General features: G+C 38.3%; 1 protein-coding gene across 9 annotated transcripts; it reads right to left on the bottom strand.

Moving 5' to 3' along the window:
* Positions 1–11,848: 11,848 nt before the first annotated feature.
* Positions 11,849–99,171, bottom strand: MYBPC1 (myosin binding protein C1). Of its 9 annotated transcripts, none has more exons than XM_058741631.1 (33): positions 99,039–99,171; positions 82,283–82,333; positions 79,639–79,680; positions 71,215–71,253; positions 70,681–70,716; positions 68,939–69,049; positions 67,039–67,187; positions 66,602–66,719; positions 65,073–65,124; positions 62,983–63,039; positions 57,295–57,461; positions 54,909–55,041; positions 52,961–53,085; positions 51,939–52,044; positions 50,618–50,784; positions 49,012–49,174; positions 47,233–47,339; positions 46,788–46,921; positions 40,402–40,561; positions 39,248–39,352; positions 38,312–38,500; positions 37,307–37,441; positions 34,087–34,140; positions 32,943–33,110; positions 28,754–28,842; positions 25,673–25,868; positions 23,534–23,673; positions 20,437–20,596; positions 18,935–19,071; positions 16,900–17,086; positions 15,122–15,180; positions 13,668–13,710; positions 12,450–12,520 (listed from the first exon to the last, which is right to left on the bottom strand). In XM_058741631.1, the coding sequence occupies exons 1-32, from the start codon at positions 99,061–99,063 to the stop codon at positions 13,705–13,707; spliced, it is 3,567 nt and encodes a 1,188-aa protein (XP_058597614.1). In that variant the 5' UTR covers positions 99,064–99,171; the 3' UTR covers positions 12,450–12,520; positions 13,668–13,704. The 9 variants fall into 9 exon arrangements, with proteins under 9 accessions (XP_058597612.1, XP_058597615.1, XP_058597616.1 ...); XM_058741630.1 differs by having other exon boundaries at positions 12,451–12,520; positions 15,113–15,180; XM_058741636.1 differs by lacking the exon at positions 15,122–15,180 and having other exon boundaries at positions 12,408–12,520.
* Between the last annotated feature and the right edge of the window lie 45,008 nt (positions 99,172–144,179).

The raw sequence follows: 144,179 nt of genomic DNA on the forward strand, positions 1-144,179 counted from the left end.
TGCACATGTGTCCTAGGAGATAGGTATAAGAATATTCATCTTTGTACAATAATCAACAACTATAAATACCCTAAATGTCCACTAATACTGAATGGATAAGCTGAGGTATTTTCACACAATTTAATATTATACAGCAAGTTTAATATAGCAGTAGAAAATAAACCATAGCTACACTTATTAACATGAATTGCACAAGTATAATACTGAGAGACGGAAAAAAAAAGCAAGTTACAGAAAAAATGCACATAATATGATTTATTTAATTCACACAGAGTTCAAAAACATGTATGACTTTGCATTTAGGAATATGTACATGTGTGACATAAGCTATGAAGAAAAGGAAAAAAAGTGATATATAAAATTCCAGAAATGGGATTGTAGAAGGGCACACAGATTGATTCCAAAGTATTGGTAATTCTATTAATTAGGATACAAAACCCCATGGTCTAGGTATTTTTCTCTCACCTATTGTCAGGGAATTCTGGGCTGGTATGGCAACTCCAAAGTGTCAGGGACACTGATTCCTTCCATTTTATTAGGACGTGATGGTGATCTGGCTGTGACATCTGTCACCCCATTGATCACCAGGGTTGATTCGGCTTATCTGGCTGGGTAGGCGGGTGTCCCCTTCTTCCCTCGCTGCTCCATGTGCATCCCTCCTGAAGCTGTGCACTCCGTAGAAGAGGACGACCTTCCCCAATACAGGAGGATCATTCTTCGGTCAAGGGTATACGAGTAGTTGCGCTCCCCTGCTAGAACCTCCAAACAAGCTCTAGAGGTCCATTTTATTAGACTGTCACCCTCAGGATGTTGCCCCTTGTCCTTGTAGTAAAAAATGACTAACCACAAGTTCCAACCAATTCAAATGGGAAAAAAAGAGAAGCTGTGCTCTTTTCCTTGCTAGGGCGTGGCCTAAAATCGTACCTGTTTCTTCTGCTCTTATCCTATTGGCCAAAACTTGGTCACATGGCTATGTGTAGCTGCAAGAAAGGCTAGAAATGTAGTTTTTAGCTGGCTAACCATTTTCCCCTGTAAATAATTTCTGTTATTACTGAAAGGTTGGAAAATGGATATTGAAGGGCCCTTTTGCTATCTCAGCCACAATTTAAAAAAAAATTTTTTTTTAACATTTATTTATTTTTGAGACAGAGAGAGTCAGAGCATGAACGGGGGGGGGGGGGGGGGGGGGGGAGGGTCAGAGAGAGGGAGACACAGAATCTGAAACAGGCTCCAGGCTCTGAGCTGTCAGCACAGAGCCTGTCGCAGAGCTTGAACTCACGGACCGCAAGATCATGACCTGAGCGGAAGTCGTTCGCTCAACCGACTGAGCCACCCAGGCACCCCTCTCAGCCACAATTTTTAAACTAGGTAGTGGGAACATGGTATTTATTTTATTTATGCTATATATGTGTAATCATTTTTCTTTGCAAATATGGAATATTATATCATCAAAAAGGAGTAAACGTAATAAAAAATTAAAAGCACATTTTCTCTAACACTCATACTCTTAAGCTGCTTTCTACCCTTGTTTTTTGGGGAAAATTTTTGGAAATGTCAAATGAATTCAAGACCTATTAAGGCCTACCTGTCTAATGTCAAAGAAAAGTAGATTAGAGATTTCCCATTATTTCACCTCTTGAATCATGGCTTCCTTTGATTACCATGGTTTATCACATAGTGATTGATGTTCACAAATTTTCCATTTTTGAACTAACATGGTAGCTTACATTTATGAGCTCCACTGAGGCACTGTTCTAAGCATCAGGAGTTATTTCATTTAATATTTTAAAAATCCTATGAAGTAGGTATGATTCTCATCCCCATTTGCAGATTTTTTTCATTGGATCCCACTGAGGTTCAATAACTTGCAATGACTGCACAACTAGAAAAGTGGTAAAACGAGGATTCAAGACCACATAGTTTGATTCCAGAGCCTATACTGCTAACCATAGCTAAATGCCACCTACTAAATTACATATATAAATATTGGACTTAGATGGATATTTTTGTCAATATTCAACTGTCCAGTTTCTATATATCATGTAGATTTTATGCCATTCTAGATATTATGTAAAAAATGGTTTTATTTAAATACTGAAACTGATGAAGAATCCCTTGCTCAGATGCCTTTGGTAAAGTCCAACCTCCCTAGCTTGGCATTTGAAGGCTGAATCTACTTTTCCAGTCTTACCTCCCAAATATCTCCTCTAACCTCACTTCCCTTTCTAAGTCTCGTGCTCCAACTTTCATTAGCTGTTGCCAAACACACCCAGCATTTTCTCATGTCCTGATTTTCTCCCTGGGCTTGGGGAGTACCTTCCATCCCTCATTACCCCTAAAACATTGCCCGCCAATCAAGACTCAGCTTAAATTCCATCTTCTCTGAGATGACCTTGCACATTCTTCCAGTTTGACCTCTCCTGCTTCCACACAACCAGAGCCTTTGTACTTGTATTCCACTCTGTCTTTGGTCACTTACTTATATACCAATCTACCTCTCACCCAGCTTATAGAGTACTAGGATCACATTCCTGCACTGAGTGTGTTCCTCAATACCTGGCACTCAATAGACATCCATACTTTTAAAAAACTTTTCATTTTGAAATAATTATAGACTCAGAAAGTAGCAAAAATAATACAGAGGGGTCTCTTGTACTCGTCACCTACCCTCCCCCAATGGTAACATCTTAACATATTCACAGTACAATAGGTCCACAAATTTTTACTTGATTGTTTAGCTAAACTGAATTTCTTTCCCAAAAGAGAAAGGATATCTTGGTTTTACTTCTGCTTCTCTTTGTGTATGTAACTTTCACTTACATTTCAAAACTCCTTCCTCAGCATCTCAGCCAACTTCCCACGAAAGGTAACATAGTCTCATATAGTCAGATCAGGTGCATCTGTTGTGATATAACGGCTTCAAAAAGCCACTGATTTCCATTGGTTTGGAAAAAGGCATGGATTGCAATCAAGAAATCACTGGCTAGGGTTGCCTAGCTGGCTCAGTCTGATAAGCCTCAGACACTTGATTTCGGCTCAGGTCATGATCTTGCCATTAGTGGGTTCACGTCCCCTGTCAGGCTTTGCATTGTCAGCGGGGAGCCTGCTTGGGATTCTTTCTCCCTCTCTTTCTGCCCCTCCATGCCTCTCAAAAATAAAAAAATAAACTTGAAAAAAAAGAAATCATTGGCTAGATTTGGGGTGTAGCAGAATGTTATCATTTAGGGAGTCAAGCTGTGTGTTTAGAGGTTTAGACTCATAGGATGGAGTATTTATAAAGATTAGTATGGTTCTGCAGTTCTTTTTTCATTTACTTGCTTTGATCTAATTTATGTTTTTATAGTTTTGTACTTTGAGACTTTAAAGTCCATACTTTATAGAACTATGATACCTTACAAAACCCATGAGCAGACATGCAGTGTTTAATAGTAGGTTGCCAAAAGCCTTTGCTCTCTTCTTTTACAAATGCTTGATTTCCTGAACGAAATCAGAAAACAATATTTCACAATATAGTCCCTGAGATGTTGTAATTGTGCTTTTTATCTGAAATTGTGAAAGCAATTTAGGATTAAGGAAACTGATTTCCCTCAGAGACAGTTCTTAGCACTCTTTTTTTATATCCTTTAACCTTTTTAATTTGTTAACCTTTTCTGAGTTCACATCCTACTGCTTTAAGATTTTTTCCACAATATGATTTGAGGAGCACTAGTGGGAATGTTCTTCCTCAAAAATTCCTTCTTCAGCAGTCTAGGGTGCCTGAAATCCTACGAGTTATTCCTGTCTTCCGGTTAGGGCTTTTAGGAGTGACAGGTTAGGTCACATGTCAGTGTTAAGTTAGGTTGTTATCAGGAATACTTTAGGAGGGACACTTTTATCAGACTGACTTTCTTTTGGGCAGGTGAGAGACAATGGCCCCAAATAAATATCCATATAAGGAGCTAGAGAGAAAGAGGGCTGGAGCCACACCTGTCCTGAAGGAACAGGTACAGGACTCACCTGGAGATCCTGTTACAATAAAGGTTCCGAGTGAGGAGATGTGGAGAGTGCATGGTGCTGAGTTTTCTTTCCTAACATGCTCCCGGATGATGCCCATGCTGCTGGTCACAAGACCACATTTCAAGTGCAACATCCACTCTTAGAAGGCTTGGGTATAGGCATTGCTCTGAAGAAGCCCTTTAAACCCCAGGTGGAAGGGGGCTAGGGCAGAACAAAGAGAGAAAGCACTGGGGGCAGTTAAGGGACAAGAAAAGAAAGACCAGTTTGGCTCACTTAATTCTGTTTAAAGCTGTTTTTTTCCAGGACAAAGAAGAGTTAGATGATAGATAGATAGATATTTAAGATTTTGTATTTTATTTTATATTTCTGATTTTATATTATATATATTACATATATACGTATATATTTATTTAAAACTCATTACATAATGTTCTCACCAGTGGAACTGAGATCCACTTGTTGGTCCCTGGTGAAGGTGTTGGCTGCTGGTTGTTGATGAGGCTTTTCTAAGATTATGCCATGCTTCCAAGAACTGGGACACCTTTAGCTCCCTGACAGTGTGTCTGGAACAACATCCATTGGAAGATCTGGGAATAAAAAATTGTTTTGTATTAAAATAAACTCCTATATCACAGAGAAGAATATAACATGTGCATAAAGTTCAATGGGTAAGCATACAAGGGGCTGTGGTGGTAGTCTCAGGCTATGCTCTCAGGTTCTGTCCAAGGTTTTCTTTTCTTCTGCAAAGAGGAATAGGGAGGGTGGTGGGGGACAGGTTAAGAAACCACTGCTGAGATAATGCCTGTAAAACACAGAAGTAGGTGCTTTTTAAAAATTTTTTTTTTATTGTTGATTTTTCTCTTTGCCATTTCCCCTTTCTTTAGTTCCTTGCCTTGTGAGGTTATTTCTGGCTTCATTTTTATCTCACTGCTCTTGATTTCCCCTCCCTTGGTGAAAATAATAATGTGTTAGTCAGTTCTCCTTTTCTCCCCCTGGTTTGATGTTGATTCTTGGTCTTGCCCTCCACCAAGCCCCTTCTTGCCATCTCCTGCTGATCTGTCCATCACTCTTGCTTAACTTCCTCAGAGAGTGGAGTTACTACTTCGGTGACACTTTGGTTCAGAGTCCATGCTTGCTATTATGAGGACTCAACAATCATGGAGAAACTTGTCTCACCAAGGAACTCCTACTATTGCTACCTAATGTTTGTTGAACCCTAACTAAGAGCTATTGACAAGTGAATAAAGTCACCCTGTGCAGAGATGCTCTGCCTCTTCTTGGCAGTCTTTGCTACCACCCAACCTGGCTCCAGCTCAGCGGTACCTCCCCAGGGCAGGAATGGGAACTGAATGGACAATGACCCCCAGTGGACACTCAGGAGTGTGGCTGGGATGACCAGTCCAATGGCACTTCAGGGGATACATTACTTGGGTCTCTAGTGTCTGGAATTTTCCAAATGACCACATGACTCCAAATCAGTTTTGGTTTATTTTGCAACATGGCTTCTTTCCAATTACCCCTTGTCCTAATCATCCAAGAAGGATGCCTTACAAAGTCCAAATAATGGTTCCTTTCCTTGCCACAGTGTTTCTGGTAACCCTCAGTTCTTTTTTATTTATTTTTTCATTAACAAAACAAAAAAAAAAAGCCGATATACACGCCAATAAAATTGGTATGTAATGTCTTTAAAATGTTTTCTTGGGCTCCAAGACTAGGATGAAGGTGAGAGTTCAGGAAAAAAGGAGGGAGCCTCTTGCCTGTGGATAGCTGTGTAAGTGCTTATCTACGAAGAACAGAAAGATGCTTTCTAAAGCTATTGCTTGGGAGTGAAAGAAATTATGGTGGACTATGCGCTTGAGTGTGATGTTTTTTCCTTTCATGACTAGAGTCAGCCAGTGCCCCAAGCCACCCTGAGTGACTTCTCTGGGAGTGTTTAACTGTTTTGCTGCCTCTCTGGTATTTTGTTCCTAGTAATCTACTCCAGAGAGTAGAAAAATATTCAGCTAGGCCATAGGTTCCTCAGACCAGAGCAGTTGGTTGTTCATCAAATGGTTTGTTTCTCTAGTCCATTCTAAGTTATCAAAGTTTAATAACAAAGGATTTTATAAATATATACATGTAGCAAGCACCTGAATTTTTGGTACAAGGATGGTAATTAATGGCCCAGCTAAAATAAGAACTAAAACACGGGCACCTGGGTGACTCAGTTGGTTAAGCCTCTGACTCTTGATTTCGGCTCAGGTCATGATCCCAGCATCCTAAGATTGAGCCCTGCATCAAGCCTCATTTCAAGCTCTGCACTGAGTGTGGAGTCTGCTTAAGATTCTCTCTCTCTCTCTCTCTCTCTCTCTCTCTCTCTCTCTCTCTCCCTCTCTCCCTCTCTCCCTATCTCTCTGAGGCTCAGTCGGTTAAGTGTCCGACTTTGGCTCAGGTCATGATCTCATGGTTCTTGAGTTTGAGCCCTGCATCAGCCTCTGTGCTGACAACTCACAGCTTGGAGCCTGCTTTGGATTCTGTGTCTCCCTCTCTCTCTCTCTCTCTGCCACTTTCCTGCTTGCGGTCTGTCTCTCTCACTCTTAAAAATAAATAAACATTAAAAAAATATTTTAAAAAGATTCTCTCTCCCTCTGCCCCCTCCCCCCACTTGTGCATGCTCTCTGTCTCTAAAATTAAAAAAATAAAAATAAATAAAATAAATGTGGGGTTCAATCTAGAGTTCAATTAATATCATAGGAGAATTGGTACTGGTATTATTATTTCTGATTCTACTCCTACTTCCAGGAAAAAGAGACCAAACTTGTATTTCTAGAATTCTCTTCTATAAAACTTAAGTGAGGAAGGAGATGGAGGCTCAGACTTGGAGTTTGGTGAGTGGAGAAAGGCTGGAGTGGGAGAGAAATTGGATGGAGATACAGGGAAGGAAACAGAGGTGGTTCAGGGCTGGCTACTCCTTTTATTTTTTTTTAATTAATTTATTTTTTAAAATTTACATCCAAGTTAGTTAACATACATACAGTGCAATAATGATTTCAGGAGTAGAATCCAGTGATTAATCACCTACATATAACACCCAGTGCTCAACCCAGCAAGTGTCCTCCTTAATACCCCTTGCCCAGTTAGCCCATCCCCCCACCCAAAACCCCTCCAGCAACCCTCAGTTTGTTCTCTGTATTTAAGAGTCTCTTGTGGTTTCTCCCCTTCCCTGTTTTCATATTATTTTTGCTTCTCTTCCCTTGTGTTCATCTGTTTGTGTCTTAAATTCCACCCATGAGTGAAGTCATATAATATTTGCCTTTCTCGAATTTCACTTAGCATGATACCCTCTAGTTCCATCCACATTGTTGAAAATGGCAAGATTTCATTCCTTTTGAACACCAAATAACATTCCACTGTGTGTGTGTGTGTGTGTGTGTGTGTGTGTATACATATATATCACATCTTCTTTATCCATTCATTTGTCAATGGACATTGGGCTCTTCCATACTTTGGCTATTGTCGATAGTGCTGCTGTAAATATTGGGGTACAAGTGCCCCTTCGAAACAGCACTCCTGTATCCTTGGGATAAATACCTAGTAGTGCAATTGATGGGTCATAGGGTAGTTCTATTTTTAACTTTTTGAGGAACTTCCACAGTTTTCCTGAGTGACTGCACCAGTTTGCATTCCCACCAGCAGTGCAACAGGTTTGCTCTTTCTCTGCATTGTTGCCAATATCGGTGTTACCTGAGTTGTTAATTTTAGCTATCTGACAGGAGTGAGGTGGTATCTCATTGTGGTTTTGATTTGTATTTCCCTGATGATGAGCGATGTTGAGCATTTTTTCACGTGTCCGTTAGACATCCGGATGTCTTCTTTGGAAAAATGTCTATTCATGTCTTTTGCCCATTTCTTCACTGGATTATTTGTTTTTGGGGTGTTGAGCTTGATAAGCTCTTTATAGATTTGGGATATTAGCCCTTTATCTGATATGTCATTTGCAAATATCTTCTCCCATTCTGTTGGTTGCCTTTTCATTTTGCTGATTGTTCCTTCACCGTGCAGAAGTTTTCATCTTGATGAGGTCCCAACAGTTCATTTTTGCTTTAGTTTCCCTTGCACTGGGAGACATGTCAAGTAAGAAGTTACTGTGACCTACTGTGGCAGGTCAAAGAGGTCTTTGCCTGCTTTTTCCTCTAGGATTTTGATGGCTTCCTCTCTTACATATAGGTCTTTCTTCCACTTTGAGTTTATTTTGTGTATGGTGTAAAAAAATGGTCCAGGTTCATTCTTCTGCATGTCGCTGTCCAGTTTTCCCAACACCATTTGCTGAAGAGACTGTCTTTTTTCCATTGAATATTCTTCCCTGCTTTGTGAAAGATTAGTTGGCCATATGTTTGTGGGTACATTTCTAGGTTCTCTTTTCTATTCCATTGATCTATGTGTCTGTTTTTGTGACAGTACCATACTGTCTTGATGATTACAGCTTTGTAATACAGCTTGAAGTCTGGAAATGTGGTGCCTCCAGCTTTGGTTTTCTTTTTCAGGATTGCTTTTGCTATTCAGGGTCTTTTGTGGTTCCATACAAACTTTAGAATTGTGTGTTCTAGCTCTGTGAAGAATACTGGTGTTATTTTGATAGGGATTACACTGAATATGTAGATTGCTTTGGGTTGTATCGACATTTTAACAGTGTTTATTCTTCCAATCCATGAGCATGGAATTTTTTTCCCCATTTTTTGTGTGTCTTCTTCAATTTCTTTCATAAGCTTTTTACAGTTGTCAGTGTGTAGATTTTCCACCTCTTTGGTAAGGTTTATTCCTAGGTATTTTATGGTTTTTGTTGCAATTGTAAATGGGATCGATTCCTTGATTTATCTTTGGGCATCTATTGAGAGGATCATGTGGTTCTCATTCTTTCTTTTATTAACGTGATGTATCACATTGATTGACTTGCAGATATTGAATCAGCCCTACATCCCAGGAATAAATCCCACTTGATTGTGGTAAATAATTCTTTTAATGTATTGCTGGATCCAGTTGGATCCACGTTCATCAGGGAAATTGGTCTGTAGTTCTTCTTTTTAGTGGAGTCTGTCTGGTTTTGGAATCAAGGTAATGCTGAGGACTGGCTACTCCTAACTTCTATAGCTCATGTACATAAATATTTAGAAGTTATAAATGAAGCTAATGGATGGTTAATAAACTAGTTGTATTCTCCAGTCTTCATGAGCTGAATCCATAATGACTTGGAAGGCCAGGTTTGAATTGTAGAACTGTCAGATTCTTCAGAGATACTTGCCACAATATGGTGACCCACTGCCAGTCTCCCCACTCTTTACATCCTAGCTCCTTCCAGCACCACACCAGGAGGGTTCTTAGACCCACATGAGCAGATGCCCCACCTCATGCACAAGCTCTAGTCACATCCCCACACCCCTGCCTCCTGGCAAACAGGTGTGTCTCTGTCCTAACCTTTGAGCCTCAATGTGCATAAACTGGCCATGTATTTCTTTTTAGGGGGTTTGAACTCAGGGAAAAGGCCCACAAATTCCCTAAAAGTTAGCTTGGGTGCAGTTTATAAGGAGGATGTGGTAAGGATTCTAAGTAGGCACATCCCCTTGGCTTTGTGGCCCTCCTGCCCTGTGGAGGGAATTAATGGGTGGAGGAGGGCCAGAGTGAGGCTCTTGAAAGTGTAGAATTCCCTCTTGCCCAGGTCCAAGGCTAGTACTAAGTGGTAGAACTGTCCAGTGTTCCCACAAAGAACATCTTTAAAAGTAGCAGGTAAATAGTGAAGCTATGGCCTTAGAGGTCCACACTTATATCCACACTTGTCCAGGAAGTTCAGAGTCTTTGAGTGGACCATAGTGGGTTGGACACAGACATTCCACCAGTATGGAATAAAATGGAGAGACTTTCCTTCTCTCCATTTTCTAGGCACAGAAAATATTCCAGCTGACCCAGGGCCTGAGGTAGGACCCCCAAACAGGACAGAGAGAATTTCTCAATTTCACTAGCTAGTGGAGAGCTCATCTAGCTAGTGGAGAGCTCATATTTTAATTTGATTTAGAAAAATAAAGTCATGTGGCATGGCCTATACTTCATTCTAGTGTGATACATACATGGATGATAACAAATACATAAACCACATTATCCAACTTCTGAATCCTTATAGGGATCTCTTACACCTGCTGTCTTCCCTGTTTATGTCTTCCCCTTTGTTTACTAGTGTTCTACATTATAAATTCTTTGAAGGCATGAAGTGGATTATTCATCATTGGGTTCTAGCTGAATCCATCACAGTGCCATGTACACATCAGACATTCAATAATTCATTTGTTGAGCTGAATAGAATTTTTCCGAAAGATTAAAAATGAGTGGCTAAGGATATATTACCTTGTTCCAATGTTTCTTGGAACTAGTGGGTTTTTCTCCTATTTCTGTATTAATTTAGATGAAACATTCATTAAGCTTTCTTCTAAAGTAAGTAAATAAATATGATCCTTTACAACATTTAATAAATGTTTAGTTTCCAAAAAGAATTCTTGGTAAGTTTCTGTGACATATAATTTTTCTTTAATAAAGTCAAATTCAAACAAAATTAGAACAAAGTTATACGAAAGGTAATAGCAATGACAGCTTCTGACATTTTTTGCTCTTTGTCGTTTCAAAATAGACTTTTTCTTCCTTTTTGGAATTTTGTGGTGCATGAGTACCCTTAAAGAGGTCATATGTAGAAAAATAACACTATCTAGTACAAAATATATTTGAGAGCATGAGTCATGACTGGGAACCAATATTTTGTAAGGATACTTTACAGTCACTTTTAGGCAATGTTTATACAAAGCCTAACAAACTTGACCCTGACTTGGCAAAATCAGTCAATGAGTGAATTAGGCAACCAGCTTAGTTGCTGTCCTGGAGTTCAGACCAAGCAGCTGGGCTGCAGGGGCCCACACCAATTAGTTTTGCCAGACAGTTGTTTATTGGGTTTGCACATAAGGATATGATCTTCTTGACATTACAGAGATGCCAGGTTTTTTTACATAAACTATCTTAGTCGATAATGTGTAAATATATTTTCTGATTAAAATGGGTATTTACATAGGGGTTGCGCACATTACTGCTTCACAATGATTAAGGATATGGGGTAGTAGCCAATATTCTTCACAACCGATAAGGCAGGATCACCAACTCATCAGAACAGAAGAGGCAGCCATTATAGTTTGGACAAGAACCCAAGTTTTCTCTTGCTGTTCCCAAAGGTACTGCAGCTACCTGAATACACCACTCCTTCCCTTGATGAGACCCACGTCAGCCCAGGAGTGTGATCTCCCCCATACCTCCCAGCTCTAACCTGGAAAGGAAGCAGGGCAGATATTTTAAAATGTTGTCCCAGGATCCTATGGGCCCACCTACAGGTCACAATGTATTTATCTCCTAGGACAAAAGACCAAAAAGAAGAAATGGGGGGCGGCGAGGGAATAAACAGTAATGGTGAGGTGACTTACTTACCCTTCACTCCCTTAACTGAAACTTTCTCTAGAACAGCAGGAAGAGTCAAAGGAAGCGCTGAAAAGATGATGCGCTCCTGCAAATGTTTCTCAGCTTCTAGGATTTTGATGGTCTTCATTAGTCTGAATGGATGCCATCAGCAATCTCTAAATCTATAACCGCTCTGTCGTCTGCAGTAACTCTCTGTCACTAGGACTAGCTGTTTTGGCAGGAGCTCTGGTACATTTGGCCTGGAGGCTGTGCCAGAGACAAATGAAGGTCAGGCCTGAGTTTGGTGGCACCTGGCTCCCAGCCTTTTGTCCTCAGTTCTGTTTGCGCACACAACCCCAAGCACATAAAAGAATACTGTGTGATCTCATCATAAGTGCTTCAAACTTATTGTACCATTTATTGAATACAATTTCCCTTCTGTTGAGAAAACTGTGTCTGAGAGACTTTATGAAGTCGTCTTATAGGGAATACAAATGGGAAAAAGCATACAGATCCACTGGTGTTAAGCAGGATTGTGTGAAATAAACAACGCTGTTTTGCTTAGAAAAATCTGTTAGATCAAGAAAAGAGTGACTTCAAGAGAAAGATGGGTTTTCAAGATCTGACCGTGGTATATGGTACTATGTCATTTTATTCTGGAAAAAAGAAAGCATTTACAGCTTACTATTTTAAACTGAAACAACAGCTTTTGCTAATTTTCTAGCTTGCTTTTTTTGTAAAGTACAGTGACCAAGCACAGACAATCATGAGCAAAATGTTGACTTCAAATGAAATTTTGTATGCAATTTTTAATTAAGCAATCCCGTGCAAACATTTTTTTTTCTTTAACATCAGGAGGAAAGAAAACAACCACACTTGGGTGCTGGTGGAAAACAGAAAATGCTTTCTCATTGCAATCAGATTTCAAAGCAGTGGAGTGTAGGGAGGCAGGGCCCAGGCCCTTAGTATTCCTCAGGGTTGCTTGATTGCAAGTCTCGCAAATATGAATCAATTATGTTAGGAGGTACGCCTTGCAAGAGAAGCCTGCAGAAGGAAAGACCACCTAGAGAGGACAAAAAGGAAAAGGCCAAGTCAAAACCGTCTACATGAAAAATTACTGAAATACTACTTCCTGACTAGCTGCCTAGAAATGTGACTAATTATGTTCCAGTTAGTCACAAAGATTCATTCAGTCCTACTGGGAAATCGCCTGCATTTAGTACATTTAGAATTTAAAGCAGTTGGCATCTAGAAGGAAAAGCAAGTTCCCGGCAGATCCATAGCAGTTTCTTGTTCCCTGCTATTATTCCATCTTAGTTTAAATTCCTAACTGGTTTTGGAAAGGATCTATTGCTCTTTTGGGTTTTGGGATTCTTCTATAGATGATTTAAGCCTTCTGGTTGAATGGCAGAGTAGATGTGTAGACCATGTTATGAATCAGTGAGAAGAACTGTTTTCCTGTTCGTTAATGTTCCTTTTAATTTAGCACAAAGAACTCCAACTCAAGCACAGTGGAGAAGAAAAAAGGAACCACTCCTTTAATTTTGGCTATTTATACACTATCAAAGTGCAAAACTTGGAAAGATTTTGTTAAAAATAGTAAAACGTGTCCAATGCCTTCTGAACGTGAAAAATCCTACTACTATTTCAAACTTACCTTCCATGTGTCTGAATTATATTTATAAAATAAAAGTACCCCTTCACAAGAGAACCCATGAAACTATAAAAATTCATGGTCCTTTAAGGAAGTGCTTCACTACTTGCTAATAAACTCACGTCCAGGCAAAAACAGCATGCCATTTGAACATTCTTAAAACTTCTTTAATGCAAATTTGGGAAAGTCATTCTCCTTTTTAAAAAAAAAAATTCAAGTCACATATTGGTAGAAATGATGCCGCTTATGTACATGTCCATTCCTTGATGCAAAGCGTTCAGAATGCTTGGGTATCATTTTCATCAACATTAACTGCATTAATTCATGCTTTACTGCATTCAACAACTTGCTTCATGTCAACAGGAGATTGTTGTGATGAATAAGTACTAGCTGTTAATGTCAAGATACTTAAATACAAATTAAAACTACAAAGTTAGAGATTTTAAATAGTCTATTTTCATTGGATTACAGAATGAAAATCATGCCATACTCCACAGGCTTTGTATGGCTTATGACAGTCATAAGCTTCATATGCCAAAACCATATGAAAGCTTACCTTAGATGATAATATACATTCAAAAATCCTTACTGTGCTACAACTAAGGGAAAGAGAGAGAAAGAGAGAGAGAAGTTGTAAGCATTAATAAAGTGCTAAAACCAAAGTTGAGTACTTGTTGGATGAAATTATAGTCATGATTATGATGAGGTGATTTCATTAATCCTTAGTCATGTGAAAGATGTAGGAAAATAGAAGCATATGGAGTGAAGGGCAGGGATCCAGTCACTTCAAAAGGATAATTAATATGTAAAACATTTATTAATATGCACAACAACTTTGCCTGATCAGGTGGCAAAGCCAACTTGATTGTACAGTGAATATTTATGGTAAAAGCTTCCAAACCATTAGCTTAAAAAAAAAAAAAAAACCTACAACATATATATATTGTGTTTTTCAACAAAAGAAAAACAGAGACAAGAGACAAAGCATTAGTGTACATATATATATGTTGAAATGCTAAAAGGCAAAATTATCAAGTAGATAAAAATATTAAACTAGTATATTCTATAATATTGTATTCTGAACTGATTATATATGACTGATCTAAATAAACACAAGGCCTAAACAAACTTAGGGTAGAAAGCTACTCTATGTATAATCTACAAAACCTTAAAGAAAGAGCCCTAATTTGGTCATCTTTTGCAAGCTGACATTATCTCTGGGAATTGTAAACTCAGGCATAGATTTACAACATTAGAGTTTACATCAGGTTGTTTACCCAGTCCCAAAGAACTTCTCAATTCATTATTCCAAATGGGGGTGAATTATACTTGTAGAATAGCACTCATTTATTGTTTAATACATTTAGTAATGGGACCCAAAATTTTCTTTCAAGTTCATAAATATATGAAATAATTTTAGTTCCATGAAAATATCCAAAATGTCCAACAGATGGATAGGTCATAGATATTCTATTGGTAAATATTTCATTGGAAATCTTAAATATGAAAGTTTCCAAATATTGGATCCAAATATTCTAAATATTTGTGTCCTCTCTTCATCAAAAACGTCTAGAATATTTTTCCTACAACTTAGTAAATTAAAAATGCTCAACATGAATCTAAGGAAACTACAGCAGAAATTATCTTAAAGGAAGATCATATTTCTCTTCATTTGGAAAGTGAAAATATTAAAGAAATGTCACTGATTCCCAAGTTTTGATAATCTGATATCTCCAGTGAGGTCATCTTAAAATGTAGCTCTTTGGCTTTATTTATGGGGATGTGTGGTATGGTACTTAGTTTTCTGACAAAACATAGTGCCTACATTAATTAATATCCTTGAATAATTTGGCCTTCCTGTTCATGGCATAAACACTGTATGCCATGAGCTGCTAACAGATACAATGAAAAGCAAATGAGAAAGTCAAGCTTTACATGCAAAGTGCGATTTCATGTAAGAGGAATGGAACAGAAAGTAGAAATATCCAGTGGGATATGAACTTTTAAAACCTGTTGCTGCCCCTCCAGGAAGATTGGTTGTCCAGGGGTATTTAGTCCTTGATATATCACTGTAGAATTAGAATATTTGTACCAGTATTTATTTATTCTCAGTTGACATTCTTACCTTTTTCTTTTTTTTTTTTTTTCACAGCTTAACTTGATTCAAGTCACCTATTATCAGATAACAATCTGATGATAAACAATCTTGGGTTTACTCTTAGGACTAAAAGTTTTCACCAATATACCACAGTTGATGCCTTATTATGAACTCATGTACTAGGATACATTCTTTATATTATTAAATTCAGTTACTACATAATTTACTATATAATTACTATAAATGATATATCATCCATCTGTATAGTATTATTTGCTTCTATGGAGGATCCCAAATGTTGAACCATTTATGAAATAATCATTTTACACCATTAGCAACATTTTTTTATTTTCAAAGCATGCAGAAGTAGTACTAGTTTTTTGTTGGATTTTGTTGGATATTGAGACATAAGTACCAACAATACTTTAAAAAAGCTAGGGGTTGAGAAACCAGATATATTTGCAACTCTTAACTTAGTTTGAATTTAGAACTAATAAACAGATAAAAATAATGCTTAAAATTGTAAACACTTTCTCAATAGTCATGTTTGACACTTTGTAAGAATATTATTGTTTTATATTTGAGAGAAAAAAATTTAAACATTTCTACTTATTCAGTTATCAATCTACTATACTGTATTACTTGAGAATGGACAGAAATCATAGCAGAAAGAATACTGTTTTTTTAAGTTATGAAAAAATTTTTTCCAGAAGTGTCTTTATTTATACTAGATTTAAGACTAAAACCTCTTTTTTAATATTAATACCTTAAGTATTTACCATTTTTTTCTAAAATAGATATTTACAAAGTTATCTTTCTGACTTTTGAATCATAATCTTCATTACAGAGAGGTAGAAAAAATAAAGATTTTGGTTATCACAGAAAAGCAATATAACATAATAAGAAAAAGAGAAAAGACATTAGGATCATGTCACCCATTATCTCATAACAGAGACTCTGACAGCTATAGTTTTCATGGTATCCCAAAGTACCATTTGATTGTCAAGAAAAAAACTCCAGTATAAAAATTACACCCAATTACTATAAAAATTGATTAAGATGACAGGTTATTCTGAGACTTCTCTACCACATAAATCCTTATATGTTTTCTTGGTTTACATTAGTTGCACCATTTCTAAAAACTAGTATAAATGAAATACATACCTATAAATGGAAAATTTTTAATGAGATTTTAAAAGCAACTGATTATAATACAATAATATGGATATGCTATATTCTCTATGTGCAACATTAAATGCTAAATTAGCAAACTTACCCATATATATATTAGACGTTTCACAAAATAGTAAACTAATTAAAAATAGTGTAAATTCCTTAATTGTAGCTTCATTAGATGAGCTTTTGCACTAGACTTTTTAAATAAATGGATTATATCATGAAAGTCATATTCCCTTGACTTTACTCATCCTCACCATGCTGTACACATGCTAGCGTTCCACTGACATTAATATTCATTTAGTTAACAAGAATTGCAAGAGATGAGAATAAGTCTATTTAAACAAATCAGAGTGAATGCAGAATGTAATAATGTCTTCTGTCCCAGAATTCTCTCTCCCCTTCCTCTGCCACCCCCAAACATTTTAGCACGTAATTTGGATTTTGCAGTAAGGATGATAAATAAATGATTTTCTTTCATTTCAGTTTATACATGAGATCTTTGATGTCATACCTTTCACCTCCAGTTTGCATTCGATCTCCACTGTCCCAAGGTCATTGACAGCTTTGCAGCAGTAAGTGCCTCCATCATAGGGGCTAGGCTTGCGAATCTCCAGAGTACAGACCCCTTGGTTGCTGAACATCCTGTATCTTGGGTCATCCACAATAGCAACTTTGTTTTTCATCCAGGTTATTTTGGGCTGAAGTTAAGATTGAAGAAAATAAGTCAAAATATATCGGTATTTAGCATAATAAATAATAGACCATTAAAGCCAGTGACCAAATTTTAAAGCATGGCTTAGAAAGAAAGTATATCTGAGAAGAATCCACATCTACTTGAGCACTGTTCCTTTCAAATTAAATTCTACATGGTGCTTGGCAAGAAAACAAATGGGCAGGTCTGAAGCAAGCCAGACTTGTTCAGAAGACAGCTCTGGGGCTCTCTTCCCAAATGAATTCAGATGCATTCTAATTTGATCTACAGGTTCCTGATGTCAACTTACCCTGGAGAGTGTATGTTGCTGGGCATTTTTCAGAGAATCCTCATAAGGTGTCACAACCATCTGATTTTCCCCACTTCCTTTTCCTGACATTCTTTTCTAATTCTTTAGGGGCTGCTTATGCCTCCTCACCATTTCATCTCTCCTCAAAGAGCTCTATTCATCATCTAGTGGAATGGGCCCACTTCAGATAATGCAAGATCAGTAACGACCAGTCACCCAGGAAGCTGACTCTATTCTCCTTGGCCTCTGAATTACATTCGATCACCCTTGACCCTCCCCCCTCCCTTCCCATATTCTCTTCTCCCTTTGGTAAATGTACACTCTCCATATTCTCTCTTCTGCCTCTTATATGCTTTTGCCTTGCTCAGACTCTAGAGACTTTCTTTTCTGTCTCCTTCATACCATCATCTTCCTCCCTCCATCCTTCTTCGTCCTTTCAAATGGGAGCATTCACTGAGGCTTACCCCTTGGACTTTGGCTTTTTGCTTACTAGTCTCTTTCCTCAATGATATTCCTTTCTATAGTTTCGGCTCCAAGAGATGGAATATAGCACCCCCATGCCTAGGATGAGTCACAGCTCTGGCCTTTCTCTTAAGCTCTGGTGACCTCTCCTCTCCCTCCTGGTCATTCCTGCTTGTACCGACATCACTTCCAAATAAAGATGAATTCAGGATCTTCCTCTCATTCTCAGTGTAACTTCTCCCTTGACTCATCTATTCCTGCTGATGGTATATGCAGGAATCATACCACTTTGCAATGTTTCCAAATTCTAGGGCACTTTTCCCACGGTGCCACCAGGAAAAAAATATCTCTATGGGCAACATTCATTAATTCGTTGCTCTTTTCAAATGCCATCAAGAAACCTTAAAACCTTTCTAAATCTCTTCAATCAGATATGATTTCTTCCTTCCTAGGACAGCACATTTTATATTCTGCCTTGCATTACAGTATCATCATTTGCTTTAATCTATTTTAGAAAATTTGATGAATCAATATTACCACCAGATTTTTCAGGTGAAACAATATTACTTCCATCTCCTTACCTCTCAGTATTTTTTAAAATGGGTGTTTTGGGTTTTCCTAAATAGTCATCTTTTATTTAGTAAAGAAATATAAGCATTTTTTTACTACTGTATTTAAATAGTGGACCTAATTATCCACCAACACCACAATGCTGCACTCTCCTCCCTATCCCAGAAAAAGATACAATAGCACAACTTATATTGTTATTTGCAATTATAATGTGTCTAACATAAAACAAAAAAGGGATTTGGGGGCACCTGGGTGGCTCAGTCAGTGAAGTGTCCGACTTCAGCTCAGGTCATGATCTCACGGTTTGTGGGTTTGAGCCCCACATCAGGCTCTGTGCTGACAGCTCAGAACCTGGAGCCTGCTTTGGATTCTGTGTCTCCCTCTCTCTCTGCCCCTCTCCCGCTCATGCTCGGTCTCTCAAAAATAAATTAAAATGTTAAAAAAAAATTTAAAAACAAAGGGGAATTTGGGACTAATTCTTAAATTTAACTAATGTGATTGAAAAAATGGTACCTTAGGATTTCCTCTCACACTGCAGTTCAGGGTGGCATTGTAACCAGCCACAGCATAGGTGTTAACCAAAGGCTGAGTAAACATGGGTGCCTCCGTGAAATCAAAATCTTCATACACTGGATTTTTGTAGATTTTACCTTAAAAACAAGCATTAGAAAAACACAAATTGGCCTGAGAATATGTCATTCTTGGCATACTTTATTCATGGTTAAAACTCCCCTGAGCTTATAAAAACATGTAAAAATATGGGTGAATTCCACACAACATTCATTCTGAAGTGTACAAACGGACAATCACACCTGGGACACAAAGTCAGTATGGTCATCTGAGACTGAAAGAAATACTGAGAAGAATCTGGTATCTGAATATTTTGATCAACAGTATATTTTAATGTAAAGGCAATGAGCAATGAGGACTTTAAGGACAGTGGTTTATGAGGAAATGAAATTCCTATCTCTGATTTTAGCCATCCAGACCCACAGCCCAGAAGTTGGAAAGAAGTCAGAAAGTTTATATTTTTTAAAAAATGCAATATTAAAAATAAAAATAAGGGGCACCCTGGGTTGTTCAATCAGTTAAGCCTCTGATTCTTGATTTTAGCTTAGGTCATAATCTCAGTTTGTGAGATTGAGCCCCACGTTGGGCACTGTGCTGACAGAGTGGAGACTGCTTGGGATGCCCTCTCTCCCTCTCTCTGCCCACCCCCTCTCAAAATACATAAATAAACAGTTAAAAAATAAATAAAAATAAAAATTTTTACTGGTAAAAATCAACATTTTACTCAAACATTTTTACCACAATTTAAAAATGTGTGTGTATCAGTTTCTGAATTCCCTTTCACCACATCTCTATAGCCAGTCTTCTTGAGAACATCTAGTCATTGAAAACTGGGGTTTCCAGATGTCCAGTTGTAATATTGTGATTTATAATAAGAAATACATTAAAACCTTGGTTTGCAAGCATAATTCATTCCGGAAACATGCTTGTAATCCAAAGCACTGGTATATCAAAGTGAATTTCAGGAAACATTGGCTTAGTTATGATCACGTGATGACCGGCATCACATACTCCTAGCACTGCAAGACAACTCGTTTATCTCATAAAAAGACATTAGAAATGTTCGCGTCCTGCGGAACACTCGCAATCCAAGACTTCACTGTAAATATTTGGTCTTCTGGCCCCGTTTCTGTCACAGAGCTCCTAAAACCCTTGAAATTTCCTAAGGGAGGAAAGTTATAAAAGGGTCTTTTGTTAAATTAATGAGGTGACCTTTGGACTGAAGGATGGGGACTTGTTGCCAGCTGTGATTAGTGGTTTCAAACTTTCAGTCCCATCCCCAGACCTCCAGGGAAGGGAGAGAGGCTGGAGATTGGATTTAATCGTGGTAGGGAAGCCTCTATAAAACAAAACAAAACAAAACAAAAACAAAAGGAAACCCCTCACACCCCCACATACTGGAATTGAGTCCAGAACCTCCTTATATGAGTCCACTGCTAACTCACCATCCTTGGCGATCACAGCACTTTCCTTAGTCATTGTTGCATCCTCGCTGAGGCCACACATGTTCTCAGCAAAGACCCGGAAATAATATTCATTTCCTATGACCAGTTCAGTAATGGTAGCATTGGTTCGGTGATAATGCTCAATGACAGTGAACCATTCCTAAAGGAAAAAAAAAATTTTTTTTTGAGAAAAATCATCTAAAAACACACAACTATTCCAACTGTTGATTAGAATAAACAGTGGGGATGTTTTATTAACTATGAGAAAAATAGCACTGATTTTTATATTAAGAGTACTAACAACGTACATTTAATTTGTTTAACATTTTATAATATACTTATACTTGATTATGTATAATTTAATATTTTTAAAATCTTTATTTATTTTTTTTTTGAGAGAGAGAGAGAGAGCGTGAGTCAGGGAAGGGCAGTGAGAGAGGGAGACAGAGAATCCCAAGCAGGTTCCACACTATCAGCACAGAGCCCGATGAGGGACCTTGAACTCACGAACCATGAGATCATGACCTGAGCTGAAAGCAAGAGTCAGATGTTTAACCGACTGAAGCACCTAGGCACCCCTATAGTTTAATCTTCATTTACACATTAGATTCATATACCCTAGATGTCAACTCCTACCTTTATATTTTCTTCCTAAGTGTACAGTGTCTGTCACCTATCTTTTGTATAACAACATCTGATTTTAGAATTTTAGTGTAAACAGGGGTGCCTGGGTGGTTCAGTCAGTTAAGCGTCCAACTTTGGCTCAGGTCACGATCTTGCGGTTTGTGAGTTCGAGCCCCAAATCAGGCTGTCTGCTGTCAGTGCAGAGCCCACTTTGGATTCTCTGGTCCCCTCTCTCTCTGCCACTCCCCTGCTCTCTCTTTCTCTCAAGAATAAATTTGAAAAAAAACGTTAAAAAAGGACTTTTGTGCAAACATCTATTCTGAAGAAGAGATGATGCTAAATCACTAGAGAAAAATTAATATCACCCAATAAGTTTGCCTAATATTATTAAAGTAGGTTCTTCCGGGTCTTTGCTCAGATATTAAACCTCTTCCCTGACTGTTCACCCTCCCACCATTCTGTGCTGGTTATACTCTCTCACCTTAACCTGGCTAAGTTTCTTTGCAGCACTTGTTACCTTAAATTACATCATATATTTACTGTTTTACTTGTTTCCTGTCTACCTCCTCCACTGAAATGGACACAGCACGATGAGAAGAAAACACAACTTTTCTTCTTACCCCTGTATCTCCAGTGCCTATTATAATACCTGGCACATAGTAGGTACTATGCACAAAATAAATGTTTATTGACTACCCGAATGAATGAATGAATGAATGAGAAGCTAAAACAAGTAATTTTCTTTTCAATTTTTCCTCACCATACCAAGAAATATAGTGGTCTCAAAGTTTATCTTGCAACCAGTAGAGAACCACAGATGTTTAGTACCACTAATTGAGAAAATACATTTTTTAGATGTTTTTAAATTTTATTTTTATTTATATTGAGAGAGAGAAAGAGAAAGAGAGAGAGAGAGAGAGCATGGGGGAAGGGCAGAAAGAAAGAGAGAGAGAGAGAGAGAGAGAGAGAGAGAGAGAGAGAGAGAATCACCAGCAGGTTCCACCCTGTCAGAGCCAGACTTGGGGTTGAACCCATGAATCATGAGATCATGACCTGAGCCGAAATCAAGAGTTGGACGCTTAACCAGCTGAGCCACATGCTTTCAGGTGCCCCAAGAAAATACATTTTCTGATAAAAAGTGCATAAAGGAAAAGGATTTTTCTTAGAATTTTTAGGGGCCATCATTATCTCAGTATTTTAGATATATATTTTTTAAGTAGGCTCCATGCCCAGAGTAAGAGCTCAACACAACGTGGCTTGAACTCACATCCTTGAGATCAAGACCTGAGATGAGATCAGGTATTGGACACTTAACCGACTGAGCCACCCGGGTGGTCCATATTTTGAATATTTTTAGGACACCAGGCAAATGTAGTTATGACTTCCTTTATTCCCAGAGCACTTTATTCCAAAATTTATTCCAGCATTTATTGTATTGCTTTGTCATTTGGTTTTATAATGTTTTTCTTCTTGCCTAGATTGTGAGTGTTCCTTTTTTCCCCCCGATCCAGTAGCTAGAACAGTGCTCAACATATAGTGAATGAAGAATAAATTAATGTGTTGGCACACATAATGAAAAAAATGTCTATGAAGTTATGAATGACAACAGGAATTTAAGTGAAGAGTAGCATCTGTGGCCACAATGAGACAATGGTGTGGTATCTCCTGGGAGTTACACTGGACAGACAGAAATACAGGGGTGCAGAGGTTGGGGATCAGTCTCTGTCACCAGTTAGAACTCAGTCAACAGTGAGAAAGTCCGTCCAGGTTCACCTGGACTTGACTGGCTATCCAAGAAGACAAGTTCTTCCTGACATCTACTAGTGTAAATGCCTGAAGACTTCCTGTCAATATCATTAAGTATGATATTTCACTCTTCCTATGAGAAGGAAGAGGGGCTCGATGCCATTGTGTGCCCAAATATTCATTTATTCATTCATTCACATACAGGTAGGGCAATAGTACGGTGTAGAGGATGGATTCTGATGCAGGAGCACCTAGACCTTAACATTTAAACTGGTGATCTCTAGCAAGTCATTTATCCTTTCTGAGCCTCAGTTTCCTCATCTATTAAATACAGGTAATAATAAATCATACTCCGACTAGGTTGCCTCTTGAACACACTAATAAGCTCCTTCCCTCTTCAGGAGCTTTGCACATGCTGTTCTCTTCAGAATCATTCTTTTCTAACTGGTCTCTTTCTATACATGTTATCCAACATTTATTTTACAAGGAGAAAGAGTTGCATGGATATAAATCTGAGTCAGAATCCAGAGTGACTAAATATTTGTTGAACAAATGAATTTATTGAATTCTATTGAGCACTATGTCAGCTGCTTTATACTGTTTTAGCCTCATGATAACCAAGCAAAGTAAATATTCGTGTCCTTAAGAGGACCTCATGCCCTGCCCCCCTTTACTTTTGATGAAATGCGATTTTGCTGCTGCTGAACCAGAGATGGCCAGACCTTACCATGCTCTTCTTATCAGCTTTCTGGATCGTGTACCCTGTGATGGCTGCATTTCCATCATCCTTTGGTGGTATCCATGATAGAGCAACATTCTCTCCCCAGACATCCTCAATCTTCACCAGTTGAGGTGGACCTGGACGGTCTAGAGGACGAATTCATGACATCATTATGAGGTCATTTTCCCTCCCAACATATGCAGTGGTCCCCCACCTTAATGGCTGTTTTGCTTTCAGAGGTTTCCATTACCCCAGGCAACCAAGATCCGGAAGCAGATGCTCCTCCTTCTGATAAAGTGTCAGAAAGTCAGTGGTAACCTAATGCTACGTCACAACGCCTGCATCATTCACCTTACTTCATGTCATCATGTAGGCATTTTATCATCTCACATCATCAGAAGAAGGGTGAGTACAGTACAGTGAGATATTTTGTGAGAGAGATTAACTTTTATTACGGTACATGGTTGTACTTGTTCTGTTTTATTGTTAGTTACTTTTGTTAATCTCTTACTGTGCCTAATTTATAAATTGAATTTTATCATAGGTATGTATGTATAGGACAAAACAGCATATATAGGGTTTGGTACTACTCACAGTTTCAGACGTCTGGGAACCTGTCTCCATCAATAAACAGGACTACTGTACTTCATTGTAGGAAGATATTTTAAAATGCCCTTCCTTCCCTGCATTTCTACCCACATTTCTTTCACCATTCTTAAACTTTAGGAGAGTGGAATGCACTCCAGCTAAGCTCATCTGGAAACTCTTGACTTTTATCTTCATGGAAAGACAAGGATTTTGAAAGGAAAATTTAAATGAAATTTCAAACCTCATCAACCTTCACTCCAAGAGCAGGCTACTGGCAATGAATCACAAGGCTACACTGCCTAAAGGGAAATGTAAGCTGACCCTGGGCTCCAAATCTTAGAGCCCATCTGGGCCAAGCAGCTCTGGCTTTTGGCGTGAGGCACGGAGGCCACAGCCTGTGAGTGGGTTCCTCTGCTGTACCCAAAAGGTGCCTTTAACGTGCATGAAGAAAACTTATTTTATCTCTCTGCCAATGTTAAATTTGAAACCAATAAAATAACTAGAATAATAATCATTATTTATTGAACGCTTTGAGTGTGCAAGCAATGTCCTGGGCACTTAGAACTACCTGTTAAAGTAACTACATGGCAAAGTGGAAAAGAGAAGTCCTTCTGTGTGTTTCAGAGGGAAGGTGCTCTTCCAGACCTGGAGGCTCCCATTAGAGTGGGGGCTTCCATGGGGGTTCCCATTAGAATGGAGCCCAGCCAGATCCAAGGGCACAGGGTAGCCTCAGCACTCCCCTCAACTTAACAGAAATCAAGAACGGTTAGCCAGTAGGAAGACAGTACTTAGCTTAAAGGGCGTGAAATTTCAGCCAACAGGAAGTTTCTCCTTTAGTGAGAAAACTCCTAGTTTCAGCAAATTTGCTGAAATATAATAATAAAAATGACTGGACTGGAAACAAGGCTTCTGTAGCTATTCTCTTAAATGCATTTCTTCGCATTGCAAAAATTACAGAACAGTTCAAGTGAGAGGGGCCTATCTGTGAGAGATCCTCCCTCTATTACCCTAACTCTGGACAGAAGTAAGACCTACACTCATTTATTCATTTATTTGGACAGGAGAGTGAGTATCTAGCCCTGTAGGAATAACCAATTAGGTGTTTAACTATTTAGGTACATCTTCCTTACATTTAAAAAAACTCTTCCCTCTCCATTAAAACTGTATTAGTTGAAAAATTTAGGTGTGGTATGAAACATGTTAAACTATGTTTAGAATCTGCTTTGTTTTTTATGCCAGAATTCAAAACAGGAAATAGTTTCATCATCAAGGAGTTGAGAAACAGAATAAGAGAGAACTGGATTATGAAGCGGTACAGATGGTTTGCACTAAAAAGTACATATATTAATTTTCTTTAACATACATGCCCTAAGTCTCCATGATTAGTTTTTCTAGTAAGAAAAAAGGTATTTTGAAATACAAATTTTACCAATGTAATTTTAATTCTAAAAAAAGAATTTTATGGAAAGCCACTCTAACACAAATTCTTACTCTTGCCTTAATGACAAGGACAATTAGTACAAATATTGCTTTGATAGAACATTCTTCCAGACCTACCAACGATCTGGATATCGATTGAAGCCGTTTCCACGAATTTTTCCACTTTGACTTGCAGATCATATTTCCCAGAGTGGCTCCTTTCTGCTTTTCTGATAAATATGATTGTATCAGTCTCAGAGTTGCGAATGTTTATTTGATTCTTATCAATTTCTGCACCATCTTTCTTCCAAGTTAATTCTGGTCTTGGTTTTCCCTAAAGAGAAAGACAGGAAAAAGTAGAGGGGGAGGGAAAACAGATGGTTTCAAGATTTTTTTTCCGGTGTTACAAAAAATGACAGTTGCTGATCCCATTTTCGGCAAGGTTGGAGACAGCCTGGTGGTCAGCGACTATGGCAGAAACAGTAATACTGGCATTGCCTGTTGATTGCATTCTGTGTGCAAGGCACTACATTAGGTACATGAGGTTTACTATTTCCTTTCATCTTCCCATCAAGATAATAAATGTCATTATCCTCACTTTTTGGATAAAGGAATTAAGTGACTTGCCTAAGGCCTTGTGACTTAAGTAAGTGCTGGAACCAGGTCTTACCGCCAGGTCTCTCTAGCTCCAAAGCCTGTATAACATAGCATAATGGTTAAGAATATGGGCCCTGGAATCTGTATTTGGATGCTGACTCTACCTCTTAATAGCTGTGTGACCTTGGGCAAGTTATTTAAACTCTCTCTGCCTCAATTTCCCAAACTGTAAAATGAGAACAATGACAGTACCTATCTCACAGAATGGTTATAAAGACTGAAGTTCTTTTATTATTATTTTTTTCCAATTTCTTTTTAAATGTTTATTTGTTTTTGACAGAGAGAGAGCACAAGCAAGGGAGGTGCAGAGAAAGGGAGACACAGAATCTGAAGCAGCCTCCAGGCTCTGAGCTGTCAGCACAGAGCCCAATGCGGGGCTTGAACTCAAGATCTGTGAGATCATGACCTGAGCCCAAGTCGGACGCTTAACTGACTGAGCCACCCAGGTGCCCCAAGACTGAAGTTCCTAAAGCTTCTGCACACTACATACGTGCTTTATTATTATCTAAATGTAAATGATATTATTTCCACAGCATTGTACGACTCATTTCAGACTTGTCTACAATTCTCTCTCTGCTCTTTCTAGCTACCGAAACTATGCTTTAACAGCAAGCTTTGGGGGATTATAATCTAATTCAAAAATACATGTTTTGGTTTATATTACAAAGGAACTTCCTAGGATTTCCAAAGACCCAGGCTCACCCTGCAGACAGAAGCTGAAGATTAATTCAGTCAGGTAAGGCATAGCCTTCCTTTGGGCTCCTAAAATGGCTCGTTGATAGGTTATCAACCTGCCTACAGAGCTTGAAGAATGGTCGGGGTGCTTAGACTTACACGTGGGAAGTGGAGAACAATGCTGTTAAAGATAAGGAAAAACAGTTCCAGGTTTCACTTCTGTAAATGTACAATTTGCTTTCACTACTGGGGAAACAAAAACCAGAGTTTTCCGATAATATATGCAGTGGAAAAAAAAAAAAAGGCACTGGAGGAAGTGTCCACAGACATGGACTCTGCTCTTGAAAGTGCCATTTACTTGTGTGACCTTGGGCAAGTCACCTAACTTCTCTGAACATCAGTTTCTTCTCCTGTCAAGCGGTGGTAAGGAAATCTGCCCTTCTTGCCTCACAAGGTATTTCTTAGGATCAAACGAGATGTTCATGAGAACTCTTGAGGTTCCGCAAATAGATGAACATGACACAATGGTCTCATCGCCCCCTTCCTGGCAGCTGAGCAGCCTCTGGGATGCCATACCTGTGAGGTCCCTGTTCTCATGGTCTTTCCTCCCCCCAGACCCAGTCAGAAGTTAGACACACAGACTCCCAAGATGTGGGAATTGGGATTAGCATTAGTAGACATGGTACAAAAACCGGACATTTTGCAGCCCAGATTCAGCAGCCCCACTCCAGCCCACGTGCCTACCTAGTGCCAACTCCTGGTTTTATTTGAGGCTGTGTGGGGAGAGAAGTGGGAGGAACCTTGTCAAGCCACCTCCTTCTTCCCCTGCCCTGTTTATACTCATGTCCTCCTTGGCTTTCGTTTTGATTTCGCACACTTTATGTAGAAGGTAATCACTTCTTCAAGCTGCAGGCCCCGGGTGCTGATGCTGGAATTGGCTGTCTTTTAGCTTGCTTGTCATGGGAGCCTGGGTCTGAATGAGCTGTGTGTGTGTTCAAATGTGTGCAGAGACCTAAATTCTAATTCTAAAGTCTTGCTGTCTGATGTAACAACTACAAGGCTGTTTAAACTAAAGCAAATTAAAATTACGGAAAACTAAAAATTAATCTTCCCAGTTGCACTGGTTCCAAGTTTCACATTTCAAGTGTTCAATGGCCACATTTGGCTCCTGGCTACCATATTGGACATTGAACCTGTGAAATATTTCCACCATCACAGAAAGTTCCATTGAATAGTGCTGTCTAGGGGCCTAAAAGGAGTCAGACAAGTAATGGGGTGGTGGTACAGTGTGTGTGTGTGTGTGTGTGTGTATATGTGTATGTGTGTGTTTATGAGACCAAAACTGATTATTATAGGTGAGGCTTGGTCAATCTTGTAAACAATAGAATCTTTTGCTGGAGCCATGATTTAACAGTGTTTGCATTTTTCAGTTAGTGGCATCAAGATTTCAACATTCAGTTATCCCTCTTCCTTTGGTTTGGGGTAATCATGGGAAGTAAGCACATAATGTTTTCCTGAATATTACGCTGAGAGCTTCACTTAAAACGAAGACTAATTTTACGGATATATAGGACCAGAAAGAATCTTCAAGCATTTCTTGTTTTGCTATCTCCTTGGTGTTTCCTCTCTGCCCCACTGCAGTCCCTGTCTTCAGACCAGTCCAAGCTAAGTGTCATTTATCTCATGCAGAATGAAAATCTATCAGTTTGATAGATTTCTCAACAAGCACGAGATTGTTTAATCACTCCCCAGATCTCTTGCATTATTTATCTACTTTCCCTCTGAGGAAGTCCTGGGTCATGATGAATTTAAGTGCTAGAGTACCTGTCTCTACTTCTTAAACACCCCAGCACTGGAAAGAGAAAATAAGTGCCCCTGAATTATTACCTGGAAAGGTATAACCAGATTGACAGCTTCTCCAACTCTGCGGATATAGGTTTGCTTCAGGTGCCTTGGGATGCGAATCTTCGGAGGCTCTGAGTGAGGGCAGAACAGCATAATTTTGCGATCAGTAGAGTACACTGGAAATAGGCTTACATAAGCATGCTGGCATGAGAGTCACTGGGATATTCTTGGGCTGATGTCTCTACAGTAAAATCTTAGATGTGCCATTAAAAGATTATGTATGGTAATTTTAGTTCTAAATGCTTTCTTCAAGCAGAGATATTTTCACAGTCTGACTCAACAGAACTTATCCTTGACGTCCTTGATTTTATAGCAACTTCCTATTTTTACAGTCATTATAAGTCTAAAACAACTTTATAGAAAAACACCAAGTTTTCTTGTAGGACTTTATATATATTTTTCAGTTTCTGACAGCAAATGCATTCTGCAATGAACATTCCACAAAAGATCCATAGGCAGCACATTAGCTGATAGGAGTGCCCACTTTTTCTCACCAGAAAAAAACAAAACAAAGTTTTAGTACCTAGCACTTGTTATTTAGGTAATTCTGTTGGAATTGGATAGTAACTTTCTCCCCATGTGGCTACGAGGTACATAATAGGTGGCCCTAGCCCACTATGTACTAATGTTCATTAATTAAACACCATAAAGATACTAGAGCATGTTGTTGCAAACCCATCAGAAGCAGGGAGTCAAAGGCTCATAGGTTCACAGGGATGAGACAGGTGTCAGCACTTGAGGGCTTAGTATGTGGCAGACACTGGACTAAACACTTTTGATGAAGGGACTAATTTAAACCTCAAGGCCACCTTGTAGGATAGGTACTGTTTTACTTTATGATAAAGAAACAGGAGGATAGGAGGTTGAGTAATGTGCCCTTGGTGACACAGCCAGGATTAGAACCTGGAGTTAGCCTTGGGACACCTGGGTGGGTGGCTCAGTCGATTAAGCATCTGACTCTTCATTTTGGCTCAGGTCATGATCTCACAGTTCGAGAGTTTGAGTCCTGCATTGGGTGAGCTTGAGCCTTACTTCAGGTGAACTCAAGCCCCACTTCAGGTGAACATGAACCCCGCTTTGGGTGAGCCATGCTTCTCTCTCTCTCTTTCTCTCTGCCCCTCATGGGATTCATTCTCTTTCTCTCTCTCTCTCTCTCTCTGCCTCTTGCTCACTTGTGTCCTCTCTCTCAAAAAAAAAAAAAAAAAAGAATCTGGAGTCAGGCTTGAGTCCTATGCTCTACTTAGAAGCATGAACTTCTGAGTTAGAGATCTGGGTTTGAGTACTGGATCTGATACATGGTAGCTCTGGTTTCAGACACCTGTTCCATAAAATCAGGATGATGAAAGCACCTAATTTGTACAATTGTTGTGAGGATTAATGGTTGAGAATAGTAGGTGTTCAATAAACTTGAGGAGATGATGATGATGATGATTACTGATTGTTGGGATTGGAAGTGAATTTGGAGATCGTGTAACTCCCTAACTTTACATATAAGGAAAAGGAGACTCAGCCAGATTCTGTAGTAAACTAAACCATCATCATAATAAAAGCTAACACATATTGAGAGCTTATTATGTGGCAAACACTCTGTAAAGCAGCAACATGGATCAATATATTTAATTCTGATAGCCTCTTGATGTGTCAAGTACTATTATTAAAAAATTTTTTTCAAGGTTTATTTATTTTTGAGACAGAGACAGAGTGTGAGCAGGGGAGGAGCAGAGAGAGAGGACGACACAGAATCCAAAGCAGGCTCCAGAGCCTGACATGGGGCTCAAATTCATGAACTGTGAGATCGTTATCTGAGCTGAACTCAGACACTTAACTGACCAAGCCACCCAGGCACTCTTGTCAAATACTATTATTATCTCCATTTTGCAGATGAACAAATTAAGGCTCAGGAAGATCAAGTCTCTTATCTGAGGTCACTAGCTAATAAATGATGGAAACAGGATTCAACTTAAAAAGATTGGCTTCTGAATCTACTAAGAAAATGTATACTCTTCATGCTTTTTTTTAGAAAAATTTTTTAATGTTTATTTATTTTTAAGAGATGGACAGAGAGACAGAGTATGAGTGAGAGAAGGAGACATGGAATCCAAAGCAGACTCCAGGCTCTGAGCTGTCAGCACAGAGCCTGATACGGGGCTTGAACTCATGAACCATGAAATTGTGACCTGAGCCAAAGTCGGACGCTTAACCGACTAAGCCATCCAGGCGCCCCACTCTTCATGCTTTCTTGCATCCATCCATCCATCCATCCATCCACTCACTCCCAATTGTCTGTGGCAGACATGGTCTAGAACTTAGATATCCAGGCCCCCAGTCCAGTGTTCTTTCCCCTGGAACAGGAACTCTCAAATGTTTTGGTCTCAGTTTTCTAACATACTCTTAAAAATTATCAAGGACCCGGGGCGCCTGGGTGGCTCAGTCGGTTGAGCGTCTGACTTCGGCTCAGGTCATGATCTCGTGGTTCCGTGAGTTCAAGCCCCACGTCGGGCTCTGTGCTGACAGCTCGGAGCCTGGAGCTTGTTTCGGATTCTGTGTTTCCCTCTCTCTCTCTCTGACCCTCCCCTGTTCATGCTCTCTCTGTCTCAAAAATAAATAAACATCAAAAAAAAAAAATTTAGAAAAAGAAAAAAAATTATCAAGGACCCTTCCCAAAAAAGCAATTTCTCAGCTTCTGCTTATGTGGGTTTATCAATATTTACCATATTAGAAATTAAAACTGAACTTTTCAAATATCTAGTTATTAATTTAAAGATAACAACATAAATGACATTTTAATGGAATTATTTTATATTTTAGCAAATCTATTTAATGTCTGACTTAATAGAGGATATCTGGAGTCTCCTATTTCTGTGTTCAGTCTGTTGTAATGTGTTGTATTGGCTGAAGTCATTTAAATGAAGAAAATCTGGCTTTGCACAGACAGGAGAAATATTTTAATAAACTTTTCAGACAATTATGGATATTCCTTTTTGATCCTACACTAAAACATGATAAATTGTGATTTCTTAAAGGTGAGCTGCAGCGTGGAATCTGAAGCCACTTCAATTAACTTTTCATACTCTGTTACATTAAAATCCACTAATCTATCTTACATTTTTAATGTAAATCTTACCCATGCATATTTTTAATGGAAAACATCACTTCACCACATTACGTAGATCTTCTAAATGTTGACATATTCCCTTATTCAATATAAAAACTACATTTATTAATATCACCGCCTATTTCATGAGAAAAAAATTTTTTTCATGAGAAAAGTTTTTAAGTGTTGAGGGCTGTCAAGTCCATGGCAATGGATAGGAGTTTCCCAAAATTCCAATTTTTGCTTCAAAGTTCACTTTTCATTGAAAGGCTGACAACAAAAACTCTAAGTTGCTTTCTTCACAGTGACAGGCTCATTCCATTTGTTTTCTTAAAAATGCCTGCCAAGTGGCCATGTTTTCAAGTAAAATGGAATTGTGTGAGAAAAGTCACTAGTTCAGCCTCCGGCAGACAACCACTGCGCTATAGCACGCAGCGTGAGGTCTTTATATATACTTTGCATTTCACTGTCACATAGAGGTAGGAAAAATGTGTACTCGAGGACCAAGGTTTAATAAAATGAATAATTTTTATGCTTCAGCAAGAACATGCCAAGGCAAAGCCGGTCCTCTGATTTTAACTCCGAGTGCAAGGTGGTGAGGAAGACGGAAGGAACTAGTCTGGTTCCGTGGCGCTGACTTGACCTGTGCTGAGGCACCTGTGGTTTTACTCGCCATTGCTTTTGCACCGTCAGGGCGGAGGTCAGACGCTGAAAAGGGCAAATAATGCGTTCATCTCACCATGAAGACGGTTCTGGCCTCGCAGACCCACTGGAGCCACGTTGCTGAAGTTGGCACCGCTGCATTCACGCTCCCTCCGTGGGAACGGGCAGCCCCGCCAGAGCCGGCTCAGAGCCTGGGGAGGTTAGCTAGCTGGTCCTCATTCCAAGTTACAGACTCTGAGCTGACCTCCACACTGGTAAATAAGAGCTGTTTTGTTCATTTCTAACTCCCAGGAGGCATTTACAATACATCAAAGGAGGGACAGCAAAATAGGAGGTTTTGAGAAAGAAAGGGGTTAAAAAGCAAAATCAAATAACATGAAATGGAGACAAAGTTTTGAAAGCCTTGCCACTTACCTATGATTTCCTTCACCAGGATGGGCTGGGAGTAGTATTTGGGCTCGCTGGCGCCTGCGGCGTTCACCGCCTTCACGCGAACAAAGATCTTTGCATCTGTAGGCAGACCTGTGATGGTGAACTTGGTCTTATCGATCAGATCTGTGTTTGCAACTATCCAATCCTCGGCTAAAATTCATAAAAGAAAAGGACAAGAAGGAGAAATGGTGTTTAGTGAAAAAAAATCATCCTAACTGGTACGGTCGACTCCAAACTAGTATTTTACTTATAATTAAATCAGTTGGAGGAAATATGATTTTGGTATGGACTCACATTACATGGGTAGGCATTTTTCATATTTAAATGAAAATGGCCTAGAATGGCTAATGTAAGTAACAGGAAGAAGGATAATCAGATTCTGCTATTTCTGAAAAACCTCTTATTCAGGATACTATGATACTAGAGTATCCTGAATTCTTGGGGACAGTCACTATGATTCAGGATACTGACATGATACTAGAGTATCCTGAATCACAGTAACTGTCCCCAAGAATTTTGTAGCAGTTTTACTCCAATTCAGTTTCATAAGGATTGACATACTCATGACATTTAGCCATCTACATATGTTAAAGTTCAGAAGAACAAGAAAATACTATTCTTATGAATGAGAGACACAAACCTTTATAGTTATATAACCTCCCTGTTTTATCTTGGTTGTTTTTTTATTATGAGGCACTCATATGTGCATAGGGAGTCTGATAATGCTTCCATTTATGAATACAAGAAGCTAATATCCATGGCAGACAGGAAACACAGCCCTGGAGACAAGGCTTATAAGGTGTTGGCATAATTCTTTCACTTCAATCAAAAATGATGATATTTTTTAAAAGGTTTTGGTAGCTTTATCTATATCAAGAGAATTTGAACCCAGCATTCAAGGGTTGCAAATATTTCAACTTCTGAAAGTTTGTATGCATTATGCCCACAGGGTTGGTTGGGGGAGGCTTGGATCCCACATTATTAGCTCAATGCCTGCCCACCCCCTTGATCTCTAAGGACTTTTTCATGTGTGGGTGGTAGGTGTACTTCATGCTTGGTCATGGAACATTCCCAGAAACTGTATCATATAGTAAGAAAGTTTGAAAGCTTTCATAGAATACTTTACCTGGTAGGTCATATGCAGCCTCCCCATTTTCATCAGACTGTTTTGCTGATGTACCTTTGAGAATCCGTCATTAAAATTAATTAAAGACACCCACTTTCACACCAGAAGAATATCGTATCAGTAGTCAGCATTCTCTGTTAGTAAAGTATGCAAAGTATGCAAAGATATTTGTCTTCAGAGCAGTGACGGAAGAGACCAAACACATTGGGGTTGGGGGGGTGGGTAGTTCCTCAGGAGAGCCACAGCCTACTCTGTTCAGACTGTGGTTTTTGTCCTGAGGCATCTGCCACAGAGAAGAAGAGGAGACAAGAGGCTGGGCACCTCCAGCTGTGGGAACAAGAGGTAGAGAGGAACAAAGCAAGACCCTGAAGAGAAAGGAGGAGCGGGTCCCGGACTCCATAGGGGAGCAGCACACAGTGGAACAGTCTATCTTTTCACCTGTCCCTGCGACCCCAGCCAGGGAGGGTCCTCCCAGGCACCCAGGTAACAAAGAACTCCTGCTATGGGGTTCAATCATCACAGTCTGGGAGTGAAGGCACTCAGGATAAAGCCAGCCCTGTCTTCCCAGCAGCTCAGGAGGCAGCCTCTGGTTGCCATAACAACAAGTTCTGCAGTCAAGAAAACAAATTGAGCATGCCTGGGTCCCTGCGTTCCACGTGACTGGAGGGAATGTTGCTGGCTCATGGGTTGTGGGCATACCCCCACTGGTTTGGGATGATGCCTTTTCACCTGTTATCAGGAGAGGAGCAGGGGAGTGGAACCCCTTGGAACCTTCTCCTCTCTCTTATCCCATCCCTTCTAGGAGTACCTGGGAAAAGGAGCAGGGAGCCAAAATATCCTGGTGGCTGCAAGGGCATGTGGATGATAAAAATTACTTAAGAACACTGAAAAAGAAATACCTCTTTAAGCCAATGGTCAGGTTGGGAGTCACTGTGCTGATATTTTCATAGTGAAGAGACAGTTGATGAGAAAGTGAAAATAGGAGACAGAAAACGTGCTTGAAATAGTGAAGAACTAGTAAAGGAGAAATTTCAAGAGAAGACAGGACGAAACAAGATCAGAGGGGAACAAAAATAGCCCATCCCTTCACGTTTGAACCACTTTAATTGAGGAAAACAGAGAAAGAAAACAGTGTCCAGGGGATGGGGAAGGAATATGAAAGTTATTTGATACATGAGGAGAATTTTTAAGAACGAAAAGAAAGAGCTAGAGTGAAGGAAGAAAACAAAGAAGAGTAATGTGCTGCAGGCATTAAAAAAAACAAAAACAAGAGAAAGGCAGAGTCAAAACCAACACACGATCTTATAAAAGAAAGAATTCTCTTACAGAATAAAACCTGACATATCTAAAAGCATTAAACACTACAGAAAATTAGTCTGGAGGACAACAGCCATTAAAAAGAATGAAGAATAGGGCAGCCACATAAAGAAAGAAAAGACTGCGAGAAGAAAGATATACACGTTATGAAAGAACTTCCATAGAAAGCTAATTCCAAAACGTTATGTGGCAAAATATATACATAATAATGACTGTGTACATATACATATGTATATACCCGTATACATATGTATCTACACAGATCACACACAAAATTATGTAAAATACACTTCGTTGTATTTTATCTAAGGTGGGTAACATCAAAATGACAGGCATCTATCATTTTGCTGTATCTTCTTACTTTTTAAACCTATCAGAAAGAAAAGAGTAAAGAATTTGCTCTGTTTCATACAAACACAAATGTTCGTGCTCAGCAGCCACATCACATGTCAGATGGGGAGATTTTTCTGGTGGGGTGATATAAATAACAGAGTGGAGTACTCATGAGTTTTTGAAATGGGAGAGGAATAGAATGGGAATAAACCATATTCTGAAGTGCTCAAGAATTTACCTTTTTGCATTAGTGACACTACCCCCCTCCTATGCTGGGATGCCTGGGAACTTTCTCATAATGCCCCTACTAGTTTTAGTTAGTGGCTTTCTAAGCCCTGGAGAAATGAAGCAGCGTGCTCTGTGAGCAGAGCACATGTCACTGGAACTGTTACCAGGATGCCTTGTCCCCCTGTCTCTTGTTCCCTCCCAACCAGCACCAACGGTGGTTTCCAGGGGTGCCCCAATCCAGGGGCCTGGGATTTCCTTTGCCGCAGTTTTCTCTCATAGGAAGTTTCTTCTCCAGAGGTTTTCCTCCTGGGAGGGTGCCTTTGTAGTCACATTCCTGATTTCCCAAATGTGCTCTGTAGTCTCCCTTTCCTTCAGATAAGATCCACATTAAAGTTTGGAGTCCAAAGAGCTTTCTCAGAAGCTAAATCTTGGCCTATCATTTGTGGTGATATGTACAAGCTTCCCCAGTGGGTTGTTTACCTACCTCATCTAGAGTGGAGCCTGAGTTCAAACTGGGACAGTTTTAGTCATCCATTTTCAAATCATGGCAAGCAGGATACCAAAAACACAACAGGCTTTCAGTGAATTTCACATCATTTTTGGTTTTAGGTACACTCTGGCCCATATTTTCTTGTGTCATTTTCTCTTTGTCTATTATTTCTATCAACAAGTCTTTTTTTAAACTGTTTCTCTTCTCCTTCTAAATTTCAGTGATTACATTTTTATATACTGAGACAAATTCCTGTCACATGTCAAACCTATTGCTTACACCCTCTGAGATTTAATGCTGCCACTGAAAGTTGTTCTTAATTCTCTTCCTCCTCCTCCTCCTCCTCCTCCTCCTCCTCCTCCTCCTTCTTCTCTTCTTCTCTTCTTTTCTTCTTCTTCTTGAAGGCATGATCAGCAGCTAGCCAAATATATAGTCTCCCTTTATTACCCAGAAGTAGGCAGCTTTTTTGATAGCAGACCTCTACTCTGTATAGGGTTTAGAATGTCCAACTTGCTTCATCCTAACTAGACTTTTATTTTTCTTGGTGCAATTTAACTCCACCAATTCAAGAAGTGGAAATCCCTGAAGTTTTGTCAGAATCCCTTCTTTCTATGTCTTAGACTTATCGTGGTGTCTAATCTGGCCGCCTATCTAGTATATTTTTGAGATCTCCATTTGTTAGCATCAAGTACCAAAAAAGGGCAAATTTTTTATCCATCTTAGAAGGAAGACTTTTGCTTGTTGTCATTTTTGGTAGGAAGGAGAAGAGTTCCCCAGAATGATAACAAAAGAAAGGGGGGAGTATCTCACCTATTGATGATGGTATTCATTTTAACTACGAGTTGTACTTACTTCCTTCAAAGCAATACTCTAGCACATAGCCATCTAAACCTGCTGCACCAATCTGGTCCGGGGGCCTCCACTTCATTGTGACAGTGGTGTCAGTTACGGAGTCAACGGCCAGAAGTGTAGGAGGGCTGGTTACAGCTTCAAAGATAAAAAACAAAAAAGAAAGAAAGAAAAGAAAAGAAAGAAACAGAAGAAATGATTAACTATGGTGTTACAGCACAAGCTGTGATAAAAATTAACTAGGATATAAATAAAAATATACAGAGAGGCCTATGTCTTAATAAAACTCAGTGAAGACTCCTTGAGGATATGCTGCGTGGAAGGTAAAGATCTGCTAGGCGTGGACAATTTCAGAAACGCTGCCACACTTTCCCTCCAGTTTGGGAGGTTGGCATGAGAGGCTGGGAGGCCTAAGGAAGTTGAAAAAAGTCAGAGTTTGAGATCTAATGATCCAGAGTAAATTTCCCATAACCCTCTAATTTTAAAGTATAAATCCTGTACTGAATCTTCTTTCTATTGAAAAAAAGTAGTACTTCACTACCATAAAAGAGGAAAACATCTTATCTTCTATTTCTTTGCCTTTACTGAACTGACTTTGTTAGTTCATTAGATAGCATTTAAGGTGTGATGGTAAAGCAAAGAGACTAGTTTTCAAGAGTGCTTTGTAGAAGTGGTCTCTGTTTAGTTATAGTGTTTACACATAGGTCCTGAGTTATACCTTCAGAAGGACAAATGGGGAGTGGTCATGTGTCAATGGCTCAGCTTTGTGTTTTCAGTGGGAAGCAGCAACCAGATCCACATACAGCTTTCACCGGAATTCTGGTAATAAATTCCAGGGTCTACACTATGAAGACGTTCAGTTCTACCAAAGTTGTTTTTCAATTTCTTAGGTGCCCCTAACCACCTCCAACCTCCTGCTCACGCACGACTCTAAGAAACCTTGTTAGAAGTTGGAGGGAAGAAGTCAGGGCAATGATTTCCATGACAGAGACACATCTCCTGACTTACCCAAAGGAACAAAAGGCTTGGAGGGCATACTGGGCTTGGAGATACCAACGGCATTGACTGCAAAGATGCGGACCTCATAAGCTACACCTTCAATCATCTTCTTGGGCTCAAAAGTTGTTTCTTTGCAGAGATCAAAATTTAGCCTCATCCATCTGGAGCTTTGTTTCTTTTTCCTCTCAATAAAGTATCCTGCAGGTGACATGAAATGGAAACTAAGGTTTTTCCATGGCTTCCAAAATTAAACTTTGTCAGATATTAGAATTCATAAAATCTCTAAGTAAAATAGTCAGGTATGCATATATTTTTAAGCCACCTTATTTTACCAGTTGTTTGAGAGAAATTATAGGGAATACAAACATTAACATCATAGGATATAGATAAAAGTAATAGGACTAGAAAAAAATTAAAATTGCACAGGAAGATAAGAGAGAAAAATAAATCACAGCTATATAGACTATAGAAATACCATTGTTACAGTTGAGTAATAGATTTGGCTAGGAGTCCAAACAATGTAGGTTAGAAGAGGGAAAACTCACTTTTGTGAGTTTCAAATAGAAAAAATTCTTGTTCCACAGGGAAGCAAATTCTTTTAAATATTTATCTCTAAAAATTTTTTTTTCATACACATAATTCTATGGAGCTAGATATTTACTGATTAGAACAACTTAAAGTTAAACCTATAGATGTTGCAAAACTAGATATTAAATGTAGATGTCAAACAAAAAAGAGAACAGTCAGATGATATTCATCAGTTATTTCAATCTCAAGTACTTATAAAGAATCCCAAAATATATTTCAATTTGAATGGATATTTAAAGTCATAGTAGAATAGGTTTTCTTCTACATGCAATATTTTAAAATATGCTCTATACTAATAAGCATAAAGAGGACTTCAACTTCAATGGTGGTTTCACAGATTGACCGACATGCAGTTACCTAAGATTGGGGACCCTCCATCATAGACAGGAGGCTCCCAGTTCATGATGCACCAATCATCTCCCACATCTGTCACATTTGGTGCCACTGGAGGATCAGGGATGTCTGTAGCAAACAAAAAATGGAATAGAATAGAATAGGATAGAAAAAGTAAAATAAAGTAAGAGTAAGTGAGAGCACAAGAAAAATGTTAATTGGAAAATCAGTTTTTGGTAATAATCATAGAAGCAGTGTTTTTTCTGAATGCTTTTCCATGTTTATTGAAATGCATGTAGTAACTAATTTGGACAAAAAGTCATGCTCCATATGGGATAAGGGAAGGTGAGCCCAATAAAGATAAATATAATATGTATTCAAGTCCTTTAAACCAGTGTCACAACATTAGAGAGCAAGCCCCATATGGAACTCAAGATACTTGTCCTTTACCTTGAAAACGGTAAACAAGAAATTATTGCATAATATCAGATGTGATTTCGTGTTGTGTTTTGTTTTGAACTACAAAGTGAACTGTAAATCAGTTGGAAGAATCAAGATGTTGATTGGTAAAAATCCAAGTCAAAAATGGCAAGTTACCATATCTTATTAACATAATTCAGTGTCTGATAAAGTGACCTTAGTTTCTGGTCCATTTGAAATATGATTCTTAAGGGAGAAATAAAGTGAGATGAAGAGATCATGAGAGCTTGGACCACCAATAATCTGCTGGACTCATTTCACTTGGTTTCAAGCTTAGGAAAAATACACCTAAGTTGTCATCTAAGGACTAAGGCAAATCTTACTCTTCTACAATGATTGTGATGTTGGAAATTGTTTAGCGATTGTTTCAGTGACTTTAAAGGAAACTGAAAGGAATACAACTGTGGAGAGCTAATGACCAGCAACCCCAAACAGTTAACTTTAGTTACACATTCCTGCAATTGGACCTCTGGGCAAGAAAAAAGAAGACACGAAGAGAAGAGAAGGGAAGGGAAGGACAGGAAAGAAAAGGAATGGGAAAGGTAGAAAAAGAACAATGGTGATTTATAAAACATAGCTATCTGTGTTTCATTTGTTGACTACCCAGAAGAGTTGAGAGAACCAAGAGCTGGCAAAGTCTACTCTGGATATGGACATGTAAACTTGATTCTAGAAGTTTGTTGAACCAGAGGACTTACCCACAACTTTAATCTTGATGCTTGCATGTGCTTCCCCAGCTTCATTTTTCAGATTTATGTGGTAAACACCAGAGTCATCTCTTTCAGCGACGTCAATAACCAGAGTGCTGCTGTCAGGGTAAGATTCTGCTCTTATCCGGCCACTGCCCTCCATAATAGCCTAAGGAGGAGAGAAACAAAATACGGCATGACCTATATGACAAGGACTATTCCAAAGTACCTTAGAACTTAAGCTGGATGTGGTGCTAAGGCCTAAAATACATGTTCTTAATGTAATCCTCCACCAACCCTAAAGACAAAGGTGTTAACATCCCATATTACAGGAGAAAGCTGTGGCTCAGGGCCACATGGCTAACAATGAGAAGAACTGGGATTTGTCTCCAAAGCCCACTAAGCACGAACCCACCAAAGAGAAAGCTGAAGGACTAAAAATAGGAGTGCAGAAGTGTTATTTTAGTAGAGGAGTCTCTTTGTACATGAAATTAAATATTTAAGAACTAATCATGACTTGCTTATTTATGTGTCTTGAAAATTTAGAAATACTGAAGAGGGTTGAAGAAGACCACAATGCCAGTTTTCCTTACAAGTTATTGAGTATTGAATTTTCCCTTCCAATAGGACAGAATGAATGAATGAATATCTAATTCCCAAAGTAAAGACAGAGTGAGGTTGGGCCTTCCATTATATTTTCTTTCTTTATTTTCTCTTTCTCCTCCTCTTCCTCCTTTTTCTCCTTTTCTTCTACCTCACTTCTTTCCTTCTTTCTTTCTTAAACCAGAAATTTGAAGTAGCATTCCATTTTTCTGATTCCTAGGTCATATTTCCTATATGACAATGAATAGCCAGCATACAAAGAGAAAAAACAGAGAAGGTCAAGGTAATTTAGAAACTGGGTAATTTTCTAATAACTATTAAATTAACTCTTTACTTTTTTGTGTCTGGATTAGGACTCATAAGTCTTCAATAACATAAGATTGTGAGAGCAATAAGAATACCTGAGATAGTTTTCATAATTCTTCTGTTTTATAATAGAACAAAATTTTCTCATATTAGCCAAATTCATTTTTTTTAATATATGAAATTTATTGTCAAATTGGTTTCCATACAACACCCAGTGCTCATCCCAAAAGGTGCCCTCCTCAATACCCATCACCCACCCTTCCCTCCCTCCCACCCCCCATCAACCCTCAGTTTGTTCTCAGTTTTTTGACAGTCTCTTATGCTTTGGCTCTCTCCCACTCTAACCTCTTTTTTTTTTTTTTTCCTTCCCCTCCCCCATGGGTTTCTGTTAAGTTTCTCAGGATCCACATAAGAGTGAAACCATATGGTATCTGTCTTTCTCTGTATGGCTTATTTCACTTAGCATCACACTCTCCAGTTCCATCCACGTTGCTACAAAAGGCCATATTTCATTCTTTCTCATTGCCACGTAGTATTCCATTGTGTATATAAACCACAATTTCTTTATCCATTCATCAGTTGATGGCCATTTAGGCTCTTTCCATAATTTGGCTATTGTTGAGAGTGCTGCTATAAACATTGGGGTACAAGTGCCCCTATGCATCAGTACTCCTGTATCCCTTGGGTAAATTCCTAGCAGTGCTATTGCTGGGTCATAGGGTAGGTCTATTTTTAATTTTCTGAGGAACCTCCACACTGCTTTCCAGAGCGGCTGCACCAATTTGCATTCCCACCAACAGTGCAAGAGGGTTCCCGTTTCTCCACATCCTCTCCAGCATCTATAGTCTCCTGATTTGTTCATTTTGGCCACTCTGACTGGCGTGAGGTGATATCTCAGTGTGGTTTTGATTTGTATTTCCCTGATGAGGAGCGACGTTGAACATCTTTTCATGTGCCTGTTGGCCATCCGGATGTCTTCTTTAGAGAAGTGTCTATTCATGTTTTCTGCCCATTTATTCACTGGGTTATTTGTTTTTCGGGTGTGGAGTTTGGTGAGCTCTTTATAGATTTTGGATACTAGCCCTTTGTCCGATATGTCATTTGCAAATATCTTTTCCCATTCCGTTGGTTGCCTTTTAGTTTTGTTGGTTGTTTCCTTTGCTGTGCAGAAGCTTTTTATCTTCATAAGGTCCCAGTAATTCATTTTTGCTTTTAATTCCCTTGCCTTTGGGGATGTGTCGAGTAAGAGATTGCTACGGCTGAGGTCAGAGAGGTCTTTTCCTGCTTTCTCCTCTAAGGTTTTGATGGTTTCCTGTCTCACATTCAGGTCCCTTATCCATTTTGAGTTTATTTTTGTGAATGGTGTGAGAAAGTGGTCTAGTTTCAACCTTCTGCATGTTGCTGTCCAGTTCTGCCAGCACCATTTGTTAAAGATACTGTCTTTTTTCCATTGGATGTTCTTTCCTGCTTTGTCAAAGATGAGTTGTCTCATTAGCCAAATTCAAATCTTAAGATTGTAAAAGATTTTCTGCTTTATTTTTAATGTGAAAAGAAAATACTTAGGGTGGTGTTGCATTATCTTCTTTAGTTTTCTATATTTTGTTTGCTTGTCTGTTGTGCTATATAATTTACATAGAGTAAAATTCACACTTTTTATACATAGAGTTCTATGAATTCTGACAAATTTGTGTGATTGTGTAACTACCACCACCACAATCAAGATACATACCATTTCCATGATCCCCAACAGTGTCCCCATGTTCCTTCACTGTCAACTCATTCACCCCTACACTCTGGTCCCTGGCAACCACCAATCTGTTATTTATCTCTCTAGTTTTCCTTTTTCCAGAATGTTCATATAACAGACTCAAACAGTATGTAGCCTTTTGGATCGGTCTTCTTTCACTCAGCATGATGCTGTTTAGATTCAACCATGTTGCTACATGTATTACTAGCACCTTCTGTTTTACTGCTGAGTAGTATTCTATTGTATATTCCATGTGCAGTTGGATTATGCATGTACAAACTGTATGTTTGTACAATTGGACTTTTGGGTTGTTTCCAAGTTTTGACAATTATAAATAAAGCTGTTGTAAACATTTATGTACAAGTTTTTGTGTGGACATATGTCTTCATTTCTCTAGGGTAGATAGCTAGGAGTTTCACTATAGGATTGTATGGTAAAGTGCATGTTTAACTTTATAAAAAAAAAACTACCAAACTGCTTTCCAAAGTGGGTGGACCATTTTGCATTCCTACCAGTGATGTATGAAAGTCTGATTGTTCCATATCCTTGTATTTGGTATTAGCAGTTTTTAAAAATAATTGTTGTTGTTGTTGTTGAGCTTCTTTCATTCAGCATAATTATTCATCCAAGTTGTTGCATACATCAGTAATTCATTCCTCTTTACTGTTAGTAGTATTCCTTTAATCCTTTTACATTTGTTGAGACTTACTTATGGTCTATCTTGGACATTTTCCATACCAATTTTTTTTTAATGTTTACTATTTTGAGACAGACAGAGAGGGAGGGAGAGGGAACAAGCTGGGGAGGGGGAGAGTGAGAGGGAGACACAGAATCAGAAGCAGGCTCCAGACTCTGAGCTGTCAGCACAAAGCCCCGTGAACTCACAAACTTTGAGATCATGACCTGAGGCGAAGTCGGACGCTTGACCAACTGAAACATACAGTCGCTCCTCCATATGCAATTTTAAAATAATGCCCATTCTGGGGGCACCTGGGTGGCTGAGTCGGTCAAGCGTCCGGCTTCAGCTCAGGTCATGATCTCATAGTCTGTGAGTTCAAGCCCCGCATCGGGCTCTGTGCTGCCTGCTTTAGATTCTGTGTCTTCCTCTCCCTCTGCCCCTCCCCTGCTCATGCTCTCTCTCTGTCTCAAAAATAAATAAAAGCGTTAAAAAAAACTATAAAATAATGCCCATTCTGTATGTGTCATTGGAGTATTCTGTAAATGTCAATTAGATCAAGATGGTTGCCAGTATTGTTCACATCTTAAATATCCTTACTGATGGTCTGTCTTCTTGTTTTAGCAACTACTAAGAGAAGAGTATTGAAATCTCTAATTTATCTGTTTTTCTATTGCAATTTTTCTATTGCAATTCTATTATCTTGCTATTTGTTTTCTACTTGCCCTGTTCTTTGTGCCTCTTTTTCTGCCTTCTTTTAGATTAATTAAATATTTTTTGTGATTTCATACTATATCCTTTGTTGGCTTATTAGCTATAACTTTTTGTTCATTATTTTAGTGGTTCCTTTAGGGTTTATGGTATACATCTTTAACTTTTCACAGTCTACTTTCATGCGATATTACAACAATACCTCCCTTTTCACCCTCCTAATTCTTACTTTCCATTCTTTTTTTTTTCTTGACCTTATGTTTTTATTGTCATAAATTTTACTTACAGTACAAACAACAGTATATTATTATTTTTTTTGTTTAAACAGTCAATTATCTTTTAAAGAGATTGAAATAATACAAAAAAACTCTTATGTTTATCCACACGGTTATCATTTCTGATGCTCTTTGTTCCTTTGTGAAAATGATTCAACCTGACATTATTTTCCTTATGACTTAAGGACTTCTTTTAGCATTTCTTGTGGTGCAGGTCTGCCAGTGATTATTTCTTTCAGCTTTTATATATCTGAAAATAATTTTATTTTGCCTTTGTTTCTGAAATTTTTACTCAGTATAGAATTCTAGGTTGATATATATTTTTTAGAATTTATAGAATTTTTTAGAATTCATAGTATTCTAGGTTGACAGTTTTTTCTTTTTTTTTTTTTTTTTTTTTCTTTTTTTTTTTTTGACAGTTTTTTCTTTAAAGATGTTGCCTCACTGTCCTCTCACTTGCCTTGCTTCCAGAGAGATCTGCTGTCACTCTTTTCTTTATTTCTATATATTTAATGTGACTTTTTTCCCTGTCTACTTAAAAACATTTTTTTTTTTTTGTTAATCATAGGGTTTGATCAATTTGATTTTAATGGGTCTTGGTGTGGTTTTTTCTTTTTTTCTTTATATTTTTTATTTTTGTTATTTATTTATTTAATATAATTTATTATCAAGTTGGTGTGGTTTTATTAATGCTCTTTGTGCTTAGATTTTATTGAGCTTCTTATATCTGCAATTTTAGTTTTTATCAAATTTGGAAAATTTTAGCTCTAATTTCTTTACATATTCTTCTGTCCTTCTCTTGGGGGACTTTAATACATATACATTTCACTGTTTCAAGTTGTTCCAAAGCTTAATGATGCTCTTTTGTTTTTTCCTCCAGAAAACAGAAAAGGAAAAAACACTCTTCAACTCTTTTTTTTTTTAATTAATAAATTATTTTTGGGGTCAGATTTAGACTCACTGCAAAATTGTGGAAAGTACAGAGAGTTTTCATATAACCCCTCCCCCACACAAACCAACCTCCTCCACAACTGACATCCCACATCAGAGCAGTATATTTCTTATAATCAATGAGCCTACACTGACACATCATTATCATTCAAAGTCTATAGTTTACATTAGGGTCCACTCTTATGTTGTACATCTGTGAGTTTTGCCAAGTCTATAATGACATATGTCCATAATTATAATATCATACGGAATAGTTTTACTGCCCATAACACATTTTATTTTAGGAGCCACAGAATGACACTTGAGCTAGTACTAGTCTACCACCCAATCTTATTTATCATTTTCCTCCTTATTCACTCTGACCCAGTCACACTGGCTTTTCTTCTGTTCCTTCAACACATCAAGCTCATTTTTTCCTCTCTTCTTGTCCTTTGCCCTTGCATTGACTTTACCTGGAAATCTTTTTCCTTTGATCTTTGTATAATGGTTTCTTTGTCATTCATAGAAACTATTGTCATTTACCTTGCAATCACTTGCTAATCATATTACACTGTTTTAAAAAAATCTTCATAGCACTTATTACTATCCACAGTGATTTTGTTCAATTGTTTATTTACTAATTCATTATCTATTTCTCTTCCACTTCATTCCCTCACACCTATTAGAATGAAAAATGGGATCTTTACAGCACATGAAAACATGCCTGGTCACATAGTAGGTAATCAGAAATATGAAAAGTAGATGAATGATGATTATATTTGCCTGAAAACCAGTGATTTTTCTTTTTTAAAAAATTTTTAATCCTTATTTATTTTTGAGAGAGAGAGAGCTGTGAGCTGTCAGAGAGAGCTGTCACAGCTGTCAGAGCTATGAGAGAGAGCTCTGAACTGTCAGCACAGAGCCCGACACAGGGCTCTAACTCACGATCAGTGAGTTCATAACCTGACCCGAAGTCGGATGCTCAACCGACTGAGTTACCCAGGTGCCCCAAACCAGTGATCTTTCTTAATCCAAGGAATTACATCTATACTGTACCCTTGTACATTTATTTGCTTTCTTCTTTCATTTGACTATTGGAAGGCAGGAGGTGTGGTGGTGTGTGTGTGTGTGTGTACTTAAAACAAACCTTATCTGCTCGGCTCCAAAGGGCTTTGGGAGGTGGTTCTCCGGTGACAGGAATTTCAAGACGAAGCTTGCTTCCTGCTATTACTGTCACTGTATTGTCAGCATCAAGACCATCCAGGATGATCTTAGGAGGATCTAGAATATTAAATATGGTCTTTGTTATCAGACAATCATTTCCATGTGAATATCTGGGCCAGTACTTTGCTAGTGGTAACTATTGATAGAACCAACATTTTATCTGGCCAAAAAGAATATAAGAGGAATCAAAGTAGTTGGTGCCTGGCACCTTGCAAAGCTACTCCATTGTAAGACTTCTTAAGAATCAACTATTATGCTTAGTGACTTATACCAATTCATGTATATCACAGTTTTGAATGTGTTATATTTCCACGGTAAGCAAAATCAAAAAAACAAGAACACAACTCTGCAATGATTTATCTACTCACCGACAACATGAACTTTGGCAGGCAAAGTAACAGAGTAGGCATCTGGTGCAAATACATAATCACCTTCATCCTCAGTAAGAGCATTGGCTATCACTAACTTGTGGATTCTAAGGAAATTAGAAAAACATTTCTAAGAATTTGCAAAGATTTAGATTGTATATGGCCCAACTGAAGAGACACTTGGACTTTATCTGATTAAGAGATAAGCCTATCTCCAGGCTGGAGAGAAAGACAGACCAAGAAACAGAGAGAGAGAATATAAATGCGAAGGCTTAATTATCCTATTTATGGATCTTCATCAAATATTCATTTTTGAGTATATGAAATTATTTGTACAAATACAGCCTGATTATTATGCACACAAGAGTCTAATATTCCTTTTTCATCACATAGCTTTAAAAAAAGGCTAAAATACAACATCTCACTAGTGCCATAATTTAAGATTTAAAAAATTACCAAGGACATTCTTGGTTTTGGCGTTATATGCCAAATCTAAAAGCAGTAGTTCTTAACTTTTTGGGGATCAGCAAATATCTGATGGATACCATTGATCCTTTTTCTGGAGAACAGTATGTATTTTTGTACACACAGACTTGGCTTACAACTTCAGAGGATTTGTGGGACCTCCCTGGAGTACATTCATGATCTTAACCAGATTCACAACCAGGATCCCTAGATCCAAGTTTAAGAACTCTTGCCTTAGATCTTTGCTAGATTCTAGGATATTATGTCTGCCCCCCAAAATTGTGGGAAGGTCATGTGGCACTTATCGGTTAGGGACAGTTAATCCATTTGATTGAATCCATAGGATTCAGTATCATTCCTTTAACCTTCTGTTTATATGGAAAGAATCAGTTGATGGCTTGTTTTTCTTTTGCCCTTTTTTTTTTGTTGTTCATTCGTTTGTCATTTTTCTTTCTTTCTTTCTTTAATTTAATTTTTTAAAATTTACATCCAAATTAGTTAGCATATAGTGCAACAATGATTTCAGGAGTAGATTCCTTAATGCCCCTTACCCATTTAGCCCATCCCCCCTCCCACACCCCCTCCAGTAACCCCCTGTTTGTTCTCCATATTTATGAGTCTCTTATGTCTTGTCCCCCTCCCTGTTTTTATATTATTTTTGTTTCCCCTCCCTTATGTTCATATGTTTTGTCTCTTAAAGTCCTCATATGAGTGAAGTCATGATATTTGTCTTTCTCTAATTTTACTTAGCATAATATTCTCCAGTTCCATCCATGTAGTTGCAAATGGCAAGATTTCATTCTTTTTGATTGACAAGTAATTCTCCACTGTATATATATACCACATCTTCTTTATCCATTCATCCATCGATGGACATTTGGGTTCTTTCCATACTTTGGCTATTGTTGATAGTGCTGCTATAAACATTAGGGTGCATGTGCCCATTTGAAACAGCATACCTGTATCCTTTGGATAAATACCTAGTAGTGCAATTGCTGGGTCATAGGGTAGTTCTATTTTTAGTTTTTTGAGGAACCTCCACACTGTTTTCCAGAGTGGCTGCACCAGCTTGCATTCCCAAGTTGATGGCTTTTGAATAGACAAAGTACCATACCATGAGGTGCAGATAAAGGATCACTGGTAGGACATGATATAGAACAGAGAAGTCAGACATTCTTGCTATTTGGAAGCCAAGAACCAGAAGAAGATCCTCTCTTTATGACTACTCTCCAAACTTCCTCACCAAATATGTAATTTAGGAAGTAGAGGAAGAGTGCATATTGAGACAAGTTACAGATCGCCTAACTTGCTTACCTTCCTTTGTGAATGACCTTCAGACGGTCACTTTCTTGAACAGGTAGGCCATTTTTAGTCCATTTTCCTGATATGTTTTCAGAGATTTCACACTTCAAGCAGATTTCTTTTCCAAGGTTTACAGTTTGATCAGTCAGAGGTGTCAAAATCTTCAGAGGTTTCACTACAGAAACAATACTTATAAGTGCCAAACCCAAACTCCAGACAGGCCAAGATGGTATCTTGTTTTGAAAATGAGAATTTGTTCCAGTGCAATTGATATATTGGGGGACAACCAGAACATAACACAAATTTTGTGTTTGATTATGCATGATTTCATTCATGAAAAAGAGGAAATGGCACCCAGGTGAACTGAGCCAGGTAGAACTGTACAAAATGCACACACACGTGTGCACACACACATAAACGTCAAACATCAACCAGCTGCTTGAATTCACCCATGCAATACAAACCATACTCATGCACATCTGAGATTACCAGTGTCCATCCAATTTCAAATAACCTCTTCTCACCATGTCACAGTATCTCAGTAACCACAATACTCCCCACACTGCTTCCACAAGGAAATTTTAGGTCTCATTTAACATAAAGTGCCATATTTATTAACCATTTGGCCTGTGTAAAACTGTGATACTGTTTTTTATTAGGTTCTTATTGTTTTGTTTTAATGTGTGGCTGACAAAACTTTTGAGTGTCATGCCCATAACTTCATTTTGCCCATTAGTTTTGTGGTTTTATTGCATAACTTTGTGTAGCATATTGATTTTAGAAATGCATGTGTTGTATTATAGCAGAACTGACTGTATTTGCTTTAAATGGATACAAATATCTGTCCATGGCTGAAAAAACTGTTTTGGTATTAAAGGAAAATGACCACAACTCCGCGATACATAAGGAGTGAGTGTAACTGAGATAACTTCTGAATAATTCAGTGATCCTATGAATCATAATTGGACTAAGAAAGAAGTAAGGAAGCAGGATTTCTTCTCTGCATGTGTTACTACCAAACTTCCTGTGAGATTTGCTATCTTAATTTCATGGCCAGCTGGAAGAGACAGACTCTGCCATTGAGGAGTGACTACTATTTGGAGGTATTTGGGGAAGTACATAAATTCTCTCATGCTTCTGGATCTTAGTAGTAAATGGGTTCTTACAATGTTCTCATTTGATCCCCCTTGGTTTGAGTAACTTCCTTCTCACTCCAAATGTAATTGCAGAATGTTGAATGTTTATTTAATGAATTGATAGCAAATTCACTCATGGGTTGCACAAACATTTTCAGGATTTTATATTGTATCTAAGTATTTATCATCTACTTATGTGGTCTTGGGATTACAGTGCTTCTTAACCATTTGGACCATTTCTGTGGCAGGTGATTTTTATACTTCCTTCCCAATCCTGTGTTTTACTATTAAACTGAGTAGTCGATTTCTTTTTCAGAGACCCTGACTGATATGACATAGACACTCAGAATGAATCCAATTTTACATATTTATAATTGCCACCAGTAGAAATAAAATAGATAGAAATGTTCCTAAAATTGAATTAACAAATGCAACACCAGTAGATACGCAACTTGGAAGATACCCAAGGAGATCTTACTTACAGTCAACACTAAGTTTAGCAGATGATTGTCCTCCCGTTGTCATTACAGAATATTCTGCACTGTCAGCCTTCGTTGCTCCCTCTATGATCAAAATATGTTTTTTGCCCTCAACTTTAATTCGATATCTTGATTTTGGACCAGGAATAATCTCCTCACCATTCTTAAACCTGAGTTTAAATAGATTATAAAAAGTTTTATAAAAGACCCTTCAGGAAATGGACCTTATTGGTCTTGGTTTTGTTTTTTTTTTGTTTTTGTTTTTGCTATATCCTGGTATCTAAGAACTATTTGTTGAATTAAAGAATGTACGATCACTACATCAAATGGATTAATAATGTAACAAGGATTGTCTAAAAAATTACATTAAAAGAACATAAGCTCTTTCTTCTCATACAAGATCCGTTGAATATGCTATGAGAGAATATTACCTCTTCCACTCACTAATAAGAATTGCATCACTTAATATGTTTTAAATTTTTTTAATGTTTATTTTTCAGAGAGAGAGAGAGAGAGACACAGAGAGAGAGACAGAGAGACAGAGAGGCAGAGAGAGGGAGACATAGAATCTGCAGCAGGCTCCAGGCTCTGAGATGTTAGCACAGAGCCCGAGACAGGACCAACCATGAGATCATGACCTGAGCCAAAGTTGGATGGTTAACTGGCTAGGCCATCCAGGCACCCCTCACTTAACATGTTTTAAAGATAGCTATGATTCTAGATTAGAATGAACAATCTACTCTGTACCAATTACCACAGATTCATGCTGTGTAATTTACTATACTTTTCAACAAAGCATTTAATTTTATTATGAATCTCTTAGTTTTAATTTTGATGTTACTCACATAGAACTTGAGAAAACACTCTTTAACTGGACAAAAAAATGCTTTTATTTTTTAAAATAATTGGTGATTCTTAGCCTAAAACATTTTTCTGAGGTACTATAAAAATAAGGTAACTAGGGAAAATATATAATATTTTTCCATGTAAGTTGCCAGTGTGGCATGGTGAGAGTAAGCAACTTTTGGAACTTAGGAGCATCCATGGGATTTGGAGTCAAACAGATCTGGACAACCATGAGCTATCCATTTCTTACTAAGTGCCTACTTCCCTACATTTACCAGTCTAATTTTCTGGATCATTTTCTAGTTTCATAGGTGAAAAAACTCCCAGCATCTTTGTAGTTTTAGTTACCATTTCTACTAACACAAATGAGGTTGTGATTTTTTTCATATGTGTAAAAGCCATTTCCTGTTCTTCAATCTATAAAAGCATATTTTAAAAAATCTATTAAAAATGGACAGACCTCAGGAAAGTTACTTACCATTTCACATTAGCATCATCTTCCGACACCTCACATTCTAATTCCACTCTTTCCCCGCAGTAGGCATTCATATCTTCCAGCTGTTTGGTTACCATAATTGGAGGCTCTGTTTAAAAAAAAAAAAAAAAAAAAAAAAAAAGGAGAATCAGAATCATTAAATGCTTGAAATCTTCTCATGACCACAGATTTGTTCACAGATAAAAGACCAACAGTAAGAAAGTATCATCTACCATAGGGTTATGGTTAGATGGTGGTAGATAGTTGGCAGGTGGTTTTTTGTTTTGTTTTGTTTTATATCTTTGTTGTCAAAATAAATAGTTAGCAGCCCTGGGTAAGTTTTCCCAATTTTCTCAGACTCTTCAAATCAAATCAATTACTGTTCTGGAGAGCAGACAAAACATGTATCAAATATCCTTCCTTTGGCAAATAAGAAACCACGTGGTAGACGTTTGTGATGGAGAATCTCTGACAGTATGATTCTTTGGTTCTGGTTGGAGCTCTGATTGCAGAGCTCTCTGTATTCAGAGGGCTTCATCTACACCCTCCAGCTCCTTTCACAATGTTTTAGTAAAAGATTGTCTTCAGCACCCTCGGTGTCAACCATTGATTCCCTTTCACTAATAAAACCGATTTTGAGAGAAGTGTATTTGCAATCAGCTGAATGTGTGAAATGAGGATTATTCAGTAAAGCTTGTTGGGTTTCAGAAGCTATAACTAGAATAATTATACTGTTTGCTTGAGTCAAAAACATGAGGTATTTAGACTCACCAGTCTTCCCCCCCACCCCCTCAGCTTTTCTAGTCTTCAACAAACTTAAAGATTAATTAGGATACGTAATAACGGCCAGTGTAGAGGAGCTTCCATGCAGAGCCAGTCTGTCCCCAAGCAAACCCATTTCTAGGCGTGCTGTTACCTGTGCCCTAGAGCTCAAGAGCTTACCTGTCACACTCATTTTGATAACTACGCTTGGGAGAAGGAGTGCCAAAGGTTGTTGAAGACTACAGTAAGAGATTGCACTTTACCTCGCACAAACAGCTCGGTGGAACATTTCTCATCACCAGCTGTCACATAATACTCTGAATCATCCGTTAGCGCACAGTTATTGATAAACATGATTCTTTCACATCCTTTATGTTCAAAGATGTATCTGTTTGAAATGGGAGGGAGATAACAGTCTGTGAACTTGATTTTATTTTTTTATTACCAGCAAATTTGGCTTGTAATTCAGCAATGTTTGAAAGTCAAGGATATAATTATGATCTGCCATTTATGTAGCATATCTTACATAGTTAACAGAAAATGTGAAAACTGTTGTTAGCTTCATAATGCACACTGTAATGCATATTCATATTTACACATAATATTTAACATCTGTATTTTTATAGACGTTTTATTTCATATATAAATTAGTACTCACATATTTGCTTTTTAATTTTTTTAACCCATTGTTGGAAAATAGGATTGGCTAAGGTTGTCAGAGAGATTTTGAACTCTGTAAATTTTTTTAAATGACCAATTCATCTAGTTTATTTTTTTAAAGTTTATTTCTTTATTTTTGAGAGAGAGAATGTGGGGTGGGGGGAGAGAGAGAGAGAGAGAGAGAGAGAACATGGTGGAGGGACAGAGAGATCAGGGGAGGGATAGAGAGATAGGGAGAGAATCCTAAGCAGGCTCCACACTGTCGGTGTAGACCCTGAGGCAGGGCTTGATCCCATGAACTGCTGCAAGATCATGACTTGAGCGGAGATCAAAAGTCGGATGTTTAACCCACTGAGCCACTCAGGCACCACCCCCACCCCTGCCGATTCATCTAGTTTACAGGTGGACAGGGACTCAATCTTACTCATTGATTCCTTGATTCCATTCATGGCTTAGTGCAGTGACACAATAGATTTTGTTAGGTGAATAAGTGATTATACAATTTAAGCAATAATGTGAACTTAATCACTGTTACAGGCAGTAATTTTTTAGAACGTGATGTTCTTTTAAATGAGCTTAAGAACTAGTATTATCATATCACAGTAACAATCTACTAAAAAAGAACTTGAGCATTTGGAGACAAAAAACTAAAAGCCAGGAATATCACAAAATTTAATTGTCTGTGATCTGGATTATGGATGAGTATATTAGGGCATTATAACAAACTAAAGAAAAAGTTCTTATTTGGAAAATCTTCTAATTGAAGACTTCAAGAATAAAGCATTACACAACATCTTATAGATAAAAATAACTGATTAAAATTATGTTTTTGGTAAATTCAAGCCGCTTTCAAGAGATTTTTATCAGACACAAACATTATTATCACAAAGTCACTCTGTAAGCATGACCACATTAAGAAATTGGAAACCACCTAATTGCACTCCAGAAGTGACAGATTTTCAGGATTAAAGTCTTTTTATAAATGTGCGTGTGGCTCCTGTTAACTTAAAAAAATATATTGGAGTTGAAAATCTCTCAGGCTGAGAAGGATCTGTGTAAAGTAGTTTCATAATAGACTAGCAATACCATCAGACATCAGGGATTAGTCTGTTTCCTTCATTTGAGAGAGGGCCAAGAAATAAAATACAGGCTTTAGATGCTCTTTTGGAAAAACAAAAGTTCTCTAATTATAAGGTGTGATTCCCAGCTGGTATGTCAAATATATATTTCAAAATTTTCAAAATTTTATTTTAAAAATTGGGAGAAGTTCTGACAGTGCTCTGAAATAATCACATATAACCTATATTGACACAAAACTGGAACTGAAATAACTCAAAATAGTTTGTATAGAATTAAAACATAAAACAAAGTTTTATTTAGATAGCACTGTAATCTTAATGGCTCCAAAACACATGAAAAGTTTTTACTCCCCCTTCATGTGATTTTGCATTAAAAAGGTATAACAAAAGCGTGTTTTTATTCATAGAAAATTAAGTCAAACTACTGTTTGATTTATGTAGCTATCACTGATTATTTGCAAAGCCCACTTACTTTGTACTGGGTCGAATCTCTTGACCATTTTTATACCATTTCACCTCCAACTTTGGGTCTGCCAGTTCCACAACAAACCTTACTCTGCCTCCTTTATCAACCTGATATGCAGGGTCAAGAATTTTTGCAAAAGCTGGTAGAGAGAAAAAGCAAAACTATGTCAATATGTACATACATATGCTGTGAATTTAAATAGTCGATGTATGAATAAGAACCTAAAACTAAATGAAAAATGGAGACTCAAAGTAGAAATAAATTAGGAACCTTCCAAATTATCCTCTATATTTTAGAATTCTGTGTTGATTTATATATCATAATATGGCTTAGCAATTTGAAGAGAACCCACATGTTTTTGAAAGAAACATAAGAGTATTGAAGAGCCTTTAAAAATGACTGTCCTGGTATTGAGGAGGGCACCTGTTGGGATGAGCCCCGGCTGTTGTATGGAAACCAATTGGCCAATAAATTTAATATAAAAAAAAATGACTTCAGGAAATTATAAAGGATCCAGATGAAAGTGAACTCGAAGAATATGCCTATTCTAGCATGATTCCTATCAGGATTATTGGCATTATCTCTGTACTTCTTGTATGTCACAGTTTTTTAACACAGAGTTTATGAGATAAATTCAATGACTCATAAGATGAAATTGAATGCCTTTGACTAATTCAAATAGTAGACTTATCAAAGTTTTGTACTGTGGAAACTTGTCCAAATAGTGACACATATGAAATACTTCATACATATATGGTTAGGAACTCAGGACTTCAAAACATTTTAAATAACATAGAACATAGTAGTTTTAAAAAAAGATTATCTTTGAAAGGTCCTAAGCAGAAATTAACTTCTTTTTAAATTTAATAGTTTTTGGGGCGTCTGGGTGGCTCAGTCAGTTAAGCGCCCGACTTCACTCAGGTCATGATCTCACAGTTTCTGAGTTCGAGTCCCGTGTCTGGTTCTGTGCTGACAGCCGGAGCCTGGAGCCTGCTTTGGATTCTGTGTCTCCCTCTCTCTGCCCCTCCCCTGCTTGTGCTCTGTCTCTCTCTGTCTCTCAAAAATAAATACACATTAAAAAATTAAAAAAAAATAAATAGTTTTTCCCTGATTTTAAAGATAATACTCATTTAGACAGTTTGGAAAATATGTACACCTGTGGAATGCCTCATGGAATTTTTCTGCTTCTATTTCCATCATTGAGACTTTGCCATAGTATTGCTTAAACTCACTTCCTCATATTTTAACATGATATAATAAATACTAGCTTTAAAAAAGTTATTTATCATATACCTCATGACATCAATTCAGAGCTAATGGCAAGAATTAGGCCAGTGTGGGGGAAAAGAGATATCAGCTGGCTCTATACTTTGGCATTTAACATGTTTGTGATGACTATATCATCTCAGATACCTCTCAAGAATTAAACTTCTGAAGGTTTTGAAGTTTTGAAATAGTGAGAATGGCTGACTTATGTAAACAAAGCAAAAAACAAAACACTTCTATATTTCTCTGGGTCCATTTCTCACCCAGTTTACAGGGAGGTTTAGAAATAAAGGGCAGATTTTTTAAAAGAAATGGTAAGAGACTTTAAATTCTGCTTGGACATCCAGGTTGGGTGCCTACATAAATAAATAAATAAATAAATAAATAAATAAATAAATAAATAAATAAATTCGATTTGGACATTAACAAACAGTAAACAATAATAGGATTGATATGGTACCTTGATGTGTCACAAAACGGATAACTGACCATGACCAAATATAGGAAACTTTGAAGAGCTTATGATCAGTTTAAAATGTGTCGCTCTTGTTTTTCTTTCTGTAAATTTTAAATTTCAACATCTCAAAGTATTTTTTTTAAGAGATATTTAAAACCACAACAAAATCCATTCACTTCAGATCTCAAGGGAGCAGCATAGCTGTTTTACAACCGCACTGGGTGTGAGAAGTGAATTTCCCAGTCCCCATTTAATGGGTGGAAGAATATGATGGCAAAACAGAGACATCGAATCTACTGTAAGTAAGAATCAAGAATTTCAGAGTGAGGGAGATATGGAGTCTGGAGAAAGGGCCACTGAGAAATTCCCAGTGAGAGTGAAGATATTTATTGTTCTGTTACACGCTGTATGAGGTACTTGTAAAGTCAATCTCCGTTACCTTAAGTGTTTACTAGCTACCTGCTATCCTCATAGCTACTGATGTGCAGAGCAGTGAACTCCTCCGCCCAAAGCCAAAGGTAAGAAGTGTAACCCCTGCAAATTCCGCCCCATCCATCCCCGCCTCAAACCCAGAGAGAGACAGGAAGCATCCCTGCAAGGAGTTCGCCGTCATTTGTTTGGTCCGCTTTGGATGCTGGCCCCGCTGCCACCTCCCCAAGGAGAGCTCACCTGCGCTCTTCTTCTCCACTCTGCGCATGCGCTTGAGCCGCCTGAGCATGCCGCGCAGGTCGGTGATGCCGTACTGGAAGGCGATCTTCTCATACTCGTTGGGGTTCGCATTCTTCAGCAGCTCCCACACGTCTACCTCGGGTTCTTCCTCCTGAGGCTTCACCTCCCTAACCGGGGAGAACATTGCCTAATTTAGTAGCCGTCCACCGGCCCCGAAGCACAAGAAAGGCTGGAGTATAGTACCGATTTGTCGGTTCAGTGTTAAAAGTCCCCCTCTTTAAAGGCTGAGTACTTAAAGGCCGCGGTCTCAAGGAAACTTCCATATAGTTAAAGATCAGGTGTGTGAGCTTATATTGACGCTCTCGCTTTCCTAGTTAACAATACAATATTAGGGAGAGAGAAAGGTATCAGGAAGTGTTCTGAAGATGTTTTTACTTATTTTCAACTTGAAAGTTTAAAGAGAAGGTGAGATTTTGAGGAACTTAAGATCAGTTGACATCTAGGCTATAGGCAACTGAAATAATTCGGAAAAGTGGACTAAGAATGAGAAGATTTAAATATTGGTCTATAAAAGAAAAATGATCTCTTTCTACCTTCATTGTATACATTCTAGCTTATATATGAAGACAGTACATACAAATAAGTATTTCAAATCTTAGGATTTTGCAAATTGCATTTTCCTACCATATTAGTGAATGTGTTCACTAACCATTTTTCGCTGTTTTATATACAAAAAAAAAAAAATTGACACTGCCAGAATGGTTTTTGTTTTTTTCTTAAATATGATTTTTGTGGATACATTCACTTTTTTAAATATTTTTTTTTTCTAAATTGGCAGGAGAAAAGGAAAATGAGGCCAAAAATTCTCTCATATCTCGTCTTAAAGCACTGTCTTGAAATTTTTTGAAAGCAGGTTGGGTATGAATTATAAAAATATAAGTGTTAAACTTTTGTTTGTTTTTTTTTAAAATCTTTTTAATGTTTATTTATTTTCGAGAGATAGAGCGCGAGTTGGGGAGAGGCAGAGAGAGAGGGAGACCACAGAATCTGAAGCAGGCTCCAGGCTCTGAGCTGTCAGTACAGAGCTAACACGGGACTCAAACCCACGAACTCAAGATCATGACCTGAGCCGAGGTCAGACACTTAACTTACTGAACCACTCAGGCACCCCTAAATGTTAAACTTTTAAAGCAAATGGCTAAGGTCCCATGAACAAAGGGAAAATAACTTCTTAGTGTAATTATCAAAATTATGATCCCAAATTTTGATCACTGACTAAAGAACATACGGAAAATATAAAGGACACACATGATATGAGATTTAAAGTACACTTGTCTGTCCTTATTTTAAAACCAATAAATGAAAGAAAAAATCAAGAATAAACACTAGTTTAAAAGCAAAATGTAACTTAAATTGATTTCCTTTGTTGGCTAAATAATCCTGATTTTTAAAGAAAGACTTAGTTGACTGTTTTTATCAGGTTAATTTGGAAATGTTACCGTAACTACTTACTGTGAATAATGCTGGTTTGGGCATGATTTTTCAGGAAAACTGGTCAACACATCTTAAACACCAGTGAGAAAACAGATTCTTGCTATCATGTTAGCAAATGATGGGTTACATGTGTTTGTATTGTCACATTAATTACACCTGTTTCTGCACTTTTTGAGAAAATACTGGATTGTAATCATAGGGAAGGAGAGGAGAATATAAATATTAACATAGAATTTAGGGTGGCGTTAGGCAAGGATGACTTCTAATTTACATTGTCGTGTCAGTCTTTTTGCCCAGTGGAGGAGGATGCTGAGGCAAATCTCCTGGAAAGTGGAAGGAAGTGGGAGGTCATTGGCCTGTCAGTAACCTTTATGGGAAGGACCAGATAACACCATTAGGGAAATGTGCCTCTTAAAAGCTCAATACGCAAGTATTATTTTCATATGTCACTGAGATAATAACTACACACTCTATTAACACAGATAAATTGAAAAGCTTAAGAAAATTGTCCTGAAGTTGGAATATTGGTAATAATTTGCCAGATCTACTAGGTTTACTGTCTGAAAGCAGTCTAAATTTCAAATACATCCTTTAAATATTTTGTAGAAAGTCTTGGAAAACTACAATTAAAATGTGTGTACCTATGTATAGTCTTTGTATGTGTTTCTTCAACCACTTTATTAGTGCTCTATTTTTTTTTTGTATTCCAGCCTAAATAGTCCCCTCACTGTAAAAAATATGCCATATTACATTGTGTTAAATTTGTATTTCAACCAAGAAGAATTACATCCACATTTCGAGTATCCTCCCAACACTGGTAAAAGGATTTAAAGATACCAAACTAGATTAAAATGGCAAGAAGAACAAGTCAAATACTAAGACATACCTGGATCCATGATGTGAATATTTATGTAAGGGAAGCCAGTATAAAGATCATTGTTGTCAGTGTGATTTCTTAAGTCAGTTTTGTTGGTAGATTCATAAAACCAATCATCCTCACCATTTTTTTTTCATTAAAACACCAAAATACACCTTGCTCTACTATCTTCTTAATCTTAGCAAACTTGGTATACACACACCAGTAACCTCTTTCCTTGTCCATCTTTTTCTATTACTTAATTCAATTCCAAATTGCAAGGAGAAGTATTCATTATTTTTTACTTGAATGTGAGGTCAAGGCTTCTACCTGTAGCATTACCTTAACTCATCCAGAATATATCTTTACTTACCATGGTGGCTGTGCATGGCCCTATCTGCATGGTTATATTAAATTACAGTAGGAGAGAAATTCGTCTTCTATAGGCACTACTGATTCCTTTTCAAGCATTGGGATAGACCTATATAACATTCACAGTACTTTCATCTACATCAAAATTTCTATAACTTGATGGTCCTAGTAAAGTACAAAGCAATCATAGAAATTTTTTATTCTATATAAAATTTCTATGATTGCTTTGTACTTTACTAGGACCATCAAGTATATATATACTTGAAAGTTTTATTCTATATAAAATTTCTATATATGTATATAGAAATATATATTTATATGTAAATATATATTATATTCTATATAAAATTTCTATATATATACTTGAAAGTTTTCTTCTATATAAAATTTCTATAATTGCTATATATATATATATATATATATATATATAATATCCCATAACAAGATTTTGCCTAATAGATTTATTCCAATTTAGCTAATGTCTATTTGAAATACTCCAGTTTTGTTCAGGTCAAGGAGATCTTTTGTTGTAGAGAGATGTTGTAGAGAGATATAAAGATATTTATTTTGATAGGGATTTTGCCACACACTCTTGGAGTAGAAATGGTGTCATTGCCACAATGAAAACACATGCAATTCACAAATTAGTAGGAAAACACAATGATTTCTAAAGTTAAAATGATTAGTATAGTATATTAAATGAATATAGTCTTATGCTAACAATTTAATTATGAGTCAAAATCATAATTAGGGGATGTAAAGAAAGTGAGAACTGGAGACATGTTTGCTGCCCATTTTGTCTTCAGTAATTTTGATCATTAATTAGATTTCTTTGACTCTACAAACTACTAGTAGTCATTCTTTTTTCTTTCTTTTTTCCTTTTTAATCAGAGCATGGTGTTTAATAATCTATTGTATTACATCTTGATTGATTGATTCGTGTGTGTGTATGTGTGTGTGTGTATGTGTATTATGTCTTTTTATGAATAAAGGCTCTTCAAAGGAAAATGTCACATTTTTGGTGGGAGTGAATATTTGACATCTACTATGAGCCAGCTTTTTACATTTGATTCAAGTAGTTTTTGTTCTCCACGTTTACAGATGTGGAAAACAAATCTCAGAGAGGAATGTAATTTGACCAGTCATGCAGTTTGTAACTGGGAGAGTTGAGACCCACATCCATATTTTTACCACCACCTTTTCCTTCCCACAAATGTGTATTACAGCCCTTTCTGCATTCCAGGCACTGGAAGGCACTGGCACACAGAAGGCACAAAGGAAGCACTTAGTGTTTTCCTGGTTGAGTAAATGATTGCAGGAGGAAAAAAAATCTCTTGTCTTCCTACAGTGTCAATTTGTATTATAAACTGAAGCACCAACTTCCAAAGTAGATTCAGTGTGGTATTTCTGATATGGAATGAGCTGCCTCAGAGGAAAACGTGGATTTAGGTCCCTGCCCTGTCTCTAGCTGTATGACTTGGGGTAAGTTACTTGATAGGTCTGGTCTTTGATTTCTCACCTGTAAAGTGAGGAAGGGTAAGTTTCACTTAGGGTCACTTCATATACTATTGCTTTAAATAAATTTGGGGAATTAATAGGTATTATTGAGACTAATGATTATTTGAAGTAGCCAAAGAGGGAAAGGTATATTTGATACTGCCAACGTCTCTTGATTGGCTAATATCCACTGGTAATTAATAAATTACCAATATTTATTAAATTATTAAATATTAACAATACTGTTAATATTTCTGTTCTCAACCTCAACTTTTAGACCTGGGGGAATTTTTCATTCATAAGGACTTGAATAAAGCCATCCAACTAAACTGAGAACAGACACAAGTCCATTTTATTCTACTTGTAATTTGTTGTGAAGTGTATTTATACACATTTCTTTAGTAACCATAGAAAGCACTAAAAGTAATAAAAAATGAACCTGAAAAGTTAATGAAAACTGATATCAATATTATATATTATTAATTTAGAATCATAGTTTTATGATTTATTTGCACATTTGGTAGGTAAATAAAATCTCAGCAAATATCAATTTCTTTTAGTTGTGCTATAATAAATATCTGAATATGTATAGCTTTATACAAAACACATAATACATTATATGATTATGTATATGCATATATGGGGAGAAATCCTATAAAATTGTTATGTACTGAATATCCATAATGAAATCTATAAATTTTATTGTAAGAGAACAATGTTAGGGAGTGTGACTGATAATACTAAACATTTATTTCTATTTTACTAATTTATCTCTAAAATGCATATTTTTTGACTTCTAAACATTTTTAAAATAAGGATGTATCCTATAATCAATAGTGTGTCATAATAAACACTTTGGAGCAATGTTTTCATTGCTTGCTGATTTATAAAACACATATATTAAAATGAATGGTGTCTTAGATTTGATGAAATACAATCACAAATACTATTTTAAAATAGGTCTTCCTTTAAAAACATTATATATATATATACATATATATATATATACATATATATATACACACACACACATACACCTGCAGACTTTTACCAAAATTGTGAAACTGAACTGATTTTTTGGTAAAATATCAAAGGCAGGAGAATAGAGGCTCTAGTTATTTGATCATGCTTGAAATGATAGAAATTATTAGAGAAATCAGAGGCTTCTAGATATTTAAGTCTTCTGCCTCAGTTTTCAGATCTCCTCATCCCCAACTAAGAAAACATGTGAAACTCATGAAAGATTTAAAAAGAAGGTTAAAAAGCATCAGCTAAAATCTTTAGCAGATTAGTATGCTTTGGTTTCTCTGTCTCTTTCTTAGTTGACTCTGTGTTATATTCTATAAGCGAAACACGTTTTAAGAAATGAGAAATTCTTCGAAAAACATCCACTTTAAACTTGACTTCTCTCAGTGAGTGTTTAAAAGATTTCCAGGCCACAGCGCCTCACTCCATCGCTCGGTTCTCACCTACGTTTCAGGAGACCACTAAAGTCAAGCTCCCCTGCATCCTCTTGACCTTCTCCACTGTCATTAACAAAAAAAAAAAGCAAATCTGGGTTTAATGCTGAGACATATACACAACAGTTTCCCCCAAACACTCTACATATAACGTATATGCAATTTTGTACTGGCACACAAGTCATGGGACTAAATCAACACAAACTATTTCTTTTCACACAAGTGACATTTTAAGTTTTGGGGTATGTACTTGTGGAAAAGTAAACATGAAGAGCTTGTGTTACTCTATGATTTCAGAAGACACATTTTTGTAGATTGCATATATAAAACTGCTTGGATTTGTGTTAAAACAGAGTAACACAAATGCACTTAAGCCAAGCAACACAAAGTACTTTGTTTTTCCAAGTTTGGGGGCTGTAGAAACATACCTGTGTAAAAAGCAAAGGACTTTTGCTGATCTCTGTTATTGATGTCAGAGATTGGCTTGGAGAACGAAGTATACCAGTGTCAAATATATAAGTACAGAGCTTATATTCAAAGGTAACTTCTTTGTGCCCATCAATAGTTGAATCAGATAATGTGATACCAACATAACAAAAATGGAACTAGTGCAGAGCTTTTTAAAAGATGCATTCCTTTCTGTTTTAAAGGGAAATCATTATAAACTTTTCATTTTCTTATTGATATTTATACCTTTTCAAATGTATTTTTCAAAAATTTGACTTTGAATTATTGATGATCCCTTTACTAGGAATACTTTCCTATAGAGAAATGCATCTTAAATTAGGCATGCAGCCACCTTCATGATTTCGTAGAAACTCTAAATAGAAGCTATGGAGCTGACATTTAAATGGCACTACATATTTACTTACATGTTTAATTTTTTAATGAAGATTTTGTTTCCTGCTCTTTACAAATGTTAGTTATGGTTTCTAAGAAAAGAGTCTGCGGGTTTAAAAACAGTGTGTATAACACGTAAGTTATAAGAATTAAACTCAAATAATGTGTTCCCAAAATTTCTTTAATAGCAGGTATTTAGAGAAGACCTTTTGAAGAAAACACATTTCTATTCTTTTAAAGCACAAAAATTAGTAGATTATGTCTCCCTTTCTTAGAACTATGCTCATAGGATGAGCATAGTTTTAGACCTACGCATTTGCTGATCATGGAGAAAGGGAAGGTGGAAGAAAGTAATAGGATTCGAACTTATGACTTAAAAAAATAACAACTTATTGAGCAGGTAATATTAAATATATTTTAAGTAATTAAAATTTTCATTTATTCATAATTTAGGAGAGAAATATGCCTTTTATTAACAGACTAAATCATTGCTTTATGATAGGTTGGGATGATTTTCCTTATCAACAAAACTAAGTGGATTCAGTCTTGAGAAGAACAAAATATTTGCTCTCATTAATGAACTTACATTATGGAAAAATTAAGTACAGAGAGTAAGATAATGTCTGGAAGGGGCTAGTTACATTTCCTGTAGACTGGAACTTTTTTTGTTTTTCATTTTTCTTCCATGTCCCCCAACCCCCAATTTTTCAAGCTTGGCAGTTGCAAAATAAATCAAATGGGTATCTATATTTTGCCTTTCTACAGTATTCTTTATTCTAGTGGACTCAGTGGTCTTTCATTTAATAATCCAATATTTAAATAGCGCTAACTTCGATAAGTCACTACTTAATTGTGGAGAATGGCTCCATAAGTAATTTCTAGATGAAAAGCAATATAAATAAAAGTTTTCTGACATCACTCAACTGATGCTATATCATTATACATCTTTGTTGGACATTTGGTAGAAAATAATGTAATTAAGGACAAAGTCACACGTGAAGAGGCTAAAAGTGTGTTTTCAAAAAAATAGGAGCTTCACTATGACCAGAATAATCTAAAAAATGATCAGTATACATCTGATTTGAAATTAAACCTACAGCTTTTCTAGAACACTAACCTTTGGATACATAGTATGTTTGACAAGAGTGAAGAGGTGCTCTCATCTGGAAGACAAGAGTGTGGAGGAAGGGAATATGTGTTTGAAAACCCTGCACTTGCACGTTATACCAAAGCTACCTACGTTCCCCTTTTGAAGTTACCTTCTCTTGAAAGCAGATCTGATGTCAATGTTTGGAGTAGTCCCAGTAGATTCTTTGAAAGGAAAGAAAACAATAAAATAAATACCCATTAAGAAGGCAATTTTGTGCTCAGTTCCTTTCCAGGCTGTGGGAATTCCTCAGATGGACGGAACGCCAGGTGGAGTGGGGGATGTCTCTCCTCCTGGATGGCTGAGCGGCTGAGGCATCATACCTCATCCTCCCTCACACAGAATTGATGTGGGGACTATAGGAGGTACCATATCTAGCTGTCATTATACCTGCCTTTCCACTAGAATTACCCGAAGAATTAAAAAAAAAAAAAATCAGCTTCTTGATCTCCTTGCTGGAGATTTTGATTCACCAGATAAGGGACAGGCACCCAGAAATTAATACTCTTCAAAATCCCTTCAGGTGATTCTCAGAGATTCCTGGCCAGGTTGAAGAGGCCCTGCTCAGGACCAGATTCCCACTTGATACAGAAATCTCTACAGCACGTCCATGATCACCCAGGCTTTACTTGGCGTCTCTTGAAATGGGGTTTCATACTCTTTCCAGGCTGTGTACATAGCTTTAATGAAAGAACTCATGCTGAAGTTAAGTAAAAAAAAATTTTTTTTTTCACCTCCTCATAACTCCTACCTTTAGATTCTGATTTGTCTGAAACACTTTCGTGTGACAGCACTTCCCCTATTTATCTGTTATGGATGCCTGGCCTCGTTCACACCATATTCAGCTGATTAGGGTGTGGTTTCTGGGTTCTTCATCCTGCTGGGTACCTTACTCCAGAAGAGAACCAGGTTGATGTATGGTGCCCATGGCCAAAGACATTACTCTAAATGTGGAACAAGTAGCATGTTGTGAGAGTAGTGTTATTTTCTAAGCCTAGATCCTATTCCACTTGTTATAGCCCAGTATTAAATTACACCAGCTTTGTTTCTTGTGGCTTTATCACACTTTGGATTCATCTTAAGTTTATGATCTTTGCCGCCAAGTCCACTTTCTGTTTGTATACTTATAGAAGTGGTTTTTTCCTAATCTACATGCACACATTTACATTTACCCTATTAAATTCACTCTGGGCAGCACACAGAACATATGGATGGAGAAATTCCCCATCTGACATTAGTCCTTAGAAGAGAAATCCTCCCTTCCACCTGGGTATCCTGACATCCTTGGTACCATATGAAATTATCCCCCAAACTTGAGTGGGAATAAGTTGACCCAATGAAACAGGCACATTCAGTAGAAGAACAAATGGCATCAGCCCTTATCCAGAAGATTGAAGGAATACAGATAGCATGGACAAGAGGTACCTAGCAGTAAAATCCCCTGAAACTCCATTTTTAAATTGCTTCATAACAATTTAACTCAGCAGGCTTGCTGAGACTACCACAATCAGAAACACACACAGTTTGAAAGAAAACTTTATTTTCAAAATCTCATAGTATTAAATGACCCTCTTCTCCTCTATCCCGTCACATCCCATGGGGGAAAAAACCACATCTATCCAGACAAGAAGACTTTCTTACCATGTACTTCAAGATCGAATGTGCAGCTGTCAAACTTATCCTTATAGGTGACCTCGCACCTGTAGTTTCCTGCATAGTTCTCTTTGGCCTTAATGATCTGCATCTCAAATGTGTACATCTGCAACAAAATGCATCCGGCATATTTCAGCCCCACCTTGCCAATGGACAGAAGCTATCACATCTCAGATATTTTTGAAATTCCTCAGCATTGGCTTAATGTTTTTCATCTGGGAGCTCCAGCACAGTGCTGTCAACATAGGAGGGGGTCAATGTGCTCCCCAGCCTCTGGCACAGCAGGGCAACCAGGCTCAAGTATAGGCACTAGGAGTGGTAACTCTAGAGAATTTTCTGGGGCTGAAATCTCTCAAAGCTGAACCTCAAAATGACACAGAAGGAATGACTGAACTGAACCCTGTGCCAGGAGATAAGGGCCATACCCGGGTTTGCCTTTCGAAGGTTTCCTTCAGCTGAAGGTGCTTCCCAGCTTTGCTGGCCAGATCCATCCATTTCCCTTTGAACCATTTGATGGTGGGTTTTCTAAGAAGGTCTTCAGCCTTGACTTTGGCTATAAAGGTGATATTTTCACCTAGAAAAAGCACAAGCAATTCAGACTGTGGCGTAAAAAGTGCCATTAGTTTTGCTCTCAACTGGAAGGAGTTACACAGGATTGCCCTGCAGAGGCTGTGATGTGACTGGTGCCCTGATTTTTTATGCATGCCCTAGGAGTTCTTAGGGTACTCCAACTTGTTCTGTTTTTGAAGTTATGAGGCAGAAAAGGAGCAATGGGTTAATAAGGAAATACTTTTTGTTTGGCTTTATCATGTATAAATGAAATAAAAATGGAAAGCCTCACAAATGTATGGATTTTTTCCATCCTCTTTATTAGGCAAGATGATGGGAAGTCTGGATTTACATGACTAAATGTGACTAAATAAAATTGATCTTTTTGAAATAAAACTACTTATCCATTTGTATTGATTTTTGGGCCCTAAGGACATAAAAATTCTAGCCTAGCATCCAGCCAAGCACTTTGGTGTCTTCTAGAAATACAAGGGGAACAAATATTTCCATCCACATGCAATGTACTCCTATATTCTAGACCTAAAAGAGGTCATTTTAGAATATAACCAGTCAGCTAGGTGGCTCATTTGTTCTGATCACAATATATTCCTTATAAAAACTTATTTTGTGAAAATTCCTGGACCACTAGGTCCTCTCTAACTTACCACCCTGTTTATTTCCTTCATGGCACTTGGCTTTTGTGATTATCTGTTTGTTTAATTTCTCATTGTCTGTTCCTCCCATTAAGACTGTAAGTTCTGGGGCACCTAGGTGGCTCAGTTGGTTAGGAATCTGACTCTCAATTTTGGTTTAGGTCATGGTCTCACGGTTTGTTATGTGGAGCCCTGCCTTGGAATCTGTGTTGATGGTGCTGAGACTGCTTGGGATTCTCTCTCTCTCTCTTTCTCTCTCTGCCCCTGCCCCACTTTCTCTTTCTCTCAAAATAAATAAATTTTTAAAAAGATTGTAAGTTCTGAATTCTCACATGTTGTACTAGTATTCAGGACAGTGTCTAAAACAGGAGGTGTGTAATCAATATTTTTGGAATGAATGTCTCCAAAGTGAACCCTCTATCCCACTAGTTTCTGCTGAGATACTACTTGTTATCATATGGTGTGTGTGCAGATTTGTAATCATCTTATGGAATGAGTATGCCTCAATGACAGCAAAACTGGCTCAGAGCTTTAAGATACACCAGACATTGTTCAAAGCACCTCACAGGTAGTATCCCCATTTTACAGATGAGGAAAGTGATGTGAACCCAATCTGACTCCTGAGTCTAGGAACTCAACAACTATGTGCTAAAGGTTCCTAAAATGATAGCTTTCACTCTCCGTTTCAGGTTAGAAAAATGAGAATCTAGTATATAAATATGATAGAATAGTATTCAGCCATAAAAAGGAATGAAGTACTGACTCATGCTACAGCTTGGATGGACCTTGGAAACATTATGCTATTGGAAAGAAGCCAGCCACAAAAGGTCACATATTGTGTGATTCCATTTACACCAAATATCCAGAGCAGGGAAATCCATAGAGACAAAGCAGATTAGCCAGGGGTTGGGGAGGGGTAGGGGACAGAGAATGGGCAGTAACTGCTTAGTGGGGTACATGGTTTCTGTTTGGGGTGATGAAAATGTTGAGATAGAGGTGGTGGTTGCACAGCACTGAGTGTACTAACAGCCACTGGTTGTTCACTTTAAAATGGTAAATTTCATGCCATGTGAATTTCACCTCCATTTCAAAAGGAAAGCAAGATTTAATGCTTGGCACTCACCAACTTTCACTGATCCTGTTTGAGGCTTCTCCACAAAGAGGGTGGACAGCTGGGAATTGGCGTTCTGCTTGTCTTGTTCCTCCGCAGCAGGCGATTCGCCAAGAGACCATTCTATTGAGAAGAAAGAAAGGAAAGGATCATTTCAGGGCCAGATCCTTCTTAGGCAGACTTACCTGGGTTTGTCGTTCTTGTCAATGCTGAAGCTTTTCTTTGTCTAATAAACCTGGATAAATATAACATCATTCTTTCCATCCATCTCCCCTGGAGCCATCAGTAGAGTGACAGATTCCCATTCTTACAAGGGGTGCCTCTTCCATATAGAACATTTTCTAATTCCTAGAAATAGTAAAACTTTTCAGGTAGGTTGTTACTATGTGTTTGTTGGCAGCCAGAGTTTCCCCGTCCTGTCTGTCCCCTAACAGATAAATAATGATGGGAAGTATATTAAAGCAGAACTGTGTCATAATAGGTGAATGACTATAATGTGCCACGTCCATACAACAACAGAACTGGAAAAGACTAAAGGAAAAAATCAGTTTGCTGGTCAACTGAGAAGGGCTAGGGCCAGACCTAGCCTGATATTTCTAGATTCCTTGCTTTTATATGATTAGATGATTCCACTGGATTTGCATAAATGAGGCGGTAGTTTGACAATTAAGTATCTGATCATGACCAGCAGGCACAAGTTCCAAGAATACTAGGTGCATCCTGCAAAGGGGGAAAAACAGAAAAAGAAAAATCAACTCTGAGGCTTTCCCATGAAGAGAGAGAAGCTGAAAGTGAAGTTTATTTTTATTTTTTAGGTTGCACTCCAAGTGCTAGGCTGGTATTAATCAGTGGTCAACTCCAGCAAGGAGGGCAGGAGAGAGAACTGTAGACATTCCTTCCCTCTGTCTCCAAGAGCTAAACGCAGAGAAGTTCAGTTTCAGCCACTTAGTAACTGGGAAAAAAAAATGCATGGGTTGCCAACTCTCTGTTAATGTTTCTTGAAAAGAAGGAAATGTACATTTAGTTATTTTAGTTTTCAGGTAACAGTCATGCTATCCTTAGAAATCATCATTTTCACAATGAAGTTATACAATGTAGTTACATGATTACGTGTGTGTGTGTGTGTGTGTGTGTGTGAGAATGTCCATGATATTCATGGTAAGAATGAATTATGGCCATTCATATTTGGAATAAGAGAGCAGGAATTTGTATTGTTTTGTTCCTTTGTATACCCACAAGTGCCTACAAAAGTGCCTGTCCCTTTAGAGGCCCACAGTGGGATTGTAGTGAGCCCTTAACATGAATTTGTCGAGTGAATGTACGACCTCACAAAATTGTAGTGACTGCTGACAAGATACATTTGGAGGTTTTTACAAACTGTAATACAGTTCTAGAGAAGTGTGAATTATTCTCTAACTTTAGCATATCCCCAATATGGAGATTTTCAGTTTCTTGATCTCTTTGTATTTGCTAAATGTTAAAAAATGATATCTACAATAAAACAAACAAATCTGTGATATATGTGGCTAAATTCCTGTATTTGTGTGTGTGTGTGTGTGTGTGTCATGCAAAATTAATCATTTCTCAATACATTAGTTTTCTTGTAAGAAGATTTGTAATAAAATATTGCTTTTTTTAAAAAAGCTACAAACAGAATAAAACAAAGATTAGAATTAAAACAGCTTCAAGAAATGAGGTCATTAGTGACTATATTAGGATGGGGTCGGGACGCCTTACTGCAGGCGAGCGCTCACCTGAATCTTTTCTTTCCAGGGCCCGACTACCCACACCTGAAAGGAAAGTGTGATTCGGATGATACAAGGGCAAGGGGTGAAAATGGACAGCTGACTCCAACCTTCTTGGATTCCCCTAAACCCTGTCTCTCCTCATGATGGGGAAAAAAAAACTAGAAATCGTCTTGGGGGAAAAAAAATAGAAGTCAGCTTGTTTGGAAAATTAGTAGAAGAACAATAATAAAATAAAAGAATTCAAATATCTAAAGAACAGGGGACAAGGGCATATAGCTGGAAAGGAAAGAAAAACATTTTTGTCCTTAAAATTCATACCCAAGATTTACTAATCTTATTTATTTCACAAAGAAAGTTTCCTTTCATTAAAAAAAAAATCACCATTAAAGCCCAAGTTTTCCCTGCTGGTGTTGGCAGAGGCAAAAGCTGGTGACCCTGCTTTGCACACTGTCTCATCAAGGTTCTCTGCCTTTCCTTTTTCTTTATTGTCAATTAACAATAAATTACAAAGTGGGGGTAAGGAGTTGGAATCATCCTAACCTGGAGGCAGGGCACTAGGCGTGGAGGCTTCCTCTTCATCTGAAACAAGAAATAGGAAGAAAAAGTCAAGAAGAAAAGGACTTTGTCCTGCAAAAGAGAAGTCTCCTGCAAAAAGAGAAGGCTGAAAAAAGAGAACACACAAAACACCCTGAATGATGAGTCAGCCTTAGAAGACTCGGTACCTGAAAGATTAAACTCAGTATTACAGACCAAAGAGAAAAATAAATAAATAAAAGCGTGAGAGAATAGAGCAATCCAGTGAAAGTGCAGATTAAGAAATGGAGCTCTGGGGGCGCCTGGGTGGCGCAGTCGGTTAAGCGTCCGACTTCAGCCAGGTCACGATCTCGCGGTCCGTGAGTTCGAGCCCCGCGTCAGGCTCTGGGCCGATGGCTCGGAGCCTGGAGCCTGTTTCCGATTCTGTGTCTCCCTCTCTCTCTGCCCCTCCCCCGTTCATGCTCTGTCTCTCTCTGTCCCAAGAAATAAATAAAAAACGTTGGAAAAAAATAAAAAATAAAAAAATAAAAAATATTTATGAAAACACATTTGTAAAATTCAAAACATGCTTTAGAGTGTTCATGTGCAGAGGCACTGAATATTCTCCTTTTCTAAACTGTCTGAATTTCAAAGGGTCTTTATAATTTTAGATGCTTAGGCATTCGGTGTTATCTGAACCTCTGCCCCTCCTTTCTCGAAGCGTAAAAACTAATGTCGGTGTAAATAATAATCTTTGTACTTAAAACACTAGAATAATTGTGAATTTCAAAACAAACTTATGACTATATAAAATAGGATACAGAAAATACATGTACATGGCTGTTAATTTTAAAGTGCTTAAAAATTCCTGACAAAAGGTAAAATAGCACATTTTAATATAATATATCATAATTATAATTATAATATATAATATTATATATAATTATACATAATATAGTCCATTAGAATATTTACTACAAAGATTATTTACTAGCCTGAGATTTCTTTTCTAAAACTGCCAAACAGGAATATGTTTTATTACTTTTTAACAAAATAACTAACGTAATATGTCAAGAAACTTGATGTCATGTCTTCAAAATACAAGAGGGGATTCGCTGAACACTGGGATTTGGGATTCTTCAGAGGAAACTTTCTGGGGTCAAAAAAGCTTGGAAAATGCTAAGCTAAATAAAGTCAAATGTATTTTATTATATTGTATGGATGTGCTCTTACTGAGGGGTATCGCAGACTTCTGTATGCTAATGGACACTGGCACTGAGGGGTGGAGACAAAAATGATACAGCAGTTAGCCCTTCCCAAATTTTGTTCACTTTTCAATCCTTTTCTCCTGGAACATCCATTAACATTCCACAAAACCGTGCATTTGGGGAGGTATAGGTATTTCTGAGCTATTCCAGAAGATTGTTAGATAATCAAAATTTTACATAACCAAAAATAAAATACCTTGAGATTTTTCTGTATCATTTGTCATGCATTTAATTCATTATTTAGTATTCTATTCTTGTAACCTATTCGAAGGCTTTTATTTACTGAAGTATGTAAAGAATCTTGATTTAAAGTCCTGTCAAAATTCTTTAAAAAAAAATTTTTTTTTAATGTTTATTTTTGACAGGGAGAGAGAGACAGAGCATGAGCAGGGGAGGGGCAGAGAGAGAGGGAGACACAGAATCCAAAGTAGGCTCCAGGCTCTCTGAGCTGTCAGCACAGAGCCCGACGCGGGCCCTGAACTCACAGACTGTGAGATCATGACCAGAGCTGAAGTCGGACGCTTAACTGACTGAGCCACCCAGGTGCCCCAGTCCTGTCAAAATTCTTGAAAATGAAGTTTTAAAACTGAACCAAATCCTGGGAAGGAGCTTTTTTAACTAGAAACTAGAAGCTGGAACCATTTTGAGTCAAATGAACATTTTATTCAGGTTTTTGTGGTCGCTAGTTTGCTTTGTGCACTGTGCATAGTGAATTAATTGTTTAGAATGCAAAATAATTGAGAAAAGAATATTTACATACTTGCATAAAATGAAAGTGAAAAGAGAAGCCATTTGTTGAGCAGAAATTTGATGGGCAGTAGTTTCAGAGTCTACTAAATGTTAAAACTAATCGGAGGGACATTCACAATTATTTTAGACTATTAAGGCACCACATATTAAAGCAGTGCTTCAAAGTATCATGAAATGATACTCTGGATGATCCCACATTACTTCCAAACAGCAATTACTTCCCAATTGGCACTTCATTGTACATAAATGTTCAACTTTACTGAAGTTCTAGAAAATATAATTGACAAGGGGCAAATTTTATGATTCCCTCCTTTCAAAAGTAGCTTTGGTCCTGGCATCCCATAGATTGGAGAATGTAGTTAAGATGCTGGATCCTCATCTTAAATTCTAAAAAAGTTGCCTGCTTGAATTTGGTTGAACTGGATGAAAATGAAAGATCTAATTTTCTTATATACTATGGAAAAACAGGTTCTACTGCTAGAAGGGAAACAGAATATCCAACTGTTCTGGGTTGTGCCTAGTTCCACAACACATATATTAAAGCCAAGGCATCGTACAAATAATATTTTCAAACAAAACAGAACAAAAAATACAATACATAAGTTATATTTTCTTTTTTTCTATTTAAAAGTCACTACAGTGACGATGAAAAACATCTGTTTTGGGGTCTTCAGAATACGGCATATCTGAAGACCACAGACCAGAACACCAGACACTCTCCCCTAGCTCACGGAAGGGAGATTTACCAACACAGAATTTTACTTGTCCTTAGGTCATGGGAAAATAGCACTTTTTGTAAAACCATAAAAACGGTTCTTTAAATAACTGAAGTTCCCAGAGAAGAGGGCCTGGAAAGTAGAGGAAAAACTCTGTCTCATATTACAAGCTTGGGATTTTAGGGGGACACATGTAAAATCTGGAATGCAGGGAGAGAACTCTAGAGATTATAGAATATATAGATTCTTATGATTCTACACATTCTCTTCGGCATAAAATAATTTCTACCTATGGTTGATATAAATTGCCTTTTTAAATTAATTTTTAAGTCATACAAAACTTGGGACAATTGATGAGATTTTTAAAAAGACCAAAAAGCACATGAAATTAAAGTATATGTGACTCTCAACAAACCTCACTTAACCACTTAACCTTGTTTGATTGAGACCAAGTTCTGAATTCCTCAAGCATAGTAATCAGTTGTGGAAAACATTGGCTCATGTGACCAAATTAACCACACAGCAACAACAATCATGTATGTAAGGAAATAATATCAACAGCTGACATGAATTCATCATGTTTGGAGGCATTTGATTAATTGATCACATTTTCTTTTTTTTAATTAAAAAAATTTTTTATTACATTTCTTTAGTTTTGAGTGGCAGAGAAAGAGCGTGAGTGAGAGAGGGGCGGGCAGAGTGAGAGGGAGACACAGAATCCAAAGTAGGCTCCAGGCTCTGAGCTGTCAGCACAGAGCCCAATGCAGGGCTCGAACCCACAAACTGTGAGATCATGACCTGAACTGAAGCCGGACGCTCAACTGAGCCATCTTGGAACCCCTTTTTAAAATTTTTTTAACCTTTATTTATTTTTGAGAGAGAAAAAGAAACAGAGCATGGGCGGGGGAGGGGCAGAGAGAGAGGAAGACACAGAATAAGAAGCAGACTCCGGGCTCTGAGCTGTCAGCGTGGAGCCCAACATGGTTCACGAAGCCACAAGCCTTGAGATCATGACCTGAGCTGAAGTCGGGTGCTTAACTGACTGAACCACCCAGGCGCCTAAGATCATATTTTCTTAATGAAAAGGCACATGCCTTCATACCTTGATACTTATTTTTTCAAAATTTATTTATTTATTTTTGAGAGAGAGAGAAAGCGTGAGCAGGGGAGGAGCAGAGAGAGAGGGAGAGAGAAAGAATCCCAAGCCGGCTCCACACTCAGGGCAGAGCCTGAATTGGGCCTCAAGATCAGGATCTGAGCAGAATCAAGAGTTGGACCCTAGACCAACTGAGCCACCCAGGCGTCCCTTGCACCTTGATACTTCTAAAGTCAGGATTCATCCTACAGTAAATACATACATTTATTGAGTCTTTTTCTTTTCCAAATCCATTAAATCAATGTTGTATCTTATAATGGCTGTGTCATAAAATTGAAATGTGTGGTGATAGTAGTACTTTTTCTTCTCATTTTTTTTAAAGTTTATTTTTTGAGAGAGAGAGAGAGAGTGGGGGAGGGACAGAGAGGGAGGGAGAGAGAGAATCCCAAGCAGACTCTGTGCTATCAGCCCCAAAACAGGGCTCAAACTCATGAACCAGGAGATCATGACCTGAGCTGAAGTCAAGAGTCCAATGCTTAACCAATTGAGCCACCCAGGCACCCCAATGATATTAGTTTTTAACAAAGATCATTACAAAGAAGTAATATAATTAGAAAGCATAAAGTACATTGGATGGTTGGTTGTCTGATACCTAAAGGTAAAATGACACAAAAAAATGTTAGCATGTGAATTAAAAACACCAGAACAATGCTATTGCAGAAAAGGGATCTAAATGAAGACAAAAAATTGGAATCACTCTTTGCATTTAAAAAAAGGATCACATCATTTAGGAGAAAACTTGCTAGAGCTTGTGCTGGTTCACTTCCTCATTTGCCAGCCACACTCATGCCAAATGAAAGGCTCTTCATCTCAAGTTATGTGAGATCTTTAATATGCACAAGGTTCATTCATGATAGTTTATGGGGTAATATTGAAGTTAATGCCTGGAAAAAAGAAATTAAGTCTTTATTCACTTGCAGTGATTACCAAAAGCGAATATTTTTCTGAAAGAAAAATAAAAAGAGGCAGTAAATATCCCATTTGGGCTTACCAAAATATATCAAGACGCAAAAATTAAAAAAAAAAATTGTTTTTAAGTGCCCGAACTTAGGTATTGAAGTGAATAATGATTTTCAAAGTAGTCTCTGATGCTAATGCTCTGGCACACCTGGAATCACTCCCAAGACCAGCTTTGAACTTCCCCTGGGATCAGGTGTTAAGGTGGAGATGAGACCCAATCTCATTACCCTGTGTTCACGTGTACAAGGTTGACTGGCCAAAAAAAAGTATGTTCCCACTTGATCACCAACATTATTCTCTACACATGGCCCTCCATGACAATTGTCTGTTTCCAAAACTGAAAGCCACTGTCCTCTGCTGATGGGTGCTCTCCCCTCCAAAGCTCCCTAAAGTTGGCTCCAGGAGAACAGGACCCAGCAGCCAGACCCATGCCTGGCACAGAGCTGACACTTAGTGAAAAATTGCTGAATAAGTGGACATTGGAATAAAAGACAGATCTTTTGGCCCCACTGAGCATGTAGAAAAGAACCTGTACCTAGCACCCCATTGATTTGCCATCTGTGTTATTCTGAAAGAATTCTAAGCCATAGCAGCATTGTTTTTATAAAGACATTGCTTCCCAGTATGATCACTCTAAAAGGGATTTGTGCATCTAATTTCTGGTATTGCTGCTTGGTTACACACATTTCTATATTGTCATCTCTATTGTTTCAATTCCAGGACAAAGTTATCAGTATTAGGGAACAGGGTAGCTGGATGGACAACTCCAGAGGCAAGCAAGCAAATAAACAAATATTAAAACCCCTTCCTGGGAAATCAGCTATTTCCCAGACAGAGACTCTTAGTAAATGTGAAAGAGTTGGCAAATCTAACCTCAAACACTACTTGTAAGATTGATATAGGAATGAAGCAACATTCTGCGGCTATCAAAAAATTTTCAGAACGTCTCCAGATTGTTCCAGAAAGATCCAGGCAACCTGAGAAAAATATTAAGCCTACACTGCTGTGCAAAATTTTCTTAGTAGTGACAGTCTCAGAGCTACTAACTGACTATACTTCAACTAATTAGATAGAAGAATAAGTTCTGAGAATGCACTAATATCCAGGAGTGGCATTCTTAATGGTTTTAAGTGAGTTGGTCTTACAGTAAAAATCATCCATCTCTTCTGGGGATGCACAGCACCAGTGTCTCATCCTGAATCTCACTGACTCGAGAGTTTGGGGGATGTTCATACTCCTGCCCAGCAAACATGGTAAGTGGAAATAAAAATCTATCCAGAGTACTACTGTCTATATGACCGAATAGCTAAGCCTGCCTGGAAATTCAATTGTTCATTCATTCTACAAGTATTTATTAGGAGATTGCCATGTGCAGCTCTCTCTGCCAAACACTGGAAGAAATGAGCTAAGGGGACCAAAGAAGTGTTAGGACATGGTGCCTGACAAAAAACTTGAAACCTGTTAGGGGAAGGACTGAACCACTAATACGTGATTAAGTTGAGAAAAGAGTGATTTGATGCCAGAGGCCATAGGTCCAAGAGAAATCAGGAGGAGGAAGGGCAGATGAAAGACAGCTAAGACAGTCCAGGAAAGCTGCACAGAGGAGTGAAAGCTGAATTGATGGCTTAAAAAACAATGAGACGGACTGAGGGCTGAGGGAGGGTGAAGGGCAGGTAGGGACATTCTAGTCAAGGCTGGAGAAAAGGTCTGCTACACCTGTCAATTCTGTTTATGCTTATGCAAGCCTTCTTTCTCAACTAGGGAAATACATAAAGCGGTGATTACTGTGTCTACATTTTACATAGCATTGTCTTTGAAATTTCCCTCTCCTTGATGAAAGTAAGTAATAGTTCAAGAGGACTGTGTATTAGAAAATAACTTCCATCCATCTACCTTCTTGATTTGGGGATGTCACTTTCTATCCTAAACTGATTTGCTTCCTAGTCATGGAGAGCAAATAGAACCATGGCCGTTTATGTGGCTGGGAGCATGACTGCATGTGGCCATGGGCTTGCTTAATTCTGCAAATGTCAGAAAAAGTGCTGCTAATTTCAAAATTCCCTAGTCATCTGGTCTAGCTCTTTCATCATACTGGGTTCTGTATTTAGAGAAGAGTTTTTGTTGATTAGTTGACTGGATGATTGGTTGATTTTAACTTATAGGAAGGCATTTTCTCATTTAAGCATACAAATATAATGATGACTTTTCACATTAAGGGTCAGGCACAGGCTTTGTTTAAACATCGACAGCTTGCCCTCTGGTATTATATCATCTACTTTGTTGGTTGAGCCTTACAGCCTGGTCCAACCACCTTTCTAAATTTGGAAACAGAGGGGTATGCCACTGGCCTTGTAGAGAATAATGTTTCAATAGTTTCAGCCAGGATGTCTAAACATCCTTGAACCCTTCTCATGGAAGGAGTTCTAGAAGTTTGCACTGTCTGCATTCCATAAGCAAATAACCTTCAGAGTGTAGCCCATGTGGCCAGGATTACTATTTATGTTACTATCCATGGGTGCCACTGAAGGTCAAGGACAAAAGCACCAACATTGTGTGTTCATTTATGATATTGTAAATTCAAGTTAACTGAAGAAAAGAGGTCCAATGTACTGAAAGAAAAAAGCATTTTACTAATGTATAGGAGACAATAATACCATAGGAATTAGGTAATGAAATATGACATAGTAAGAACAAAGAAATACTTAGCATGCTTTTGAGTAGTGTCCAAAAAAAAAAAGAAATATTGCAATCAAGAAATAATTGGTTATTCCAAAATTTAACTGTGTTATTCAATCCACAAATAAAAGAGGAACTTTTAAAAATGATGATACAAACATATAGGCAGAATTCTCTAATCTATATCTGTGAAAACTTTCTTTTGTAGAAGGGTAATGCTCCTTAGCTTAGGACAGTTGGTCCTTCCTCCACGGAGAGACAAAGGAATGAATATTTCATGGATCCACAGTAGTAAGTAGTACATGATCAAGATTATTCACTTTCTAAGACTGGACTATCTTCATATAAAGTAAAAATAGAATAATATTACAATCATAAATGAGTTTCCAATTCAATAAGGATCAACATAATGTTTGCTTAAGGTTGTACTGTCAATATATTTAAACCATCATATAAATCTATGCAAATATACAATGTTACAAAATGAGATGCTAGCCTTAAAAAATTGCTAGTGAAACTTGGAACAGTTCATCAGTAACATGAAAATATTCCATTTAAAAAAAAATGTGTAATCCAGATAACTTTCCAAACTGGCACAATCCCAAGAATACCAGATAACTCTTTTCCTTCACATGCACATGGTAACTTGGAAACTACCAATTGATTTGCTGGCATCTCAACAAATGCTTGTGATATTTTTATCATTGTTGTTTTTCTTTTAGAAAGGTGAATCATGAAAACTGATCAAAGCACCCTTCGTTATGCTGACTGATCATGCAGGTAAGATGCAGAAGAACTCTAAACCACACCGATGAAAGGTAATGTGGAGAAGTTCTATAGGACCACCATGGCAGTCAATACTGACCTCTTTCTACTGACCTCCTTTTGTTGAATTCAGCCTCACTTCCCCTCCCCCGCAACTCACCTTTTGTTGGTGTAGTTCCGGCCTCTTTCTCTTTATTTGGTTCTGTATGGAAAGTACAAGCACATTTTTAAAAGTGTCTCAAAGAAAGCATTTAATTGTGTGATGAGCAATGGGGTGGAGGGTGGGAAAGAAGAAATTAATGGCAACAGTACAGGTCATAAATGACACCACATATTCACTTATTACACTATACATGAGTTATGGATTTTGGAATTTATAATGTAGAATCCCATTAAGCTTAATAAAAGCAATGAATAACTCTGATCACTTTTGAAAAAAGTATACATAGGGACATGCAATACAGATTTTGTTAAAATATACTTAGCTATGCTGAGACTATGTTAAATGTGCTTATGTAGAAGTGAGTATAAAATGTGGGTCACTTCATTTTAGACCCCAAAAGGGACTGACTTTTTAAGGAAGTTTGACCCACGTAGTGATTCTAATTGTTTGGACTTCGAGATGATATTGTAGTAATAAGCCGGGTATACAATCTATAATTGTACAATAGTTTCAAAGAAAATATTTTGGTGCATATACTAATTTTCTAGGTTGAATGGAGAGGCAATAATCAATGCAACATGAGAACAGTAACATCCAATTTCATCAGCTGAGGCAGACCATCTAGCTTGCTTCTCTCTGTCCAGAATTAAATTAGTTTAGATATTTGCAAATATGTCTGACTTGTGATATATGTGAGAAAAGAATTATTTTAAGCATGGATTCTTTTATTTTTTTTTCTAGATGGGTGAAGTAGAGGTCTGAATCTTAGTTAACTAATAACTACTTTAACAGTTTGGGAGGAGACTTGCTTTAGCAACAGGAAGTCAGTATTGTGTGATGAATATGAAATATGCCTATGCCATAATAAGGGGAACTTTAGAGCAGCCCAGTGACCTCAACAGATCTGAAGAACAGAAGGGAGAAGTTATGTCTTCCATGGCCTGTAGGTTTTCAGTGTACTCAATATTGGCAAAAATAAATTTGTAAGTGCAAGGAGAAAACACACCAAAGAAGAAGATCCTAAGAAGAATGTCACACATCTATACTGGCTAAAAGAAAACTAAATTGAGATCGTCCCTATTTGAACTCACATGGCACTGAGCCTCATTCATTCATTTTGACACATGGCAATATTCTTCTACACTGGTTAAGGGTTTTGAGTGTGTGAATCTTGTATTCTTAGCCGGGCAAAGGGGCTCCTGTGGACAGTCAAATTTCTCAAAGTGGCTTCCTGAAAATGATCTCCAGATGGAAGAGCTTCATAATCACCTTTCAAATTTCCATGCAAAAAAATCACCAGCAACTGAGGCCTTTTCAGTTTCTGCTTTCACCTAGACTGGGTTGGTTTACAGTGACTTCTCACCCCTTGACGTCACACCACATTGTCAATTCAAGAAACCTGCATTAAATCACTTTCTGCCTTGTGAGATTCTCACAGTATTTCCTCGTGTTTCAATTTAGTGGTTGTATTATATTTGGTGGTTCTCCAGGCTGTATTTTATTTTCTATGTGGTTGTAAGCAAACTGAATTCAAGATAATGTTTTCTTCTTAGAGTTCCAATATTGTTCTTTTCCTTAGGTCTATGTGAACATAAAAGGCTCCACCTGTTGTGTGAAATAGTAATGCCCACTGTCGCTGGGCATCACATCTACCTGCCAAGGGGTTCACTGGAACTCTTTTTTTTTTTTTTTATGTTTATTTACTCTTGAGAGAGAGAGTGTGTGAGCAGGGGAGGGGCGGAGAGAGAGAGGAAGACATGGAATCTGAAGCAGGCTCCAGGCTCTGAGCTGTCAGCACAGAGCCCAACGCTGGGCTTGAACTCATGAACCACCAGATCATGACCTGAGCTGAAGCTGGATGTTTAACCAACTGAGCCACCCAGATGCCCCTTGTTGGAACTCTTTATTCCTGTTTTTTTTTTTGTTGTCACCAGGGGGACAACAGGGTACTATGAAGTGTAGGAGTTTGGCCTCAGAGGCCACCGAACTGTCCTGGAAACTGTTTCCTGAGGAGTTGATGGTGACGTAGTTCACAAGAAAGATGTGGGCTTTGTTTGGCTTTAGCTATATGTGAAAAAGCTCTGCAAATCCTTCATCCCCTCAGAGGCCCAGGCTCCACAATGCTAAAACGTGTGCATGACAACAACTTTGGCATAACTAGAAGGGTCTCTGTAAGTGTATGATGTGCCATCCAAATCAGATTAATGTGAGAGGACTATACAAATACAATGTATTATTTTTTTTTTTTTTCAACATTTTTTATTTATTTTTTTGGGACAGAGAGAGACAGAGCATGAACGGGGGAGGGGCAGAGAGAGAGGGAGACACAGAATCGGAAACAGGCTCCAGGCTCCGAGCCATCAGCCCAGAGCCTGACGCGGGGCTCGAACTCACGGACCGCGAGATCGTGACCTGGCTGAAGTCGGACGCTTAACCGACTGCGCCACCCAGGCGCCCCACAATGTATTATTTTTTATATCATTATTATTATCGTTATTATTATAAACCTGTTACAACTGTGGTCATCCAATTTCTCTGGAGGAGTTAGATTAAAACTCACAGTTTCAGTGGAGGCCAGATCATGCTGGGATGGAGGTTCTGTATTTGCAGCCCAGACGTGTGAAGTAGTGTTTTTACTCACCTGGGGGTGGGGCTGGGGCTGGAGCTGGGGCTGGGGCAGGCACTTCATTTTCTAGAAATGAAAAGAATAATGGAAGTATTAGTCTCACTTCTCCGAGAGAAAAGCTACTTTCCACAGCCCCAGGCTGTGCTCAACTCCAGGCAGTTAATCACCTGCACTGACAAGAGGGACAGAGCAGGAAAAGCATCAACCTGTGACCAAGACACACTGCCCTTTGGTATATGGTGTGAGGTAAGGATCTAAATGGTATTCTATAGATTTCCAGGAGGACTAAATGGAATTCTATAGATTTCCAGGAGGACTAAATGGAATTCTATAGATTTCCAGGAGGTGAGTTCGAGCCCCACCTTAAGTAAGTAGAGATTACTTAAAATTAAAGTCTTTTTTTAAAAAAAGCAACAACAAAACAAAATTTAAAAAAAAAACCCAGTTTGGTCTAACAGTCATCACTATGTGCAGTCTAGACAGGCTGGAATGAGTGTATCAAGAATGAACTACACCTCAAAAAAATCAGAAAGGAGCAACACAGACTGTTAGGATGCATTGATCTCTTTTTTCATCACTAATTTTTTTGTGTTGGGTATAAACTTAAATTAAAAAAAATAACTATTTTCATTCAAATGACCATAAGTAAATATATTATCATTTACTAAAGAGAGAGAAAAATATAAAACAAAAAGAGATAAGCATATAGGCTTATAGCAGAAGCTAACATGGCAGGATACAATGTAGTTTGAAGATATAACAAGTGTCCTTTAGATGGCATCAAGGGACATGCTTTACTTTCTTCACCACATCATGGAAAGGATCTGTGGTGCCAGTGTTAGCCAGAAGACAAAACCCTTGGTAAAAGCCTTTTATTTTCAGAGATCTGAGTGCAGATGGAAATCTAATGTTGACCTCTTGGCTTTGCGTGAGTTGTTGCAGCACACGGATATCAGAATACTCAGAGCAAGAGCCCAACTTCTTTGGCACACTATCTTTTGGACAGGGTCATTGTCACCCAATGCCCAAGAACATCTTCCTGGCTCTCCCTGCAGACAAATTTCTCTGTCCTCTGGTCTCTTTTTCCCATAGCTGCAGGGTTTACTTAATGACACAACTGTATTTCATCCTGTTATTCTCTCTAGAGGGTCTTGGTTATCTCTTTAGTGAGGTCTACACTCTTCAAGTTCATATTCAAAGCCATTGCCAGTGGACACTTCCTCCCTCTCTCTTTTTAAGTGCACCCCGGTGACCCCTCTGTTCTAGAGCTGGTTCCTCGTTTCAACTTCTGACCTGTCTGCCACCAAGAAGACGATGATGGTCTTCTCCCCAACAGACCTTTGATTATTTTCTGCATGTGATTTTATCAGATAGACCTTGGTTCAAATCCTGACTCTACGCCTTATTAGTTGTGTAATCTGGGACAATTCCTTAATCTCTGTCAATTTTGGTGTCCTCATCTGTGAAATAACAATAATAAGGTGGTAATCTATGCAAACTGCAAGCACAGTTCCTGCCTGTAGGTAGAGCTCTATAATTTACAACTATAACTACCATCATTATTTTGTCAATCTTTTTCTATCTTGACATTTCTCTTAAGATTCCCAGAGCTAATTATTCCCTTCTTCTCCCCTCCCTTATTCTCTTTGCATTCTGGACCACATGATAATACACTCTTTATTCACTAATTATTTTTTAACTATTTTCCATTTATCTCAGTATATATGTGTTTCTTTTCCCTCCCAACTGAACAAGAACAGAGACTTTTTTCATTCCTTTCCCACCTCCCTGGGACCTCATTTTATTGTTGGAAATACGTTAAATGCATAGTGAATTGACAAAAAAGAATTCGAAGGGCTTCATTGGTTATCACATTGTCCATGCTAAACAAAGGCCAATTTTTGTAAGGGAAGCTGTGATTACTCAAAATCCTGATTTGGAAGTAAGGCCAAGGGTGAATTCTAAACAAATAAATAAAGGAGAATTATCTTGGACACTGAAACCGTAAATGTATTCTGAATGTGAATTGTCCATTTCCATTGTGTCTGTGGCCCCAGTGCTCTATGTAAAAGCCCCAAGATCGAAACAAAATGAGAATTTAAAAGGCTTAGTTCAACTTCCAACAAATCCACAGAATTTCAGTCATTAACAACCGACTATATCATACTAGAGAACTATAGAAATATTATAGGATATTAATACTGATATTTTTAGGATGTTTTCAGGAAATGGAAGTAGGAAAATGCATGCCTGTCTGGCATGGAGGTGGAGCCAGAACTTTTCCTTCTTAAAAATCATAGAAACCCTGTTACTATATAGCCATTGGAAGAATAAATAAATAACAACCACTTACAGGCACCAACTGCATGAAGGACATAGTGCATATTAATTCTTTTAATCTTTACAACTCTATCAAATCAGTACTTTTTTAAAAAAATATTTTTTATGTTTATTTATTTATTTATATATAGAGAGAAAGAGCATGAGCAGGGGAAGGGCAGGGAGAGAGGGAGAAAGAGAATCCCAAGGAGGCTCTGCTGCCAGTGCAGAGCCTGACATGGGGTTCAAACTCACGAACCATGAGATCATGAATGAAATCAAGAGCTGGATGCTTAACCAACTAAGTTACCCAGGTGACCCTTAAATCAGTACTTTAATTATCCCCATTTTGCAGATGGCAACTGAGGCAAGGTCCTATAGCCCATGAAGGATGGAGGCAAGCTCTGCCCCACCAGGTGCAGTCAGGTCTGCCTGACTCAGAACCTGGGCTGCCCAAGATGGGGCTGCACTTCCCTTCTCAGCTGCTCAGACTTGTGGAGGCAGAAGTGGATTGATGGACTTTTCAGAAATATTACTGCATTTTTCCTAGTGAATTGACTGGCCTTATTGTTATGGCCACATAACCTCATATGGATGCTGTCCTTTCTGTAGGAGTGGAATATGCCTCAATTTCCTCATCTATGCAATAGAAATAATAGCATAACCTATCTTAAGAGTTATTGACAGAAACAGATGAATTCCTACAGGGGTAAATACCATATATGCAATCTCTCTTTTTGTGGCTATCATCATTTTTGTCATAATTTTACTCTGACACAACTGTGAGAATGACACTCATGCCTTTCCACACATGCCACTTGCTAGGGATTTGCCTTATTTCTAGGTCTGTGTCTGCATCATGTCAGAACATGTTTGGAATTGGGGTGGGGGCTGAGGAAGCATCTGGGAACTGAGCAGAGGTTGTAGGGACCATGCTCTTCTACTGTGCAATGGTAATAATAATTGATTTTGATGAAAATTGCATACATTGTAGAGTTTGTTTAATGTAGATACATTGACCAATCAGTCAATCAATCTTGGTAGGACAGAAAGGATGAAAAGATGAACCCTCCATAGCTTTCCAAGCCTTTGAAACAAAGAATTCCCGCTGTCCTAAACCTAGAGAAATGGAGAACTGGGTGTAGTGAAGGTCAAGCAGCAAAGGAATTGGACTGGAAATGCATAGTTGCAGGTGAGTCTCAGGACCTGAGGCATCTCCTTTGCCTTAAAAGAGCTGCTGATGCATCTCTCTTACTCCAAGTCATATTTTGTCACTGACAGGTTCTGTGGTGCCCAGCTTTGCCCACCCCCCTAAAAGCCATTTGCATGTTCCCCAGATTCATTAGCTGCCTTTATAACAATCACTCATTCACAACAATTTCCATGGTACTCACTGAATGGGGACCATAGGAAGAAGGGCCCACCCAACCAGAACTCATTAAGCATAAACCCAACATAAATCTCACAAGAGTAGGCATTTATAAGAGAGGCAAAGATGAGGTGCCAGTGTTTAAGAAGCTCACAGGTAAAGGAACTACCCTTTTCTATCAAGTTAGTGACCAAACCAAGTGGCTTTGCTCTCTCAGAACATTCGAGACTCAACACCTCTACAGTCTGTCTGGTGCTTCTGAAATTGCTGTGTGGATATGAATCACCTGGGGATTTGGTCAAGTGCAGATTCTGATTCTGGGGGTCAGCGGCAGGCTTCAAGTTTCTGCATTTCTAACAGGCTCCCAGCTGATACTGATGCTGTCGGTCCACTACCCACACTTTGAGTAAGAAGTCTCAGACTGTGTCCTAAATATCACCTAATTCTGTCCCATTTCAAATGTGATTGTGAATGTAAGGGGTTACCATACATGGGCACTTTTCCTCTCTCTTTGATCACAAGCTTCTTGAGGACAAGGCCTGTCTCCTCCTCCTTTTCAAATTCTGCACAGCAGGTGCTCTATAAATATAGTTGATTGGCAGCCTGTTCAGTAGGGCACAAAAGCCCCTTCTCCTCGCTGCCAAGAAATCAAGAACCGTCCGCTGGCACTCCAAGGGCAGCTTTCTTCATCTGCACTACCCACAGGGAACACTATGTCTCCCATTGGCGACCCTTCTGCTGGCTGAATGCTGTGAGGCATTCACCCAACCCCATCATTTCTTAACAAGGGCAGGAGAGCAATTAGGCTAGAGTTTTGGCCCTCAGTGCTGGTACAACCTTGGCCTTTCTAAGGAATTCCCCCTCTCAAAATCTGGGTTGCATTTCTTAGCACATAACCCTCAATCAGCCATGCTAACTCCACAGTCAACTGGCTTAGCCCTGTCCTAACTGTCAGGAGGCACTTGGCCTTGGGAAACTCTCCAAATCTTTAGATTTGGAGCAAAGGTTATTTATTGAAGTGAGGCCCTGCTCTACTTCTGCTAATTCAAAAACCAAAAGGCAAATTTTTCAGAACTTTTCTGCCAGGTGAATAAAGTAGGATTTTTGTCCATCTCTTTCATCCTCCCCGGTTGTCTTGATTAGGAAACATACAGACAGGATGGAGTAAAGGATATACAAGGGATGTAACTTTTTTTTAATAAAAGGAAGAAACTTGGAAACCCAGAAAGTAATAAGTCCAAGGAAATATAATATATATATTTTTATAAATATATACACATATATTTATAAAAATATATATATATTTAATGTTTATTCACCTTTGAAGGAGCAAGAGACAGAGCATGAGCAGGGGAGGGGCAGAGGGAGACATAGGATGCAAAGCAGGCTCCAGGCTCTGAGCTGTCAGCACAGAGCTCTACGTGGGGCTCAAACCCATGAGCTGTGAGATCGTGACTTGAACCGAAGTCGGACACTTAACCGACTGAGCCACCCAGGCACCCCAAAATGTTTTTGTGGACAACATAAAAATTAATTAGATTCTGAACCAGCAACTAAAGTTACCTCGTGCTTCCTTAGGCAAGGACGGCTGTTCTTTGATCCTTTCTAGTTCACAGATATAGACTTACCCTCCCTCTGCAACACTGAAGCGTTTTCAAAGGGCTTGATCTATTTATGGTGGATTTTTCCTATGACCACCTACTGTAAGAAGCACAGGTATGCCACCAATGGCATGTCTGCACAGCGAGTGCCAGGGCATTCTAACTGACGGGCACTGGTGGCAGCTGCTAAACACACAGCCCGTATGTGGCCTCTGGGGTCTGCTGAAAGACCAGGAACCCAGAAGCTCCATAAATGGTCTGCTTTCTCCGATGCAATCCATTCCTGTTTTCTACAATCAAGGGTTCCATGGTCAGCAAATTAAAGGGGGGAAAAAAACCAACTCAGGTCTTAGGAGGCATTAACTGACCTGCCTCTCTCTATGTATGTGTCTCTACACCAAAATGATATAAACATCCCAGCTCTCTCCTTCCCATGGGCTCACTGACTCAGATAATACATTGTTTGGATTCTTTAAAAATGTTTTATGGGCTTTCAGGTGCAGTTTAATTTAGCCTTTTGATAGCATGGAGAACACAATTACATCCTATGAATATGTTGCAGAGGCATAGAAAAGACAGGAAGAACATGTAGTAACACTTGTTATGTTATCATTGAGTGGTAGAATTACAGGTCTTTTTTTGTGGCTTTCCTTTTGTCACTTTGTTGGATAAAATAATTGTGGTAAAACCATCCTTTGGTAATTTTCTGTGCGGGAGAAAATTGTTATGTTGTCCCTCATTATGTATTCTCAAAGTCACATTCTTGGTTTGAAATAAAATATGTGAATGCTTTATATATTGTAAGCATCGTGGTGAATGAGGCTTTATCTGGCCAACTTCTGTTTTGTCATGTTTGGTAGTATAGCAAATTATCTTTCTTCCCAGGTTAAATATATAAATATTGTCAGGTATATCCCCTGGTGATAGTGGGATCTGGCACTGTGTGCATGTTGCAGCCTATGCCCAGCACAATGGAAACTGCTTTAGTATGAAATATTATTCGTATGGAGGTGTTCATAATACTTAGAGAAGTTTTAATTATATGAATTATAACTGTCACCAAAACTATCAGCAAACACAATGACGATGCCTTTTGTACTGGCCATATTCCTTAGGCATCAGAATCTAGGTTTGAGAAATAAATTAATGTTTAATCTAACGTTTTTACAGTTAGATGCTTAATTTGTCCCCTATTATATTCATTATAGGCTGTGGGTGTGGATATCTTATACCTTGGGATTTAGGGATTTGGGATTAGGCATTTTTTAGAGGTAATTCTTTATTGGTTTATAATAGTGATTCTTAGAGTATGATCTGGGTATCCTTGAGAGCTCCTGAGACCTTTCTGGGGAGTCCACAAGGTCACAACTATTTTCATAATAATGCTAAGACGTTATTTGCCTTTTTCATTCATATTCTCTCACAAATACGCAAAGGATATATAATGTGTGATGACATCAACTCTCTGACAACTAATAGAACATGTGCTGTGTATTTTTATCTCTTAAAAATTTATCAGTTTTAATTTCTAATACAGTATATATTGATAAATATAATGTGTGTAGGCTTTTTAGTTTCTCAATAGTTATTAAGTGCCAATGTATCTGAGACCACAAAGTTTGAGAAACATTTAGAATTTATGATAAATCTTCTTAAAAAATTATTTTGTGCGTGGACACTTAAAAAAATAAACTTATGTCATATGCCTCATTCAGGAAAAATCTGTAGCCTTGATGAATTAAATGAATGAGGCAGTCAAAATAAAAACTATAAATTGGTTTGGTGGGCTTAAATATAACTTATTTTCCTATGTGTACAATAATAGAGACAATAATAGAGACAAAATACTGTCTTGTAATACTTCCCCTATTCAGAATTCAGCTATCTAGCAACCTCACTTATCCAGAGAACAGCTGCTGACCAGTCAATTTAAAAGGGTGTCCAAAGAGCAAAATGGATTTGTTTCAAGCTTCTCAAGCCCTGGGCACTAAAAGCCTAAGTGCTTGATTCACAAGAGAGCCCACCCAGGTCCTTAACAAGCCTGGGAATTGGGACTCTGGTGAGGCAGGCCAGGGGTGGGATTTAAGGAGGCACTCACTCACAAGTGCCAACTCGACCCTTGCATGACTCTGAGAGTGCATGCCTCCTTAAATGTGATGCCCTAGGCACCTTGTGGACACTCCACAGTGTAGCCCCACTCAGGGGGATTCCAGAATCCCCCTGAGGTCCACAGAAAAGAGAGGGGGACAGCTTAAAATACTGCCTGACAAGAGTAATAAAAGAAGATAGTGGACTTCTAGCAAGGGATGAAACAGGAGAGCTATGGAAAATTGCATTCAAAATGCAAATAATATGAGTCCAATTAATACAAAAGCAAATAATTTGGGCTCTCAAGGCGTCACGTGGCACAATAACTGACATCTATAATTTAAGACAAAGTTATTTCCACTGTACTTTGGTTTTTTTAATTAATTAATTAATTTATTTATTTATTTATTTTTGAGAGAGACAGAGAGAATGAGAGCAGGGGAGGGGCAGAGAGAAAGGGAGAATTTCAAGGAGGCCCTGGCTGTCAGCACAGAGCCTGATGTGGAGCTCGAACTCATGAACCATGAGATCATGACCTAGACTAAATCAAGAGTCGGACAATCACCTGAGCCACCCAGGCACCCTTGTACTCTGTTTTTAAAAGTAAGAAGTAGGGGCACCTGAGTGGCTCAGTTGGTTAAGCATCTGACTCTTGATTTCGGCTCAGGTCATGATCTCACATTTCTGTGAGCTAGCAGCACAGAGCCTGCTTGGGATTCTCTCTCTTCTCTGCCCCTACCCTGTGCATGCATGCATGCACACTCTCTCTTTCAAAATAAATAAAAATTAAAAAAAAAAAAGCAAGGAGTAAAATGTTACATTGAAGGCATGTTTCTATCCAAATTGGTTGAAATAATACGGTTTGAGAACAAAATAAACTCTGAGATTCCAAGGAGACCAGCTATTCAGAATGCTTCAGTCAATTAAATCCATATTCATTTACTGTGGCTAAATATTGCCAAAAATTGTATTCTAAGGTTCTGAATACATGAAGTCTACTTGTGCATCAGGTATGCAAATTTTCAATGACTCATTATTCAGCTTGATGGAATTTCCCTGAACCCACAGGATTTTTTCCCCTTTCCTTGTAGAATTGTTATTTTTTATAAGATTTTATTTTTAAGTAATCTCTACACACAATGTGGGGCTTGAACCCACAACCCTGAAGTCAACAGTTGGCAGCTCTTCCAACTGAGACGGCCAGGTGCCCCCCCACCCCCACCCCAACCTCCAGTCAGGTTGGTCGTATGTCTTTCTAATTATGCATGTTTCAACTTCGGAATGTCATTCCACACAGGAAAAGAATTGAAATAGGGTTAGAATTGCACGGCAACAAATAGCTTCTCACTGTTAACATGGGGCTGGATTAAAATGAAGCCTTTTGCTAAGATCTGATGACTTGTTTCTTTAGCGTGATTCTTACCATATTTGAAGTAAGAGTCAAACGGGGGTTGAGTGGCATAGATGGGGTGGAGGTGGTGTGGGAAAATCTTTACTCAAATTGAAAAAGTTTAAAAATTTAGCACAGGTCACAAGGAAATTATTGCAAAAGTGATTCAAATTGTTAACAATTTCCCCTTTTAGTCCCTTATTCTGCCTCTCCCGGGGGTCTGTTCCTGGGCAGACCATCACCACAATCACAGCACTCTTATGTGGTTATATGGTTATCAGATAAATCCCTTAAAGGCCTTGCCCCAACGCATTGCTGGGCCTCCGATTGGGTGACTTTTTAAAAATAGAGGAAGGACAGGCCTGATGCCAGGTGGGGTCATAAAAATAAAATTCCACAGCAGTAAACACAGTGGCACTCAATCAATCACAACCATATGTGGTCATGGAGAGTTCTTTATGTGACTATCTCAGAAATACTCAGACCTGGAAGACCCCACCTGCTAAACGCACCCCTGTGGGGAGAGAAATCTTAATGTTCCACAAACCCAAGCCTTTCAGCCGTTGGTGGCAGATACAGTTACATGTTCAACTGCACAGGGTGACTCTTTCAACTAAGTGGGAAAGGCCATGCTTCCACAACGGAACAGTGGAGAAACAACTGGTTATCTTCGTCTGTTTAACAACTGGAGACCCCTAAGTGGACATGATATATTTCAGTGGGAACACAACATAGGCTCTGGAGTAGAGACCTCTTATTTTATCTGGGCTTCTGTGGGTGAAAACTAAGATGATTCACCCCAAGTTAAAAAAGGAAATTCTCATGGCAGTGGCAGTGATGGCTATGATAATAACAGCAACTTCTTTGGAAGATATTATAAATATTAACAATAGTTATTAAATAAATATTAAGGAGAGGAGCAGTGGTTATTATCTACCTTACAGTGGTTGTTCCATGTTGGTGGAAATGCCCTCAAAGTTTATGTTAAGGGTAAGGCATTTAACACCTTATGCCAAATTCTGAGTTTGCTGTTTTAGAAGGAAAATACTTAAGTTCTTACATGGTAGGTCCTATTCTGAGCTTTTTACTTTTTTATCTTATTTCCTTCATGCAAAGACCTAATGGGTCGGGTACTATTATTATTCACATTTCACAAGAGGAGGAAACTGAAGCATATGATGTGTAACTAACTCAATACATGGTACAGCTGGAACTTGAACAGCCTAGAATGTTCTATGAATAGTATACCTTGTTTATGTTACTGTGTTTAATAATGACTATGACTTAATATGCATAAGGGAAAAGCCAAAATACTATGCAGAATAATTCTAAATCCATCTAACTTTAAAAAATGAGAAATGAAAAGAATTATACAAATATATTATTTTTAAGTTACAAGTAGAGCATTCTGTTGCAAGATATATAAGATTTTATAAAATGCAGAAGGTAATATCTGATACAAGCAAAGAATTCTGAGGAGTTTGAAAAGAGATTTGATACTATTTACAGGAAGAATTGGATGATTTTGGAGAAAAAGAAAAACATTTTCTAGCCTAGGTTCTTGCAAATATCTATAGTACAAGTCAAAGAAAATGAATAACAAAAGTAAAGATCTAACATCTGACATATTAAACATAACTTTAGGTCTTATATTGATGTGCCAAACTGGCCCATAAAAAAGATTCCTGAGGGACCGTAAAAGGGCAAAAGACTTATCAAAGTGGATTTCAGACTTGAAAGGCATAATAGAAGTCAGATTACAGTTAGCTTTTTATGAATTCATTTTTAGAGAGAGAAATAAGCATGTAACGAAATGATCCTGGTTTGCCAAATCGGCCACTTCACTCCCCAATCTGAAGGAATCTAAGACTTTACTCTGGAAATGCATAAATAATACACTGCCGATAATATAGAAATGGAAAACCCATAAATAATCTGCCCCACGAATGGGAACATCCTGAAATTTGGCTTACTGTCTATCTGCGTAGCTGTCCAAAACAAATGTACTTCTTATAAATTAAAACTGGGCCTAGCCACGCAGAGTAGAGCACATGATATTGTGCCTTTGATGGTTTGGGGCTGTTTTTATAAAAAGCTGTGGGGACAGAAGCCCTGTTCTCTCTGGTTATGAGACGCTTTGCATACTTACAGGAAATTAATTGATAAAGTCTTCTTTTTCACAGTTTCATATTCCTTAATCACTATGCTTTCAAATTTTCGGAAACTGCTCTTGAATAAACAATGACTACTTCATAATTACCCCAACTAGGAACACTGTAATTCAGTAACTGCCTTTCCACATATTTATTGGGTTTTCCTCGGGTTTAACAGGCTGGACCAACAAGGACTCCAGAAAAGACAGCTGTTCCTATCAAGAGCTGATATGGGATAAAAACCAAGAAAGGAGACATGGCCGTGTCCCCTCAGGTACACACATAAAATGAGTTTTGATTTTTGATTTTTGATTTTTGATTTCTAAGGCTTTAATTCTGTTCTTTATTATCTAACACACCCAAGTGTGTCTAGAGATGAGATCTAGAATTACCAGAAATCACAGGCTGCCAAGAGTATATTGTGTCTCTTAATATAGGTTTCAAAGACAAATTAAGGAGAAGTGCAGATAAAAATAGTAATTATTAACAATAATAAAAATTCTTCTCCGTGTGTGCCTAAAGAGCCTACAAATACATGTTAGAGAAAATAATTATAAGAAATTTCTGCAAAAATAACAAAAATGCTTTTGCTTTTTAGGGCTGTAAAAACCACAGAACTTATTTTCTTTCACAACAACTCTCTAAAATTTTAAAAAGGGATATATTTACTTACAAAAATATGGCAAAAACATTGTTTTCATATTTGCTCAAGTTTTTTAGAAAGACCACTTGTTTATTTATTATTATGCCCGTGCATTTCTTAAAAGTCACTTCAGCCAGGGTGGTTTCTTCACCATTCATGTAGGATTCGGGGATACTTTGAAATGGCTATAAATAAGGAAAGTGTGAATTGTGTGCCCATAAGGGGCCTAAAATAAAATGTTTCAAGGCCATGTCTCGGGTCTAAAATAAAGGGAGTCATTGAGGGAACAGAGGCTTGCAAATGCTTTCCTTTTCTCTTTCACTTGGGACCCTCAGACCCACTGAAAAGCCCAGTCTTTTTCTTTGCTCATTTTCAGGAACTCCCTTACAGCTGACTTTGTTGTACTTTGAAAGACCTGGAGAAGACTTCTTCAGATTTACTGGATGAGAAACAAGGATACAACTTGTTTTTTCCAAAGTTTTTTTAAAGCGATATATTTAGGGCACTTGAGAGGAAAGAATTGGCCAGTCCTTTATTTATCTTCCTAACAGGTGCAGCCCGGACAGTCATAAAAGCAGGCTACTGAAAAAGAATGATTTTGCCAAGTATTAAGCTTCTCTGGTGTGCATGCATTTGTCCCAGAGTATTCCTTCCAACAGCAGAGAGCTCAGATCTACACCACTCCTCTCCTGTACAGAATGGCAAAGTTTTGTCAGGGGGAAAAATATCATGACATCCATTTATACGACTTCTTCATTCCTCATCCAAATCTTCAACTTGACCTAAGTGAACCATTTCAGATTTGGAGGAAAATAGTCACCCTTGATAAAATAGCTCCTCCCTCTGCTCCCATTCTTTCCCTTACTTCTTACAAATTAACTTTTCCCCAATTTGAATGAAAGTTAATATTCTATATGTAAGGTGACTTCTCCCAAAACAAATTTATTTTGGTGTTTGAAATAGGCCTTCCAGTCTCATGCAGGTGGAAACTGAAGGTCAAGGAGTAAATATGAGAGGAGGTTGGCCATCACCAGGGCACCTTTTCTGATGATGACTAAGCTTTGGGCGATGCTGAGAAATAAGCAAGAGGTGATGAATCCTGCTCTACATTCAGATAGATTTGGGGCAGAACTTTAAGATGTGATGAAATCTCTAGGGACCAAGAAAAAAAGATAAAGCAAAGGAAAAACTTCTATGGACTGAAAGAAAGTTATTCTCCTTTACCACGTTCCCATCCATTCCTACTGAGAAAGGTCAAGATAGTTTTGACAGATAGATCCTGTATGTTGATATAACAAAAGAATCTGTAGCAACAATGCCATACCTTTGATTCCTGGAGTTATCAGAATGGTCCCTTAAAGTTATGGCCATAAATGAACCTATGTTTTGTCATGTTTGAGTTTTCAAGAAGAGATTTGACATGGAAGGTGAGAAAGCTATAGTGTCTTTCCCAAAGCTTTTTGAATCATACCCAGGCAACAAGGAGAACTTTTGCCTTTTTCCTATGAGTTAAGTACATGAAATACAATAGGGCCTGGTATATCACATAACAAAAAGTGAAATTGGTGTTAAGGCCTCAGATAATTTTTCTAGGTCCTGTAGATTCTGATAGTTAACAATTGTCTAAGTATATTAAAGAACCAGATTTTAATGATCACATACTATAGAGATAAAATTCTGATGAAATCATTTTATGGGTTTAAAAGCCATTCATGGCATTTTTAAAATATTGGAGGTTCTACCACAGAAGTATTTTCTAATTTCTAATTAGAAATTTTCAAGTTTCATGTTGATAAAGTCACTCCTTGAAGGAAAAGAGAAATTTCCAGTGAAAAGTGATTCTTTTACACATTAAATGCTCAGAGGCAATTAATCATGAGGGCTTTTAGAATAGATACCGTGTTGTATATGTCTCTGAAATCCCAGAGACTAGCTTACAGTAAGTGCTCAGTTAATAGTTGATGCATAAATACATGTATCAGAAACTCTGGGAGATTCCCACAAATCTGAAACTTCCATCCACATCCTGTTACTATTTGATTGGAATAACTAGGCCTCAGGTTCTGCATGAATCCCAAGCAAAAGATAGGCCTTTTATCTGGAACTGACAGTAAAAATACTATAGTTGTCTAATGAATAAATATACAATTGATGAAGGTGGAGAGGAAGGCAATAGGAAATGGTTACTCCTTAAAAGTAACGTTTTCCTGGGGCAACTGGATGGCTCAGTCAGTTAAGCGTCTAACTCTTGATCTCAGCTCGGGTCATGATCTCGTGGTTCACGAGTTCAAGCCCCATGTAGGGCTCTGGGCTGACAGTGCAGAGCCTGCTTGGGATTTTACCTCTCTTTGTCCCTCTGCCATTCCCCAACTCACACATTCTATCTCTCTCTCAAAATAAATAACTAAAGTTAAAAAAAAATGCTTTCTTTCTCCAGAAGGGGTTACTGAGCCATCCAGAATGTTTTCAAGAGTCTAAATCAGAACTGTTGGCTAATTACTTCCATTAGACTTCCTCCTTGAGGTCCAAAGTTACACCTGTCCTTCCTCCACCTCCTTAGAAGATTTTAGTTCTCCCAAGACCCAACATGAAGCTCCCAGAATTTGGTCACTGTAGGTTGGGAGGCAGTTAAGGGAGATGTCTTTTACACATTCAGATGCTGAAAACTCAGCCTCTTTTGAGGAGTTACTGCATCCTCCTGGATCCTAGGCTCATGTGTCCTATCAAGAGTCACAGCAAGTGGTCATGTCCTTCTTGGGCATGGTTCTCCCAGGTGGAGAGAAGATGTAAGATTTATAGGAGCTGGAGGAACCTGTCCCTTGGAAGTGTTTCTGCAGATAGTTTAAAGTGACTCTGAAGACTTGGTTTGGTGGCAGGTTTTATTCTTGAGGCTATCTTTCAGAGGGATCCAAGCGGATGGAACAAAACCAACCCCAGGGAAAATGAAGTAAGTTAGGAGGAGGTACAAGGACCAGAATAGTTCCTGAATTGCCATACATCTTACTCTTTAATGTAAATAATATGAAAGTGCAATGATTTCACCAGGAAAATTATGTAAGGTGCAGTTCCTTTAAGAACCCATTCTGCTGGTAAGGAAACGGAAAAAATCCCTGTACTTCCTTAAAGGATTTTAAATACATCAGTAACCCTCTTTTTATCCCCACTCCCCACTATCCAAATTTAAACTAACCGCAGAATCTATGAGTATAAAATTACTGTCCTGGGGGAGGGGGGGGACTCTTACACAGAATATCAACCGTGCATTTATAGCAAAAGAAGATCATGGGGACCTTGGCATCTGTATTGATTTATTCAAAAAGAAAAAAATAAATATTTGGGGGGAGGGGGGAATGCTGAAGTTAAAGATAGATCTTCCTTTTTGTAGCTCTAAAATTTCATGGTCTCTAAAAGCGGAGTGGGTCAGATTGAGTTGTAAAACCAGACCAAAAGTAAAACTTTATCACATCTAGCAACCAATGTAATTTGATTGGCTTTATAAGCTCTACAGTCTGTCATCTTATTTATTAGTTTTTCAGCTTGTCATTTTCAATTGAGCATTAAAATAACACATGCAAATTTATCCACTAAATGCAAGATAATTAAAACAATATTCTGTCCTTAGCCAGGAAACATAGAATGCATTTCATCCAAATAAGCCTTGAAGAGGCTAGTCAAGTGACAGATCAAATAAAAAGGACACTTAATACACATGTAAATCATTTGCATTACAAATAAGACACTTTAGCAGGGGTTGGACTCACTGCCTGGTAGTTGGGATTAAGTTCCCATATTAATGCATGCATTTGGTGTGGTTATTTCGGGTGGAAGACTTCATCCATCAATGCCTCCACCACTAAGTAAAGCCAACCTGTAAACTGATCACCACAGCCTGTCAACACTGGTTACTTAATTACATAAAGAAAATATATTTCAAAGACTTTTGATAATTTGGGTAGTATTTCAATTTTAGGCCCCATGTCTAGCATCTTTTTCAAGGTTCTCCAAAACAATGACTAAAAGCAGTTTTAAGAATTAAAAGTGAAAATACTGAATACTATTTTTATGCTTCTGCTCATCTTTTTTTTTTTTTGCTTTTATTTGCAGAAGTCAAAAATAAACTCCTGAAACCAATACTGCACTGTATGTTAACTAACTCAAATTTTAAATTAAAAAAGAAAAAAATGCAAAAACTAGAAAAACAAAATAAAATAAAATAAAATGAGCAGTGTTTTTAAAAAAAAGATGTCAAAAATAAAGATTTGGTAAGCAGTAATGAAGACTAATATGAATGAAATAATATTTTAAAAAGACATTTCCATTAAAAATTAAGCTTCCTGTACTTGTGCTGTTAATTTGTGTTTTTCATTAGTCATTTTAGTAATTTCTAATTCTAATTTATTTATGTTACTAATTAGTAGTTCTTAAATATTGATTTTTTTTATAAAAGGGAGAAACTTTATTAGAGGAAGCATTTCTTCTAATGAAGAATCTTATCCTATTTTCAGTGTAATTATTCTTAAAAGGCTACATATTAAGAATATGTCTATAAGAAAAACCATTGAAGAACATAACGTAGCAGCGATATTCAAAGACATTCTCTTTTATCCAGTTGTCTCATTTTCTTTGCATGCAAGAATTTAATAATATAATAAGTAAGAAACTCCAAAAGCACTGATAAAAAAAATAGCTGCATCAGTATATCTGTATATTTTAAATGTCTTCCCATGAAAAAAGATATAGCAAATCTGGAGATATTTGTTGCAAATTATTTTTTAAAATCTGATCAAATTTATTAACTAAGAAAGCATTACAAGCTTCTCCCACCACCCACAAATTGCAAATACATGGTGAAAAATTTGTGATTGAGCCTGAGAAAATATGCTTGAGAATGCAATATATTCACCATGAGCAATTAACCTCCTTAAATTACATTTTGAGGATAACTTTCAGCTGAATGATAAAATTATAATTTGATCATTTTAGTCACTATCCCTTCATAAGCCATCTTTCTCAGATATTTTTCAATTCGTTATATTCTTCCTATATTTTTCCTCTGGTCTGTGTACTGTAAAGGATCTTTTCCTTAAATCACAGTGATTCTATATCTTATAGTCTGTTTAAGAAACTGAGTATTTGTTTGAAAATAAATACCCAAATGAGCATACTGTATTCAAAAGTACAACAAAGAGATTTATGGATGAGTCTTACCCTCTTTCTTAGTGGGTTCTGGCATGACCACAATAAAACGTTATTCTCCAAAAGTTTGTTCCCCTCCGATACTAGTTGACAGAAACCCCACAGACAGTGAGAGATGGTGCAGGTCAGCGTGACAAGCAGTTGGGGAGAAGTCCAGTGCTTTTATACTGTGTCTGCACAGCAATCACGTTGGCACCGCCCTTTCTTCAACACAAGGATGCTGGAACTTGACAGCTATGAGGACCTTTCTCACATCTGTTGTCTGCACTCTGCTCTCTCGCCTACTGGAAGGAATCTCCTGTCCATCTCGTGTGGCTCTGAGAACACCTCTAACTTTCTAAATTCAGCTGCAGCTCCGTGTTCCTTCTTACTCTTGTCTTTCTGTCTGATGAGGCATGTGTCGAGTCAGGAGTACAGAATATTTGCTGGATGATAAAAAATTAAATTAAAAATCATAATATGCTAATTCAACATATACCTTAATTTTCACTATGATTATAAGGAAAAAAATCTCTGTGTTCAGATGACAATGTTTATGCTCCCATTGGCTTTTTGTATTCATCAGTTCTTAATTATTGGTTTTACTTTTCTTTCTCATTTTTTCAGTAATATGTTAATATTAATTTGTCAAGCCAAATTTCTATACTGAAAATCCTGCCTCATTTTTTGTTTTTGCAAGAATAGCAAGTGTTTCTGTTGGGATATACTTAGCATTTTCCTTTTTTCAAGAAGTGTCCTGGGGGCGCCTGGGTGGCGCAGTCGGTTAAGCGTCCGACTTCAGCCAGGTCACGATCTCGCGGTCCGTGAGTTCGAGCCCCGCGTCAGGCTCTGGGCCGATGGCTCGGAGCCTGGAGCCTGTTTCCGATTCTGTGTCTCCCTCTCTCTCTGCCCCTCCCCCGTTCATGCTCTGTCTCTCTCTGTCCCAAAAATAAATAAAAAACGTTGAAAAAAAATTAAAAAAAAAAAAAAGAAATGTCCTGAAAAAAATACCGGGCATATAAAAGAATGAAATAATGATACATGCTACAACATGGGAAGCTTGAGAACATTATACTAAGTGAGAGAAGCTAGGTGCATAAGACCACAGTATACAATTCCACTGATATAAAATGCCCATGTTAGGCAAATCCAGAGTCAGAAAGTCAATTAGTGGTTGACTTTTTTCCAGGGGCTGAAGGGAGCTGGAATTGGGAGTCATTGATCATGGATGTGGAATTTCTTTGGGGGGGGTGATGAAAATGTGTTCTAGAGTTAGATAGTAGTGATGGTTGTATAACTTTGTGAATGTGTTAAAAACCACAGAATTGTTCACTTAAAAATATATGGGCCATGAGAAAATACAGTTAGATAGACCTATAGCCATTGTTTTGTTTCAAGGTGGCCAACAGACACACAAATGTAACCTCAGATATTGGCAAACTATATCAGATTTGGCCACTTTCTCCCAAAACTCTCATGGAACTGACAAAGAAATATGAACTACCACATGGTCAAACTAAAAAAGACACCTTGCTTTCTTTGTCCACATGTGTGACACCTCAGAGACCAAGACTAAAATTAGTTCATGTGGAAAGACGACTGTTCACGTATCTTTATTGGTATGTGTTTTTGAGATTATTTTCGAGGGACTTTGATTGATTTGTACTGAACCAGCCACACTGTCTCGTTTAATTTCCCTTGTGGCTGAGAGCGCAGCTGGTCAGACTTAGCTCTACCAAACTCTGTGCCAAGCTAACTTTTCATATAAGGATGGAAACTCAACTTAGAACTCAATAGCATCATGCTTTAGCTATGTGGTGGGGAGGGGGAGGGAAGCCAGTTAAGAAGGTCAATGAACATCTTCTATAAAGAAAGCCTTTTTTCAACCACATAGTGAGACTGAGCACATTGTTTTGCTTTTCTAAAATATTCCCTTGCTCTTAGATGCTAAACAGCTGAATGTCAGCCAGAAAACAGCCAATTTGGTCATATAAAGCTAGATATTCCTTGAAAGAAAAAGTAACTTTTTTTTTGTCCTGGGTCTTCATGAGAGTATCAATTAACAGATGAAACAAATGAAAGAGGCTAGAATCTGAAGTCAGATCCTTGGGTTCTATTTTTCGACCTATCATCAACCAGCTGAGTTACTCTAAGAAAGTCAAGTGGCCTTTCTAGGCCTCAGTTTCCTTTTGTGTAAAATGAGGGACTAGAAAAAATGACCTCTGAAGCCCCTTCTAGGTTTAACGTCTTGATTCTATATGAGTAGTCCCTAAAAAAGAATCTTTTATTTTTCAGTATTCCCAGCACACTGGACACCACATGTAAAATGGACATAAGGACAAAGTGTCATATTGCAGAAGAATGTCTATAGTGATGGGCAGATTTCACGCGTGCCACAAGAGAGGTGCCATGCCATCATTGGCTTTGGCAGAAACTCCATTGGGTTTTTAATGCACTGATCATTTTACTGAAGCGAACAAATGCCAGGAAATATTGCAACCCATGGAGAAAATATTTTAGGACCTGAAAAACTTTTTGGTAATATAGGACTTGATTGTAAAAAGACACAAAATTATTGGAGGAATTGGAAGACAAATTCTAGGATAAATGCCATCTATAAGATGGTTGAAGTAAGATTTAAGTTAGAATAACAAGTAGATATGTGTAATTTTTCCAGGACTATATTGTTTTAGGAACACATAACCCTTGTTTTGGATCTTGTATATCCATTTAGTAGGTTACAGACTTCATTTCCAACATCACTCTCAGGAAGTGGGGAAAATAGTCAACAAGGCTCTTTTTTTCATTTGTTAAATGCTTTATTGGGTTTTTCCTTTTTTATTATTTAGTGTTATATTTGGGTGAATGTAGCCCTAAAATAACAACAGTTAAATCAAGATAGAACTTTCTTGCTCACACAAAGTAAGTCTAAAAGTAACTAATTTAGAGTCATTATAGGAGCTCCGCAGTGTCATCAGGATTCCAGGCTCCTTCTTCCTGCTCCACCATCCTCCAGGTAACTTCATGGCTTACTGTGGCTGCAAGTACTCTAGCTATTACATTCACATTCCAGGCAGCATTAAAAAAAAAAAGAAAAAAAGGACTCAATTTTCCATTTTAATAAGACTTCTTTGAAGTTCCATACAAAACATCTAATACCTATCATTGGCCACAACTTGATTATATGGCCATATTTGGCTACAAAAGAAGCTGGGAAATGTAGTCCTTTATTCTCAGTTACAATGGACTTCTGTTACTGAAGAGAATGAAGCGAAGGGGTGTTGAATAGGCAAATATCAATCTCTGCCAGGTCTTCCAAAACAAAAGCAGTAATATTCCCTGCCTTAACTAAAGAATACAGAGAAGTATAAATGTAAGCTTCATCCTCTCTCCAACCTTGATCTCACTCCATGGTGTGAATGAAAGTCTACATTTCCTTGTGTATATAAGGACATAGCAGGGAGTTATTCATATATGTTTCACATCTTATTTTTCATATATTTTTCATAAGCAGGAGTTATTCATATATTTCTTTAAGCTAATTTTGAGAGAGAAAAAAGAGAGAGCGCATGAGCAGGGGAGGGGCAAAGAGAGAGAGGGAGAGAGAGAATCCAAACAGGCTCTACACAGTGCAGGTTGGGGTGGGGATGGAACTCACAAACTGTGAGATCATGACCTGAGCCAAAATCAAGACTTGGACGCTTAACTGATTGAGCCACTCAGGCACCCTTATTCATCTATTTTTTATTTACTCTTTACTTTTTACATTACTCTTCAAGTTACTTTTTCCATTTAACTTGTCATAGACATCCCTTCGTGCTAATGTGTGTGTGTGTGTGTGTGTGTACGTGTGTGTATACCTAACTCAATCTTTTTAATAGCTGAATAATCATTCATGGTATGGAAGTGCCATAGTGAGGCATATTTTTTCAACTAGCTTCCCTTTTGATAGACATTTAGGTTATTTTCAGTGTTTCCCTACCACACTTAATACTGCAATAAGCATCATAGACAATAACCTTATATATCAATACTTTCAAATTAGGAAGATAGATTCTTAATAGTGAGCTTGCTGGTGCAAATGTATAGTTTGAATCTTAACAGATTTTTACTAGATTACCCTCCCAAAAGGTTGCCTATGCTTTAGGTCAATCAGCAACATATGAGATTGCCTATTTTCTTATACCTTGGATTTTATCATTAAAAACCTCCCATAACTTGTCAAATTAATGATTGAGAAATTATTATTTATTATTTGAGTTTCCATTTTTCCAAAAGGTTAAGCAGGATTTCATGTCTGCTGGTGATCTCTGTTTCTTTTTCTGTGAAACTGCTTTTTTCAAATACTTTACTTTTTATGAATCTTAACTCTGTAATATATGTTTCAAATAATTTTATCATTTTTGGTTTTTGATTTTATGATGTCTTTTGCTATCACAAAATTTTAAAATTTGTATTTATTCAAGTCTGTCATCTTTTCCTCTATAGCTTCTGGATTTCCTGTCTTATTTAAAAAAAAAAAAAAAGTCCCTCCACCCAGGATTACCCTTATAAATTTTCTTCAAATATTTTAAAATATTAAAATATTTTCTTATGTGAATTAGGGGGCCCAAACTTGTTTGTGTTCCCTTCTCACACATGCCTGCCTGCACCATTTCACTGTTATTTTACCACTGACTTGAAATGTTATCTAGAGTTTATGTTAAGTTCCCAAATAAACGACTCCATTCATAGAGGCAGTGTACCTTTTTCACTTGTCAGTGTGCTTTCTCTTTAAACCCATTACACAATTACTCCCTATTTACCCCCTCCTCAGCCCTCCACAACCAACATGTTTCTGTCTCTGTGGATTTACCTATTCTGTGAATATTGTATATAAATGGACTCTTTTGGTATGTGAACTTTTGTGGCTGGAATATTCTGTCTGATATTGATACTGAGGTCTGTTCCTTTCTGACAATAAATAATACCCAAACATGAATAAATAAACTAATGGAGCAAAAGTATCTTCCATCTAAAGAATACATTTCCAATAAAATACTATTTTGTGCTTAATAATTATTTATCATGTAATATCTTTTATGTTGCTTTAATCAATTGTGCATAAACAATACTTCTAACAATAACTTAATTCCAAATACATTGCTAACACTATAAAGCCTTGTGGTCACAGAAAAAAAATGTTTAAAAAAATTTCTATTTATATAACTTTTGAGGCAAAGAAATATAAGATAAAACATTTTTTTCAACGTAAGGCAATAAATTATATTAAATGGGAATAGAATCCTATGAAGTTATGGGGCACCTGGGTGGCTCAGTCGGTTGAGCGTCCAACTTGAGCTCAGGTCATGATCTCATGGTTCATGGGTTCGATGCCCGCATCAGTCTCTGTGCTGACAGCTCAGAGCCTGGAGCCTGCTTCGGATTCTGTCTCCCTCTTTCTCTCTGCCCCTCCCCTGCTCACACTCTGTCTCTCTCTCTGTCTCAAAAATAAATAAACATTAAAAAAAAAAAAAAGAATCCTATGAGGTTAAGTAGAATGAAAATATTTACCCAGGGAGAAAGGGAATAATGTTAAATTTCCTGTGTTTACTAGAGGAGAAAGCAGGAAAAGACCTCTCTGACCTCAGCCGTAGCAATCTCTTACTCAACACATCCCCAAAGACAAGGGAATTAAAAGCAAAAATGAACTATTGGGACCTCATGAAGATAAAAAGCTTCTGCACAGCAAAGGAAACAATCAACAAAACTAAAAGGCAACCAACGGAATGGGAAAAGATATTTGCAAATGACATATTGGACAAAGAGCTAGTATCCAAAATCTATAAAGATCTCACCAAACTCCACACCCGAAAAACAAATAATCCAGTGAGGAAATGGGCAGAAAACATGAATAGAAACTTCTCTAAAGAAGACATCCAGATGGCCAACAGGCACATGAAAAGATGCTCAGTGTCACTCCTCATCAGGGAAATACAAATCAAAACCACACTCAGATATCACCTCATGCCAGTCAGAGTGGCCAAATGAACAAATCAGGAGACTACAGATGCTGGAGAGGATATGGAGAAATGGGAACCCTCTTGCACTGTTGGTGGGAATGCAAATTGGTGCAGCCACTCTGGAAAACAGTGTGGAGTTTCCTCAAAAAATTAAAAATAGACCTACCCTATGACCCAGCAGTAGCACTGCTAGGAATTTATCCAAGGGATACAGGAGTACTGATGCATGGGGGCACTTGTACCCCAATGTTTATAGCAGCACTCTCAACAATAGCCAAATTGTGGAAAAAGCCTAAATGTCCATCAACTGATGAATGGATAAAGAAATTGTGGTTTATATACACAATGGAGTACTACGTGGCAATGAGAAAGAACGAACTATGGCCCTTTGTAGCAACGTGGATGGAACTGGAGAGTGTGATGCTAAGTGAAATAAGCCATACAGAGAAAGACAGATACCATATGTTTTCACTCTTATGTGGATCCTGAGAAACTTAACAGAAACCTATGGGGGAGGGGAAGGGAAAAAAAAAAGAAAAAAAAGGAGGTTAGAGTGGAAGAGAGAGCCAAAGCATAAGAGACTCTTAAAAACTGAGAACAAACTGAGGGTTGATAGGGGGTGGGAGGGAGGGGAGGGTAGGTGATGGGCATTGAAGAGGGCATCTTTTGGGATGAGCACTGGGTGTTGTATGGAAACTAATTTGACAATAAATTTCATATAATAAAAAAAATAAAATAAAAAAATATATTGGGGCACCTGGGTGGCTCAGTCGGTTAAGCGGCCGACTTCGGCTCAGGTCATGATCTCACAGCCCGTGAGTTCAAGCCCCGCGTCGGGCTCTGTGCTGACAGCTCAGAGCCTGGAGCCTGCTTCACATTCTGTGTCTCCCTCTCTCTGACCCTCCCCCGTTCATGCTCTGTCTCTCTCTGTCTCAAAAATAAATAAACGTTAAAATATATATATATATATATATATATATATATATATATAAACAAACAAAAAATAAATAAATAAATTTCCTGTGTTTAAAGAGCTTTTTTATATGTTTTGAATATGTTAGGGTGGGTATTGTACCACTCTGACATTTTTATTCCATGGAGATATTTAAAACAGTAAGGTTAGGGGCACCTGGGTTGCTCAGTCGGTTAAGCATCGACTTCAGCTCAGGTCATGATCTCACGGTTTGTGGGTTCGAGCCCCTCATCAGGCTCTGTGCTGACAGCTCAGAGCCTGGATCCTGCTTCAGATTCTGTGTCTCCCTCTCTCTCTGCCCCTCCCTGCTCACACTCTCTCTCTCTCTCTCAAAAATAAATAAACATTTAAAAAATAAATAAATAAAATAGTAAGGTTATGGTTTTATTTTTATTTTTGATGCCAACATTTATAGAAGGCTGGAAATGATATTCTTTGCAACTACTTAAGCTTATGACAGAAACTTTTAAATAGCAATTTGAAAATCTGTAAAGATCATCCAAAATTTGCTTTGAAGGTGCATTAGCTTGGGCTACCCTAACAAAATACCACAGATGGGGTATCTTAAACAACAGAACTTGATTTCTCGCAAGTCGGGAGTCCAGAAGTCTAAGATCAGAGTATCAACACGGTCAGGTCCTGGTGAGGGCCCTCTTCCCAGCTATAGACAGCCACTTTCTCACTGTGTCCTCACAGGGCAGCGAGAGACAGAAAGTAAGGTCTCTGGTGCTCTTCTATAAGGGCACTAATCCCATCGTGAGGATCCCACCCTCATGACCTCATCTAAACCTAATTACCACCTAAATGCCCAATCTCCAAATACCATCAATTTAGGGTTAGGACTTAGCATATGAATTTTGGAGGCACACAGTTCAGTTCATAGCAAAAGGTATGTGAACAAAGTAGCTTCAGGGCTTTGTTTAAATGACCCGTTTTAGGGGCGCCTGGGTGGCTCAGTCGGTTGGGCGTCCGACTTTGGCTCAGGTCACGATCTCGCAGTCCGTGAGTTCAAGCCCCGCGTCGGGCTGTGGGCTGATGGCTCAGAGCCTGAAGCCTGCTTCCGATTCTGTGTCTCCCTCTCTCTCTGCCCCTCCCCCGTTCATGCTCTGTCTCTCTCTGTCTCAAAAATAAATAAAACGTTAAAAAAAAATTTAAATGACCCATTTTAATAAGAGACTCTTAAAAAATGAGAACAAACTTAGGGCTGATGGGGGGTGGGTGATGAGCATTGAAGAAGGCATCTTTTGGGATGAGCACTGGGTGTTGTATGGAAACCAATGTGGCAATAAATTTCATATATTTAAGAATATATATAAAAAAATAAATAAATAAAATAAATGACCCGTTTTAGAAGAAGAGAGTGGTCAGAAAGAAGTGGCTCACAGATTTAAGTGGCAATAAAAAGAGCCTGCCCCTCCCTCTGCTTCTGCTTTTCATCTCTTCCTTTGCTTGGGTCCTTGGGGTTTGGGGTGGGGAGCTTTCCCCAAGATTCTGCTCCTGGCCCTCTGCTCTTTATGTATATTCTCCCCCTTGGTGAGCTAACCCTCCTCACCTTGTCACCTACGACTGTGTGAATGACTCCGAGAACCTATCTCTGACCTTGACCCTGAGCTCCACTTCTGAACATACAATGTGTGTCGAGTATTAAAAATTTAATCCATTAGAGATGTAACAATTGCTAAAATTGTAATATTTCCTTCCCTTTGTTTCCTAAGCATATTTTGTGGAGAGTTTTTGAGTTTTAACTAAGTCGTGAAAAGCAGAGTTCCAGGATCCAAAATGAAATTAGTCCAAATACAACAGAAAACAGGTTATCAAGTGATTTAAAATTTAAAGTGTGACCCCACAGAATTATTACTGACATTCTAAGGTCTATCCATTCTCCCAGTCATAAACTGCCTCGTTGTATTTGAAACTAGAAGGAACAAGTGTGGCAAAGGTGGTGACAGCTTGGTGAATTTGTAAAATTTTAGCAGAGTTTTGCAAAGCAATGACTACAGAGAATATTGTTTCCTTTTCTTTCTATGTGGGTTGTGGGGGAGATTGAGGTGTGTGTATAGGTATGGGGGATGGTGTGTGTGTGAGTGTGGGGTGTGCGGTGTGCGGTGTGTGTGTGTGTGAAATTTGTTCTATGTGCCCTTGCAGCTACCAGGACAGTGATGTTTCTACCCACGACATTACAAATTGATATGATGAATAACTTATCTTTAAATTTAGCCCACTAATGAACAGATGGTGATAAAATTGAAGATGTTGCCCCCCAAAACTCTATAGGAACCTATTCCATTTTTAAAAACTTTCTTGCACAAAATGTTCCTGGACTCATCATTCTTGAAATGAAAAAGAAAGAAACCTGCCTTCTTGACATTCCTTAGTGTGACTTTGAATTTTATCTCACACCAAGTACAAGTTCATGCTGGAAGCCTTGCAGGCTATCAATAGAACTCTGCTCACCCGCCTTATTTTAAAGCAGAAGCATGTTAAGCTCTCTAAGCCTCCTCTCATAAGACATACCCTTCATCTCCCAAATTAGTCCTGGTGCCTTTGCTGGACCCCTTCCAATTTTCAGATGTTCTTTTAAGCTTCATGTCCTACCACACACCATGCAGTAGACTGCCAGCAGTGAGAGTTCCTTTGCCTCAAAATCTCCTTTAATTTATGGACCCTAACAATTTCCAGCGTCCATATCTCTTACTCTGTGCTTGTAGTGCTTACTGAAAAAACACAAAACTGTCCCTAATTTTGATGACTATAGGTTACATGTACCATACATTTATTTTCAGTAAGAAGTGAAAACCGAAGCAAAAGAAAAAAACAAAGTACAGTGTCATGTACATCAGAGCTGTCTGACCTTGACCCATCATTTCCCTCTGCTGATCTTCATTCCTACTATTTCCTGCTGCTGAAGCAATGTTCCTTCCCATCAAAATGGTGCCAAAGGGGACCCATTTTGGAAGGATAAACTTGAAGGTGATTTCCTCCATAGTCTTCTCTAATGCTCCAGTTGGAAATTATCTCTGGCTTCTCTCAATACTTTATATACAATCCTTGTATGGTGATTGCAGCCTTGTTTACCTCATATTGTCCTTGTTTGTGTGTCTTCGTTGCTTAAGCCAGAGGCCTCAACCAGGTAGCCTACTAGCTAATTCCAGTTTGCAAATGAATTTTGTGTGGCCCACACACTTGTTTCATACAAAAAATATAAATATCATATAAAAGATGAATTTATGACTTCTCTTGGAAATATTTGGTCCAGAAAGAAGCAATAAGCTGGAGCTCAACAGGGGCCACCCTGTTGGCTTCTTGGGTCACTTCAGTCATTTATGTTACATGCCTAGTCCAGGCGGGCATTTGAACTTGCAGTACTTAGTCTAGACTATAGTATTCTTGAGGCAAGATCTTATCTTAATCGTATTTATAGGCTACAGCAGACACTTAGTAATTTGCAGCTGAAAAACTAAGTGTATCTGGTTTGAGAGGCAAGTCTTTCTTTTTTTTTGAAAGTGACTTTGAGGTTTGTCACTGGGATCTGACCAGTTCATCCCATTCTCCTATCCCATCAAAGTGACTTTGAGGTTTGTCACTGGGATCTGACCAGTTCATCCCATTCTCCTGTCCCATCATAACACTGTTCAAAATTATCAATAAGTATCTATTCACTTTCTACTATGCGTTAAAAACTTGGAGACACAAAGCAAAAAATTTGGCACCCTGCTTCATCCCAAAGGGGACTATTTGAGGTAACAAGAAATATACACATGGAATAATTTGTGAGCAAGATATCATTGCAATTTCAAAGCCGCACAGAGAAGTGTTTAACAGAAGAGATGCTGGAACCAGACAGAATTGGGTTTAGATCTTGGCTCTGTACTTAGGATCTTCTAATATTGGACAAATTATTTACCCTCTGAGCCTTAGTTTCCTCATCTTTTGCTGGCCCCTTTCGAGTTCTAGCCTGAGACAATAATAATATCTGTCCTATAGAGATGTGAGAGGATTAAATGAGCTAACACATGTGAAGTCTTTGGTACCGTGTGTGGACGTGCTAAGTGTTCTACAGGTGGAAGGAGTTACACTGGCAGTGAAATGATTCAGAATCGTCTATGGCAGATACAAGAACATCTAATCACTTTACAACATTTGCCAAGCGCTCTTTCCCATATAGTCTGTATTATCAGCCAGGCTGCTATATTCTACTAAAAATGGCTGCTCAATATCCAGAGTTTATTCCTATGTGGGATTGCTGACGCTGTGTGGGTGTGATGGAAAAGATCGGTTCGTCATTATGAGTCCTTTCACGCTGTGGACATGTAAAGGCCAGCCCTTGGTCTGCAGCTGCAGCTGCTATTTGCAGTGCTGGGCCTCTGAGATGGGATTCTGGGGCTCAGATTTATTTTCTGCTCCATGCCTTTGTTTGAAAAGACTGTAGTCCCGCTCAGCTGCCTTGACTGTTGCTGCTGTCCCGCAGTGCCCTCATTTTGCCTCCCTGGGTGAAGGTGTGCTTCCTCCCTCGGCTGTCTCCCAGAAAATTCAGGGAACCACTGTCATTATTCATTAGTAAACATTTATAATGTCCTGGGCATCTTGCTAAGCATTTTACATGTATTATCTCATTTAAGTCTCACTGTTATTCTCATTTTAAGATGAGGAAACTTAGGGGTTCCTGGGTGGCTGCCAGTTAAATGTCCCAACTTTGGCTCAGGTCATGATCTCTAGGCTCTTGGGGTAGAGCCCCGTGTCTGACTCTGTGCTGACAGGTCAGAGCCTGGAGCCTGCTTCAGATTCTGTGTCTCCCTCTCTCTCTGCCCTTCCACTACTCACGCTCTGTCTCCCTCTCTCCCTCAAAAATGAATAAGTATTAAAGAAAATATTTAAGATGAGGAAACTGAGGTACAAGGAGATTAAAATTTTTTTCAAAGCTCACAGTAAGAAGTGGAACAAGTATTTGAAAGCAGAATCCACTGTCTTAACCATTAAACTATACCTTCTCAAATAAATTTAGGTTAATATCTTTCCTTCGAAAACACATTTCTTTCAGTCCTTAATTGTTTAATCCTCCCTTAGCAGGATAACAAGGGTATCCTCTCTAGGCTCACTTCATAGGCCTCCATAGAGTCACCTGAAACAGTACTGAAGGACTCTGAATAGCACTTGGACTAAGTGAGGAAAATGCAGTGATTTTTTTTAATGTTTATTTATTTTTGAAAGAGAGAGAGACAGAGCATGAGTGGGGGAGGGGCAGAGAGAGAGGGAGACACAGGATCCGAAGCAGGCTCCAGGCTCCAGGCTCCGAGCCGTCAGCACAGAGCCGGATGTGGGGCTCAAACTCACAAACCGAACTGTGAGAGCATGACCTGAGCTGAAGTTGGACACTCAACCGCAGAGCCACCCAGGTGCCCCAAGGGTCTTTATATTTTAACTTTGAGGGAATGTACTAATAGATTGATTTCATTAGTTAGGGCCGCAAGTCAAAGTCACAGCATCATTTTAATGTTTCTGAAGAATATATTGTTCTTAGTTTCCATCAAGCAGAAAAGAGAAACATTTTCATATCTTAGGGCTTTGTCAAGTTCAAAGTCTTTCAAGTTAAAAAACATTATATGTATTCAAATTATGTCAAGTCCAAAAGTCTTTAGATATTAATGAGAAGCCTATGCACATATTTAAGAGCTGAAGAAACACAAAATGATCTGATCAGCACGGTTCAGAGTTGGTTGGGAGTTGGGCTCTTAACAAGGGAGAACTATGTACTGCGAGATAGAGGACAGAGAGCCTCCCATCGATTTTCAAAGCCCAAACCACAGTGACTAAGAGAAGGAGCTCAGGTTGACAGTAGAGGGTGGAGAAGAATCACTAAACGTCTCTGGAGCTCTAGGTGTCATGTCTGGATAAAATCACTGGTCCCAAATGATCACTATTACCTGGTATAGTATCTATCTGTATTGTGAAAAGGGCAATCTCAGTTAACTAGCCTAGTAATTGTCTTCATTAAATGAGGAGGTATTTTTGTTGTTGTTGAGAGACTGGGGGAGGGGCGTGAGTGAGCGAGGGGCAGAGAGAGACAGAGAATCTCAGAGAGGCAGAGGGAGACAGAGAGGCAAAGACAGAGAGAGAGAGAGAGAGAGAGAGAGAGAGAGAGAACTGGGGCTCATCTGAAGCAGGGCTCATGCTCACCAGAAGTGCGGCTCAAGCAGGGCTCCTGCTTACCCCACGCTGGGCTGGAGCTCACCTGATGGGGGACTTGAACTCAGGAACATGTGAGGCATGACCTGAGCTGAAGTCAGCTGCTTAACAACTGAGCCACCAGGTGCCCCCATGCATTTTTTTTTTTTAACTCTGGAAATATTTAGAATTAAGTCTAGGAAAAGTTTCAGAGAATCAAAACCATGGTATGAATATTGTTGTATTGATGTATTGGCATTTGTCCTGTACTATTTAGAAGACAGCCTCATAACTCCAACTGAAAACGTGTAATTGAGTAATTGGTTTAGAATTGTGGTTTTAAGTTGAAATCTCATTGAGTTTTTGGGCGATATCAGCATATCTAAGGGAATTTTATTTTATACACACACATGAGTTATTTAAGTATTTAAGACTATTTAAGAAAAGTAAAATCTTTTAAACAAAACCCAAATATATTAAATTTATAAACTATAGCCTATTATATGTGCTACTTTGGAAAAATGATTTAGCTAACTAGATTTATTTTTATTTATTTCTTTACGTTTATTTATTTATTTTGAGAGAAAGAAAGAACACATGCAAGTGGGGGAGGGGCAGAGAGCAAGAATGCCAAACAGGCTCAGCACTGTCCCTGGGGAGCTGGATGTGGGGCTTAAACTCATGAACTGCAAGATCATGACCTGAGCTCAAGTTGGACACTTAACCAACTGAGCCACCCAGGTGCCCCTAGCTAACAAGATATATAAGTGGAACAATCATATGCTATCTCCTTAAAAGTGATCGCTAAATTTTACCACAGGTAAAAATATAATTATTGTATTTGTAAGCTCAGTTTAAGAGCTTAAAAAACCTAGATTTATAACGTGCAATTATGATAAACAATACCAATTGTTTATTCCAAAGCAAATCTCCAAATAATCTTTGCTATGTACAAATGCCTCCAGCACACCCTAAACTTTCCATGTGCAGGAAGCATCTCTTGCCTGTCATTTGATTCAATTACAGTCTCCTGAGATATACAAGACTCCTATGACCAATCATTATAGGGGACCTCAATCCAATTCAGTTCAATGCCTATTTGTTGAGCATCTCCTTTGGGTCTACCACAGTGTTAGCACGGGGTATTCAACAATGAAAAGACTCAGTGCCTGCCCTCACAGAGCCTATAGTTTGCTGTGGAGACAGACATGAACAACTCACCTCATGACAGTTCACCACATTATCACACTCATGGTGGAGGGTTGGGTTGAGCACCTCTTCAATACCACCTAGTGGACTAGAGTTTCCTGTTACTGATGCTACTATTGGTGTAGTATGGTTTGTTGGTGACACCATGGAACTATTCAAGAAGCCAGATATGATTTCTTTCATTGGTTGAAGGAGAGTCTGCCCCCCCCCGCTCAAAGGACTTCTCGTAGTCAAAGTTGCATTATCCACACAGTATGACTGCTGTTTTTCCCATATTCCTTATCAGGGTTAATAGCTCTACTCTCAATTCAGTTGTCCAAGCCAGAAAATCTGATTTCACATTGTCCCCCTATCCTCCAAGCTCTAATAAGTCTATTTGCACCATAGCATCTTGGTCATTTACCCTCTTATAGACAAATGGAGATTATCACAATTGCACATATAGGTCAGGTCTCCTGTTACATCCATGTGTCTCTATTTGCATATGACTTGCATCCTGGGACATATTTCCAAGTAGAAGATCTACAGAGTCATATCCCATACTTACATTACATAAATGACCTAAACCTCCAATAACATTTTTTAAATCCTACAGTTTGTATGTTGTGATTCTGGGTCCTCCATACAGAACCTTAGTTGGCTATCTCCCATGAAGTTAGTCTTTTCTATAATCCCAATTAGGGAATTAAACATTTTCTCAAAAAAAAGTTACTAAAGAGGGATGAGGTTCAGATATGGTACCTAAAATCCTCTTAGACCCTCCCTCATAGGGATTAAGAGCTTTCCCACACAGGCCTTTCTTCTCCTCAGGACTATGTGGATGGGTTCTGAGCTTTCCAGGCTAACACCACAAAACAAATATTTAAACTCTGAAATTAGAACAACCAACTTGAAAATTCTTGGCAATATTTATAAAAGCTGAATGGGACCCTGCAATTCCACTCCACACTTAATGATGTATTCACTTTTCCATATGCATATTATACTTCAGTGCAAACTGATCCAGCTGCTCTGGAAAACAGTGTGGAGTTTCCTCAAAAAATTAAAAATAGGGGGCGCCTGGGTGGCTCAGTCGGTTAAGCGCCCAACTTCAGCTCAGGTCATGATCGTGCGGTTCCTGGGTTTGGGCCCCGCGTCGGGCTCTGGGCTGATGGCTCAGAGCCTGGAGCCTGCTTCCGATTCTGTGTCTCCCTCTCTCTCTGACCCTCCCCCGTTCATGCTCTGTCTCTCTCTGTCTCAAAAATAAATAAACGTTAAAAAAAAAAATTAAAAAAAAAATAGAACTACCCTATGACCCAACAAAAGCACTACTAGGAATTTATCCAAAGGATACAGGAGTTCTTGTTCATAGGGGCACTTGTACCCCAATGTTTACAGAAGCACTTTCAACAATAGCCAAATCATGGAAAGAACCCAAATGTCCATTGACGGATGAATGGATAAAGAAGATGTGGTTTATATATATAATGGACTACTACTTGGCAATGAAAAAGAATGAAATCCTGCCATTTGCAACAATGTGGATAGAACTGGAGGGAATTATGCTAGGTGAAATAAGTTAGTCATAGAAAGACAGATATCATATGTTTTCACTCATATGTGGAACTTAAGAAACTTAACAGAATACCATGGGGGAAGGGAAGGAGAAAAAATAGTTTCAAACAGAGAGGAAGGCAAACACATAAGAGACTCTTAAGTACAGAGAACAAACCGAGGGTTTATTTGGGGGGCTGGGGGGAGGTGGTGGGAGACAGGAAAATGGGTGATGGGCATTGAGGAGGGCACTTGTTGGGATGAGCACTGGGTGTTGTATGTAAGTGATGAATCATGGGAATCTACCCCCGAAACCAAGAGCACACTATATTCAATGTATGTTACCTAACTTGACAATAAATTATATTAAAAAATAACATTTTCTTTATTTCTTTATAAAATAAAATCTTTTAGCTATGAAAAAAATCAACTTTGGGATATAGCTCCAAAATAATATAGGCAGCAAGGGACTTGGTAGAATAAAAATCAAAAAGATTGGCTATGAGTTGATAGTTGTTGAAGCTGGGTGATTGATCATTATACCTATAGAATGATCATACTCTTGTGTTTGAAGGTTTTGATAGTAAAAATACAAAAACCAGAGGAAAAAAGCTAATTACCTATCTTAGGCTAATTATAATGGAAAGGCTGACTGGAGGAAATGAAATCACCTCTCCCCACTTTCTCCTAGTGTGAAATCTTTGGAAAATAATAATTTAGTAAAACTGCTTTATTCAACATGATAAGAGGGTGGGCTAATAAAAAAATATGTGACAATTTTTTAATGATATCTATCAATATTTGTATATAGACTTTACAAGTGCACATTCAGTCATCAATCTTTTGATATAAAACTAAGTCTTTTTCTTTTTTATTTTTATTATTTTTTTATTATTATTTTTTTTTAACGTTTATTTATTTTTGAGACAGAGAGAGACAGAGCATGAACAGGAGAGGAGCAGAGAGAGAGGGAGACACAGAATCTGAAACAGGCTCCAGGCTCTGAGCTGTCAGCACAGAGCCTGATGCGGGGCTCGAACTCACGGACCGTGAGATCATGACCTGAGCCGAAGTCGGACGCTTAACCGACGAGCCACCCAGGTGCCCCAATCTTTTTCTTTTTTAAATATGCTGACTAGAGATCTTTGTTAATTTATCACATAAATGGCATTCATAGGATTTCCAACATTTGTTTCACAAAAGCAGAGCCAAAATTTAGCCCTAGAATTCTTCTAGATTATTATCATTTTCTAAGTCTTACAGTTCATAGTTTCACCACTTGGGCATTTATTTTTGCAATTTGAATTAATTATGTATTCCACCTAGTTATCAAATAACCCTCCACATTCACATTTAATCTGTTTACTTAACATTTAATTAAATTCTAATTACAAGTAAATGGCATAAACAAGTTTGGGAACAAAAAATACTCTTGATAAGGCTGTAACTCCATTGGTAAGAGAGGTAAGCTTGTGTGGGGTGCCTGGCTGGCTCAGTCAGTAGAGCATGCAACTCTAGATCTTAGGGTCATGAGTTCAAGCCACATTGGCATGGAGCCTACTTAAAATAAAAAATAAATGGAAAAGAAAAGAGTATTCCAGAGTGGTAGGGGCATCAGTCAGCACGTTTCTAGAGAAAGAGAGGTGGTTAATTTTTCCAGTTAAGTAGAGTTGGATAAAAATAGTTGATAGTAATGTCTATTAATTCTTGTCTACTTAGTCTGACTCAAGCATTATGCTGAGCATTTTGCATATTTTATTCCATTAAAAAAATTCTTTTTAATGTTTGTTTATTTACTTTGAGAGAAGGGGGCAGGGGCAAGAGAGAAGAGAGAAAAATCCCAAGCAGGCTCCACATTGCCAGTGCAGAGCCTGATGTGGGGCTCAATCCCACAAACTACGAGAACATAACCTGAGCCAAAATCAAGAGTCAGATGCTTAACCATCTGAGCCATCCAGGTGCCGCTACATTTAATCCTTTATTAAGGATTCTGTATTCATTATTTCATTTAATTCTTTCAATATCCCTGAAATTATCATCACCATTTCACAGATGAAAAAGAAAAAAAAAACAAAAAAAAAACAAGTTTCAGATAAATTGAGTCATTTGTCCAAATATATAGATATTTAGAAAATAGAAGAGTCAGAATTTCAACTTGTGTGGTCTGTCCAACACTCACCCTTAGCTGCTGTGGTCTCTGCTTCTCATTTTCAGTAAGTCATGGAAAGCTGGGGAAAAAATGGTTAAAGCATGTCCCCATTACCTAAAGTAGGAGAACTTCATTTGACCAAAAATGCCCTCCACTTCAAAGTGTCTCAGGCTCACATTTTGAGGGCTTACTAAATAGGGAATAGAGCAAGATACCAGAGGAAGCCAACTGTCTGGCTTCATCCTTTCTTAGGAAGCTAGCTCTGAAAGGAGAGAAAGACCTTGGTAAGCATGACGTCATAAAGTAGCCATGAGGCACCCTCAGTAAGACAAGTTCACCTTCTTTAAATAATTTCTGTGGGTATCTTCACCACAAGTCAGATTCTCTTCTCTTCCCAACTGTCTTGGTTATATCATTAGCACAGTCCAGTTGCCCCCTTCTGAGAAAGGGAGGGAAAAAAATTCAAGTTCCATCCAGATGCTTGCAAGTTGCTCAGGGAATTTGAAATAGAAAATTTCTTTCAGATTTAGGTGGTTTGCAACCCAGTTACCCATCAGAATCTCCTGGGAAACCTTGAAAAAAAATACCCATACCGAGGCTTTCACTGCCTTGTTCAAGTCCACAGTCAGATTTAATTGGGGTGGATGGGATGGAGCTCCAGCACCATGATTTTTTTTTTTTTATTAATGTTCTCCCAGGTGATTAAAATCTGCAGCCAAGTCTATAACCACAGGTGTCAACAGTCAGACTTTTAAAGACCGAGTGGTGTAGTTGATTGGTCCAAAGGAAGAATTTCTACAGGTGTAGCTCACTTTATACAAGGGGGATATTTCTGAAAGGTCATTGGAATTATAAATGCCACCTTGCTCACTAACTTTAATTTCAAAAGGCCTATTTTTTTTCTTTTGTGGCTGCTCATTGACACTCCAGTTTCTTTGTCAAGTAGCAATGATCTAATAATCATTACTAAATTCATCAGGAAAGCTCATATAGAAGGAATTCTGTAGTGAATAGTTTTGTGATTATTTTTTAAAAGCCTAATACTGAGCTGTGTATAAAAGGTCATATTCTGTTCATAAGTCACAGAAAAAAACAGTTTTCTCCCCCATTTCCTTTAAAAGTTATCATGTATCTTTCCTTTAAAATCTCAAGTTAGATGAAAATGGAATTTTGGTGCTGTATCTGAATTGAATTAGTAAGGACAAGAAGGTTAAAAAACATAATGTGGTTAAAAAGGAATAAAATATGGTAGAAAATAATTCTATATTATGTAACTTTTCAAAAAATTTTTAAAAAAATGTTTATTTACTTTTGAGAGGGAGGGTGTGAGCAGAGGAGGGGCAGAGAGAGAGGGAGAAAAAAAATATCCCAAGTGGGCTCTGTGCTGACAGCAGTCAGCTCAGTGTGGGGCTTGAACTCATGAACCATGGGATCATGACCTGAGCCGAAGTCAATGCTTAACCCACTGAGCCACTCAAAGGCCCCTATGTAACCTTTTAAAATGTAAGAAAATTCATGGGATGCCTGGGTGGCTCAGTCAGTTAAGCATCCAACTTCAGCCCAGGTCATGACCCCATGCTTTGTGGGTTTAAGCCCAGCATTGGGCTCTGTGCTGACAGCTTGGAGCCTGCTTCAGATTCTGTATCTATCTCTGTCTGCCTCTCCCCTGCTTGTACTCTGTCTCTCTGTCCCCAAAAATAAGTAAATATTAAAAAAAAAATTTGTTTTAATGTAAGAAAACTCACCACTTATTTTTCCCCCAATATCAATATCATGATATTCCAGGGGAGGGGGGTCAACAATATGTTCAGCTAACTTAGAACAAAACAAAGATATTTTTGTATTTTACTGGTCCACATCACCCAATTATTTACAAAATAATCTGTTAGAAAAGACTCTAACTTTACATTTTCTACTGATTTGAAAGGGAAATGGGAGAAGGAGAGAAAGAAGATCTGGATATTTTTTAAGGACTGCATTTTTGCAGGTTATGCTGATGATAAGCAAACCCTATATGTCAGAGTATAAAATCATCCCCAGAGGGACCAAAGTGGAATTTTCACAATGCTACATGGCGCAATTGGCCAAATGTGTCATAAAGTGTTATTTTCCCCTTCCTACCAAACCCTAAAGCCCATCTTTCTTATCTATTCTGAGAAAATCCCATGTGCTTGAACTATTCTTTATGAGAGACAAGAACTCTGTCGGCACATTTCCATTTTTATAGAAAAGGGAAATCATACATTTCCAGTTCTCTCTTATATTTCTCCTCAAGGTTTACTCAAGGTCATATTATGTTTTTTTGTAGGAAAAAAATTTACATTCACTTGAATCAAAATGACTTTTTTTAAAGAAAGTAAAATATTAAACTCTTACACTGACCTTTTCTATATTTATTTTAAAAGAAACTGATGCTTAGACAAAATGATGTGTCATCACATTTAAAAAAATATAGCTTGCTGTTCCTTCCTTCCTCCTTGGCCATTTTAAACATGTATATTTATAGGTTTGATGAAATGCATACTTTGTATATATTTATCCCATGAACCCTACATACTTAAGGAGATTTATAGAGTCATTTTCCTAAGCACAATTGACTGAAATCTCTCTTCATGACCTCTCAATGTCCCTGCAACTTTGTGTTCCCCTCAATAAACTGAGCAACCAACACATGAGTCTAAACTTTCTGAGAGAAAGGGACAATTCTGCAGATTTAGAAAAAGTTTTCCCCCCCTCCCCAGAATTTCCCAGTTTCTAAAGACAGAGAACTAGAGACACTGGTTGAGAGGCCCTCCTATGGGGGAAGATTCTTCATCCCAAAATAAACTCTTCCTGCTCAAGTTAGAGCCTCAGGCTTAAAGTCTCAGCGTTCTGGAACCAGAACAATACAAACATGGGCTAAGTGGAATGAGACAGGAGCATTTGTACGTGATGTGATCATCGCTTTGTTAGTGCAGGCTCAGTGACACATTGGGAATGCGTTGAGGTTAGGGGGGATTTTTGTCAATATAAAGGAAGACTAGGTGCCACCTACTGGTGAAGAAACTGAACACTTTCCATTTTTCCAAAACAAAGTTAAGTGTCTTTTCAGACAAGGTAGTGTGCAGGAGCTGTTTGTAGGATATGCAAACCATCATCCTGTGGTCATGATAAGTTAGAAAGGCTGTCTAACACATTCCCCAGCCTGATTTGGAAACTTACATTTCCATTTCTAAAAATTTACTCTACGAAACTCTGTACACAAGATACTAAAGATTAAGTAAAAGGGTGTTTACTGGGGCGCTGTTTGCAACTAAGAAAATGAGCCAAGTGTCCAGTAATGGGGGTCAGATTAAATATATTATATATATTTGCTACACAATAAGATAGCACATATAAAGGAGTTAATAGCCACCAAAAAGAAATAGAGTTATATTTTGTCATGGAGTGCTACATTTGAGATATAACGGGAAATAAGCAAGTTGCAGCTCAGAAATATATATGTGTATATAATATGATCCTGCTTTGTAAATAATAACAACAATAATAATTATAATAATAATAGGAAGTATTGTTCAATAAAGAAGTGACAGTTTTATACCATGTACCATTTGTAACTAGGATTAAAACAACACAAATGATTTTTAAAGGAAAATAAGAAATTCGCAAGGTTTAGCTATGTAACATTTTATTGTCTAAATTTTGTACATTAAAAAATTTTTTTTAATGTTTTTTTATTTTCGAGAGTGGGGGGAGGAGGGGCAAAAAGACAGGGAGACACAGAATCCGAAGCAGACTCCAGGCTCTGAGCTGTCAGCACAGGGCCTGACAGAGGGCTCAAACTCACAAACCGTGAGATCATGACCTGAGCCAAAGTCGGACGCTTAACCAACTGAGCCATTCGGGTGCCCCTAAATTTTGTGCATTTTAAACATAAAAATAGTTTATACCCTTTTTAAAAACTTTGATTTACACATGCACCTCCTTTTCTAGGAACTTATTCTACAAAAAAACACTTGCATGAAATAGCAAAGATTGTGTGAAATCATGCAGATAGAGAAAAGCTATAGAAATTGAAAAAAAATCCATGTGATATACAAAGAAAAAAAATGAATCACCTGCAATTCCACTACCCAAGTGTTCAGTGTTGTTGGTATAGTTCCTTCCTTTTGGTATCAGTTTTACAGTGTTCTTTACACACACATCTTATGTGCTGCTTTTCTGTGCCACATTATAATAACTCTAGAAATTGCCCAGTTTCAAAAACACTCCTTTTCATTTCCTATGCTGCATCTTGAGATCATTTAAAACAAAGTGTTCACAGCTTTACCCTCCCATCTCAACCCCTTCTCTTTGTTAACCTCTAAGTTTAAATATTGCTTTCATGCCGTCACTAGGGATAAAACTTTAGCATCTTCCAAAATAGAGACCAAGGAAATGATCAGATTTCTTTAACACTCAACTCAGCATAATAAGTTGGCTGATGGAATAAGTACATGCTGAAGAGTGGCGCACAGGACCTCATAAATAAAAGGCTGGTTGCAAATATCACAATTCTTGCAAAATCTGACCAATTAAGAAAATAAGATCCTTTGGTGAAATGAAACCAACTGGAAAGATTGACTTAATCTGATTTGAATCTGAGGGAAGAACTGTGTAAGACACTAGGAAGACTTATTTAGAGAAGTACTTGATAAATCAGGCTTATGTACTTTCTCTTTAACCGACAGGGAGGCTCCTCGTGGACTTGGAAAAGCAAAAAGCAGGGGTTTATGCAACCCTGAGTGTTGACGGAAAATTTTATTCAAGTGCCTGGCTTGCCTAAGAAAGGAGGAGAAAACAATTGAGGTGACAGTGATAGTGAGCCAGAGGCTTGAGGGTTTTGCTATGTGAGGCCCCACTGTATTACACTCAGAGCTATTCTGGGGACGGTCACAAGAGTACTTGAACCCTGAACAAAGAACCTCTCCTTGCCTTATCCCATTGCAGATGGGAGTGAAGTGTTTCAAGTGCCCGAAATCTAAAGCAACCGTGAAACTCCAACCAAAAGGCTAATGGATGGGGGTCTCTTCCATTCTTTTGGTCTGCCCTCCTTCTAAAAAACTGCAACGTCCCCAAACCCATTTTAGCCCCATTTACTCATGGCATTTATAATCGTCTGCTTAAGGGCACATTTGATAGGACTGATGAAACAGAGTGAGCATCTGATACAGCTGGTGACAGGTACAGTAAGGAAATGTCACTAACTCTGGTTACATTTAGTTTTAGCCAACTTCGTCCTCAGAGACTGCCATGGGTACCAGCGGCTATTGAATTTAGGAAAGGAAAAATAGCAATACCAAGAACACATGCCCAAAGTCATTTTCCCTTGCAGGTAAGCAATTCAGGAATATTCAAACCTTTAAGCTTTTCCTGTGACAGATACAGGAGAATAAGTTTTAAATAATAATACAGAGAAAAACACCTTACGATATAAAACAAGCCACACTACAGTTAGTTGGATAATATTAACGTCTTTCCAAGCTCAACATTACTCAGTATCTGCTCTCGAAAATATCTCTGTAACAATTTAAGACATGGATCCCAAGCCCTAGCCTAGATTAGTGCCAGCTACCTGCAGTCTTTTCCCCCTTCTTTCATTGGCCTGAACTTGACTAAGATCCCAAATGAACAAGGATCTTTCATCTATGCAGCAGACTTCCAGGGCAGTTATAAATATAGGCTCAAACTGCCTTACTCATGGAGTTAAGTTTAACTCCTGATATACGAAGTGCTAATAGTTTCAGTGAAGACCTGGCAAAATATCTGAAGTGCTCTCTTTCCTAGTAATATATTATGATTCTATTATCCAAGCTAATTACAACTCATTCAGATGATAACTTCTCCCAGCCCCTTTGCTTTCTATCCTCATTCAGATTTAATTGTAATGTTCAAGTTCTGTTTCATCAAAACATTTTAATATAAGAAGAAAACCATTCTCAGCTCTCCATCTCAAGAGGGCTAATGTAATAAATACTACTCTTTACTGTTTATGAGTGCAAAAATACTGTGTGGAAGGTATTATTACCATCCTCATTTTACAGATGAAGAAGCTCCTTTTACCCAAGTTACACAGCTAGCAAGCGGTGGAATGAGATCTGACGCTAGACAGTCGGGCTTCAAGCCCATATTCTGAAACTTGGAGAAAATAGAAGCTAACATTTTGTCTCCCCCACTAAATAGCAGCTTGTTCCATATATTTTGAGCACAATCCAGGGATGTGTTTGTTGCTGACGTGGTTCTTCAATAATTCACTTCCACACATAATACTTACAGATTTAAACAATAACATCTCCTCCAAAAATACTAGATTATCTTATACCCATGGATAGCATTCATTCATTAGCTGTGCAAATTCTACCATACTAGTGACATCCAACAGCCATATCAATAGAGTAAAAAAGATATTTTAAGTTACAGTCAGGTGGTTAGGTCACCCCTTTCTCCTTTCCATCCTGGCAACCCACCTGCTGTTGTTACTCCTTTCACATGCCTTTCCACTTCTAACTTGGTTCTCCTCTTCCATTTGTCTCTGGCACATTCCTTCCTGCAGGTTGCCAAACATCCTTGTGATGGGACCAAAACAAAAAAACAAAAAACAAAAACACATCCTGTAAGAGTATCTACAACTTTCCTTTCCTCCCTGCCTTGCCAAGGAGAATTCTCCCTCTTCCCAAAGCCCTAAAAAAGGAAGATTCTTGGGGTACCTGGGTGGCTCAGTCGGTTCAGCATCCAACTCTTGATTTCAGCTCAAGTCATGATCTCACAGTTCATGAGATCAAGCCACACATCAGGCTATGTGCTGACAGCTCAGAGCCTGCTTGGGATTCTCTCGCTCTCTCTCTCTCTCTCTCTGACCCCACCCCCCCACACACACACTCGCTCACATGCTCTCTTTCTCTGTCTCTCTCTCAAAGTAAATAAACATTAAAAAATTAAAAAAAAAGATTCTTGCTTGATGGAAGAAAAGCTAGGTTAATTCAAAGATGAGGAAACTGAGTCATAGAGGTTGCTTTCCCTAAAGTTCACTCTATGGTTAAATGACAACGCCAAGATTCTAAATGTAAATGTTACAGCAATTACATCTTATTAATGTTTGTATCCCCATAGCATGGTGCTAAATGTGGTAGCAGGGTACTATGTGTTTAATCAAAATTTTGTGACTGAAATGGATCGGAAGGAAGAAAGGAAAAGAGGGAAGAAAAGAAAGAAAATTGCTAGCAAGTGGTATGTATTACTATCCTTGAACTCGTGGAAGGCAGAGATAAAATTAGGTGGAATTATGATCATGGTTGTTTCTGCGCTTCTTGTAACTAGAACCTCTTGGGTGACATCTGAACATGACCTAGGTTTATGCCTAATTCTATGTTAGAGTTGGTTGTGTAATAGTGAAGTGTTGAATTTAAGTTGTCCTTGGATGTCACTGAATACCCAATTTTCTTTCTGTGTTTTCATTCCCTGTGGATTTTGCCAACCAACAGATTTGGAGGCCTGCTATCTACTAGTGACTATGCAGGGTGAAAGAGGAACAAAAAATGGGTGGGGATGATAATCTAGTTGGGGAGGTCACAATATGGAGCCAAATAGTTATGGTTCAGGATGGTAAGTGGTCTGGTGGACAAATGTACCCAGTGCTGGGCACAGTGGAAAGTAGTTCCATCTTCCATGGAAAGAAGAAAATAATCAGGGAAAGTTTTTCAGAGGAAAAATTTGGAGGCCGTGAAAGACATTCCTGACAGAGGAAGCAGCCAAAACAACGACATGGAGGCACACACATCATGCTGTGTTCAGAGATTGGCAAGAAGGCTGGTGGGGCTGGCTAGAAGTGCCTGATGGAGCCTGCAGATTGCCGAGGGCCGAGACCAACACTGAGGCTGAGCCAGATTCTGAGGGACCTTATCTGCTCTGCTAAGGAACTCAGGCTTCTTCTTCTTCTTCTTCTTCTTCTTCTTCTTCTTCTTCTTCTTTTTCAATAATCAGGCTTATATAGTTTTCTTGCATAGATATCTGTGTGCTCCTTGTTCTCTGATCTCCTTTCTGAGTAGACCTGCTCCAAATGCCTCCACCAGCCTGGACCTTGGTCTTTCTGGCAAGACATCCTAGAAGACTCTATTTTGGTAAGACTGCAATTGCCAGCCACAGCTGGATGAGCAGCCTGGAACAATGAGGATATTCTGGAAGAGTGTGTGTGTGTGTGTGTGTGTGTGAAGGGGTGTGGGGAGAGACGTAATAAACATTTGTCCCAAGCACATCACAAAACATTATTTTTGTTTTCAAAGGATGAACCTCTAAAAATCTTTTTCTCTTAAATCTGCTTTACATATTATATATGTATTTATGCTATTACATAATTAACCTTAAAGTAAAAGATCAATAAAATCAAAGAGGCAAATAATTCCGTGTCAAGATACCAACTACTAGAATTTACAAAATTTATTGACTTTTTGATTTTAATCATTGTGTAAATCATTTTTACATAATTAATATAAAGCACACATGTCCTGTTCTACTTTTTCACTTAGCAGTATCTCATATAGAGTTCTCCATTTGTCTATTCATTTGCTCATTTATTTTATAAATAATAAAGTAGTGGTAGTAATAATAAGGATATGCATATCTTATCTAATCCTCAGAGCAAATCTATTGGTTAGATACTATTGTTATCCCCATTTCAAGATGAAGAAGCTAAAACCCAAAGATGTTAACTGACATGCTTAAAGCCACACAGCCTGCAAGAAACAGAACCAGGACTCAAACACAAGCACAACATATACCTAGTTCTGGCCTTTACTATTGTATTACAATGTACTTAGTACATTATGGTTTGCTGAGTTATTCCCTGATTTTTGGCCATGCGGGTTTTCTATTGCACTGTTGAAGAAACATGTATACATTTAAAAAAAAAATAAAAGAGGTCATTCATAAAGAGAGGACAGGTAGATATTTTTTCCAGATATATTCCCAAAGTGAGTATCATTTATTCTAGAAAATTTGTTTATGCTGCTCAGCTACTTTCAACAATGATTCCACTGATTCTTGGGGCCCCCAATTACATGTCAGCATATTTGCTTCTCAACAGTCCTGCCAACATTGAGGGTTTTTTCCTCGTATTTTTTTTTAAATTTAAATTCAAGTTGGTTCATACAATGTAGTCTTGGCTTCAGGAGTAGAACCCAGTGATTCATCTCTTACATATGACGCCCAGAGCTCATACCAAAAACTGTCCTCTTAAATGCCAATCATCCATTTAATCCTTCCCCCCAACCATCACCCCCTCCAGTAACCCTCAGTTTGTTCTCTGTATTTAAGAGTCTCTTATGGTTTGCCTCCCTCTCTGTTTTTATCTTATTTTTCCTCCCTTTCCCCTATGTTCATCTGTGGAGTTTCTCAAATTCTTCACACTTTATGTGATTTTATTTTCAAATCTCAGAAGAAATACCTGCTTTTTACCACAAGCCAAACAATACAATGAAAAAGCAAACATTCTTATCTGCAGGATTTCCTCTACCACAAATCCCATCATACTCTCTCAAATCTCAAGGTAACTAACAGTATCGGTTGAAGTATATCTTTCCATATCTTTCCCTGTCACATACAAATTTCCTCTTACCTTTTTTTACTTGAGTGGATTGAGCTGTACATATTACAGTACAACTTGTTAATTCCTCTCACTATATCACAAACGTTACTTAAAATAAACAGATACAGCATTACTTTTACTAGCATGGATATACCTCAAATTTTCTGGTTTTTATATTAACGGCATTAATATTTTTGCTAAAATAATGCCACAAAAAAATCTTTGTGTAAATCTCCTTATATTCTGGTGCTTTTATTTATTCAGGACAAAAGAGTATGAATGTTTTTAATTTTAGTGTATACTGACATTTCTTTCCCCCAAAGTTGTAGTAACTCAAGTGTTTTTTTTCTTTTTTTCTTTTTTTCTTTTTTTTAGTAACTCAAAATTTTTGTAACTTAAATTTTTAATAGCAATACATGGCAATGTCTATTCACCCATATCCTTGTCTACGCTGGATATTACTAACTTTTGATTTTATCTATTTTATTTTTATATTTATTTATTTGCTTGTTTTAGAGAGAGAGAGGGAGGGAGAGAGAGAAAGTGGGGGAGGGGTGCAGAGGGAGAGAGAGAGAATCTTAAGCAGCCTCTGCACTGTCAGTGAGGAGCTCAACACAGGGCTTGATCCCAACGACTGTGAGAGCATGACCTGAGCCAAAATCAAGAGTTGGAGACCCAGCGCACTGAACCACCCAGGTGCCCATGGACATTATTAATCTTTTTACTATTCTCTGAAATATTTCCTCCCAAATGGTATATCATTGCTTTAATATACATTTCCATGATTACCACTGTGGTAGACTATCTTTTCATGTATTTATCATGTTTATTAGCCCTTGAGGGAATTTTCTTTCCTATGAATCCATTTTTATTTATAAATGCTTTATAATGTGGGGCGCCTGGGTGGCTCAGTCGGTTGAGCGTCCGACTTCGGCTCAGGTCACGATCTCGCGGTCCGTGAGTTCGAGCCCCGCGTCAGGCTCTGGGCTGATGGCTCGGAGCCTGGAGCCTGCTTCCAATTCTGTGTCTCCCGCTCTCTCTGACCCTCCCCGTTCATGCTCTGTCTCTCTCTGTCTCAAAAATAAATAAACTTAAAAAAAAACATTTTTAAATGCTTTATAACGCATTGCTCTGTTTGAAAATCCATGAAATGAAAAACAACAATCTTTTTAAATCTTTATAAACTGATAAATATTAAAGTGCTTATGTCAGGTGGAGAGAGAAGTTGTATAGATGGGTTGATTGTGAGGTGTTTCTATTTACTATTTAAAACTTTTCTGTAGATCTCATTACTCTGTGTGCGCGCGCACACACACACACACACACACACAAACACATACCCACAATTGTTTCTCTTTTCTCCTCATTTTGCTCTTCACTCTGCTTTTCTCTTATCCATAACAGATCCTGTTGGTGCCCTACCCATGACCTCTGGGCACTAACCATTCCATTGCATGCCTGTAGGAGTGCTCTCCACTTAAGGGCCTTTTCTTGGCCCACTAAAAGCAGGCCAAGTGGTTGGAAATTGGAGTTTAAATACTTTATCTTCCTTCCCTCTGGGGAAGGCAAATAATTTTGAGATGCCTCTGGATGGTCTCCCCAGTGTGATTGTCTCAGGTGCTCAATAACATACCATTATAGGCCTCCTTGTCTTCCCTGTCTCTCTTCTCTGCCTCTTTATTAGTGCTTCCTCCAGACATATCTACTTTTAGCCAGGCACTTTGTGAACTCCTGTCTACACTCTGGTGAATAACACACCCAAGTTCTTCTCCATGCAAACTTAGTCTTATTTTTTTATTTCTATTCTTTGGTTCTGAGCTTGTTGAATAGCATCAGCTAGTGCAAGTTGCAGAAAACAGATGCTACAGAGCCCAACATCATTCATAAGGTGGTCTAATATTCAGATAGTGTTGGAACAAACTCAGAGAGACAGAAAACTTGGAATCTGCTCCTCTACCCATTATTTGTTAAGAATTTGGCATGAACATGTCTAACTTGACATATGTTGCTATAATCAACCCCAAGTGTTTACATTCCTTACCCCAGCCCTACCCCAGCCCTATCTTCCAGTTAGAAACCCTACCTGACTGATACGTAAATTGTGAGTCACAGGAGAATTCAGACCACAATGTTTGATCTTGACTCCATGTCCTGGTTGATGGATTGTGAAGGCTATCCTCTAAACACACACACATACACACACACACACACACACACACACACACACACACTACCTAAATGAAGAATCAGAGTACAAGCTTCAGAAAATTTCTCTTTTAATACATGGGTTGCTATGGTGATGGGAGGGTGGGATACTATGGTGGAATTGAGAAGGGCTTATGGAAATATCTGTAAATGAGGCTTAAATAATCTTCAAGCACATTTTCCTCTCTAAGTCAAGATTGAGCAAGAGCAAGATGTTGGGCACCTTCAGCTTATGGTGAACACGGTTTTATGTTAATTCATTTAATAACTTCATGTGGTAGGTAACTGGTCTACAGTGGTGAACACATGCCAGTACCTGCCTGCCAGGAATCAATGGTGAAATAAGACACCTTCATTAACAAGTAGGAGCATAAGTAGGATAAATGGTATCAAGAAAAGAACAGGACTATAAGAAGAATTATATTTTATATTTCTCATTTATTTACATATTATATTTGTGATGACATAATAGGGGAAAACAGAGAGAGGTTTGGGGAAGGCAAGCTCTCAAAGGAAGCACTAGTAAACTGTGGTCAGAAGAATGAGTAACAGTCCTGAGCCATGCCTGAGGGTGGAAATAGAGGAAGTAGAGCAAAGCACAGGTTAGGAGGTGGGGGAGAAAGGTGCTGCATCCTGGGACTGAAAGTGCAGGGAGCAGAGAGTCTAGAGAATGAGATGAAGAGTGAAGAGATGGGACTGGAGTTGGAGGTGGCTCCCAGTGGCTTCACATTATGTATGTTTGCTTGTCTGTTTCCGGATCATTATCTCACTCCTAGAAGCCTTTTAAACTTGAATTCTCTGTGCCTCGACTTCCCTCTCTGAAATATGCCCCAAGATTGAGAACCGGACCACCTGTTTGGGAAAAGATGAACCTGCTTTTGCATAGAGACAATTACCAGGAAGGAATAAAAATGACGTGTGCCAAGAATCCCACTAAGCCTTCAGGAGTATATCCCTGTGTTGATACATGAGACCACTTGCCAGGGTCACCCACGTAGGCTTTCTGTGCTTCCTGAAACACTTCCTTCCTTGGCTCCCATAACCCATGCCTCTCCTGGTTTCCTCCTGTGTTGACATTTTCTCCTTTTTCTCCTTTGCAGGCTCATCACTGGCTTTGGAATGATGGAGCCTCTCACAGGTCAGCTCTCATTTTTGCTGGTTAACGACTATCATTCAAATCTCACTCTGAGCATCACTTCCTTGGTGAAGGATTTCCTCGTCTCCTTGACAAATCAAACGCTCTTGTGGGCTGAATGTTTGTGTGCCCCCCAAAATGCGTATATTGAAGCCTTAACCTCCAATGTGTTGGTATTTGGAGATGAGGTCTTTAGCAGATAATTAGGTTTAGATGAGGTCATGATGTGGTTGGTGTCTTTTTAAGAAGAGGAAGAGACCAGAGCTCTGTCTCTATGCCATATGAGGACACAGAGAAGGTGGCCATCTGCAAGCCAGGAAGAGCTTTTACCAGAACCCAACTACGCTGGCACTCTGATCATGGACTTCCGGCCTCCAGAGCTATAATAGACCTCTTTTGTTCAAGCTGCCCATTCTGTGGTATTTTGTGGCAGCCTGAGCTGACTGAGACACCTCCTCTTCCAGACATGGCACCATGCTCTTGTCCTTCAGCTGTCCTTATAGAGTCATGATTTTAGGTTAATTGGTGTGAATTAAGCTCCATGAGCACAAACGCTCTTGTTTCCTAAGGCTTATCAGGAGAACTGGCTTCATGTAATGCAGTCACACAGTCCCTATGCTCAGAAGGGCCCCGTGGCTGGTTTAATGCTCTACCGTTACCATCTTGAAATTCTTCTTTTTTTCTTTGTTTTTTTTTTTTAAAGTTTATGTATTTATTTTTGAAAGAGAGAGAGCGCACAAGTAGGGAGGGGCAGAGAGAGAGAGAGAGGGAGAGAGACAGAATTGCAAGCAGGCTCCACACTGCCAATGCAGAACCAGACGTGGGGCATGACCTCACGGTCATGACCCTTAACTGACTGAACCACCCAGGCTCCCTATCGTCTTGAAATTCTTAATGCTTTTTGAACAGGGGAACTGCATTTTCATTTTTCACTGGCCTCACAAATTATGTTATCTGGTCCTGCTTACCCCTTTCTCTCAGCACCGAGTACAGTGTCTGTCACATAGTAGATTCTCAATACATATTAGTTGAATGAGTGAGTGAGTGGATAACTGACTGGATGAATATAAAATATTAGAGCTAAGAATTATGGCTGGGTCTGTTCGATCCCAAAGCCCATGCATTTTCCACCACCCCATATAACACTATTTACACTTACATATGGGGCTGGGTTTGACTAAGTCTGCCCGAGGACCTTCCTCTCTCACTTATTGCTCCAGATTATTTTCTCCTGGGACATCTCTGGGGTAGTGTTGCAGTGGCAGTGTTCTCTGGCATAAACATCCCTCTGAGTCATAGAGCAATGCCATCGCGAGGGGCCGGGACAGCTGCAGCTGTCAGGCATCTGTGAGCTACTTTCGAGATGGCATGAAAAATATCTCCCGATTGGTTAAATCTACCTTATGTCCTGCCCCCAGATCTGTAGGATTGACATTTGTAGAGAATACTTTTCTATACATGTGAAAATACACCACCTGCTGCAGAAAGGAATGGGCCTCCTCAAAATCAGTGAAGATTATCCCTCACTTCAAAATTAATTTGGATTTTATCTGAAGCTCTTTGACACTTCTCTAGTCATAGTTAATTAACAGGAGTAACATGAAAGGATTACACTTGGAATCAAGAGCCTGGGGCATTCCAGGAGAATTGATCCAGTTTACGTAAGGGAATTTGCAAATTGGCTTGCCTTCCCAAAGCCGAGAGGTCTGTCTCTATGGTTAAGTGTGCAGCAAGATAGATTTGCAAAATACTACCTTGAAGCAACCCAAAGCTAAAAAGCTGGGGCTGCCTTTGGTGCAGTGCCCACTGGGCAAATATTTAGCTCTTCCAGCATTCCAGAGATGAGCTCTGTGCCCATAAACCATCTTCAAATGGCAAGCTGGGGAGAGGTTTGGGCTCAAAGAGAATTAGTTGGTGTGCTTTCAGCCATGCATAAATCACACCCTGAGTGAGGGGTAAGGGGCAAGGGTTGCTGTAGAAATGGATCAGCCTTAGGAATAGCAAGGCCTAACATTCCTTAAATAAAAACCTGACCTGGGCTCTTTTCATGAGATTGTGCTTTGCCGCATCAACAATGTCACTGACCCTAGCATGGCCCACACCACCTTTGCTTTAGTTTGTCCTCTTGGTATTATGATGCAGCAATGGGTAGCAAATCCTGTCTACTTTGGGCTCCTTTTAAGGATGGAGGTTATTATCTTTTGGATCTATAGGTTTAAATGTCAAGTTGTTAGAATCTCAAAGAAACTGCAGTCTGCTCAGTGACTCTGTGTACTGTAGAAAAGTCTCAAGAGCTGAGTTTAAGGTCCATATGAGTCTCTGGCAGGTACAGAAAGGACACTCTAGCACATTTGTCTATCCCAGACAGATCAGGAGCTCTCAAAGGCCAATTGACTCACTCTTTCCGATATCATCCCAAGAGAACGTTAGGCCGGAAATGTCTCCTACCAGCCACTCAACTCTCATATAATATTATTGATAATAATAGCGAGATAATCACTAACACTGTTCCAGTGATTACAATATACAGAAACTATTCTAATGTATATACATTTTACATATATTGATTGATTTATTCTGTGAGTAAAGCCCTCTCAGATAGGTACTATTGTTCCTCTCCTTTGACAGATGAGGAAACTGAGGCACAAAGAGTTACGTAAGGTCTCTATGCCTAGGGAAGGGACTACAGTGGTTATCCTTACCATATTTTCAGGACTCTGTTAGGAGTTTGCAAAGATAACTTGAGAAATAGGTTTCAACATAAAACATTTGGTGTGGACACAAACATTCAGTCTATAGCACTACTAATTACCAGTCAGGTTTCTGTGATAATTTTTAGATATCTCTCTGTGAAGCTGGGCCTACATTTATTTCTTTTTCTCTGATGTTCAATAGAAATATTGGAAGATAAGTTTGAAGAAATATTCCAGAAAATATGTCAAAAAGAAAAAGAGATGAAAAATAGGATGTAACACCTGAACAGCAAGAGTTATACTAAGAAAGCAGAAAAAAATGAAGGCAAGAAAAGCCTCAAAGAAATAATTTAAGAGCGTTGCACACACTGGAGTACTTGAGCTTCCAGACTGGAAACATCCATGAAGCACCTTGGGTCTTTCCGATCCATCTACTTGTCATCACGTTTGACGTCACCTCTTGCCTAGTTGATAGCAACAGTGTTCTTTTCTCCTTGCATCCTCTCTTAACCTTCTCTAAACTCCCCTCACTCTTTTCCCGACATATATCTAATTATCTTTTCTTTTCTTTTTTTAAAGTTTGTAAAATTTAAGTCATCCCCAATGTGGGGCTCAAACTCACAACCCCAAGATCAGGAGTCACATGCCCTTCCAACTGACCCAGGCACCCTTCTAGTTATTTTTTCCAAATGTGATCATCTTTCCTCTTTGCTCTTACACAGAATGGAGACTCATTGGTCAGACTTAAAATATGTAAGAGCTTTACTTCCTTTTCTGGAACAGTTGATTTCTTCAGGGGTTCACATATAAGCTGTGGTCAAAACTCCTCTATCAGCTGCTCTGCTAAACACTGAGAAAAACACAAGACTGAGGCTCAGAATTGGTTGGATAACTGAAGAAGAGGAGCTACAGGGAGAACCAGAGGCAGGAGCTAGCGTGGCTGTTGTTACTGGTTGCACTTGATAAGAAATAGAGGCTATGTGTAGCCCTTTGCCTGGTCTCTATGTCTTGGTGTCCTGACAGTTTATTTCATCATAATTACAAAGAATTAAAATGAGGTTTGACACAGCAAAGAAAAGCATCCCCAAGTTTTGGAGACCCAGTGACAGCTTTCCAATGTTCTTCGTGTAAATATAAAATCCTTAACATGGTTATCAAGAACCTGTGATGTCTGGCCTTACCTATTTCCAGTTAAACCTCAGCCAGCTTCCTTCATGGCTTAAGTATCTCTCCCTCACCAGGCCCTGTCACCCCAGGACTTGTATTCATGCTCTTTCTTCTGTCTGGAATGCAGTTCCCTGCTCTCTCCATCTGGTTAACTCCTACTCATCCAGATCTCAGCCCAATCAGCACTTCTTTGGAAAAAAGCTCCCTGACCAAATCAAATGCCCTCCTCGTAGGCTCTCAAAGCAATCCTTCCTTTTTTTGATAGCAGTTATGTCAGTTGACAATTTTATTTGTGTGGTTATTTGGATAACATTTTTCTCCCCTAGTAGACTATAAGCTCATGGGGACAGACTGTATGTTCTGCTTACTACTGACTCTTCAGTACCTAGCAAAATTTCTGGCCCATAGTAAGCCCTCAATATATATTTGTTGAATAAATGGATAGTTAAATGACTGAATATGTAAATGAATGAAAGAATTAAGATTTAGAAACATCTAAAATATATTTTTAAAGTGATCTATAATGAGGGACGCCTGGGTGGCTCAGTCGGTTGAACATCCAACTTCAGCTCAGGTCATGATCTCACAGCTTGTGAGTTCAAACCCCGCGTCAAGCTCTGTGCTGACAGCTTGGAGCCTGGAGGCTGCTTTGGATTCTGTGCCTCCCTCTCTCTGCCCCTAATCCACTCACATTTTGTCTCTGTCTCTCTCAAAAATAAAAAAAAAAAACATTTTAAAAAATTAAAAATAAAGTGATCTATAATGACTTGTAGAATTCCTCCATTGTTTATTCATATGCTGTCATAAAAGTGCCCCAAGTAACAATTAATGTATCATGCTGTTTAGGCCCTCAAATATATCCTGTGATATTAATATGGGTTTGTAGCTATAAGCCATAGTTTCAAGAAGACAGTGCTATCTTCTTACTACAGTGAAGCATGGTTTCAATCTATAAGAGATCACCAGAAAGCAAGCTGGGATGATTTTATAGCTGTGAACCTAATTTTATATCCCAATAAAAATACGATATTGCTTATTTGGAAAATTCAATAAGAATCTATTTGCAGAAGCACCTGGCTGGCTCAGTCAGTAGAGCATGGGACTCTCTTGATCTCTTGATCTCTTGGTCTTAGGGTTGTGAGTTCAAGCCCCATGTTGGATGTAGACCCTACTTTAAAAAAATCTATTTGCAGACGTAATAGTATGAGGAACTTTGTCAAATTACAGGTTACCCAGCTTTATGAAAGCACAGCTCAAGACCAAACTCTCTTTGATAACCTTTGAAGTGAGAGAGGGATTCTGGAGTGTCATATGATTTTTATCATCGCAAAATACCAGACATATAGCCCCTATTTAGAAAGCTCCGAACAGGACCTTACTGAAAGATTGTTTTGATCATTACAAGGATGTGGTTAAATGTATATTTGATGATAATAAAAGAGCACATTTACTGAGCACCAACTCTGTGTCAGGCAAAGTTCTAAGTGCTCATTTAATCCTCATAACAATTCTAAATGAAGTAGGGACTATCCTGTTTCCCAGCTTTGTAGATGAGTAAACTGACCCACAGAGGTTATGTAACTTTCCCCATATTACACCTCTAGCTACTCTGGCTGCGGAGTACCTACACTGCCCAATATGGAGCCCACTACTCCAAGTGGCTATTGAGCACATGAAATGTAGCCAGTCAAAATTGAGATGTGCTGTATGCTAGATTTTGAAAACTTAGTATGGAACACATATATCTTATTAATTTTTTCTTAAAAAATGTTATATGTTTTTATTTATTTTTGAGAGACAGAGTACAAGAGGAGGACAGGCAGAGAGAGAAGAAGACACAGAATCGGAAGCAGGCTCCAGACTCTGAGCTGTCATCACAGAGTCCAACATGGGGCTCAAACCCACGAACAGTGACATCATGACCTGAGCCGAAGTTGGATGCTTAACTGACTGAGCCACATGGGTGCCCCGTATATCTCATTAATTTTTCTACTGTTTACATGTTGAAATGATATTTTAGATAAAGTTCAATAAAACATGATTAAAATGGGGCGCCTGGGTGGTTCGGTTGGTTAAACATATGACTTCGGCTCAAGTCATAATCTCCCGGTTTGTGAGTTTGAGCCCCGTGATGGCTCTGTGCTGACAGTTCGGGGCCTGGAGACTGCTTCGGATTCTGTGTCTCCCTCTCTCTCTGCCCCATCCCGTTTGTGCTCTCTCTCTCTCAAAAATAAAGAAATATACATATTTTAAAAAAATTTTTTAAAGACATGATTAAAATTAATTTTATTTATTTCTTTCCTTTTTTCATGTAGTATGAGAAAATGTTCAATTACAGTCATGGCTTATATTCTATTTCTATTGAACAGCACTGATCCATACTCTCATACTATATTATACTGTCTCTTCATCCAGTAGCAAAGCATTTCATTGCTAATGGTTGTATTTTGTATAGGGCAACTAGCAATGAGAATGAACCATCAGTGTGAATGATGCAGTGAAAATTGTGGAAAGAAACAAAAGAAGAGAAGAAGAGATGTCACCTGAAATGATCAGCAGTAAAATCTCAAAGCAGTGGGACATACTGACAGTTGGCTTCAGCACATATAGCTCTGTGGCACTATTTGTTGTATAGAATGCCTACTCATTTCTCGACTCTGTCCTGGCTCAAGCCTTTAATAAGGGCAGACACCAGCAACCAATTAACATCTTCCTTTTTCCCTTCTAGACAATTTAAAAAAAACGCCCCCTTTGATGATTTACCTGGGGGCCCATCAACATATTTCCCCCTACGTAGAAATGGCATCCATTCATGGATTTGTTCTTTTATTCCCAAGTCAGATGAAATCCTTGTCCTTGATGTGTTGAAGAAATACAGCCTCCTTCACTCCCTTTTTTGCAGACCCTAAGGGGCAAAGGATGTAGGGACATGGGAGAGAAGAAGAACAAAACAAGAAGAAACTAGAGAAGGATTCCACGTGAAGAGGAGGGGCTGTGGTGGTCGTGGCCCAGGACACGAAGATGACAAACTGTCCTTGTCTCTGTCCAGTAGTGGCAACCCCTCATCAGAGTATGAGCTTTGCTCTCCCCTCCTCATTCACCATGCTCCTCACTACTTTGGCTTGGAAGCCTCTTTCAGGATTTAAGTTTTAGTTGTTTTCATCTGAATCTGCAAAGGGGCAGAATAATCAGCCAGGTTAGTCATGCAGGAATAGAAGAGGGTGGACCACAAGCAACATGGGTCCTGATGACTCCAGAAAATTAAAAAAAAATTGTTTTAATGTTTATGTATTTTTGAGAGAGAGAGAGAGAGACAGAGACAGAGACAGAGCATGAGTGGGGGAAGAGCAGAGAAAGAAGGAGACACAGAATCTGAAGCAGGCTCCAGGCTCTGAGCTGTCAGCACAGAGCCCAATGCAGGGCTCAAACTCACGAACCGCGAGATCATGACCTGAGCTGAAGTCGGACGCTTAACTGACTGAGCCACCCAGGCGCCCCTGAGAAAAATTTCTTTTTAAGACCTAAAAAAATGTTTTAGAGACACAAGATGAAATGATGCCTGAAAACTCAGTAGAATCTGAGATGTGAACACTGAGTCCCAGACTTGGGATTCTTTGGCTTTCTGAGCAGGATATTCCAAGGTACACAGTATGGGGCCTTCCTTGGACAGTCATTGATCCCCTAAGAACACCACACCCAGGCTAAAGTTCCTAAAGACATAACAAGTATCTATTTTTCCTTTTGCCCCAGAAAACCCCATGTGTCAGCTCAGCAGGCAATGGATGTTAAGGACAGACCTATTAAAAAAACAAAAATTAGAAAATTCTCACAACATAATGGAAAGGAAAATAACCAACAAATGTACAATAGTATAAACAACATTAGCCTGATTTAGTTTTTTAAATCTGTGTATATATTATCCTGAGCCTTCATATATCATCCACTAGAATGTAACTCCATGAAGGCAAAGATTTTTGTCTAGTTTGTTCATTGCTGTATTACCATCACCTAGAAATCACCTGGCCCATAGCAAATACTCAAGAGATATTTGTTGGGGCACCTGGGTGTCTCAGTCAGTTATTCAGCTCAGGTCATGATCTTGCAGACTGTGAGTTCGAGCCCCATGTTGGGCTCTGTGCTGACAGCTCAGAGCCTGGAGTCTGCTTCAGATTCTGTGTCTCCCTCTCTCTCTGTCCCTCCCCCACTCGTGCTCTGTCTCTCAAAAATGAATAAACATTAAAAAAAAGTTTAAAAAATATAAAAAAGAGATATTTGTTGAATGAATGAATTAATATATAATTGGAAAAAATGTTTTAAAATGTTAATGAGGTGGAGATGTTGTAGATGAATTGTATTTTTTCTTCATAATATTTTGCATTTCCCAATTTTTTTTCAGTTTATTTATATATTTTGAGAGAGAGAGAGATAGAACGTAAGCAAGGGAGGGGCAGAGAGAGGGAAAGAGAGAATCCCAACCAGGCTCGGAGCTGTCAGCACAGAGCCTGATGTGGGGCTCAAACTCACAAACCGTGAAATCATAGCCAGAGTTGAAATCGAGAGTTGGATGCTTACCTGACTGAGGCACCCAGGCACCCCACATTTTCCAATTCTAAACAACTATGAAATACTTATAACTGAGACAAAATAAAGATTAAAAAGACTTTTAGACAATAACTTTTTAAGGCATACTAGTGCATTTAAAATAATATAGGCATTTCCTCCTTTTTACTACGTATCCTGGGGCACCGATACATGCAGGCCAAACTAGAAGACATTGGCATGGAGGCTACATTCTAACTCAGGACCTACTACTATGTGTGGGGCACTGTGGACACAAAAGGCTGAAGATGATGGAGCCATTGCCCTTAAAGCAGGTCATAGGGAAGAAAATATGAAACGATGGTATGTAGCTTTAAAGAAACCTTTGCAATTGTATTACGTTTATGATTTTATATAATCACAATAGAATACATCGAGAAGTTCTGAGGCATCAGGGCAGGTGTCATTCCCATGTTACAGATGAGGTTGTGTTGCTGAGAAATTGAATTGCTTGCTTAAGGTCAAGTAGTCAGAAAGTAGTAGATTCACACACACTCAGGTCCTTACACTGCCCTGCGTTTGTCAGCTTTCCAAAGAACTGCCACAAGCCCAGACCCAGGGGAGGAACTCTTAAGTAGAAATTTGTGTTTTTCTAGCTACAGGTCTATTTAAATTTAAATTAATCAAAATTAATTAAACATTAAACGCTCGGCGCTTCAATTCTGTTAGCCACATTTCAAATGCTCAATAACCAGGCACAGTGAATAGCTACTGAATTGGACAGCATGGCATTGGGCATATCCATAATCTCTGAACGTTCTATTGGATAGCACAGTTATAAATTCATTGTACAGAACTTTGGTTTGCAAGCATAATTCGTTCTGGAAACATACTGGTAATCCAAAGCACTTGTATATCAAAGCAAATTTCAAGCACCATTGGCTCAGTTGTGATCATGTGACATTAGCATCCCGTGCTACCCATATTGCATGGCATCACTCGTTTATCACGTTAAAATTTATTAGAAATGTTTGCTAGTCACGTGGAGCACTGGTAGAACATGTTACTTGCAATCAAAGTTTTACTGTAATCGGTTTTTATTAACAAATAACAAACAGCTGGGGTGCCTGGGTGGCTCAGTCAGTTAAGCGTTGAACTTCAGCTCAGGTCATGATCTCACAGTCTGTGAGTTTGAGCCCCGCGTCGGACTCTGTGCTGACAGCTCAGAGCCTGGAGCCTGCTTCAGATTCTGTGTCTCCCTCTCTCTTTGCCCCCTCCCCTGCTCATGCTCTGTCTCTCTCTGTCTCAAAAATAAATAAAAATATTTTTAAAATTTTTAAAAAAACAAATAACAAATAGCAATCAAATAATAATCAAATAATCCATACAAGAAGTATGGATTATATGTGTATTGAATAACTGTGCTGTATGAGGCCTCATTTAAACCTCCTAATAACTTCTAGAGGAAGGCTCTATTATTATCTCCACTTTCCGATAAGGAAACTGAGGCCAGAGGGAGGAAGCAGCTCACTCAAGATCATATATTAGTGAAAAGGGGTAGTTGGGACATGAATGTCTGGCACTGGGGCTGGTGTCCTTAACTCCTGTCAGTCAGTCTCAAAGTGTGGTCTCTGGACCAGCAACATTAGCATCACCTGGAGGCGTGGTAGAAATGCAAATTCTTAGGCCCCACCAGACCTCCTGAATCGGAAACCGGAAACCAGTGGAAGGGCACAGCTCTCTGCATTTTCACCAACCCCCTAGCCAAGTTGGGTGTACACTCGAGTCTGAGAACCACTGTGCTCTGCTGTGCTGCACCCCCACTTTGTAAGCATCTCTGACCTACCCAGCCCTGTGCTGGGCCTTGGCTACCAGTGCATTTCAAATTCACAGTAGTACGTCTCAAAAGATCTTTTTATCAGATAAAAAGGATAATTAACACGTACTGAGCACTTACTCTGTAACAGACTCAGGATTCCGTTTCTCACTTAAATGGACTTGGAGCCATCATCTGACTTGTCCACAGTCACACAGTTAATACGTGGTGAGGCAGTCATGTGAATCCAGTCTCCTGGCCCCAAAGCCCATCCTCTTCACCATTAATTCTTACTTAGAGGACGGTGAAAAAGCAACTCCTCACGTCCCTAAATACAAATGAGTTTTCAAATTCTCTGCTGCTGGAATGTCCTTCTTATTGCTTATCTCCTGAAGGAGATGGACTCTCCCATGTCCTCCCCAAGTCACACTCTATCCATTTCTTAAAGTGTATCCCAAGAGGAGGGGGGATGGGTGAAATAGGTGAAGGAGAATTAAGAGTAGACTTACCTTGTTTAAAAATATTTTTTAAATGTTTTTATTTAAAAAATTAAAAAATAAAATGTTTTTATTTATTTTTGAGAGAGACAGAGAAAGCGAGTGGAAGAGGGGCAGAGAGAGAGGGCGACAGAGGATCCAATGTAGGCTTTGAGCTGACAGCAGAGAGCCCAGTGTGGGGCTTGAACTCACGAAATGCGAGGTCATGACCTGAACCAAAGTCAGATTCTTAATTGACTGAGCCACCCAAGCGCCCGTGGAGTACACTTATCTTGAGTACACTGAGTAATATAGAATTGTTGAATCATATTGTACACCTGAAACTAATATAACATTGTATGTTAGCTATACTGGAATTCTTTTTTATTTTATTTATTTATTTATTTAGAGACAGAGCATGAGCAGGGGAGGAGCAGAGAGAGGGGGAGACACAGAATCTGAAGCAGGCTCCAGACTCCGAGCTGTCAGCACAGAACCTGACAGCGAGGGGCTCGAACTCACAAACAGTGAAATTATGACCTGGGCAGAAGTCGACGCTTAACTGAACCACCCAGGTGCCCGTGGAAATTTTTTATACTGGAATTTTTAAAAACGTGTATCCCAACATAAAATAATTTTTGACATCAAAATATATCTGTCCTAGAATGTGCCAAACTGAAGCTCAGAATTTCTACTACTGAAGTTTTTCAAAACAATAAAAATTCATTCATTCATTCTTCCATATAACAAATTATCAATGCCTTTTATGTGACAGGCACAGTTTTAGGCAATGAAGAGCAAACAATAGTCAAGAGACAAGGCTCCTGCCTTCATGGGCTGATGTAGTAGAAAGACAGACAATAAACAGGTAAGCAAATAAATAGAAACAATAAATGCAGATTATAAAAAAATAGTAGGAAGGAAATAAACAAGATGCTTTTGCTATGGAATAAATACTGGTCATTAGGCATAGGAATGACTTCTCTGAGAAGGGGACTTTCAGGCTGATACATTAAAGAAAAGAAGAAGACTGTCATCCACATAGGAGATGGCATTCCAGGTAGAGAGAACAGAACATGAAAAGGCCTCAGGCAGAAAAGAGTTTGGCTGGTTCTAGGAATTGGCAATCTGTGGAGCATAAGGGGCTAAGGGGAGACTAAGCTGAGGTTGGAGATACAGGAGGGAGCAAGGTCATGCAGAGCTATGTGGGCCAAGATAAGAAATTTGCATTTTATTCTAAATGGGATTCTATGCTTTAGCAAAGGAATGGCATGATCTGATTTACAGTGTTGAAAGACCACTCTGAGTATGAAGTGGTTTCAAAAAGTCAAGAATGGAAGCAAGGAGTAATAGGGTTAAGAACCTGTGACTGTGGTCCACAGGACGATGACAATGGAGCTAGAAGTAAGTAGATAGAAGTATTCTGCAGCTGGATGCTGTGTTTTCAGTACCTAATAGGAAGTGAATGCATTCAGTGAATGAATGAATGAATGAATGAATGAATGAAAATTTCTAGACTGCAGGTCTGGACAGTGTCTTATTCAACATCTTTTCCCAGTACTTCCCAGTACTTTTCCCAGAACCTACTTAATAACTATTTTTTGAACAAGTAAGTTGGGCAAGAGCATTGTAAAACTGATTCTAGTAAGAACTCTATTTTTTCTTCTGAGACTAATAAAATGGCAGCTCTAATTTATGAAATACCTTCTCCAGGCCAATTGTGCATTCATCAAATTGTATTCACAACAATATGGTGAAGTGGTACTATTATCATCGCTTTTATACAGTTGGCAAATGTGCCTTCAACACATTTAGTCTGTAAGTGTTTACTGAGTGCCTCGTGTGTCAGGTCTCATGGACAATAAGTGACAGATCTAGTCTTGAACTTAAGACTGATTCTGAAGCCCACGCTCTTTTACTAAGTTATACTATGTCTAACGAAAATTAGAGAATTGAAAAATCTATAATCTCCCTAAATTTGCTCTGTAAGTTATAGATAACAGCAAGTACAAAATGGGAGCTGGCAGGTTGGGCTTAGAGTACACCATGAGCCTATACCCCTGACCTTTTCTCCCCAACTCAGAACACTACCATGCATGACACCAGGATCTCTTGTCATGAGTGGAGACAGGGAGCTGGCCGGGTCCATGTGTCTACATTCCCGCTTGCTGTCCCAAAGTTCCAACTGCCTGCAGCTCCCCAGTGTTATGTCCTGATTGCTAAGTCTGGTCTGGCACAGGGACAGAGGGACTCCGAGGCCGAGGAGTCGAGAATTCTTGCTGGCCGCTTGGGAGGGCCAGATAACACAAGTGAGACACTGGCATGCTAAAAAGAGGGAGTGCTATTTTGAGAATCTGTTCAAGTAATGTTTCACAGTGGAAAAATGGTGGCACTCTGAACAGGATGTGACCTGACAGGAGTTGTGTCTCAGGCGTCAGTGCCCTGGGTTTCTATTTTTATTGCTAAAACTTGGAGTTTGAACCTAAAAAGGCTGGCTTCTGATAAATAGGCAAAGATTGGTATGAAATCTGGAAAAATTTTTGGAAATTATACAAATCAAGATTGGAGAGTCAATCTATTAAATACATCATACCATATCAACACAAGGAATACCATGCAGTGATTAAATGACAATATGAGGATTGATTCACCCACATTTTTCTGTGTAAAGAGATTATCACAGACAGTGCACACTTATGACACCATATTGTAAAATTTATACATATTTGTTTGTGTATAGAAAAGATTTGGAAGGAGATATTTTAAAGAGGTAGCTATTGGGCCTTTATATCTATTATTAAATTTTAATAAGAAATATCGATTACATGTGTGCAACTAGGAAAAAAATGAATCAATTTCTATTTTGGAGGAAAAAGAGGACAAGCAAGTGATTAAGGAAAATCCTGGAGGGTAAAGTTCAGATAAGAAAAGGCCAAAGTCCTTAGCTCATGCTTTGTTTCCAATATTCTCATGAAAGAAAGTACTCTATTCCTAAAATAATGCCAAAATTGCTTATACTGTGATGATTACATATGAGATCTAGATTATATGTATAGTTTTGGGTTCAAAGGCCATCTAAAAAGTCAATAAAGGAAAAAAGAAGAAATAAAAATTAATCAGCTATTATATCCACAAATTTATACTTAGTTCATGGGAACTAATTAGCATGGAAATCTTTGTCTATTTATGTGAGCTTAATGGAAGTCTACTAAAGGCAGGGGCCCAGTGAGGGGGGAAAAAAAAACAACTAAATGCTTTTAGAGTTTGGGCACCTTGACTGTGAGAGTTAGTATAAAGGACACATTGCAGAGGGGAAACAAAACTTACCTCACCATGTGCCAGTGTCGAATTCATCTGCCATGTTCAATTTTCTTAGCTCTTCAATTTAGAGGGAGCATTTTTTTCCTCTCAATTCTCCATTGACTGGATATTCTGCCTAAATGTCAATTCATTTAAACTGCATAATATTTTGAGTAAATATTTAATTGGAAAGAGGGTATTTTTCATTAATACCTTG

Source organism: Neofelis nebulosa, chromosome 8 (assembly GCF_028018385.1).
Source record: "Neofelis nebulosa isolate mNeoNeb1 chromosome 8, mNeoNeb1.pri, whole genome shotgun sequence".
Classification (NCBI taxonomy): domain Eukaryota; kingdom Metazoa; phylum Chordata; class Mammalia; order Carnivora; family Felidae; genus Neofelis; species Neofelis nebulosa.

Coding starts and splice junctions, on each gene's coding strand:
- MYBPC1 (XM_058741629.1), bottom strand. CDS start 99,063: ATGCCAGAACCCACTAAGAAAGAGG. Junction 46,922..47,232: donor TGCCAAAGTTCATGTTGTCG/GTGAGTAGATAA, acceptor TTAATATTCTAG/ATCCTCCTAAGATCATCCTG. Junction 28,843..32,942: donor CCTGGTGAAGGAAATCATAG/GTAAGTGGCAAG, acceptor GCCCTCACTCAG/AGCCTCCGAAGATTCGCATC.